The sequence below is a fragment of the Phoenix dactylifera genome, chromosome 16 (assembly GCF_009389715.1).
Source record: "Phoenix dactylifera cultivar Barhee BC4 chromosome 16, palm_55x_up_171113_PBpolish2nd_filt_p, whole genome shotgun sequence".
Taxonomy (NCBI): Eukaryota; Viridiplantae; Streptophyta; class Magnoliopsida; order Arecales; family Arecaceae; genus Phoenix; species Phoenix dactylifera.
Genome location: NC_052407.1, coordinates 12,448,283 through 12,592,461, shown reverse-complemented (window position 1 = coordinate 12,592,461; position 144,179 = coordinate 12,448,283). Strand labels below are relative to the sequence as shown.

General features: G+C 38.6%; 8 protein-coding genes and 1 long non-coding RNA gene across 36 annotated transcripts; 3 read left to right on the top strand and 6 right to left on the bottom strand.

The window, feature by feature from the left end:
- Positions 1 to 11,514: 11,514 nt before the first annotated feature.
- Positions 11,515 to 34,163, bottom strand: LOC103698207 (nuclear transcription factor Y subunit A-7-like). Of its 6 annotated transcripts, none has more exons than XM_039114587.1 (7): positions 34,044 to 34,163; positions 27,493 to 27,572; positions 27,347 to 27,409; positions 21,075 to 21,220; positions 15,268 to 15,336; positions 14,961 to 15,125; positions 11,910 to 12,185 (listed from the first exon to the last, which is right to left on the bottom strand). In XM_039114587.1, exons 3-7 carry the CDS (start codon positions 27,372 to 27,374, stop codon positions 11,955 to 11,957), a joined length of 639 nt encoding a protein of 212 aa, XP_038970515.1. In that variant the 5' UTR covers positions 27,375 to 27,409; positions 27,493 to 27,572; positions 34,044 to 34,163; the 3' UTR covers positions 11,910 to 11,954. The 6 variants fall into 6 exon arrangements, with proteins under 6 accessions (XP_038970514.1, XP_038970515.1, XP_038970516.1 ...); XM_039114588.1 differs by lacking the exon at positions 34,044 to 34,163 and adding an exon at positions 28,578 to 28,633; XM_039114586.1 differs by having other exon boundaries at positions 11,515 to 12,185; positions 27,347 to 27,572.
- Positions 34,164 to 40,360: 6,197 nt separating this feature from the next.
- On the bottom strand, positions 40,361 to 49,781 carry LOC103703641 (U3 snoRNP-associated protein-like YAOH). The gene is made up of 7 exons (XM_008786560.4): positions 49,171 to 49,781; positions 48,195 to 48,537; positions 47,517 to 47,741; positions 44,972 to 45,200; positions 44,541 to 44,713; positions 41,737 to 41,802; positions 40,361 to 40,821 (listed from the first exon to the last, which is right to left on the bottom strand). The coding sequence occupies exons 1-7, from the start codon at positions 49,587 to 49,589 to the stop codon at positions 40,723 to 40,725; spliced, it is 1,554 nt and encodes a 517-aa protein (XP_008784782.2). The 5' UTR covers positions 49,590 to 49,781; the 3' UTR covers positions 40,361 to 40,722.
- A 2,939-nt stretch (positions 49,782 to 52,720) lies between these two features.
- Positions 52,721 to 57,703, top strand: LOC103703642 (40S ribosomal protein S12-like). 2 transcript variants are annotated; one of them, XM_008786561.3, is made up of 6 exons: positions 52,721 to 52,849; positions 52,942 to 52,997; positions 56,074 to 56,356; positions 56,468 to 56,548; positions 57,189 to 57,254; positions 57,355 to 57,703. In XM_008786561.3, the coding sequence occupies exons 2-6, from the start codon at positions 52,993 to 52,995 to the stop codon at positions 57,412 to 57,414; spliced, it is 495 nt and encodes a 164-aa protein (XP_008784783.1). In that variant the 5' UTR covers positions 52,721 to 52,849; positions 52,942 to 52,992; the 3' UTR covers positions 57,415 to 57,703. The 2 variants fall into 2 exon arrangements, with proteins under 2 accessions (XP_008784783.1, XP_008784784.1); XM_008786562.3 differs by lacking the exon at positions 56,468 to 56,548.
- Positions 57,704 to 63,140: 5,437 nt separating this feature from the next.
- On the top strand, positions 63,141 to 110,117 carry LOC103703643 (187-kDa microtubule-associated protein AIR9-like). The gene is made up of 38 exons (XM_039114584.1): positions 63,141 to 63,242; positions 63,744 to 64,705; positions 64,920 to 64,985; positions 72,943 to 73,008; positions 73,166 to 73,237; positions 73,352 to 73,417; positions 73,522 to 73,584; positions 73,665 to 73,730; positions 74,870 to 74,969; positions 81,400 to 81,501; positions 83,495 to 83,718; positions 83,804 to 83,918; positions 87,053 to 87,173; positions 87,309 to 87,484; positions 88,476 to 88,611; positions 89,185 to 89,285; positions 89,370 to 89,417; positions 89,514 to 89,698; positions 89,869 to 89,986; positions 91,441 to 91,568; positions 91,758 to 91,926; positions 92,338 to 92,456; positions 92,695 to 92,863; positions 93,095 to 93,179; positions 93,274 to 93,347; positions 93,440 to 93,559; positions 95,365 to 95,560; positions 95,665 to 95,786; positions 95,890 to 96,097; positions 97,115 to 97,188; positions 104,551 to 104,689; positions 104,774 to 104,955; positions 105,630 to 105,785; positions 107,396 to 107,527; positions 108,398 to 108,456; positions 108,928 to 108,960; positions 109,070 to 109,201; positions 109,508 to 110,117. The coding sequence occupies exons 2-38, from the start codon at positions 63,872 to 63,874 to the stop codon at positions 109,682 to 109,684; spliced, it is 5,133 nt and encodes a 1,710-aa protein (XP_038970512.1). The 5' UTR covers positions 63,141 to 63,242; positions 63,744 to 63,871; the 3' UTR covers positions 109,685 to 110,117.
- Positions 79,053 to 80,675, bottom strand: LOC120104104. Its single transcript, XM_039114636.1, has 4 exons — positions 80,587 to 80,675; positions 80,245 to 80,458; positions 79,628 to 79,840; positions 79,053 to 79,382 (listed from the first exon to the last, which is right to left on the bottom strand). Exons 1-4 carry the CDS (start codon positions 80,673 to 80,675, stop codon positions 79,173 to 79,175), a joined length of 726 nt encoding a protein of 241 aa, XP_038970564.1. The 3' UTR covers positions 79,053 to 79,172.
- On the bottom strand, positions 109,978 to 114,645 carry LOC103703712 (cationic amino acid transporter 1-like). The gene is made up of 2 exons (XM_026803204.2): positions 113,063 to 114,645; positions 109,978 to 112,332 (listed from the first exon to the last, which is right to left on the bottom strand). Exons 1-2 carry the CDS (start codon positions 113,481 to 113,483, stop codon positions 110,978 to 110,980), a joined length of 1,776 nt encoding a protein of 591 aa, XP_026659005.1. The 5' UTR covers positions 113,484 to 114,645; the 3' UTR covers positions 109,978 to 110,977.
- Positions 114,646 to 116,047: 1,402 nt separating this feature from the next.
- On the bottom strand, positions 116,048 to 122,641 carry LOC103703644 (pentatricopeptide repeat-containing protein At1g14470). 21 transcript variants are annotated; one of them, XM_039114583.1, is made up of 5 exons: positions 119,833 to 122,641; positions 119,599 to 119,652; positions 117,885 to 117,936; positions 117,348 to 117,417; positions 116,048 to 117,224 (listed from the first exon to the last, which is right to left on the bottom strand). In XM_039114583.1, exon 1 carries the CDS (start codon positions 122,370 to 122,372, stop codon positions 120,336 to 120,338), a length of 2,037 nt encoding a protein of 678 aa, XP_038970511.1. In that variant the 5' UTR covers positions 122,373 to 122,641; the 3' UTR covers positions 116,048 to 117,224; positions 117,348 to 117,417; positions 117,885 to 117,936; positions 119,599 to 119,652; positions 119,833 to 120,335. The 21 variants fall into 21 exon arrangements, with proteins under 21 accessions (XP_038970511.1, XP_026659017.2, XP_038970508.1 ...); XM_026803216.2 differs by having other exon boundaries at positions 120,016 to 122,641; XM_039114580.1 differs by having other exon boundaries at positions 118,129 to 122,641.
- Positions 122,642 to 122,781: 140 nt separating this feature from the next.
- Positions 122,782 to 129,944, top strand: LOC108511165. 2 transcript variants are annotated; one of them, XR_005506578.1, is made up of 3 exons: positions 122,782 to 122,953; positions 123,235 to 123,308; positions 123,438 to 124,470. It is a non-coding gene; the product is annotated as an uncharacterized LOC108511165 (long non-coding RNA). The 2 variants fall into 2 exon arrangements; XR_001879228.3 differs by lacking the exon at positions 122,782 to 122,953 and adding an exon at positions 129,710 to 129,944 and having other exon boundaries at positions 122,963 to 123,308; positions 123,438 to 123,618.
- LOC103703645 (BTB/POZ domain-containing protein At1g30440-like) lies at positions 129,696 to 136,686 on the bottom strand. The gene is made up of 4 exons (XM_008786565.4): positions 135,488 to 136,686; positions 132,817 to 132,886; positions 130,803 to 132,002; positions 129,696 to 130,527 (listed from the first exon to the last, which is right to left on the bottom strand). The coding sequence occupies exons 1-4, from the start codon at positions 135,544 to 135,546 to the stop codon at positions 129,979 to 129,981; spliced, it is 1,878 nt and encodes a 625-aa protein (XP_008784787.1). The 5' UTR covers positions 135,547 to 136,686; the 3' UTR covers positions 129,696 to 129,978.
- Between the last annotated feature and the right edge of the window lie 7,493 nt (positions 136,687 to 144,179).

Here is a 144,179-nt window from a genome sequence, read left to right as displayed (position 1 = left end):
CTAGTGGTGTACCATCAAAACCTTAAACCCTATGCCCTAGAGACCTTAAAAAGCCACTTTTGGGGCCTGATGCACACCTGCACCAACCATCACTTGTCAATATTTTTCTCCTTGGGTGGCAGCAGGGTGTTGGCCACCCCTTCCCTTCACTCCCAAGCTTGTCATTAGCTTTATTCAGAAAAGAGAAGGAATGTGTGAAAAGGCTGTTGGGGAGCAAAAGCACTGGACTTTTAGTTTTCCTAAGGTTGACTTGCATCCATATGTAGCTTTTATCATCAATCTAGAAAGCAACCCAAACACAACAAAAGACCCAACCGGACTCTTCTTAGCCATGGCCTCTCCTTAGCTACTTCTATGAAAGTATTAACCGCAACACAACAACAGGAACAGCAGCAGCAGCAGCAGCAATTAATGGATCATGATGGGTGGTGGGAGAGTCGATGAAAACAGAGGTTTACATAGGTGTCTTCCTGTCTCCGTGGTGGTATGATGAGGGCTCATGCCACTTTTCCCATGCCCCTCGAGTCATGTCTCCCTCTCCATGCCTTTCACCAAAAAAAAGAAAGAGAGGAGGAGTAGTAGATTGGGGGGTGGGAGGAGAGGCATGGGATAAGGGGGCCTGCCTTGGTGGTGCAACCAAGGCACGCCCCTCCGAGATCCATTGCGTGATGCTGCAAATTAACAAATGTGGAGGTCCCTTTCACAACTTCCCCACCCTTTGTTAAGAAAGGGTGGGGAAGGGAAGAGAAGGCCATGGGGTCCAAAGACCACCATTAGGTGGAGGTGGGACACCATGGCCTGATGGCCGGGCGCGGGGGGCATTTTGCTGGGCGCGCGTGTTCCTTGGTGTGCGTGCTGCCTTTGCGTGCCTCCCACACCTCAAAGCTCTTTTGCTGCATCCATCGCTCTACTCGGATCTTGCCGAGGATTCCAACCAACATACATATATGCATTGCCGCCTACTGGATGTGAGGTTAGGTTTGGGGACTGCTCGTATCTGGTTTCTTCGTAAATGGTATGATACATGCATGGGGGAGTACTTGTGGGGATGGAATATCAATCAAATTTCTTTTTGCATGCATGCATGGAACCCATGATTAAGGAGTCAGAGAGAGTTCATTACTTCGTTGCATGCATGCATGGATCCATGATTAGGTGTCCAAGTGGGGATTGCAAATAAACGCATGCTCTTGCCCCTGTTAGATGTGTGGTTTACGGGACTAGTTGCAAAAAAGCTTCTTAGTAAATGGTGATCCAACATCTAGGGTTTCATGGATAAGGTGGTTCGAGGATATACTAGCTAGTGGGGATGAATCGATCAAGTTTGCATGGAACCATGATTAAGGATCCAGAAAGAGTTTACTGCATGCATGCATGGATCCATGATTAGAGAACCAAGGGCAGTACTTTTGATGATGAACTAAGATTTGCTGCCAGATTGTTATTTGCATGCTTCTTTCATAATACAAGGCTCTCTCTCTCTCTCTCTCTCTCTCTCTCTCTCTCTCTCTCACCCCCACGCACACATACACACAGGAATTAAGTCGTGGACATACAATCATCAAATAAAGGATTTGTTGGAAGATATACCTTGATATATGGAAAAGTTTTAGGATCGAAATACGGGAATGCTAACCATAGATGGACGTAGTGTATTCCTAATAGCTTGGGTATCAAGGGAAGAGGATCTAGGGAGGGGAGTAGGTGTGCCGGCATGCTCATCTGTGTCCCACCTTTGATGAGGGCACTCCTATAATCATAGGTGGTTGCTATAGATTTATGTCGTGCATGGGTCCTTGTTTCTCATTCATAATACTCTTCCCTTTTTTTTTTTTTATTTAGATAGTCTCCGTTATTTTCCTCTGGACAGATTAATTAATGTGTTTACACTAATAACCATGCATGATGGTCCCAGAGATGGGATATGAAGGAAGCCATTAAGAAAGCTGCCCATGATTTCTCTTCAATATATATGTTTGTCCTCTTAGTACCATTTCCTTCTCAAATTACGTACTTCGGCTTAACGGTCATAAATCTATTAAAGACTTCTAAGCCTAGACGCCTTGAGAAGGGCATTAACAAATTGGAATCCAAACTGCAGCAGAAAACAGACAAAAATTAAGCATAAGATATACCATCCAAAAAAAACGCAAGATACTGAGAAGATTATGGGAAATTCGTTGGATCCATGCATGGACAGAAGGCACCACTTGCAACATATACATTTATTTTTGCATGGAATCGGATGGTTAGGAGAATAAACAATGACAACTCCTTTTCCTTTGCCAAGGCATGATACGTGCAACATTTTGGTGAAACATGATGCACCTTTCTTCTCCATGCCAAGTAGAGCATTGCTACTTGGAAGTTTTTGAAAGTGTCATTGATGAAAATATAATTTAGGATGCTCTTTTGTGGCTTCGAGGGGCTTTGAACCTGGTCAACTTAAACGGAAAGGCCCTGCGGTCAACATACCAGCAAGATTGTGTCGGAACGTGGTCTCGTTGATTGGCCACGTGTCGACATCTCTATAGTCAGATTTCTCTTTTTCCTATTTTTTAGCTTGTTCTTTTCATATAGCATGAAGAGTCGCTAATTCTTCTCCCCAACACGAAATTTGGATCAAAACCTAGGTCACTAGGTAATTCGAGTCTAATACTGGTCCATGAGGAGGGTCGCCACTCTTCCAAATCGAACCCTTGCCCCTTAAGTAGTTAGAGAGAGTACCATCAGAGCTAAAATTTGGTGGTTATGATTAGATTATAGTTGCATGGATGTACATGAGACCAAGCCTCAAATGATGAGGAAAATGTGACATTAGCGTACTAAGAATTAATCAACAAACCAACATAAGGTTCCTTCTAAAATGCAAAATTCAATTAAAAAAATATGTAATAATTTGACACCTCTTTTTTTAAAATAAAAGGGAAAAATGTTGAATAACTACATTAGCACGGCAAGGTTTTAGTGTTTAACGATGGTGTGAGGTAGAGAGAGAGAGCAAGCGAGCCTGTACCATATATTGGATGGGAGGAGAGGACAATATCTTTTCAATTGTTGGAAGAGATAAACTTGCTATCAAACTTTTCTATATTTATCTTGAGTTTAATTGTCCTATAACAAAATCTTATGTTTAATAAATAGTTTTCTTTCCGGGGGCAAATTAAATATATATACCTTATCACAAGCTGCCTTATGATAAAGTACATTACAGTAAAAATTGGAAAAGCCAACGCTAGGGGAAAGTGTCGGTAAATTCTGCTCCCGCGCCAAACTTTCCCAACGCTCTTGTTGAGCGTGGGTAATTTGAAGTAGTGGACGACGCTTAAAAGCATCGTCGTAGACCTAAAGCCAAATGACGCTTTAAAGCGTCGTTGTTTTTGGCCTAAGACGACACGTATAAGCGTGGTTAATTGAAACGCTAAAACGACGCTTATAAGCGTCACCGAAGCCCCCTTAAAACCCAGCGGCCAACCCTGAGCCCGCATACTTGCCCTAGCTACTCCCGAGCCCCCTCATTCTTCTCTCCGGTGCTGCCCTTGCCTTCGTCTTCCTCGTTTCCGGTGCTGCCTTAGCCCCCATCTTCCTCCTCTCCGACGTGGACCGTCCGACTCCTACCTCCTCTCCTCCTCCCTCCTCTCCGATGTCGACCGACCGACCTCAACGCGCTCCGCCCGAGGTGGTTTTCTCCTCCTCCCTCCTCTCCCTCCGTCTCGCTTGTTCTCCTCTTTCTCCTCCTCCTCTTCTTCGGGTGTTCGTGGGTTTTTTCCTTCTTTAATTTGTTCTCTTGCCCTCAAGCCTTGATCGAGCTTCGCCTCCGCCCGAGGATCTTCTCCTCCTCCCTCCTCTCCGGCGTCGACTGACCAGCCCCAAGTCCTGATCGATCTAGGCCCGCCTCCGCCCGAGAATTTTTGCCTGCAACATATTATATTCCAGGTTTATAGATATTTCTAATTTTACCGTAGATGCCTCTGATTTCAGCTTCCAGCTTCCATTATTGATTTATTATTGATTATATATTGTTTTTAATCCATTCCAGCTTCCATTATTGATTTATTTCGCAAACAAAATCAATTATTTATTTACTGTTTTCTTTTTTTTAATAAAAAAATAGACTAACCCGAGAACCAAGCAAGACCAACCCAATCTTGATTGGATCAGGATGGGCCGGTTCCAACATTAATTGGTTCAATTCTCATGAGTTTGTTTTGGGGGGGAATGATTAAGGTTAACTAAATGAGTTTAGAAGGAAAGATGGTCTTTCCAGCTGCTCCATGCCCAACAATCGTGCCTCTCTAATGACCATTCCATTTCATCCAAATCCTTTGACATGCCTTAAAATCTAAAATTTTAGTTCATCCGTACATTACATCATAGCCAATTGTTTCAGGTAACTGTTTAACAGCATCTTCAGTCGATTCCACCTCGAAATAGTGTCATGCGGCCATGCCAAGATGACGGCTGCCGATTTTCTCAACGAAAGATGATCCCTTTCCATTGCAGTGACTCGAGGCAAATGCCCATGCCCAAACTCCGACTGGGTTGTGGGCATTCAATGGTGAAGTGGCATGAGAACAAATGCATGCAACCAACTTCTTATTGAATCGGGTGCAAGATAATTAGTCCAATAATGATCCATTAATTGCTTCCTTCTTGCAAATTGGGAGTGGATCTGCCGTCGGCAAATTATCAATATAAAGCTTTGGAAGCTTAAGTTTTGCTTGAAAGCCCCACAACATCAGGATGGTAGGTAGATTGATATCTAGGGGGTAGCTAAGATCTACTTCCTAGATACATTGCTTCTTGTCCTCCGCTATAGAAAACCCTCCTTGAATATCAGAATCTCATTATTTTCATGTGTGTCATAAACTTTACTCTTGTTATTCTTCCAAGTTGAGTACCTTTGTGTCATTGCAAAGAAAACAGATGGTTCACAGCATCAAACCAATTTACCTCACACAAACACAAAACCAAAGTCGACTCACTTCAAAACAACAATTTGCAAATTATATACTGAAAACTCAAGCCTAGTTGAGAAAAGCAAAAAACAATGGACTAGTTTTTTTTTTTTTCCTTTTATAAAAATAAACTAGGTAATCTTAAGACAAACTATATCTTTGTGGTTGCTAAAAAGAGGGTAGGTACTAGTCAAAAAACTTTTAAACAGTCTAGTCTGTCAAACAAAATGAAACAACTGCAGAATTTTAGCATTGTGAACTGTGAGCGTGCTCACATGGAATTGTAGCACATCTGACAGCTCTAAAGAGCTCCAAGCTCGCAAGCTACTCCATGCCACTGTGAGTGGGGAAAGCTAATCCATAGTTCATCTGTACATCTGGTTTGAAACCAAATTCCAATATGAACCGCTTATATAATTTTGTTTATCTTTTTTATATGAACTGCAGTTCAATCGATATTTTAATAGAATGGACAAAAGCTGGATAAATAAATTGAAATTCAGTGCCGAATATTTGAATGGAGTTTAGAATTTCATTAAGTTTGTTTTTGAGAAATCTAATATGAACGGAAAGATTTTAAGCGTCGATTAACTCGCAGATGAACGACGCTTTCTTCAAGCGTCGGCGTAAACTGAGCCCACCCCCACCTGCTCGACGTCTTACCCACGCTTTGGGGGGCGTTGGGAGGAATTCTACCAACGCTTAAAAGCGTCGGTAAAGACCAAATAAAGCAGCGGAAAATATCCTTTCTTTTGTAGTAGTAGAAGTACCTTCCAAGATCTTAGGCTCTCACCCATCCTTCAAATTAGTTGTTCATAAGTTGCTTGTGTTCAAACTTGTGATTAATCAAGCTAAGCTCAAAGTTTCAGTATAAACCAACTCATTTAGCCTTCCTCTCTCTCCCCATGCTAGTAAGCAAATCAAAGCTCATCTATAGCATCAATACCATGCGATCTCATATGGATCTCAACTTTCTAATCATTTTTTTCGAAAAAAAGTTTTTCCTGGACATGGTAGCACACTCATGCTAATAATTCTGGATTATTTTCCAATCCTTGCTTCCAGATCTTCTTAAAAACATACTTATTACACGAGATGATGTTAAATGAGCCAAATCATATAATTCATGAGATGTGACTGCCGCCAACTCAAAGTATTTTTGTCACATCCATGTGGGTCCTATCACCCCAAGCATGTTGTCACATCAGGGATAGAAACCATCTCCTTTGCAAATAAATTAAATCCACATCTCTTAATCACCAACAATCCCACCGAAAGTAAATTTTTTTTTCTTTGCATGTTTTATTACATCATTGCTAGTATTCACTGATTAGTGCAGAAAATCGGGCATCATTGCTGCCACTAAAATTTTCAATATAATTCATGTTCTTAAAAGTTTCATACACCTATTATACAACAACAGTTCAATTTTACTGCAATACTAATTATTTTTTTCCAGTGCAGCCACCTTGCTTGAAATTCACCAAACATCTACATGAACAATGCTTTCTGGAATTTAGAGTCATGTTTGAATGCGCTTATCCACTTACTATAAGCCAAATTTTTAATTTTTCTCATCTAAATATAGACTTGATGTATCAGAAGTTATTTACCGTTTTTTTTAACTAGGATAGATGGAATACATCATTTCTTGTATCAATGCTAGGCACTTTACCAACAAAGCCTGGCGAATTAATTCCCTTTCAATGAAATGAAGTTCGTTTACTATTTTCTCATCGTGCCCATGCATGTGAATGCTTGTGTCTCAAAATACCAATCACCCAATGGCTTGTGCGCGCGCGCACGCTCTCTCTCTCTCTCTTAGGTTTAGGTTGTATGTTTCGCATGAAAGAATGATTCACCTTATTTCGCAACACCCACCATTGGATTATGCAATCGAGCAAGAAAAATGTTGGAGTGCTCTGAGAGCTGTGCAATGTGCGATCCAAAGATTGATGTCGCAAAAGAAGATCAATCATTCTTTGATGCGAAAGATACAAACCGAACCCCTCTCACACACTCTACTCCCATCATCTGCAGTTCTGATGCCACCAAGGCCTTGGCATGCTATAGACTCCTAGGAGTTGAGCTTCATATTTTTGTTTCACATAAAATCTTTATCTTCATATGTCGAAGCTTGGAAAGATGAATTACACATGATATTTATCAAGCTTTCATAAGAAGCCTAACTATTTCAACCAAGATCCATAGGCATAGCCCTGCATTTCTCGAAAAGCATCACTTCCAAGGTAGTTACTAAAGAAATTATTCCAATCCTCCAAATGTCTAGTGTATAGGTATGATTCTTTTCTGTAACATCAAACCATTATTATTGCTTTGTAGCCAATTCTAAAAGTCAAAGATTTAAGGAACTGTTTGGCATCATTTTTTTTATTTTTGAAAAAAATAACATTTTGATGTTTTTTAATTTTCTTTTTTCAAAAATTATTTTTATTATTTCTAAAAAAATGAAAGTAAAAAACTTTATTTTCAATATTTTTAAAAATAAAAAAATTATATATATTAGTACCATCATTGATTTCAATTTCGCCATCATTGTTGCTACCTCTACTACCACCTCATATCATACTATCACCATTTTTATCACCTTTGCCAAGCCATATCCGCCTCCACTAAATGATCATCGTCATCATCACCGTACTCGCAACATCGCCACTAATCCTCCCACCACTACTGTTGTCTCCATTATCCTTGCAGCCTCCACCACACCACCACCATCGTCATTGTTGCCTCGCCACATCACTAGTATCTCTATCACTATTACCGTCACTTCTATTGCCACTATCACTAGCTCCACCACCATCACTATATTTTATATTCTTAAAAATAATTAATTTCTATTTTTAAGAATATCACTGCCTCCCACCACTACTGTAGCCTCCATTATCTTTGCAGCCTCACCACACCACCACCATATTCATTGTTGCCTTGCCACATCACTAGTATCTCTATCACTATTATCGCCACTTCTATTGCCATTATCACTGGCTCCACCACCAACACCATATTTTATATTCTTAAAAATAATTAATTTCTATTTTTAAGAATATCACTACCTCCCACCACTACTGTTGCCTCCATTATCTTTGCAGCCTTCACCACACCACCACCATTGTTGCCTCGTCACATCACTAGTACTCTATCACTATTACTACCACTTCTATTGCCACTATCACTACCTCCACCACACCACCACCCTCGTCATTGTTGCCTCGCCACATCACTAGTATCTCTATCACTATTACTGCCACTTCTATTGCCACTATCACTAGCTCCACCACCATCACTATATTTTATATTCTTAAAAATAATTAATTTCTATTTTTAAGAATATCACTGCCTCCCACCACTACTGTTGCCTCCATTATCTTTACAGCCTCACCACACCACCACAATAGTCATTGTTGCCTTGCCACATCACTAGTATCTCTATCACTATTACTGCCACTTCTATTGCCACTATCACTGGCTCCACCACCATCACTATATTTTGTATTCTTAAAAATAATTAATTTCTATTTTTAAGAATATCACTACCTCCAACCACTACTGTTGCCTCCATTATCTTTGCAGCCTCCACCACACCACCACCATCGTTATTGTTGCCTCGCCACATCACTAGTATCTCTATAACTATTACTACCACTTCTATTGCCACTATCACTGCCTCCACCACACCACCACCATCGTCATTGTTGCCTCGCCACATCACTAGTATCTCTATCACTATTACTGCCACTTCTATTGCCACCATCACTAGCTCCACCACCATCACTATATTTTATATTCTTAAAAATAATTAATTTCTATTTTTAAGAATATCACTGCCTCCCACCACTACTGTTGCCTCCATTATCTTTACAGCCTCACCACACCACCACCATATTCATTGTTGCCTTGCCACATCACTAGTATCTCTATCACTATTACTGCCACTTCTATTGCCACTATCACTGGCTCCACCACCATCACTATATTTTGTATTCTTAAAAATAATTAATTTCTATTTTTAAGAATATCACTATCTCCAACCACTACTGTTGCCTCCATTATCTTTGCAGCCTCCACCACACCACCACCATCGTCATTGTTGCCTCGCCACATCACTAGTATCTCTATAACTATTACTACCACTTCTATTGCTACTATCACTGCCTCCACCACACCACCACCAACATCATTGTTGTCTCGCCACATCACTAGTATCTCTATCACTATTACTGCCACTTCTTTTGCTACTATCACTAGCTCCACCACCATCACTATATTTTATATTCTTAAAAATAATTAATTTCTATTTTTAAGAATATCACTGCCTCCCACCACTACTGTTGCCTCCATTATCTTTACAGCCTCACCACACCACCACCATATTTATTGTTGCCTTGCTACATCACTAGTATCTCTATCACTATTACTGCCACTTCTATTGCCACTATCACTGGCTCCACCACCATCACTATATTTTGTATTCTTAAAAATAATTAATTTCTATTTTTAAAAATATCACTACCTCCAACCACTACTGTTGCCTCCATTATCTTTGCAGCCTCCACCACACCACCACCATCGTCATTGTTGCCTCGCCACATCACTAGTATCTCTATAACTATTACTACCACTTCTATTGCCACTATCACTGCCTCCACCACACCACCACCATCGTCATTGTTGCCTCGCCACATCACTAGTATCTCTATCACTATTACTGCCACTTCTATTGCCACTATCACTAGCTCCACCACCATTACTATATTTTATATTCTTAAAAATAATTAATTTCTATTTTTAAGAATATCACTGCCTCCCACCACTACTGTTGCCTCCATTATCTTTATAGCCTCACCACACCAACACCATATTCATTGTTGTCTTGCCACATCACTAGTATCTCTATCACTATTACTGCCACTTCTATTGCCACTATCACTGGCTCCACCACCATCACTATATTTTGTATTCTTAATTTAATTAATTTCTATTTTTAAGAATATCAATACCTCCAACCACTACTGTTGCCTCCATTATCTTTGCAGCCTCCACCACACCACCACCATCGTCATTGTTGCCTCGCCACATCACTAGTATCTCTATCACTATTACTGCCACTTCTATTGCCACTATCACTAGCTCCACCACTATCACTATATTTTATATTCTTAAAAATAATTAATTTCTATTTTTAAGAATATCACTGCCTTCCACCACTACTGTTGCCTCCATTATCTTTACAGCCTCACCACACCACCACAATAGTCATCGTTGCCTTGCCATATCACTAGTATCTCTATCACTATTACTGCCACTTCTATTGCCACTATAACTAGCTCCACCACCATCACTATATTTTATATTCTTAAAAATAATTAATTTCTATTTTTAAGAATATCACTACCTCCAATCACTACTGTTGCCTCCATTATCTTTGCAGCCTCCACAACACCACCACCATCGTCATTGTTGCCTCGCCACATCACTAGTATCTCTATAACTATTACTACCACTTCTATTGCCACTATCACTGCCTCCACCACACCACCACCGTCCTTGTTGCCTCGCCACATCACTAGTATCTCTATCACTATTACTGCCACTTCTATTGCCACTATCACTAGCTCCACCACTATCACTATATTTTATATTCTTAAAAATAATTAATTTCTATTTTTAAGAATATCACTGCCTCCTACCACTACTGTTGCCTCCATTATCTTTACAGCTTCACCATACCACCACCATAGTCATTGTTGCCTTGCCACATCACTAGCATCTCTATCACTATTATGCCACGTCTATTGCTGCTATCACTGGCTCTACCACCATCACTATATTTTATATTCTTAAAAATAATTATACCTCCCACCACTACTGTTGCCTCCATTATCTTTGCAGCCTCCACCACACCACCACCGTCATTATTGCCTCGCCACTATTACTGCCACTATTACTATTATCACTATTGCTGCCACTTCTATTGCCACTATCACGGTCTCCACCACCATCACTATATTTTATATTCTTAAAAGTAATTAATTTTTATTTTTAAAAAATTTGGCAGAAAAATAAGCATATAATTTCTACTGTTTATTTTAATTTTTTTAAAAAAAATGAAAATGATGGCAACATTTTTGCGCTGAATGAAGATTAAAATCCACGAACCATAGTGAAATAAAAATATTCGAAAACCAAATCCGGCAAAATATTAATATACTGAACAAGGGGATTAAAGAAAGATTGGGCATCGCTTGCCCCGCATTTTCCACAGACAGATCCTAGCAAGCTAGACCAGCAACAACATTGTTCCGACGGGAATACTATTAACCTACAGTAGGAAAGGACGCAACCATCTGACAGTACTGTTTTTTTTTTTTTGTAAACCTCTCTGATCATCTTTTTTTCCCTTCCAAATTAAGAATATAATGGCATGCGTTTACTTTAGCAGAAGAGCTGCTGCGTCATCTCTGTTTCTCCTGATTATCAGAATTACTGAACAAAGAGCACTCAAAGATTTCCTTGAGGAACATTGGGGATCAAATTGTCAATCCTTGCTTCGTGTTGCAACAAAGTATAGCAGCTCCTGTCAATGCAAATGTCCATAGGAATCACTGTTTGGAGAAATGGTAAAGGGAAGAACACTGAAAGCCAAAGATATGTTCACTGTAATTACCTAGCAATCTAGTCTAAGATACATGTTCAATCAGTAAACCTACAAAAAAAAAAAAAAAAAAAAGGTCCAAACTCCAGACAAATGCTTCTGTTTTACAGGAACTTGTGAAGTATTTCTCAATTTACTGCACATTAAACTTCCCAAGGCAGAATGTACTTATCACTGACGGGCTATATACTCGAACCTGAGAAAAACTCCAAAGATAGTCCGCCTCATACAGGCCATTGGCGACTGTTCCCGCAGATACTATTATACAGAGCCACTTGTTCCTCCCATCATCCAGCCCATCTTTATTCCTACAAAGGTGGCTAGGATGTTGCCTCTGGCTCATTGTCCAAACTGGACTTATCAGAGTTGAGTAAACTAATAGGCTTTTCTTTATCATCAGAGACTGCAGCGATCTGCCCATTCTCTTGATTGTCTTCAAACTTGGAATTAGAATTCTGCTGATTTCCTTCAGACTTGGAATTAAGAAATCTACCGCCACATCCCCTAGCCCTTTTTAGAGCATGCAAGTGACGCGATTCATGTAAATAAGGCTGCAGAGGTTTAATTGCATAATACCGTGAGGATTGCATGCATCATTTCAAAGGCAATACATGGGCATCAAAAGTATATGTTGCTACAGTTATAGGAAAAATACTTTGTATCTTGTTTGTCGGAGAAAAATTGTAAAGTAAAGTAGATCTGTCTACTAACCATGACATAAAAAAGGGTAAAGGAAGCTTTCAGTACCAGAACCTCAATCAAGAACATTAAGGAGGCAAACATATGCAATGAAGGCAAGACTGAGAGTATCTCAAGCATATACAATACATTTTCTGACCTTGGGAATATAAATATAGCACAAAAGCTTGTGATTAATATAATGACAGGTGAATGCAACGGCCATATAAATGTTCATCTTTAATAATCATATTTAAATTCTTTAAATGGCACCAAAAAAATAAAAAAGAATTAAACTCTTGAAAAGTGTGTGAAAATAAGAATAGATAAAGTTGGAACTAAATGGTGGTTAGTCAGAAATGGGGCTCAAAGTCCATCATCTAGCATTGAGATATCTTATATCTCAATATCTACAAATTAGAACTCGGGGGATCAGGATTGACAAATGATCTGCAAATATATTACAGTGAATCATTACGAGATAGCAGAGCCAAAACTAAATTATTAGTAAAAAACAAAACTCATGCAAAATGTTTACTGCAGTGATTGGACCAACTTATTCCCTATCATGACAATTAATATGACTTAGAAAACATTTTAAGAAACAAGCTTAAAACAATGCAGGGCAACTAGTAGTTCAAGCAATAAATGCTCTTGGAGTGAAGAAAGAAGGAAGCACACAGATCATAGATGACATTTCCATCCACTTTCTACTGCTGGAAACCACCATCGTGGTCATCACTGACCTGACAAAAGATTCTAGGCCACCAAAAATGCAGGAACAGGCTGCATAAGAAAAAACAAAATATGCAGACCTGGCTATTTTCATAGAAAGGAACCAGAGAGCGCAAAGAATGGTTTAAAATCCGGGTACCAGTACTGGTACAAGTCAGTTGCTGGGATGGTATGGTACCATATTGACATATGATATGGTAGTTGGTGCCGGCACAGCAGCTGGAAACCTTTTTAGAAAAAAATATTATCATAATTATTGCTAGATTAGGATCATAAAATGCAATGAATTAATGAAATGGAGAAAATATTTATCTTTTAAGAACTTACTAAATGATATAATGACCAACCTAAAACGCATCCGAAAATCAACCCAAGAGGACAAAATGTCATCATTTTTCCCCTTTCAGGTAAGGTCATTTTTTGGCATTTTTTACATAGATTTTTTTTCTAAAAAAAAATGAGTGGAGGGAGTTGCTTACCTTGGGTTCATGAGTTTCTAGGATTCAATGAAAGCACAAATTCCCTCCCTCCCCCAACTCAAAATGAATAGCGAGTGTGTACAACAAAAAGCAAAAATTTTTAACTCAATGCAACCAAAACTCCCCAGTTCAGCTCAATTTTCCAGAATTGGGTGCCAAGGGTGATCTTGAGTGCCAAACGTTCATCGGTGCAGTTTGGTACAGCCAGTGAAGACCAACACTCAAAACCTTGGGGCATAATATGTTCAATGTACATGGTAAATTTTTTTCACGAAATGGATTTTTCAAGAAGAGCCAGCAAGATTCTGGACGGATCCCTACCACTATCCACAATCGACCCTTTGAAAGCTTATTTATTTACTTGATGCATAGGCATGGGCACAGGTAGAGACTCCCATTTCTCTTTTGAGATAGGATTCTTTTGATCCGTCTATAGACCCATCTGGCTCTTTTGACATTTTCTTTTCTTGGAATCAAAAAGGGAGGGAGGATGGACCTCCCACCACGGTAGGCAAGTTGCTTTTGCAACTTGCATCTCTGCTTGCAACTCAGTCTCCCTTCGCTGGCGAAATTGCAAAATATGAGAAAGAAAGAATTGAGACGCACCATTGGAAGAAGAAGCTGACGCTAACAAAAAATGCGTCAGTGAGGAAATGCAAACCAATGATTAATTAAGGTCTATTTATTTTCCCACATAGTTCATGGGTCAAACCACCCGATATTATTTTTTTATTAAGATTAAAGAAATGGGAGTGAATTCAGGCTCAAAAAGGAGAGATAGCATAGCTAATAACCCGACTTATAAAAGGAGAGTTAGCAGATGCCCCGAGTCATCCAATCGGAAGCATTGGGAGACCTCACCTCCTAGGCCGACGTGTGGAGTTTGCTGGCGAAGTTCCTACCCTACCTTGTCCCTGCGGGAACTCCGGCAGACATCTAAGGCTCTTCCCGGCTATGAGGGTTGACCCTTCTTCAACTTGTCCATGTGGTGCTTTTTTGGTTTTATAGTATAGTTAGTTTGTTGTTTGACCTAGCGGCATTCTGTTTCAAATTCTCATGTGTTGTTGCATCAGGACGTAGGTCTAGTGCATGTTTAATGCAGCAGGTGACCAAAGCAATCCTATGTTATCCATCTGGCTTGTCAGCATGTTGGGAAAAAAATTGTGATTATTGTGGTGTTAGATGCCTCAAATAGGGGGCTTATGTCCCTTCTCTTAGCGACTACATTCTGTTTAACTGAAGATGGATCAATAGGTTTTCTGTAAATCAATAGGTTTTCTGTGAAGATTTAAATAACATATGCCAGCAAATATGAAGTCCGTCAAAATGCAGCCACTAAGAAGCCCACTTGAAAACAAAGCTTGTGGAGATTAGCTATTGCAAAGGGAACTAGAGGAGATAGGAGAGTGTGGATCACAATTCCAGATATAATACCTTACGGCTTTTAATCAACTTATTTTCTGATTCAGCTTTTGCTCGAGATTGCCGACGCCTTAATATACCATGATATTGCTTTGCATTCACATATACAGGTTCTTCAACAGCCTCAGTTGGCAATGGCACTCCCGGGTGTTGCATCCCCATCATTTGTGGATGGAACTGAAAACAGTAGTAATTGATAAAGACATTATCAATGCCAAAAGGAAGATATAAATTGTAATCAGTTTCTTTATGGCATTTGAAATATTGATAAAATAAAATATGCATGCATGTGTTTCTGCGCAATTTACACCAAACTTACCACTGTCTGTCCAAAAGCAGCAAAACCACCTCCATAGTAGGGATCAACATATGGGTAAGCAATCTGAGCCTGCCAAAATGAATATGCTTCAATATATTTAGTCAGGTTAATTCAAAAACCATGACTGCATTCATCTGGTGTGATGACTCAAAGATGCCATTCTAAATTACAGAATTTGCCTCCATCAATAACGTATGGATATGAACGAAGTGGTATATAAAACACACATATATATACGCATATATATTTATGTACACATGTATGTATTGGATGGACTATGCTCTTCTCAAGAGGAGAGGATATCTACTCCTATCGAGTCCAAATCAATAATGGGGCATTTAGATCAAAGATCTACACCATTGAACATGAACTATACCACTAAAAATGCCTAAATACCAAATATATCACATGTTAAAACATGTGTAGATTGATAATCAGTGGATTTTAATGCTTAGATCATTACAAAATATGAGCTCACATCATTTTAACCATCCAATTTTGCACTATCAAAACACATAATTTTTTGTTTCTAAGCATTTTTAGCAATATAGATCATGATCAATGGCAAGAATCTTGCATTTGGATGCCCCATTATTTATTTTGGACTTGAAAGGAATAGATACCCTCTCCTCTCAAGAAGAGCAAAGTCTCTCTCTATATATATGTATGTATGCATGCATGTACAAAAACCTCCATAGTAAGGATCAAAATATGGGTAAGCAATCTAAGCATACCGAAATGAATATGCCTCAATACATTTAGGCCCTGTTTGGGGGAGCTTTTGGAGGGCCAAAAAGCACTTTCTGGCCCTCCAAAAGTACTTTTAGGGAAAAAAGTATGTTTGGTAAAATTTCCAAAAAGCTGTTTCAACTTTTGCGGGAAGCTGAAAACAGCTTTTTGGCAGAAGCTCAATTTTGGAGCTTTCCGAAAACGCTGTTTTCAGCTTTGTCGGGAAGCTGTATTTTTGACCAAAATACCCCCATTTAAAAGTTTCTTTTTCCTCCAAAAAATCTCAATCCCACCACCACTTTCTCTCTCACCATCCCCCCCTCTCTCTCTCTCCCTCTCTATCTCCTTCTCCTCAATGCCGCCGGCCCTCCTCTTTTCTTTTTTTTTTTGGGGAGGCAGCCACCACGCCGGCCACCCGTGGCCGCGTCCCCCAGCCCCCACCCGAGCCCCCCGCCGCTGCGACCCACCACACAGCCAAAAAAAAAGGAAGGGGAGGAAGGGGCCGCCATGGCCGCTGCCTCCCCGGCCGGCCCGCCGTCGCGGCCCCCTCCCGAGGCCCCCCCCTCCCCCGCGGTCGCCGGGGCCCGCCGTCCCGGCCCCCCTCCCCCCGCGGTCGTCGGGGCCGGCCCCCTCCCGAGCCCCCCCTCCCCCCGCAGTCGTCGGGGCCCGATGTCCCGGCCCCCTCCCGAGCCCCCCTCCTCCCACGGCCGCCGCGGCCCGCCATCCCGGCCCCCCTCCTGCGGCCGCCGCGGCCCGGCCCCCCTTCCGGCGCCGCCGGCTTCGCGGGAGAAGAAGAAAGGACAAGAAGGAAAGAGAGGAAGGAAGGAGAAGAAGAGAAGAAAAAAGAAAAGAAAAAAAAAGAAGAAAAGGAAAGAAAAAAAAGAGAAGAAAAAAAAAGAAAAGGAAAGAAAAAAAAATAAATATGTATATAAATGAACGAATAAATAAATAAATAAAATAATTAATAAATATATTTCAATGAAATAAAATAATAAATAAAAATATTAGTAATTATTTAACCAATTTTTTTACCTAGTTAGAAAATTTGTTAGAGAAATAAATGGTCATCAAAAGAGTAAAAAATTAGTTTATACTAATAATTATAATATTTTATACATTTATTATTGTATTATACTATAAATATAATATAATATAATATTATGTTATGTTAACTAATTTAATATTATTTTAAATTATTATTCTATAGTATACAATGTTATAGTACTATATTATAATAATATTATGTTACATTACATTAATATTATACAATATTATATATTTATATATTAATATATATTATATTTTATTATGCACTATTGTATAATACTAGTAATGTCCTTTATGGTCATTTTGTCATACAAAAGTACTTTCTCAGTTTGTTTACCAAACAAATGTTAAAATGCCACAGCACTTTAGAAATGTAGTTACCAAACAGCAAACAGCTTTTTATAAAAGCTCTACTTCTAACAGCTCTACTGCCAACAGCTCTACTTCCAACAGCTCTACTGCCAACAGCTCCCCCAAACAGGGCATTAGTCAGGTTAACTCAGAAAACATGATTGCATTCATTCAATGTGGTGACTCCAAAAACTATTTTGAATTATAAAATTTGCCTCCATCAAAAATGCATGGACATGAACAAAGTGCAACATAATAGACACACATACATACATGTATATAATGTATATATAAAGCTGGACTTGGCTACACACTGGATCTCCACTCAAATCCAATCAGGTCTATATTGGACGATAAAGGTTCCACATTATTGATCTGAGCCATTAGATATAATCTACTATCTCTAAACTGCTTACATACCAAAATCATATCACTTAAAGACCCCTAGCCTATGCATCAAGGAGTCAAAAACTTAGACTGTCTAAATAAAATTAAATTATATTTTTTTTTGTTCACTTAATGCAAAGGCTAGAAGTCTCCAAATTACATGATTTTTGGTATGTAAATAGATAAGAGGTAGCAGATCATATCCAACAACTCGGATCATCAATGTGGGACCACCATTGTCTAATATAGACATGACTAGATATGAGTGAAGATCCACTCAAGAGTAGCCAAGTCCAGCTTTGTATATATATGTATATATAATAGAGAGAGAGCAAGAAAGGAGGGAGGTTCGGACTACACACTTTAGGTTAGCTCCTTGAAAAAGGAGTTAACAACTTTATAATCAATGATAGGCCATCTAAATTAAAGATCTAAACTGTTGAACATGATCTATATTACAAAAATACTTAGAAACCAAAATTCATGTATTTTGATGGTATCTAACCTATGCATCAAGTCGGTACAAAAAAGAAATAAATGGTATCAATTGCACTAGTATTATAGAATAGATAAGGGACGTAAATTGAAAACTCACTTTACAGATCATGATTTACATATCCTAAAACATGGATAGATTTAAATTCACTAGGTTTTGATAATTAGATCATAGCAAAGCATAGTACCATGCTATTAAAACAGTATATTTTGACACATATTTGATAATTAGGTTAGAAATCACCAAAACACACGAATTTTGATTTCTAGATTGTTGTTCTAATGTAGATCATGTTCAACAGTTTGGATCTTGAATTTCGATACTTTGTGTTTGATTTTGAATCATTAACCCCTTTTGAAGGAGTCAATATAAAGTGTGTAGTCTAACTCATGCATTCATTCATGCATTTATGTACGAACCATGAAAATTTAACAATAGAGCGCAACAACATTAGCTGAAATTAAGGTACGTTATTGAATGAAACTTTCAAATATGCAGCCTGATATTTTAATTCCTTATATAAAAGACCACAGATTTTAAAAACAATATGATGACATTCGAAAATTTGTGGGCGTCGTGCCCCCAAATAGATATTTGATTCACTTACTACATAGTTATATGGCAAAACATGCATTGTCGTCAAACAAAAATTGCAAATCTAGACATTATGAAAAAGGTAGAGGTATGTGCAAGCACAGGGATATAATAGCCAAAATACCTGGATCAAGGCATTCACATTTATGTGGAACAGTGGAAGTATATAAAAACATAAAATATACACCATTCCATGGTATAACATAAATCAAAATAAATAAAATCCAATAAATCAATCGATATCAACATCAATGACTGCACAGAGAGGAGAAAAGCTACCCATAAATATACTTCAGCCAGATCCAACATTTAGATGACCATAAAATGTGCCCACAAGCAATCATTCAAAGAAGAGAGGAAATACTTTCTTCAAACATGCATAATTCTACGCAGATGTCAGAACGACACATGTGCAAGTCTGAGAAAGTGTCGAACACATCAACATAGAGGTGTAGGTCAATCAAATCTAGATGCCCTACAATATACTTCAAAATTGCAAAAAAAATTGGAATGTGATTACTTTGAAGACTGAAAAGTGAAAATGAAATCTCATAGCCACATTAATATTGTACAAGAATGAGAAAAAAAAATATAAGACTGCAAATTTCATAACCCCGGGCCCTCACAACCCCCCCCCCCCCCCAAAAAAAAAAAAAACCACCACGAAGAAAAAAGAGAAAAGGGAAACAATTTAATAAATCAGAAATCAGAGTCAAGTATATCACTGAAATGGTGTAGGTCTTCCTATTATTCCCTTCTCTAGCAGCCAATATAGAACTGCTATGAAAGGGAAAAAGTGCAACAGTATTTCAGTGATTTTCAGTCTTTCTACTTTTTTCTCTTTCCTTCAATTTTTGTTTTTAGTCACATTTGTGGGCTATGCTAGTGCTTCTATTTGGAAAAGAAGCCTCATCTCCCAAGTGGTTCACATGCCAAAGTATGACATTTCTACACTGATAGGGAGGTGTGGCTGCTTGTTATAACATTCCTATTTTCCAGATAGTAATTTCAATGTTTCTCTACATTATAACTTAATCTAGACTATGTTGCTTGTAAAAAATAAAATCACAAGCTTCTTATAACACCAGATTTTATTGATTAGAGAGGGGCAGGGGAAAACTAAAAAGACCTTTAAGGGAAAGCCATGTCAGGAATCCTCATTTGTATAATGCTGACATTGGTGAATAGGTCTATAACTCCATCTGCCTCATTAATGGGTGACTAAATCATCTCAGTAACTGTGTTACTACAATTGGAGGCATGCTCAGGTATATTCCTAAATGGGTTTATGAAAACCTAAAATGAATGAGTTTTGTGAAAAGACTTGTTTTATTAATTCTATAGAACTGTTTTGTAAAAACTGGCAGGTCAAAAACCTGAAAATTGAATTTGTGAAAAATAGCCCCCACCCCCCCAGCCACCGCAGCGATTCATATAAATATAGTTTACAGAAAATTAGGTTAATACAATTATTTGTTTTAACAAACCTCATAGACAACCAAAAAGCCCTTAAGAGTCCTGATCATGGTATGCCGTACCATACCGGTTCGGTACCGGTGGCGTACCGATACTCGGTACGCCAAAAAATGCATACCGTACCGTACCGACATTATGCTAGTGTGGCACCGATACGGAGTTCGATACCGAGACGGCGAACCTTGGTCCTGATATTGCAAACACTGATCTTCGTCCCCCATAATAAAGTCATTCTCCTTGCCTGCTAGATCTATGCAACACCATTAACCAAGAAACATTACCAAGAAAAGGGCATAAGGAATTTATTGAGTTGGTATGCAAAATGCAATAACTTTACTATTTACTTTCCATCATAAAATTTTCAATCACTGAAGATTCAATGGAGAAGAATGCCTGGAAAGAGATGACTAATTGTTCTTGAGGAAAATCAAGGCATAATAAAATTCTGGCAGACATTGAAGGACTACAAGCAAAATGTGGAAAAGTCAGCTTTCCTCAAGGTGAGCAAGCATTAAATATGACAACAAACCTAAATATCAGAATAAGGGTTAAAAAAAATTCAGCACGCACAAGAGGTCCATGAAAATGACATTAAACCTTTCTACATAACACAATAAGCATAAGCAACAAGTCCTATCCTTAGGCTCATATAATCAGCATCAAGTTATCTCAAAAGTCAAAAAAAATGAAAAGAATCCGCTTCTACAAACAGTTCTAAGAACAGTACCACAGCATGTCCTGTTTCAAGATGACCCGGAGGCATCATGTACCCAACAGGTGTTGCCATACCAGGTTGAAAGTTTCCAGTTGAAGGAGCTTCATGCTGGATCTCAGGTTGTGCCGGCTTTTGTTGCTCATAAGGTCCACTATTATCTGGATCATTATATACAAAACGAAATAAAAAAGAAACTAAGTTCAGTGCTAAGTTAGATAAATAAGATAAATCACATTAGCTAAGCAAATAAAATTTCAACAGAACAGCACTCAAATTTTCCACACAAAGAACAAAGAGAAACAAAAAAAGACCTACTACCATGGAACAATTTCAATTTTGGCATACAAAAAGACTAAACCTCGAGAGGGAGATTAGAAGTGCATCCAACAATATTTATATGCCTTAGAAACAGTTTTTAATTAGGGGAGCTGGCGTACTGCAACCTACTCAGTCAAAGAGAGGAAGTGCAAACTGAACCCTCTCGCACCCCAACACCAACCTGGTGACTTTTCCCACGGTCCATCCCAGGTTACTGATCCAGATCAAGTCACAGAAAAGCACGTGATGAGGGCTGAAGAAGTGATTTCTGATTTTGGAGGGGTTAAAATCAAGCTTTATGTTTGGAGGATTATTCACCAGTTCTGATCTTGTTTGGGTAGATAATTGAGGTTCCTTTAGACCATAATTAAAATTCAATCCATAAGTCAAGTGAGAATAAACATTCCACTGAAATTGTATACATAGACCACGTGTTCAAAGAGGTTAGCTAAGATAGCTGGCCATTATCAAGGGCCCCACCATTAATAAAAAGATAAAAGAAGTATAGGAATCAGTGGAATGAGTGAAGTTGGAAGAGACGTTCCTTTGAGGGGACTGGTCCACAGGGGGACCATAAAGGGTGTCTAAGTCCAACATCCTTTCCTAATCTCATTTCCTCAAGGAGACTTCTCTTTCTCTCCCCTTTTTTTTCTTTGGCAGATGGTTCAAGAAAAGTTCCTGTGCATAAGTTGGTGCATCTTTTGGTGTCTTTTTTTAAATTTCAAAAAGAGATAAGTTATCATCAAATCATCTTTAAGTAAACAAAAAGGTTTTCTTTCTCCATCTTCAAAAGTTGTCCCTATCTAGTTTCATAAGTGTCGAGGAATCACCCTTTATACACATGGATTCAGGTTTAGGTGTTGGGTTTGGGCGGTTATCTAGGAGCCAGGTCCATGTTAACCCCAAGTTTTAGTAGGGACTCAGCCTAAAAACACGTCATCTAAGTGTCATTTAATGCTTAGGGCCTAATCATTTTTCATTTAACTCCCTAGAGCCAATTCCATACACGGTTATGCATTGTTTTGCATATATCTATATGGTTTTGTTACACATGCCAGGGATCTGAAGTTGAATTGTCATCAGAACAAGGGGCTGGAAATAAATTTTCAATCAACAGGCTCTATTCATATAATAGTAATTGAAATAGGACTTGGAAGTAAACTTGATTGATGGGGACAACAACTATCCATCAAGTGCTATTCTTTAAAAAATAAACGCATTGTAGTAGGAGAAATAGAAACTCCAAAGCTCAATCCCTTTCCTCATCCCAAAGATGCACCACCAAATATATTGCCTCCATCCTGCTCCACATCTAATCCCCTCCATCCACCAAGGTTGACAACAAGGTCCGCCGAACCGGCACTGGGTGCCGTACCGGTTGGCGGCTAGAATGCTACAACACCGGCTTAATACCATATAGACACACGGTATGGCGTACCGGTCATCTGATCAAATGCCATTTTCTTTAAAAAATTTTATTTTTTTCATTTTTTCCAATCTCTTTTTGTTTTCAGTTATTATTTTAATCATTGTGGTTCTTTAATTTATGATTTTGGTGTTATCTTGACATCTTTTTTGTAATCAAATAGACTTGAAGTACAATTAAAATACTTATAATTGAATATACATGTAACAAAAATAAATAAATTAAAGTACAAAATACTTACGAACATCTAAAATTTTGCGAAGAGTCTATGTCCCATAGTCTACATCGAGATCATGATCATATTTCAGGCATAGGATATTACAAGAAGTTTCCAAATAATCTGCCCCATATTCCTGCATCCTATAATCTGCACCTGCTAAATAGCCACCCTGATACTAATCCTCTATCTGATACTAGACTAGCCAGCTGAAGATCATAGTAGCAAAATTTGTCACAAATGAAGGATATCCATAGAGATCATAGCCTAGATGTGTAGAATAGATTTTGGTACACGACTCGAATCCAGAAACACCTAAGGACCCTCTTCCATGTGTGAGATCATTTACTATAGCAATGCCATGTCCCAAACATTATCGAGGGATCCGTCTCCTATATACAATAGTATCCTTACGGGCTCTACCAGGTCATGCACCATGATCCCTATCCTATATGGCATGACTAAACTGGAACTCGCCATAGCCTATACTAGAGATGCTAGATATATTTTAGTTTCAATTGATCATTATTTAATTAATTATTTAAAATTAGCTAATTTTTATTGTAATACAAAAAATCAGAATTTTTTTACTTCAGAAAATACTTCTCAATTTTCCATACATAATAATATTTCATAATTTTTGAAATATTTTTAATTAATTTTTTATTAATAAAATAATAATTATAAAATATCTATAAAATTAACTTTAATTCGGATTAATGTAGCACCCTACCAGGGATGTTACATATATTTTTTTCAGCACATGCGTATATACTAATCACCACTTATTTTTCAAGTTTATTTAAATTTGAGCCTAGGTTGCTTTGCGCATAATCATGCCCAACTCTAAACAAATTGCTAACAAAGTAAAATGGCAACTAGCATGCATACCCTGACATACTATCAATTTACAAAAAATTTATCATTATTGTATTTTTTCTATTATTTTTAATCTAAAATTCATATACTTAACGAAAAATTATGATTTTAGCTGCATTGCTCACGTCATCGATGAATCTATAACATATCATGAAATCATGCTAAAATCCACAGTTTTGGCATGATCTCCCCTCATTTTTTTCATTTTTGGCCAAGTTTTGGCATGAAAAAGAAAAAAAAGGGGGAGAGGGCCCTTTACATGATTTTGGGTTCGTTCTGAGCTGAAATCCATGAGAATCCCCCTTTTTCACAGTCTTTTGGTGAAATATATATATATATAGAGAGAGAGAGAGAGAGAGGCAAAAAAGACATGGGAGGCCTTCTCTGCTTTTCCTCTCAATTATTAAAGCATAACAGGGCCTGAACCACCCTGAACCAAGCAGAATTGCGCAGCTTGAGTCGAACCCACCCTGTTCGAGACCTATTCCGAGCCAACAAGGCGTACCATCTCAGTTCAAGGACAGTAGGGTTTGGTATTGCGCTAAACAAGGTGGTTTAAGGCGATACAACGAACAGTAGTTGACAAGCCATCTCCACACACAAGCAACCTCCTCTGGCCATGGCCATGGCTAGTCTCATCTAGCCTATACAGCAATCATACGTCCACGTCCACCTAGGTAGGTGCCCTGCCACCACTTCCAGTCCTCTTTCCCCATTCCTCCAACTTCCCATACCTCTCTTTGGAGCCAAATTAATGGAAGCTATGTTAGATGGATGTGCTTTCATGTCAGACAAAGAATCCGTCTCCTTACCTATGTCATGTCTTGTCTAAATAGGTATATTAGGCTATATAGCTGTATCCTAGTATCAGAGATCAAATGTTCGATCTAGAGAATTTTCTAACAACCTGATATCTAGAAGAAAATTTTATCCGAAGAGATCGTCTTTTTTATTAACATGTAATCTAATCTCCATAACAAGCCACATTATCCGAGCAACTTTATTCTCAATTACCATGCTTGGTGTCCATCAAATACAGGTGAACCATACCCCAAGTGATTTTATTTCTTGACAAGATCAAACCTATCCACATATTCTCTTAGTTAAGTGATCAATTAAAGCCACTCAGCCTTCATGGGAAACCAAAATCAATCAACACTGCCCTATATATATAGAGAGAGATTATATATAGAGAGAGAGGGAGAGATGTAGACTTGGCTACGCTCAAGTAGATTCCCACTTAGATCCAATAGTCTAGGTCAGACGATAAGGATCCCACATCAACAATATGAGCCGTTGGATGTGATCTACCTCTAAATTGCTTACATACCAAAAATCATGCAATTTGGAAACCTCTAGCCCATGCATCAAGCAATCAAAAAAACATTGTTTCATGTTACTCCAAATCATATTATGTTTGGTGTGTAGGCAATTTATAAGTAATAGATCACATCCAATAACTCAGGATCATCAATGTAGAACCCCTATCATCGGATCTAGACCTGACCGAATTTGACTGGAGGTCCACTCAAAAGGTAGCCAAGTCCAACTATTCTGCAAATGCTTTACAAGCAGTAATGCCATTGTGGCAATCTAGGCAACATTTGCCTGCATGTTTTAAATCTTACATAACACCCAAGAGATCTTCCATGCAAATAAGCAACCACCAATAACAACGAGACAAAACAACAACAAAGACAAAGGGCAAATAAAGTAAGGAAAAAAGTGTCAAGAAAAAAAAAGCCAATGAAAATCACTACAAATAACTTTAGATCCTCATCACACCCATGCTAGGTCTCCCTAACTCCGACTTAAATATTGGGTAAGATAACAAATCTAACTACACCATTTGTTAAGCATAAGGAAGAACAAAGCATACTAGCATATCATTGTTTCTCCTCCTATACATTCCCTATTGTCAATGTGTCACAATATTTTAATTTTGATCAACCTCTCACAAAAAGAACATAACTTCATGCTTTGTTTTGTCCTTTAAAAATGTGAATTCGAACGACCAAACATAGTCATCTCATACAAAAGCTTAAGAACTCTGAAGTAGAGATCATATGGACTGCACCTACAAAATTTATGTTCGTGATAATTGATTAAAAAAATGATAGGAGAGCCTATTTATGGGAAAGGAAGAGGAAGGAGGAAGGCGATCATGGAACAACTCAAACATAATGCCAAGTCACCAACACCTACACAATCACAAACTGAAGGTCCAAAACATTTGTAAGCACATAAGATAGACTTGTTGATAATGTATGTGAAGATGCGCATGGCTGCTAAAGATTTTAGGTTTTGGATAACTTAACTATAATTTTAATTCTAAAAAATCTGAAAATAATTAATTTCTAATTAAATTTTTTCTTATCTCTTTTATCCACCTTGAAAGTTTTTTCAATTCAAATATACTAAGGTATCCTTTTTTAGAAAATTTTAAATTATTTCTTTCTTGCTAATCATGTTCTCTCTCAAAGTCCATCAACATTAGAATCCCTTCTTCTATAATAGTTTTAGCATGTTTTAAGCTTTTAAGTGAGAAATCTAGGTAGAGTTACTATAATATTTTAAATCTTCAATATAATAATCTAATTAGGGTTATTTTTTGGAATTGAAAAGTCAGGAAATTAAGCCACTTTTATATAGTTTAAGGCTAGGCATTTTCATGCATTAAAAAAAAGTGCATAAGCATGCAAGCATGTGCTATCACTTATATCTATACACATAACCCACAATGTACCAACACATATGTTAAGAGACTACAGGTGCACTAGAACAGGCCATGTATCTAAGATCACAAATATGAGTCTGATGCTTCCATAACTAAAAGCAAAAAAAGAATAAAAAGTATCTGCTGAAAAGTGTCATATGTACATTTACAATTAGCAGTAGTATGTTCATTGAAGAGACTGCAACATCTAAAGATGCACAGCGAATAAACCTATCAGTAAAACACTGAAATCTACACAGGGTTCAGCAAGGAACAGTGCATATGGAACATGGAGGTTAGACTGCCAAAGCTACCACAAGCTTTCATTCAGTGCATAATTCAGTTTCAAGTCATGCTACCATATTAACCAGAGAGAAGAAATTGCAATCATCACACTAGAAAATGACACAGTTTTCCTGTTAGCAGCCTTCACTTCAGTTTTGGCATATGCTGAAAGATCTATAACAAGCATTTAAAGATTCAGCAATCTTCCAAAAACAGAAATCCTCCAAAATCAAAATCCGTTCACTAAAAAGCACTCATTATCTTTACATCATCAGATATAACAGCTTAAAGTTCAAGGCAGCAGTAGCAGGAGTCAGCAGAACTCCAAAGGATTGAGCATCAGTGGTATATGGTCAACACCAAAAAAATAGTGAATTCAAGCTATCTAGCATATGAAATGCAAATGCAATACAAAAATGGGAATCATCTGCCGAAAAAAATACCAGATATATTTCGCACGGAAGAAGTCATGATTTGATGAAAACTTCCGGAAATAAATTCTTGAACTATGAGAAAAAGAAGAGCTCAGTCTGAGTTTGCAAAGGAGAGTCAAGGAAATAAAGTCACAGTCCCAGAAAATATCCTATACTTCCAATAAGAATGCCATTTGCGAATTTCACAAAATCTGGGCCTTTCAAAGTTTGCTATAAACTTGACAAAAAGGATCACCTGAAATGCAAATAAAAAAAAAATCAGCACTAAAGATAAGTCTAACAACTTAAACATGTAAAATGATTTAAATGTTTTTAGGAAAAATCAATAACCAAACCTATTGATCTGATAGCACTTGAGTTACACTAATTCTAATTCCAAGATTGCACCAATAGAAAGCCAAAGAACACACAAGCAGTATCCAAAGTAGAATACGGGCTGAGGAAAGACAATTCATGTTTTTCACACAGACACACACAGACAGACAGACACATGCATGGGCACTCATGCACAAATGCATATACATGTAAATCAGACCTTAACCTCTTTTCTCTTTGAAAAAAGGAACTTAAGAAATATATCTATACTATTATATATGGTAAAAGGCCTGCCACTTTTCGTCCATCCCATTGTCTGGATGGACCTCCACATAGTTTTCTTACAAAGCCAGAAGAAACAGCAATTTATAATATATTTTGCTAGATAGTCTTGTTATAATGTGTCGCTGGACAAAGTCAAAAAAGGACAGCCATAAAGTATGTGTTTTGGATTATGCATTATAGTGCATCTCACCCCATGGTTCTGTTAGCTGTTCTGATGGGTAGATTCAAAAAATCTAGGTGTGAGAGAACCACTCCAGGTGCTTCAATCCATCAAAGCTATATATGATAGCCTCCCCTATAACACTATGTTATAGTGCTCTTGTGTCTAAAGTTACCAAAATGCAATCTTTTTAATATAGTATAAAAATTTAAAATAGAAGAAAATATCATTTTTCTATAAAAAGTTAAAATGGAAGAAAATAACATTTTGTTTGGTTCTCTTTCTAACTCCCTTGTAAGATGTCATTCCCACATTGTTCTACTTATAATGGACTAGCTAATAAAACAAAAACAAAAAAAGGAACCTGCATAGGAAAAAAATTCTCGAAATCTAACATGATATTTTGCATCTTGCCACCATGACTTTCATTAGTGCACATTGATTGGGCTGGTTTATGTTAGAGGTTAAGCAAGAGCTCACCTAATCCCAGTCGGTTCTCAATTTTCAAAACCAGAACCAAGCCAACCCAATCAAGATTGGACCGGCTCCAGTCAGTTCTAGGATCATCCAAAAAAATATAAGTTAATTTGATCCAAAGGTACATAATAAAAGTAAAAAGAATTATAGAAAGCAACAAAGATAACTTTCAATAACAAAACAAACACATATATAAATCTAGGATATAGTACATTACAGCTTATAAAAACAAAGAAGCAATGCAGTATTCACTGAAAAATAATTCATAAACTATGAGTGATAAGCTTATCAGATTAACTATAAAGTATAAACATAGTCTATGATGTATGCAACTTTTTTTCAGAGAATTAGGATGGGAGGAAGCCCAGCCAAAATCAACCTGGGTTAAAATAGGATCAAAGCTAGGTCACTGGTGTCCAACATTGAGTCATTTTACTAACTCAACCAATTGGCTGAGGGACATGGAAACTTTCCTCAGAATTTTATTCATTAATATATGTATACATAGATACATACATATATACATAAACACATACAGCATGTCAAATTAAATGGGGTCATCTAACCCCTGATCCAAACCCAAAGTGAGCACTTTCAAGTTTCAGAATGGGAATTTTTGAATCTGAACCAAACCAGTCCAATGAAAGCTGGTTGAGTTTGATTCTTAGATTGACCCAAATCCAAGTGCACCTCTAGGCTCTACTTGGTCACAAGTTAAAGATGGACTAAATGGGGGAAAAAATCATTTAACCTATTAACCTGCCAAATAGTAGCATATCAACCAAGTTATTATGAGGATAAACATGCATTATAAAAAACTTGTAAAGCTTATTTTTCCGCCTATACAAGAATAAAATATTCCAACCCAAAGCCTGGAGTAGTGTATTCTAGCATATAGGGGTTGGTAGTAACTTAATTTGTTTACTCTAAATTAACTTATTTTGCAACCAAACACAACCCTGATGGCTCTTTAGCTAAAATGCTTCCTAAAATGAGTCTCCTCCATTGAGTGCCTCCACCTCACTATAAATTGTATCCAAAATCATCCTTTTTTTCACCTTTTTTTTATCACCTTTATTAACAAACGATCTTAACTACTTTGATCTTGCTGGAAAAAATCTGCTCTTCGAGTTTATAGATGTTTATTGGCTACATATTGTGTTGCTTACATGCAAGAAAAAACTCACTTCCTTTTGCTCAAAATAATCCAGCAATGTAAACAAAAATATTAACCTTTATCCACCGGGTTGGTACAACAATATCTAGAATGCCCTAGAACTTGATAAAAAGCATGCCCACTTGGAAAGGTTTATATGGAGATTCTAGCTGATGGCATCACGATTAATTGGAAAGGCATGCCTTAGAAGAACAAAGGCAAGAATATTTAGTCTCTTTATCTTGAAATATGATGATAATTTTTGGCTGATCAATGGATGTGTCACTGTTTGTCCAGCAGATGAAATAAATTTTATTTTCAGTTATATAGCTTAAATTTCTGGACACCAAGAAATAAATGAATGCAACCTACATCTTCGATGGCCAATTTCTAAGAGGAAACAAAGCGCTTATATTGTGGATATATCTATATTTCTTGAAAAAAAAAAAAACACCAAATGATGCATAATAGAACAAAGCTTGCCTCATCAGTTTTGCAAAACAAAATTTGTTATAAATGTACGAATATGTCGTTCAGGACATTGCAATATTCATCAGTACACTGGCATGATAGATTTTATATTGCAGTTATTTCTGACATTCCACTTTTTCTTAACAAGCATATCAAAATTTTATGAAATAATTTTTACTTAAGATATAAATATATAGAAATCTCACGTATGAAGCATGTGCTTTGACTAGTTTTGGACAAGATTCAGTTAATGGACATGCACCAAAAGGAAGTTGTACTATTACGTCAACTAAGATGGTTTAACAGAAGGTGTGGATATTGACATTATTCTCCCGAGTCATGACACGGAAATTATTATGCAAAGATTAGAAAATTTAGAATAAAGACAGAAAGTTAAGAATATTTTAATCTTGCCCATATCCTTAACTATCAAAGAAAAAATGTGGATGAATATATGTAATAATTCTTAACCACATTGTTGCATGGTTTGTCTTTTTCCTTTCCACCAACATAAAAACTACACATCTCTTATAAATTTTTATTGCTGCTCTGGTCCAAAAAATGAATAAAAAAAAGAAAAAAACTATTGATGAGCAATCTCATCCAGCATGAGTATAAATTGCTAAAGCAATGCATGATAGCAGCATACAATTCATTTGTATATTGCATTTTATCACTTCATTTCAATAAAGCAAGACCAGAAATGTTATATTCTCATATTTCATCACTTCTAACAGACAAGTGCTAAGAAATTTACCGGGCCCCGTATTGGTGGCACCTTGTTACTGTGTTGATACGCCCGGTATGGGAGCCAGTTCGGCATATCGAGAGTCAATAAGCACCCCATACCACGTACCGATACCGAACTAGTATGGCACAGTATGCCTCATACCACTCAGTTCGGTACAGTATGGCATATTTTGGACATATCATACTTAAGATTAACTTTAGATACACAACCCTAGAAAGCCTTCAAAGAGAAAACCAAACTAAGCCATCAATTATCCAATTAGCATGGCTCTCCAAATGTCGTAACTCGTAACCATGGTTGAGCTGAAACAAATGAATAAAATATCGGGTGAGCCATGTCCTAAAGTTCACCATGTGTGCATCTCCTTTCAAATTCATAGTTTTCACTTTTCAAGAACTAATCTGTGAAAATCCATCATCCTCAAAATAGGACTGAGCAAAACCATTTTTGGTGTTTCTAGGAGAATAAGAATCTAGACATGTAGCAATGCATGCCACAAAGTCAAGAGGACAATAGCATAGTATGCTTATGATAAAGCTATGATAGTAATGTAGTCACCCTAGGGCTAAGAATATCACAAAAACTATAAAAAAAAAAATCACATCATGTCAAGATGTATATTAAATTCATTGTGGATCTATGTAAAGCTATTTTGCATGGATTAAAAATGTGCTATATATATTGAAACTTCAAAATATGTCAATAGGTTGTAGACTAGGGAAGAAATACAGTGAGAAAAGATTCAAACAAGATAATGCTACATATAACAACAGGTCCCATCTTACCTACATATGGCCGGCTTTACCTGCAATACTAAAGGATGATCTGTCAACATTTAGGAAAGTTTTATGACCAGATCTCAGCAAGATATTTATCCTTTAAATTAGCATCAAATTCTTGGGGTTGGTGGATAAGAAACTTGCCTTACTAGTTATGCAATGTAAGCTCGTGAAACCAAAAACGACCCTCTAAGATTCTCAAGGATTTTCATACAGTGTAAAGAAGGACACAAAGCTAACCAAATAGTCCATAAAAGTATAATTCACACAATGTAGATTTAAGGTAGTGTTTTGTGACTGTAGCATGCGGACAGTCAAGCAACTGCATAGTGCATATACAGTATGCAGTCTGCATATGCAGGAGAATATACAGTCACTATTTTTAACTATTTAACAATAGCAATATTAGTAACAATAACAACTATGATTAGTGTTTTAGTAGTTAATACCTAGTAACAGTAGTTTTGACAAAATTAACATATTAATATTATTAATATCTGTATGAGGCCCACTTGAAACCATATCAAATCTAACCATCAGTTTGGACTTGATTCATCTGCACAAGCCCATATAAGAGTAGGGTGTATGTCTGGCCCTTGAATGCCAAGAGAGCTACATATGCGGCTGGACAATGGTAAACAAGCCACATATGCGGCTGCACAATGCTAAGTAAGCTGCATATGCGACCGCACAATGCTAAGTGGACTGTCTTCTGGCACATGTGCAGCATGACCTCATATTGTAACCACATATGCACAATGTCGTGCCGCCGAAGGACTGCATCCGCATGCGTAAGCACATAAGCAGACTCACACACGAGGCATTTTGAAACACTGACTTAAGGTATGTACATTGTTTTCTTTGAGAATAGATAAGGTATGTTTATTGAAACTGTCAAAACTAAAATTGCACATCAATAGTATTATTTTCTTAAGTGGCAGAATTGATCTCATAGGATTGTTCTGGTACAAGTATATTGCAAACTCACACATAACTGCAGTCTCAGCAATTTCAAATTGAATAATCTATTAACAGCCTGAGCTTGAAATGGCTACTGTCGCAACATAATACAAGAGTTCCCATCCAGGTCCAAGATTGGGTTTACTAAAACATCCATCAAAGGAATTCGTATCTCCTATCAAGTTCCAAACTTTTGTATACGGGAGGTAACTTTTTACTTTTCAAAAATGTCAGAGTCACATTTCTGGTAAAAGTGATGACATATATCAACTTATACATATCTTCTATCCTAAACATACTCATTGCAGGACTGGTCTAGTAAGTCTTCTACCTAAAGACTGCGCCTCAGAACATACCAATTAAAGATTGACCGACGTGTGGTTAACAAAATGGAATACTTCTACATTAGTATCTCACATGTGAGCAATTGCAATATCAGTCACTTCAGAATTTGTCCAAACCGAGCATCTCAAATTCATCAAATCTTGGACTATGACTATAACGATATGTCATATTCTTCCAAACTTCAGCCATAGAATTAAAGATGTCAAAATTCATCATCATTCAAGGATCAAAGATGGCATCCTGGAGGCCACAGTCTTACTCAAAAGTTGAAGCTTTCGTTTTCTGAAACCGCATTGGTTGTTTCCTCATGACCCTTTTCCCTTCCCAGTCTATGATCCTTTCACATTAACTAATGCTGCTCTATTCTTTTTTCTTTTTTTTCTTGGAAATTCAAAAACCATTATAGAATATGTTGCGATAACATCAAGAAAGAAGGCATGATTTGTACAAAAGGTTGTTCAAGTGATTTTGGATTATGATAATCTTATCATGGAGCTATTCATGGGAAATTTAGAAATTTACTCATAAAAATTCACTAAAACATAGTCCAAGCCCTCAAACAAGGGATCTTCAGCCATGCAACTATGTTGACACCAAACACACACAACCAAGGTTTAGACTAAACAAGATCAAACGTGTAAATAACAACTAAAACGGAGGAAAGGGAAAAAAGAAAAAAAAACTAACCGGTAAAAGGAAAAATAAAGAACAAAAATTATGCAACGAAACAAAGAGAAAAATGGGTTCCTCCGCAAAACAACGTACGAGCGAACCCTACGTGATCGCATACGACAGAACAGACCACTTAGGGTTTCGAACGGGATCGAATTCACCTCATTAATCCTACCAACGGAAAATCGTCAGAATCAGGAAGATTCAAGATCGACGAAGATAATTCGACAAAATCAACGCAAGATCGCAGACATATTAGACACACACTAGATTCCAAAAACTAGGGCTTAATTTCAAAACCGAAACGAAAAAAAAAATCTTTTCTCGTTCCATACCTGAAACCCTTTTCCTTTCTTTCTCTACGCTCGGCGGATGAGTGTGGAGAACTTCGATACGGATCTCTCTGTACTACCCCTCTCACTTTATCCGCCTTGATCCCGTGTTTTAAAAAAAAATATAAATAACGAAGAAACATTTCCTTTTTTGTTTTCGTTTTGGGGAACCGCAGCCAAATACTCGAACGCTTTCTTGCCAAATGGCGCGAAATGATTGGTCTAACGAAGAAGATCGCGCGTTGGGTCTTGTAGCAGATTATTTTGGGGAGGGTATGGGAATAACTTGGAGGCGTGGACTGATCTGGGCCATTCGTTTATTCAAGGGATATCGGGCGGGCAACTTTTGGTGCTGCCCGGACACGGGGACGGGCAGGGAGGGGGAGACGCTGGCGACCGCTGACGAATGGTTACGCGGGCGGGTCGGGCAGCACGGGGGCGGCCGGGCAACTGGACCTTTATTTTACCGTATTTTCTTTAATACTTTAAAAAAATTTAAAAATTAAATAAAAATAAGATGGTGACGAAGAAAAACATAGGTAGCTTCTTCCGCCGCCACCGATGTGCTAGATCATCTTCTTCTACTACTGCTGATGCCCCAACTCCATTTCCTTTGCTACTTCTGTGATTAACGGAGTCCGTTCATTTTATAACTTAAAAGAAAATAAATATAAAATAAATAATTAATGGATATATATCATCTGATCAGATAGTGTATACTAATAAAAAATATATTCTAAAAATTGTACATCGATTTACCTTAAAGTATGTATTGAATCACTGCCAAATATGTATTGAATAAGCATGCAGTATGTTTTAGAAACTCGATAAGTGTGTATCATCGGCCATATAATATGTATTGGTAAATATGATATTTTGGAAATATGTATTAATTTGTTTGTAAGTATGTATTGGATTGCTAGATGACTAATTTGTTAAGCATGTATTATCTGACCATAAACTGTATACCGGTGAACACCATGGTCTAAAAATTATATATCGATTTACCTATTGATTTGCTAAATAACTAATTTGCTTGGTGTGTATTACTTGGCCACCGCAGTTTTCTTTCCTTTTTAGTTTTTGTAATCATCGAAATCATGACTTCGTTAGTAGAAAGAATCTATGACTTTTAGGATTCTTTTTTAAAATGTGCGAAAACATGGCAAAATAGGAAGCCCGCTATATATTTTTTTTTGTGCCCGCCCCATATAATTTTTGTGCGGTCCAAAAGAAGCCCTGCCCGTTGGCCACGGTCGGTGACCCACTTGACTGTTCCTCCATGAATCAAACCAGTGTATTACACTTCATCCCAACCTGGGGATCTCTGGATGGTAATTTTTGTTGTGTTACAAGCATAATTTGATGATTGCCTATGATCGACCTGATCACGATTAGCAGAATGCTTCCTGGACCATTCGATGGTCTGGTCCTTTCAGATGTGCATCAAGATTCGTGGAAAGAATTGCTTTTTGATGTGCTGCTCACGTGCATTTCCCGTCACATATGATTTACAATTTACATGTTTCTTGATGCAGATCTAAGGGCATGTATTTTTTCGGATAATCCAATGGTTTTACGAGCTGAGCTAATCTGCTTTCTAGGCACAATGTATTGTCGATGGAAACTATTCGGTGAATAAATAATTCATATCAAACTAAAAGGCAATAATAACTTTTTTTCCTAAATTGCATACTCCATTTTCTCTATTTCAATCATTTAACTTGAAAAATTATTTATCCTAAAATTCATATCTATGGCCACCAGGGCCGGCCCGAGGCCTTACGCAACCACTAATTTTTTTTCTAAATTGCATACTCCATTTTCTCTATTTCAATCATTTAACATGAAAAATTATTTATCCTAAAATTCATATCTATGGCCAGTTGGCCGCATAGCAAGGACGGGCCAAGACTTTATTACGAAATCAACATAAGTGGTTTGGGTTAACTCAGATCGACCTAGCCTTATTATTCAATGCTTAAGTTTATGGACTGATGTCCAACATAAGGGAATGAATGATCGAAGAATGGTGCATGGATGGTGAAACGGATCCAGAAACTAATTCTAGTTTAGATAACATCTTGGGCTTTGATTGGTCTATGGTAGTTGCACAATATAAGCTGCAATCAAGGGGCATCTCCAAAGCCCCAATAATATTCAGAATTTCTGGGGGGTTCTATTAAGCAAGCTTTCCATGAATCTCTTGTACCTTGATTCTCTGTTGTTGCGACCATTCTACCATGAGGAATCCTCTGTCTTGTACTGAATTATCCTTTAGATTTGTTTTGCTCAACTATAAGTCATCACATCCCTTCTTGCTTAATTCTGCACACTACTAGAAATTGTGAAGACCTTATACTGAGGTACTTCCAAATCCTATCTCTCTGCTCGATTCGGCAAGCCGGCGATCCAATTGATCATCGTTCTAGTTTTCTAGAGAATATTTTTTGGGTAGGATAGAATGCCAAAGAAAACTCTGAGGCAATAAGCCAGTATGGAACTTCCGAAGGAAATGACCACATAGAACCCATCGATCCTTTGATTAATGAATACGAGAGAATGAGCTTGTGCTTATTGACAAACATGGCAAAGAGAGGGCCTCTTACTCGAAGAAGAAGAAAACTCCCCAATTGCCTAGCCATAAAATGGATGAAGAGTCTCACTTAAAATCTCCTCATACAAATTGAATCGTCCCAAAATATCTATTATTTTTGCATCGATGCTTGAATCTTACAAATATGAATTTATACTAACTCCTTATATACTAGAATAGAAGAAATTTCTTGACGGGTAAATGCCCAATAAATTATCCTATTTTGAAAAATCATCCAACCACCATTCTAATAAAAGTTGACTAAATCACCAACAAGATATTATAACTCTCAAGATGCAGGATAGTTGGGCTTCTTCCTTGTATCCACATAGTGGTACTCACAATAGCAGCATGCTTGAGAACAAGAGAACTGTTGCACGCGACGCTAGATGTACTCTTCTCATTCACCACCATCTTTTGTTTACATTACTAAAGTTGCCCAACCATTTCCAAAAATATATTGCTTACAAAAAGGTTCGATCTAATTCTCTTCTCCATAATTAGATTCTCATCAAACATTATATGGAAGTCGAACATTAGATCGGAAACAGCTATATGAACATCAACAAAATTATCTTATCGTGGAGGGGCTTTAAGGACTGCAATTCACATAGAGGTGACAGCATTGAGAAGGGGAGGTGGGAAAAAGAGAGGGAGCTGAATGGAGATTCGAGTGAGGATGAGAAGCTTGTTCGCTAAACCATGTAATTCTATCAAAGATGACATATGTATTTTGAACTTTCTAGTTGACAAAATTTTATTTAGGTTTTCGAACCATTATATCCATTATTTTGAGCCATGATTGTATAGTATATTTATCATAAAAGAGAGACCTCTAACATTTAATGAGAAAAAGAAGACCACCATATCATAATATCTTTGTTTGATAGTTGAATCTTGATACTTCCTTAAAATTTAAATCAGATTAGCCATAAGGTGCTGAAATGTGACAGCTCTTTAATTTGTAAAAGGTCTTTCTTCAAGGCCTTGTTTTTTTATCCCACAGAACTAAAATGTGCTAATGAAAATTTTTGCAAGTTTCTACTATTCGCAGATGATTGTCTACTCCTGGCCAGGGCGCAGGTAGAGGATGCACGAGTACTCAGGAGAGTATTAGCGGAGTACTGTGCTATGTCGGGTCAGAAGGTAAATCTTCAGAAGTCAACGATTTCCTTCAGCCCTAGCACTGAGCATAGGGTCAGACAGGAGATTCGGGGGTTACTTGGGATGCCGGCTCAGGACGGGACCTGGAGTTACCTGGGAGTACCCATCACGGGTCAGAGGTTACGGGTGGCGGAGTGTTCTGGTCTGGTGCAGAGGATTCAGAGCAGACTGGAGGGTTGGAGGGCATCTTCACTTTCCATGATGGGTAGATTGACGCTGATTAGGTTAGTGCTAGCTTCCATGCCTGTCCACTTCATGGCCAACACAGTAGTTCCGAAAACAGTGCTAATGAGGATTGAGCGGCTACTTTGGAGCTTCCTGTGGGGGTCGTATGGAGGGGGTCACGGGATGCATCTAGTGGCATGGGAGAGTGTCTGCCTACCAGTGAGTGAGGGTGGCCTCGGAGTCTCGTCTCTAGTGGAGCGACGTGAGGCGCTGATTGCCCGACATGCAGCTCGATTCACGCTGGAGCCACAGGGTTTCTGGAGTCAGACCATGGCTACCAGATATGGTCGTACTAGCACTGCAGGGGCGATTCGCAGTGGGCGTCGCTGTTCATTCATGTGGCAAGAGATTGCCAGATATCTTCCCATGGTCGAGGAAAACACTAGATGGTTGATAGGAAACGGGCAGAGTATTGATGTGGTTGGTGACCCATGGGTGGGTGCCCTACCCTTGAGACGCTGGCCGACTATGGTTGACATTGAGGCAGTCGAGGGACTGCGGGTCTGTGACCTCCTTGTCCCGGGCGGGGTTGCCTGGGATGAGGATAGGTTGGGTCACATGTTTGGGGCACACTTGGCTGAGAGGGTTAGGTCCCTTCCGATCCCAGGGTATGTGGGTCCGGATACCCGGGTGTGGAGCACGTCGTGCAGGACCGGAGTGAGGGTGGGGGACCTCTCCCGTGTGCTCCGGCCAGAGCATGAGCCAGGGCCGGATTGTGCCTGGGTCTGGCGCCTAGGCCTCCATCCGAGGGTCGCACTGTTCTTATGGAAGGTCGCTTGGGTTCGGCTTCCGACAAGAGCAGTATTGAGCGAACGGGATTTGAGGATGCCCCCAGCGTGCGGGGCATGCGGAGCTGATGAGTCGGTGGACCATGTACTGTTTCAGTGCATATGGGCGAGAGCGGTGTGGTGTGCGGCGGGGCTGCCATGGGATGGTTGGACCCGTGGGGACCAGTTCTTACGAACTATCCGCTGGTGGTCGGGTAACCCATTGACTCGCCAAGAGGCGATTAGAGCGACCTGCACAGCATACCAGATATGGCTGGCCAGGAATGCTCGAACCTTTGGTGAGCAGAGCAAGTCGCCAAGGCTCGTGGCGGAGAGCGCCCGGGCGCAGGCGGCAGAGTTTAGTCATGCTTTCTCCTTAGATGGACTTTTGATAGCTCGGGATATCTGGGGTTCCCCTTCTGCCTCGGCAGTTTCTCACACGGTGTTTTTCACCTGGGAGCCCCCACCCCCAAGCTTCCTCAAAGTCAATTTTGATGGGTCCGTGCTGGATGGTGGCACGATAGGTGGAGCGGGTTTTGTTATTCGGGACCCGACCTCCAGGGTAGTGACGGCAGGAGGCTGTCAGGTATTTGACTGTACGGTCCCTGGAGCGGAGCTGAGAGCTGCCTGGGCGGGTCTTCGACACGCTCAGCATGTGCTCTCAGCTAGATCAGTCATCTTGGAGGGTGACTCGGCTACGGTCATTAGTTGGATCCAGGGGGGCTGAGAGCCGGTGCTGCCGACCATCCCTTGGTCCGCGATATCGAGTTGATGATGAGGGACGGAGGGGTGATCCAGGCGAAGCATGTGTTTAGAGAAGCCAACGGGGCTGCGGATTGGGTGGCCACGTATGTGGCTAACCATGCCGGTAGTACCTTATGGGCTGGGGACGGGGAGCTGCCTCGAGAGCTCCGGGATGTTTTGTTTTCCGATTTTATTGGGTATATCCGTACACGTGTTGTATAGATCACCCGGTTTAGCCAAAAAAAAAAAAATTGCAAGTTTGATGATATATGCTCATGAAGAACTACGGGCATTAAAAAAGTCTGAACGAAAAGAATCCTCTTAAATATTACATCTAGCATCGGAAGTAGGCGCTGCATGAATACCTGAAAATTAATAAAACAAGGATCAAACATATTATTATCATTAACAAAATAAAAATGTCATGCTGACCTTTTTGGATGCTCACATATAGGATTTCAGAACAGCTGCTCCAGAAATTCATCAAGAAATTACAGTAAGATCATCCTCAAAAAAAATTTAGCATTGTGACACAAATCAGCATCCATGGTCCTCATTTCCAATAGCCTTTCCTGCCATGCTGCCATTTCACACATGATAGAAAATTCTCAACAAATCCTTAGGATTGTGAGATGGATTAGTCTCCTGCTCTTCACTTCCACCAGCCTTTTCCTACCATACTGTGCAGTTCTTTATATATTGAAAAAAAAAAAATCAAAACATGCCCTCATATATAGGTGAAAAGTCTACCGTGAGACGAGGATGGATAATGCCACACAAGAGGTTGAGTGTAAAGATTAAGTGAAAAGGAACACATGGATCTCTCACTGTTGGAATGATATGCAAAATTTACTGAATCAGATTATGTGTTCCTGGAATACAAGGAGACTTCAACTAGAAAATAAATATTTCTTCCTTGGAAAAAGAATAAGTGATACAAATTTATGCTTCTATAATAAAATATGCAGATAAGCTGGTTGTAGCCTCATCTGATGCCTGAGCTGACGAGTGGAGAAAAAACTCAATCTACAATGGAGTAAAAAGACAGATAATTTCCAACGACAAGGCACCAGTACAATACTTATGCTTTGACCACAATGATTTGCTAACTTGTTAGGAATTCTTCCTACTTGCAAAAATGAGAAATTCCTCAATGTGTCGTCAAGATGTGGACTGATTTAAGTCACTAATAGACTGGCGTGCTCTCTTCCTTTAACCTGATGGAGTGTATTGCAACTCCATTTCGTGCTGCTGGAACACGTTCCCATCTTCCTAGACGGGGTTCCTGAAACAAAATGCCATATAAAAATTTTAAATACAACTGAAAGTAAACAAATTGCCCAAATTGAATAACCATTATTTATAGCGGTATAATAAAACAAACACAATGCCGATTGAGCAAGCTAAGAGTGCTGCATAAGTAGGCTGTTCGTAGAAATAGCACTCCATTTTACTGCAGTTTGGAGCATTAGTAGCTGCACTTGTCCAAAGAAGACAACAGGATGAATCAACAGGGCAGAGGGGTAGATCTAAAAAAGAAATCTGGAGGGCCTCGTGATGTCACAACTATGAAAGAGGAGCTTAAAAAAATCCAACAGAAAACAAGAAGCATATAAAACAGATTTTGGACCAATCCTGCATCTTTCTAAATTAATAATAATAATAAGTTTTGGATGAGCAGGTGCTATACCATTTTATGCCAGTGGAACATTCAAGAACTAGCTGATAAATTATTCTCAGCTAGGCATGTGACAAAGCATCTTCCCTTGATGAGACTTTGTTATTTTTTGGTATGGCATCTGGCAACCCCAAAAGGAGAAAATAGTATTATTTTTGGTAATTAATTATGGATTTCTGCCTGTTATCTCATGGTCAAAGTGGAATCTGAATTCTGGAAAATTCAAAAACCATATGAAGCAATTGGCTGATTGTACCATAGTTAGCTGTACAATATTTTTGCAGATAAAAGATCGCATAATTAAAATCTAAATCAAAAGGTACTGCAATTGCTTCTGTGTTCACAATGAAGTGGATGTTGATGGATTTTATCTTGTGCACTAGTTGAGTCACAACATAGCCTTTGATCTTACTCATAACCAGATCAGGCAAAGAAACAAACTAAAATCAATGGTTCTCACTTAACTGAATATTTATACAGCAAGATGTTAAAAGGGAGGAAGACTTTTTCATGAGAACTGACCTGACCAACTCCAGCAAGCAAGAAGCGTCCAGATTTTGCAAATGCAAGCGAATTTATAAATCCAACCTGTTTTCCATTAGAAATTCAGAAAATAATGATATTGGCTTAAGAACCCTTACTTTACCAGGCACAACACAGCAATGGATAAACAAAATTGTAGAAAAGAATCTGTAATTAAAATTATCATTCCATCAATCGAAAGGTATGCCAGAACAAAGACCGACAGTCAGGCTCTACCCAAAGAATATTGGCATTGTCTTCTCATTGTATAGACTAGAAATATGAGAAATAAGGGTTATCTCATCTATTTGAAATTGGTTCCTATGACAGTACACACCAGTTCCTCAGTTCATTAGTTAATGTTTTAGGCACAGGTCTGGCTTCAGAATTTGCTCTTCCAGAACCAAAGATTTAAAACCAGTGTACCAGCTGTAATGTACCATAATGGTATGCCCGTATGTATAATAATATAAAGGCACATGGTACTGGTATATGGTACACTCCTCATTTTTTACATGCCAGCACCGACAGGCATATTGTACACCAATATGGTACTGTAATGCACAAGTCCATACCACACCCGCATGGTACCGGTACTTGTACCTCAACTCCTGGTCCTAACAATTGAGTTCGTATGACAAAAATCATATGACTAAATTACATGAGCTAATATAAAATACTATTTGGTTTATATAATGCTTGTCAATGGCATGGTTCCTAGTTATCATCTTAGATAAAATGGGACTTTTCAAAAAAAAAAAAAGGTAAGAGAAAGAAAAGCATGTAAAGTCGTAAACTACATTTCAGTATTAATGAACAAATCTTTATATAGCATTCTAGATTTCATTACTTACAGACAGGATCATAAGCGTACCATTCAAACAAATATGCAATTCACTTATGATCAGTGAATTAAGTCAACTATGATTGATCCACAGTCTTACAATTTACATAATGCCCAACGCCATTCCACTACTGATTTTAGAAGGTGAGCAGCATGTATGAAAATATCAGAAGTTTGATAAGCAGTTGGGTAACAAACAAGTCCAACTCCAACTCACTTCTGTGACAAGTAAAAATAGAAGATATGACATTTATACAATAAAACTAAATGTAGAACAGCCTATACAAAAGACCAGGTGCAGGATCACAGGCTCAATTGAGCAAGCGCAGATTTAACCTGACCCTACTGAAATTGAACAAGCAACAGCAACACCTCAGTGTAGCATGTCAAAGTTTACTAATTTGTGCAATAGATCCAAAATAAGCTTCAACCACTACAACACAAAGAGACATGATGACAGATCCTAATAAGCTTCAGATTCTACAATGTGACAAGACATGATTCTTCATCTATAGATATACGATGGATCCAGTTATGACAACAGTCTAAAACTTCCAGATAAAAGCTGCTATTGTTGACTTGATGTGGAAATAAGCAAAGCCGAAAAAAGAAATTAAAGGTAGGGAAGAGGAGAGCAGAAGGAAGTGAAGAATAACGATCACATTCTATAGAAACAAACAAAAATTTTGGCGCATGAATAATTCAACTACCAGTTTTACAAAAAATTCAATAGTTTGTTCATATTTTCCCAACATTTCTGTTGCTTAAGAATATCAATATTATCAAGTATGCTACTACTTGCACAAAACGGTTAATCTTGTATGTGTCCACAACTTGTAACCAAATTTCCTCAGAAGACCAAACCAAAAATAAATAAAAAAGATGTCAGAGAAAATTCCAGCACTGGCTCATATTTCATCAAATAAGGTAAGTTTCTGGACTTCCTCTCCTCTTCCTTATTCTTAATTCCCAACTTTTTTCTAAATTAGCTTTCATCTGCCGATACTTCTCCAAACCATTTATGCTTGATTTCCCCTTTTTTCTGTTTTCTTTTTTTGTTTCACTTACTTGTTTGTTTCCTGCAGATGACATTCTAGTTCAAGATGCATGATCATACATTTACCCACTTCTTTATCATTGCATTAGGATGTACCAGAAAAACATAAAACTCTGGAACATTATGTGAATTTTGACATGAGAAATCCATATGTCTCGCTGCCTAGTGAAAATCTATAAAATCATGGATCTCATAGAATTTTCAAAGATCGATGATTTATGCATCACTATTCATTTTAGAACTTTCATCATTCAGTAATCAAACATCCCACAGAATATCTTAACATGCAGCTTGAAATTTCGAACAAAGAAAAGAAAAGGATGGATTCATAATTTTGAAATTGAAAACCACCAAAAATAATCTTGTCGTTTACGACTTCTAAAAGGTTTATTTATTTCAATCTGCAATAATATAAAAGCCAGAATACTTTATGATGGTTTGTTAATGCAGTTCTCTGGCAGCGTAGGGGAAAGGACAAAACAAACAGATTAGAAACTAAAACTCCAAAAGTCCTAATAAATTGGCATCTAATCTACTCATTCTTCTTTAATCCTTAACCAGATGGAGGGAACACTAGCCATCCATCCTCTCACATGCATTGCACGTGCCATGAGCTAGTTTCCTTAGCTACATTACACATCCAACTGCCTAATCAACCTCATAGGCATAAAGGGTCCATGGCACAATTGAATGACAATTCAGCCCAGATGAATAAATGTCATGCATAATAAAGACACTTTAAAATTCAGAAATGTATGACCTATTGCCAGACTGACATATGAATATCAGATATTCACCAGAGCACAAGGGTATTTATCCAGCCAACTAAATTTTAAGATCTCAAATAAATATTCTATAAAAGATTAACCTTAAAAAAGGATTAGCACAATTAGGAAATAATACCATGGGATAACTAAATAACGGCCGAATTCCTTGGTTATCTTTTTCAATAGCCCACAAACGGACCACACCATTAGCAGCTCCAGTTGCAGCAAGATCACTACCTCTACACACCGCAACAGAACTAACCCACGAACAGGCTGAAGAATAGGTTTCAGCTTTGCAAATGCCATTTTCTGGAAGAAGGTGAAGGTTAAAAGGGGAAAAAAGAATTAGAGACGTCCATCAAAAAAGTACAAAACAAAGAGCACACAAAATCAAGCTGATCCACAACTAGTCATGCACAGCAATGCAGACAAACTTCTGACTTCAGTTTCCAAGTAATGGTGAAACAGAAGAATATTAAGACACTCTACTGCCAAAAAACATCCTACTTGATGGTCTTGATTGGTCTATTAAACTTAAGGCATGCATGAAGGAAAATGCTTTCTTACCTGTATTACCCCCATTAGGCATCTTTTCCTTAACTTTCTCATACAAATGATCATTAGGAGATGGAGCATGAGCATTTTTTATTATGTGTGTAGGCTTTTTCCGCAATATGCTCCAAAGTGCAATACTTCCATCATCCGAGCCAGATAAAAATTCACTGTCATTAATAAAGCAGCAGCATTCCAAAGATGATGCAGGAGCCCGGAAGATCAATTGTGATTCCTCAGGAACCTATGGCACAACAGAAATTGTATTCTATAAAAAATATGAACTTTCCCTTTTTTGTCTAAACTCCCTATGAAACGTAAATATTATATAACCAATACATTCAGTGCTACAAATATCATTCAATTTTTTTTGTAATTGCAAACATAACATCATCATAAATACAAAGTTACACTATATTCTTCTATTATTACATTTGTTGACAGAGAAATTCCTAATGTAGAAGCTGTTACTTCAGCTTTCTGCATACTTGATCACCACATATGGTTGATGGTGATTCCATGTGCTCCAAGCTTGACAACTAAGCACAATATTCAGCTCAGGGCATGATGGTATAACATCTTAAGGTCAATTTCCCGTTATGGCTCTTGCTAACTGCTAACTAAATTCTGCTTCATTTTTCTAAATTTTCTTAACATTAATATGTTTACTATACATAATCTCAGAACTTCAACAATCTATACATGCCACGCAAGTGCCTATCTAAATAGTTTCTGAAATAAGAAGACTGTCACTGCTTGCTGATTAGAGTTAGGCTTCCATATCTTTGCTTTTCGAGTTATTGAAGCCACCACCTGATATTACCAACCAAGACCTCTTCTTGCAACCCCCTAAGCAAGATTGATGGCACAAAGGAGGGGTCACCAGTCAAATGGAGTATAGTAGAGATCATGTAGTTGCAAGCATTGGTAGAATCAAATGAACTCACATGATCTTACCTTTTCCAAGAAGAGGTGAAGATCTACGATTAAAAAATGCCAAAGATCTTTTTTTAACCCTTTTAGTTCTTTATTTACATCAAATTTGTTTTCAAGATATTGCATATCTAATTTAGTCTTTCTTCTCATTATTTTTTAAGGTTAAGGAACATCGTCCCTTTTTATAAATCTCTAATGTGTTATGGAGCTATTTTTTCTTTTATTTCTTTTTTTATTTTCTTACAGAATAGTGTTGAAAGGCAAATTAGTGATGTTCTAAGGAATTGGTAGTTGTTCCAGTACACAAATGAGATGATCTAGATTTTGTCTGCATGCATGTTGGTGTTGACATCTTCCTCTTTATTACGGGTTGTTACAGACTGGCTAGCTAGGAAGCATTTAAGTATAAGGGGTTTTTCTCTTTGTGGAGGCTTCACATCACCCTAGTCATTCCATTCCTTCTGGATAACTTGGAAAGGTGCGTGCAGTCCTCACTTAGAGTTGAAGAGATAGGGGTACTTTTCTATTTTCTTACAGACCAAAGTATACAATTGGATATGGTGTTGATAAATCATGTATTTGCTTCTTTCTTTCTTTAGCTGCAAAGATTTGTGATTACTTGCAATGAGGACGATTTTGGCACAACAATAAGGTTGTTCCACTGAGACTTGGGTATCGCGGATTTGGAACATGGAATAGACTCTCCACATGTCGGGGTAATGCTTCGTATATCTGACCTCCCCCAGACCCTCTAGTGGTGGGAGCCTAATGCACTAAGATGCCTTTTTTGTTTGTGATACTTGTAATGTACCTTACGATGAAATGTAAAACCCTTATGCATGGTCTTCTTTGAACTTTAGTAGGCCAACTATTGAAGGCAAAGCAAGATATGAGTTAGTGGTGAGATAGCAACATGGAAGAAGAGAAAAGACAAAAAAGAATTTTCTTTCCTTTTCATGTTTATTGACAAAACCTTTCCATCTCTAGCATTCTATTTGGTAATATAAATAATTTCTTACACTGCAGCCCTGAAAAAAAAAGTCCATTGGAGAACTTCTCACTACATTTTTTACAAGGACAAATATGTCAAAATACATAAGGTGATATTTAATTGCTCTCGCGACAATAATTTTTGCTCTAAAAATGCCACTACCCTTCTTTCATTGCCCTATCAACACCCAACATGGATGATATTAATCATGCTATTATCTAATCCTAGGTAAGCTAGAATCACTAAGTAAAGATCCCTTTATACATTATTTATTCACTTTTTTTAATCCTAAAACGCTTCAAGGGGAACTCCCATATGTTTCAATTGGGTCTTCATGCCCAGTAATGATTAGCTTGGGTAGTACATCACGAAACATGCCAAGTTAAAATGACCCTACAACTTAGTAACAATTAGTTTGGGAAGCAAACCGTCAAGCATTGTCCCAGCCACATATTCTACTTTTTGATTGATTCCACATAGAGCGGAGCAATCTAAAATGAAACTTTTTTGATGATATGCAGGACTAATCAAATACAAAATGCTGAATCATATATTATATTGATTGAGGATTCTACAAAAACATCAGATAATTATACGCCTACCATTAAGTATTATGAGAAAATCAATGCTTACTTTCCATAACCGCATAGTCCGGTCACGCCCTACAGTCAAAAGTCGTTCTTTTCTGAGACAATCAACTGTCAGTATTTCACTTTGATGACCAAATAAATTGTCCATGTGAGTCCTGTCTTCTGCATTCCACAGCTTAATCGTTCGGTCAAAGGAACCAGAGAAAAGCTGGGAGGTCCCCTGCCTAAAAGTAAGGCAGGAAACAGGTCCTTTATGACCATGGAATGCCTGTAATGTCAATTATAAATCAGGGGCCCAGGGAAAAAAGGGTAAAAATAGAGAACAATATGCTTGCTTAAGAAATATGCGAAAGCCACGCTTCATCATGAACATACTTAGCTCTAAAAATGGATATTAATTGCAGTGAATAAAAATTAGACACTTGGACAGTTCTATAGCAGCATACGGTGAGTACTGCATCAAAAGAATTTTTGAACAGGAAAGTTCAATAGATAATAGAATAACATGATAGTGAACTACATATCAGAAGATAATTTGATTTTGACATTTACCTACATCATATAAGGCACTCACTATGTGCTTTGGTATCAAGTTTTCAACTTGAAAGCAGTGTTAGATAAATGAACCCTAAGTTATCTTCTTACAGTTGCAGAGAAACAAGTAGTATCTATCCTCCAATTATTAAAATGCATAGAGATATTGATAGTTACAAACAGCTACCTGGATATGTTCCCGTGTGCGAGTATCCCATAAATGGACATGGCGGTCCAATCCACCACTTGCCAAATACCGACCATCCGAACTGACAGTCAAAGCCAATACATGCTTACTTCTCTTTGTAGAAGGATTTTGAGGAGCTTTTGCATAATGTGATATCAGTACATCCTCACTGGGCCACAAGTACTTCTCTTTTTTACCGTTTTCAACATCCCAGTGCAGAATGGCTCCATCTTTGGAAGCTGAAAACCCCCTCGAGTCATCCTCAGCCAAGGCTACAGTAGCAACAGATTGCCGGTGCTTCACTAGGAATCTAAACTCATCGAGAGTTTCTGGACTTAGAACCCTGTAGATTTTGCAAATGACACAGTAAGCCTCATAGTATTGCATCTCTTGTGACTTGGCAAACATAATGCAAGCACCAAAGCAACCGTTTTTTGTAAAATAGGTGCATCATATGAAACTTAGAGAGTAGATGGAGGATATAATGCATGTTTGCACTATATATTAAAGGTAAATCTAAATCTTTTATTTTCTATAAGATTACTTGAGCAAAAAAAATCCTTCAACTCAGACAACTAACTGTATTAACTCAAAAAATCTGGCTGGTCTTTGTATACTAGTAAATTAAAAGGACGATTGAAGGGGGAAAAAAAGAACAAGGAATTGCAGGAAAATTTAAAATAAAAAAAGGATTCCAGCAAAAGAAGCTCACTTGGACACATTCATCCGAAGATCAAAAAAATTCAAAGTTTTAACAAGCTTTCTTGATTGGAAAAAAAAATTCCTCCCAGAACTTAAACCATCAATCAAAGCAAATCTCCAGGAACAATAAGAAATCATGTACAGGGAAAAAAAATTACGCCTTTCTGCTCATCTCAATGTTGGATTAAAGCTTAAAAAAATGAACGTCAACGGATCCGATTATGTTGAACGATATAGATGAAATTTGTTCTTCTTCTTATTTCTTCCAAATTACCTTGAAGCAAGAAATCTCCTGACCCGCCCACTCTCCTCAAGCTGGCCCTTTTGGAGAATGTCCGCCACCAAAGAATCTCTTCTACCCTCCCTCTCCTCCCGCCCCTCCTCCTCGTCCTCCTCCTCCTCCACCTTCCTCGCTATAGCTCGAATCCTCTCCAAATGCTCCCTCGCCACTCTGACCCTCTTCTCGTCCGCGGTCTCCTCGGGCTCCGCCGGCTCCTCCTCCTCTCCCACATCGTCGGCCAGCTCGTCGTCGCTCTCCAGGCCCCCCAGGACATCGTCGTCGTCTTCGGCACGGCCCTTGCGCCGCCGCTTGGCATCGGACTCGAAGAAGGGGTCGTCGTCGTCGCCGAAGGACCGGGGGTCCTTCTTGCCGCCCCTAGAGCGCGAGGGCTTCTTGCGGCCCCGGTTCTTCATGAAACGCTGGAGGTCAGGATCCGAATGCTATCGACGGCCAGAGTTAGGGTTAGGGTTTAGGGTTTAAGGTTTCTATGAGGGTTTTGTGGGAGACTGGCGAGGGACCGGGTGCTTCGCAAGTGAAGCGGCACAGGGGAGATCGAGGGTTTCTTCAGACAACATAGAGCGGTGGGCGGTCAACCCCCGGTCTAATCTTTGTCAAAAGCCGGAGAGATGCAAAAGACCGAATCTCCGAATAATTATTTAGATTTGGGTTTTCTGCAGCCTCCTAAATTTAGAAAGTTAAACGAATATCTTCACAAAATTACTATATATATATATATATATATATATATATATATATATATATATATATACATGTATTTGGTTTTTTTTTAATGTGTGTCCATAGCAACATCACTAAGATAATAAGTAGCTTGAAATTAAAATAATTGAAATATCCTTCACACATAATGATTCAATTTTACATTTTATGCAATTTTAAATATACACTTAAAAATTTATTTACATTTTTATTTTTTAACACATGCAATTTATGTGGTGGTAGAAAATTTTAAGTTTTATGAGGTCAAATTGTTTATGAATTGGTGGAAATGATGAAAATATCAGTACAAAATGATATTTAGTAGAACAGTAATACAAATATTATATATAAATCAACAGTATACATTACGGATGGATATAATTGAATGAGGATAATTTTTTATCACACAGCTAGCCTCAGCCTAATGCATATTTACCATTTTCGCCTATGAGAGCTACACAAAAAAAAAAAAAGGGATCCACAGGATGAGAGCTGGTGTTCGAAAAATAAAAGCATCCCTAGTTACAAGCCCTTCCCAAATAACAAAAAAAATAATATTACTTCTTAGATCATCATTTACTACATAAATATTACATACTTTTTAGAGAAACAAAATAAGTAAACAAATTTGAAATGTGAAAAGAAACGATATTTTATGAAGAAAATATTACAAATACCAAATATGGGGCAATAATTATGTTATTATGTGGCATTATAGTATCAAATAATCCAATATAGTAGTCATTATCTTTTCTCCATTGATATATATATATATATATATATATATATATATAACTAAAAGGTTGGAAATAATTACAATGTCTATTCTTATATTATAACATCCATTATTTCAAATATAAGATGAAGAGTTGCAAGAAATAATCCACAATTTTGAATTTCTCTTTTTATTATTGTAATATCTATGCAGTGAAAAACATATCTATTATATCTTCAACTCTATTTAGCAACATTCTAGAATGATTATTAGTTATCATTAAAATGAATAATGATGAAGTTAGTAAAAAAACTGTAACATTTTGCTTAAATGATTTCATAAAAAAAAAAAGTTTCATCCTTTTGACACTAAGATTTCAATTAAAAATATATTTATCAACATAAATAGTAAAAATTTCAAATAAGCTATTAAAATTATTATTGCACATAGTTCCAATAATATAGGTGCAACGGCATGATCATATATTTATCATGCTCCATGTTTACTCTTCATATTATAGCTTTCATAGTATAGGAGTAAGATGGATATTCAAAATATTGATATAATAATTGCTAAGAAAATCTATTATCATTCCTATAAAGTGATAAAATAAGATATTTTATACAGAGGATGCATAACATGAAAAAATTTTACTTTTTATATTGATTATAATAATTTTATATATGACACATTCGATTCTAAGTAACGAAACAAGAAAAATGCTAGAAATTGCTTGCTATAGAACTACTTAGTTTGTCGAAGTTAGTAATTGGCTAGGTGGTATACATGATATGACTAACACAATTTATCACCATGTATTGTGCTAGTCCTTGACCACCACATTAGATCAAGAATTTTATTTATCTATGAGTGATTGATGGTAACTATTTATGAAATAGTACTTATTTTTTCTCTAAAAAAAAATTTTTCTCTCCTCATACCTACTCATGAAACAATATTTAGATTTTTCTGTGAAAGCAATATTATTTTTTTCCTTTTATAGAATATATTTTCGTTGGCAGCTAGATTCTTCGGTGGGAGTAACAAAAATAAGTGCACAAATATGTCATTGATGTTGTTATCCAGAAAGAAAGAAGATAAAGCCAAAAGATTGGTAGAGCAAATCCTGATGCTTTGTCTTTCAAAAATTTTCACTATTGTGATACCGCTTGCTCGAAATAATAGGATGTAAGTTGTAGTTGGATCTACTAATTTTTTTTACTAAAGCGGATGAATCATACTTGATGAGTACGGATGCACCCAATAAAATCAAAAAACAAAATACCTTAGAGTGTCAAGGGCAGCTCTCTATCTCCAGTCCACAGGATACTACTGGAGTGTCTAGCTATATAAGCAGCTACTCAGTCTGTAGCCCCATTAACTTCATAGAAAATATGCTTGGTCTAAAAGGCCCCTTCATCCTTCATCATTGCCCAGATATCTCGGAGCAAGGGGTAGGCGCACCCATTACCCCTAGAGCTTCCTCGGATCCAACTGATGACCGTGTCCGAGTTCTCCTTCAGAACAATGGAATTGGGTTGTAAAATACACCGGGCGTGATGAAGGCCCTCTTACGCGGCCCTCAGCTCCGCACTCGGGATCGATATAGTTGGATCTACTATTTGACTATAAAATCTAAGAATAAAATAGAGTAACTAAAGCAAATAAATTAAAGGTAAATATAAGAAAAATGTAAAAGACAACAACAAAAATAGCAATCGAAAAGTAGTTTTTCCATCTTAAAAAATAAAAATATGGATAAATTGGCCAATAGAAAAAAGTCGGCCCACTTTTCTATAATACCTATTCATGGAAGAACATGTATGGATCCGAATTTGGTAAAACATGGACCCGATGCAATCCAATAGTACCGCCCGCAGAAAGCCAGGGTAAGATTCTTCCCCTCCAAACTACATGAGCAGGCCACCTGATTGACGATCAGATCTTTAGTCGCAAGATACAATCATACAATCCGGACCGTTTGTCGCATCTGCCAATTATTTCCACCCGTTCAGAACCTCCCTCTCATGATTCATCAGACGGCCATGAAATTACATCTCGTCCATCCGTCAATTAACGTAAGTCTACGGTGTACCCAAAATGGACGGTGGAGGATCACTGAAAAATAAAACTCGTTAGAGGACTCACAGCGACCTAGGAGCGTATATACAAATCCGCACCGTTTGCCCCCCGATTTTTCCCTTTCGTCTGAAACCCTAAACCCTAACTCTCGTCTCCGAGGTGCGCCGCTCCGCCTCCATCTCCTCGCTTTCTTTAATTCCTTTTTTCTCGATCCGATCGCTTCTAAATCTCCATTTTTGCTCATACTGCAGCGTGTTTGGTGAGTGTTTCAGATCCATTTCGCTCGATCACAAAAGGATCCAATGGCGTAAGTCCTCTCAGTTGTTCCTTTCCTTCGATTTATTCCTTTTGCTCTGAGGTTTTTATTAATTAAGTTTTGATGTTTGGTACGCCTTTAGAAATGCTGGTTATGTTAAAATGCGAGACAACTGTGGTTCAGTTTTCAATCGTAAATTTCCTTTATTGTTTTTGCTGCATTATTCTCTCCTGACAGGTATATATTGTGGTTTCTCTTGTTTAATTATCTATTACCAAATCGTGATCTCATTATATTTCATCGTGATTAAACTTAGATAAATCTTCGGTCAAAGAATTAAGTTTCAAAGTTTTTATCTTTGGAAGGTAGTTTTGGTGAATATCCGTTCAAGGTCGTAAAATTACTTCAAGATGATATTTTTGATAGTTCCAATCTTTAGTCTTCCCGTCCCTTCCATGCTGTGTCTGTAATTTATTTCTCTGTAAGCCATAACTTTAGTATGATGCTTATCCACCAGAGTTTAGAGTCCTTCAAGACTACTTGATGGGGTTTTTTAGCGTTTTATTGTTATGATCCGATGCAACTTTAAGAGTGAAAAGGTTCTTCTTGGTCCTTATGTCACGTTTTAGATTGTCAGGTTTTATAGTCTAGTGATTCTAGCTATCCTATCAGTTCACTTGTCATAATCTTGTTAGATGCAGAATGAACTTAAAATGTTCTCTTTTCCCAGCAGAAATAGAGTGGGTATTTGAGATTGGCTGCATCAAGACCTAAGTGAACTCCTGTTTGTGTTGTTGTTAATTGCACAATATAATTTATTAGGAAAATGGACATTTTCTGATAACATGCTAGGAGGATGAGGACAGGGTTTTTTAATTGGGCTGCAAAATGCACTTTTTTTTAAATAAAAAACTATGGGAGGCTTGCACAAAATATATATATATGGGAAAGCGAGGTTCAATCTTGAAATATATATGGGAAATGTTAAAGCAGCTAGATTCTGAAGCAAAATATGTTCTTCTATTGATCTGTGTAGCCATGCTGACTTGATCATACACTTTGCACTAGTATCCTCTGTCTCTAAAGAACATAGTCCTAAACACTTTGCATTGTTTACGACCATTTTATCTCTAAAGCATAGTGACTAAAACTGTTATTATCTTGTCTGATCTAGATTTACAAAGATTGCATTTTCTGGGTGACTTCTTGCCATAAAATCTGTCAGATTTCATGTACCATTCATCTCGTTCACATGAATTGCTTAAATTTTGATATTCTGCGGCAGCGTATGCCGAACCGGCCCGTACCGGCCGTTACGGGCCGGTACAAACCGGTCCGGCCAGCTACCGGTATGCTGGAGCTGTTGAAACCGGTACAGGCCGGTTCCTCGCCGGAGACGAAGAAGACGAGGAGAAAAAGAGAGAGCGCGGGGAAGAGAGGGAGGGAGCCCACCTTCGGCCGCCATCGGAGAGCCGCGGAGGGGCGTCGGAGGCCGGTGGGAGGCGGCGGAGCCCGGCGGGGGACGGGGGAACCAGTGCCCCGACGGGGGAGCCCGGCGGGGGAACCACCGGCCTCCGACGCCCCTCCGCGGCTCTCCGATGGCGGCCGAAGGTGGGCTCCCTCCCTCTCTTCCCCGCGCTCTCTCTGGTTCTCTTCTTCTTCCCCGGTTCTGGCGGGGAAGAGCTTCCCGGTTCGTACCGCCCGGAGCACGGTACGAACCGGCCCGTACCGCCCGGAGCACGGTACGAACCGGCCCGTACCGCCCGGAGCACGGTACGAACCGGCCCGTACCGCCCGGAGCACGGTACGAACCGGCCCGTACCGCCCGGAGCACGGTACGAACCGGCCCGTACCGGTCCGGTAGGCAACCGGTACGCCTATCGGACCCGGTACGGCGGACCTTGTTCTGCGGTATCAAGAGCAAAGTTTTTGTAAGCTTGTTGATCTTTTATTTTGAAAAAAGCATAATAATTTGGAGGAAATGCTGCATGGCAATGTCTTTGATTAGTTATTCAGTTACATTGTGAGATTTTTCAATATATATATATCTTACCTTTTCAAACTCCTAAACTTTGTTGTTACCTTCACTCCCTTTGTACTACAGTTATTTTAAGTGGAATACCTGATGACGATTCAGTGCAAACTGTCATCTGAAATTCATTACTGACTTTTATTAGATACTGAATTAAATTAAATTTAAATGATTATAGGGCTACAATTTAGGTGAGAGGTCTTTGGAAACATAATTTCTTTTCTTTTCTCCTTTTATTGCCAATTAAATGCCTACCATTGTTCAGTTAGTCTGATGAGTAGGGTATATAGATACCGAACCTTTCCATGAGAGTTAGTGCTAGGCCAGTGAAGTAGAGTTGTAGTACTGGTGCTGGAATATGGTGTGATGACTACTTTCCTTTTGGACTTGGAGGATGTTTTGTACAACAATTGTAAGACTGTTATTTTGTATGACTTGGAAGGTAAGCATAGCATATATTGAAATAAAGTGATGCATGGAATAACTAAGAATAGTGTTAGAACTTAGAACTTACAACTGAGTCATATTAGAAGTGAAGGGTTGTGTCAATAAAGTGTAGGGTGAGGAAATAGGTTTCTTAATTTGCGCACTAGGAAATTTAGAGTCCGATGGTTTGAATTTGACCAGAATGGTTGAAGTTGGAAGGGCATGCCTTGCAGTATCTGGATTGAAGTTGAAAAATGAAAGTTGAAGGCTGCTAAAAGCCATATCCAACTAATCGGAAGACAATTCCAGCTCTGGACTGAAATTTGCGGAGTGCTTGTGCTTCTTTGTCTTTTACAATATTTCATTTATCACTTTTGTCTGGAACCAGAATGTCTTTAAGTATGTGTTTGCTGCTGCGAATGTATCATTTTATGTTATGAATGCCTAAGACAATTTTTGATCCAATAAATCCTCAAAGTTGAAGATTTAGTGGCTATGGCATTCTCCAACATTTGAGCAAACAAGAATTGCATGTTTGATATACAATTTGTAATCTCAATTTGTTCTAAAAATTGGTATTCCATTTTTGAAGTGGTCTCTGATAATGATCTTCACTCTTCATATATCAGCAATGAGACTGTACTTATTATGTTTTTTCTCTTTTGGCAGAGAAGATATTGCAGTCGAAACAGCAGCTCCAGCTCTTGGAGAGCCCATGGACTTGATGACAGCCCTGCAACTTGTGTTGAAAAAATCGTTGGCCCATGATGGGCTTGTTCGTGGGCTCCATGAAGCTGCCAAGGCCGTTGAGAAGCATGCAGCACAACTTTGCGTGCTGGCTGAGGATTGCGACCAGCCTGACTATGTCAAACTTGTTAAAGCACTTTGTGCTGAGCATAATGTGCACTTGGTTACAGTCCCAAGTGCTAAAACCCTTGGCGAGTGGTCAGGGGTTAGTGAATTTCTTTCATTTGCTGTTCTTAACATATCTTTATTAACTAGTGGAAGTTGATTGAGAAAAGCTAACGTTTTGGGTATCTATACACTATTGTTGTTCAAACAGCACTCATCAGCTCTTAAAGTGCAGTATGCCGTAAGGCTCAGAGTAAGCCTTATGCTTGCCAAACTGCTTTTAGAGAAACAGGTATGAACAAGGAATGGTTATTCTGCTCAGACCTGTATAGGTAGAGGGAAAGCTGTCAGAAGTTATTCCTTATGTAATTCTCATTTATTATTCCCTCCTTCCACAAAGCCCCACCCTCAGGAGGCTCTCCTTTGATTTGATTTTTTTTTTTTTGGTAGGGCCTGGTGGGGGGGATTGATATATGAAGTAGATTTTTATTCCATTTTTTTTGTAGCCCCCAAACAAAATGCTCAAAGATGCGATATGCCCTGTTGTCAAGATGGTCTTGCCTACTTTAGAAAAAATAGCTGTGATAAGCAAAAAAATGCACTTAAGATTTATTTATTTTTTTAAAGACCATTTGTAATATTTTAGTTCTTTAACCATTATGTATGCACGTATAAAATTTGCCTCCTATGTTGCTGCGCTTTTTATTATGCTAATTTCATGGAATTGTGGCCTTTTGGTTTGCATCTATTTTGCAAAATTGGGTCTGGGCAGAATTGAGGACAAATTGGCAGATGTCCTCTCATGCATTTAGGCTTGCAGAGGCGAAGGATTCCAAATTTAGGGCTCCAAATTTGATGTTTATTGTATGAAATGCATCTTATCTGAAAACTTTTTAGTCCCCCATCTTTAATTATCTTTTGTGTTAATGCAGCTTTGCAAAATTGATTCAGAGGGGAAGGCAAGGAAAGTGGTAGGCTGTTCGTGCGTGGTTATCAAGGTAGGAAAATCAAGATGTCTTATGTGTTCTTTTCCCTATGGTGCAGGTAATTTTTTTTGTTTTATCTGAGTGACAACATTTATTTTATCTATTTTTGCAGGATTATGGAGAAGAATCAGAGGGCCTTCATATAGTTCAGGAGTATGTGAAGTCCCACTGAAAGTTGAGTTATTATTTTCAGAATGATGCGCAGTAATGTTTTAAGATATCATAGGCTTTTATCAGTTGAGGAAACCAGTCTACCTAGAGGACGATGTCTGGTGTTTTTCAGGCCATTAGATTACGAATCTCTGATTCCTGAAAATCACAGTTTTATCCATTTTTTTCTTGTACCTTAAATTTTTGGACCATATGGTTGGCACCAGCAACTCATGGGGAATGTGAAGATTTAGTTAAAAATCTTTAGTTGTTGCAATTATTATCCTAATATTTGATGGTTATTGGTGCAATCTGTTCCACTGATCACCTCAGGAAATTGTAATCTGATCCAGTGTGTTTCCTCAACGGTTTAAGAATCCGCATCTTACAAGCCATCTCATACACCATAGTCTTTGAGTTCCCAGCCTTGTTTGATCATTCTTCATCAACTATGAAGCTAATATTTTTTGAATGCATCAAGATTTAAAAAATCTTCGGAACCGCATGGTATAGGGGGTATTGATGAATAATATATCGGTATGGCCTTTAAGTTATTGGAGTTGAATTCTGAGCTGACAGATTCTTCTCAGGTTGGGATGGAATGAGGAAAGATGCTGGTAGCCCAATTCTGAAGTGAACAAATTAATTTGATAATATGTGGTTGATCAATGACTACGAAGAAGTGAAAAAATAAAACTGAAATATCCATTCCGCTAGATAATTTTAACTGAGGCAATGTGTTTGTGCGATAAGTGTATCTGATGTGTTGTGTTTCGTCCATCCCAAACTTAGAGCGTCCAGCTCTAACTTCAAGAGTATCTAGCGTTCAAGGTCTCTCATATAACATTTATCCTCAATATTTGTTTAAATAAATTGTTATTAAAAGTTTCTGAAAATATGACCAGATCTTTGTGCCTGTAGTATCTATTATTTTATTCTCTTAGCCACATTCTAGTGAAAATAAAGAAAGGTGGAATTGAGTCCTAGGTCTCTGGTACAACCTGCACGGCTGTGAACTGGGAAAGAGACTTTGATAGTAGACTAACTCAGAGCTTTGATCTAAATCGAGTGTTTGCTTAGGCTTGGCACTGTGAAAACCTGTATTTAATTGACAACCTTAAACCCAGGTTAACATCCAGTTTTAGAGCTCGCTCCATAGTTAATACAGTGTTATCGAAAATCTTGGTGAGTACTATTAATATAAGCTTAGTGATCTTCATATATTGGTGCCAATAGAAGATTCAAAAAGATAGAAGTGAGCAATACATAACATATACACTTAACCGAAAGCCATACCCAGCATCCATTTGGTCATCCAGAATACTAAAATTATTGACAAGAAAAAGAATCATATTATCTAATAAAATAACTTGATAACATCCTGCAAGGCCTCATATATGTGATAGAAGTTTTTTGTTTTCTCTTTCTTTCACATAGGAAATGAATGTGTGCAAGTTAACCTTAAAATCATCCCAGTCAATAAGTTACCCAGGTAACTCAAACTTTCTTTTGAAATTGTACATACAACGAGCCTGCTGAGGCCAAGTCTCTAACATCACAATTACTTGATCTTCATTCCACACCTGACGAAAACATTAAGTGTACCAAGTTGATTTATTCAGTTGGATTTGCAGGTGCTTAGATCTTTGAAACTTGATAGCATTTAAATTGCCGAGTGCAGCTATTTGGTGACTTGAGTAAGTGTTGCTGTCAATTCTCATAGCAAAACATAAAATCTTATGTGATGCATAAAGTTCCCTGGAGGGCAGGATTGAGATCGAAAACTATGGTTTATGCTACAAATTTCATGCCACAATGCAAGTCCATGGTACAAAAACTCACCATCTTCATTTAGCTTCTTAGCTTCTTCATAAGCTGTGCAGCTGATGCAGGAGCAAGTACATGGTGAGGAATGTATGTAGGAAGGGCATACATTTCTGTGGCAGCTGCTTTCCTTATGACCCATCCATGGTGAGGAGCAAGTACTTTCGCATAAGCCACTGATGCAGGGTCCTTCAGGAAATTTCCTCTGCAATATTAATTAGAAAGATTTGGAGGGTTAGGTGATACATGGCCCATAAATACATAGCACAAACATGATTCAAATCACAAATGTTTAGCAGCAAATATATTTATGAAGGCATCCTAGCATTGTCAAAGCCATAATATCCATCATAATTTAGAAAAACATGTTTATGTTTCAATGTTTGGGCATCTAAGTCAAGCTCAGATCCTCTCCAGTCACTGGAAGATACAGTTCAAGCGGCCACCATCAGCATCATGCAATGTGGGATGATCTGACAGGGCAATATATTTACACAATGGAAACTCATCAATAATTTCTCCTTTTTTTGAAGTTAAGGATTCAAGAGAATTATTAAGCATGAAAAAGAATTCTATACATGAGGTTGAGTGGCGTTAACTCAAAACATTTTTAGTTTGCTAAAAGTTCTGTTTTAGTGTCTTAAATTTATTGGGATCGAATGTAATCTGGGTAACACTTTCGATGCGGGGTTTGGTTCGACCTACTAACTGTTTTGAGTTCGTGTAAGGCTCGACCTAAAAAATTACGGCTAAGAAACCCTTAAACATGCTTAACAACAAATGTAGAGCTCTTAAACATGCTCTTCTATTACTAATAACATCTAAAATTAGTGAATTTTCCACCATATTGGGATGTTATTCATAATCATATATGATCATAGCTTTCCCAATAAGTCTTGGCAAGAGATGATTGAATGAATTCTTGGCTATCTTCTTGATGCACCCTGGGGCCTGGTCCTTGTAACTCATTATTCCAAAGGGCTCCTCACCAATCCTTTGGCCAAAAGAGGTCGTTTATTTTGCAAAGCATGCCTTATTATATTCCTTGAAAGGTACATTTAACCTATTCTTTTCTTGAGCGATAGGACCACTAGAAAAAAAAAAGAAGCAAAGTTATAGGTTAGTAGTTCCCACCTGATGGGATTATACTTAATTCTTTTTACATTCCCATGGTGACCAAATGAGGTTAGAAACAACATGGTTGCTTGCATATTGAGTGTTTTAGTCTTTCATATGTCATTCGTGCTTTTTGCAAAGAAAGGGCTAATTGTGATACCAACCCCCCACCCCCACCAAAAAATAAAATAAAATAAAAGATAGAAGGGCTAATTTTGCATCTGTTTAGAAACATCATGGTTGCTTGAAAGTTGAGTTTGAGTCTTTGAAATGCTATTCATGCTTTTTACAGAGGAAAAGGCTGGTTGTTGTACTCAAAGGAGAAAAAAGAAAAGGTGAGAAGGGCTAAAATTTGCATTTGTTGGAGTGTTTAATTCAATAATCAATCTGAGTGTCTTTCTTTTTCTTTGTATCAAAGAATTGAATCTTTGCCCGGGGATGTTAGTCGTGACTGTTCTATCTACCATCATGTTGCTCATGGCCTATAGAGTATTTTTGTTATTTTTCTGTTATGATGCGTGCTTCGTGTGCAATGGAAGAGTAGGGCTTCAGAAGTAGAGAGCCATTCGACTGAGTCCCGATTTAATTAGATAAGCGTGTGCACATGATTTGATTATAATATAAAAAATAATGATAAATTGTGCTTTTAATTATCTAAATTTAGGTTGATTTTTTTTTTTGGTAAAACAGACGATTCATATATGTCTAGTATGGGTATATCCAAGTGACAGGTTGGTCTAAAGTACCCCTCTAGGGTGCTCTACTACAAACGAGGCAACTCAGTCCACAACATTATTCGTCTTACAATAAATATGCTTAACCACCATGGACACATACTCCTTAGAGCACCTCAAGATATCGTGCAGGAGCGAGTGAGCAGTTCTAAATCCTGGATGGCCCTAAATCCCTAAACTCTATAAAACTTAAATTTGGTTTCTCTTATTTTGCTACTATTTTAATATCGTCCTTCTTCTTAATTTTGGCCACTTTCTCTCACCAGAAATCCTTACTATTGGCACTAACCGATGATTACGTGGTTGACTATGTGGCATAAACCACTTAGATAGATGATTAACTAGCATATTGGTGATGACGTGGTATTCTTTTCCTTGCTAGCACCACTATTGGCATATGGATGATGATGTGGCATAATAAATAAAAAATTTTTATTTTGACAATGCGACAAATGAGTGGTGATTTAGTATATAGGTGATGAAGTGATATATGGGCGATGATGCGGCATATAGCATACGATACAATAGAATTTTCTACCCAAAAGTGTCTAGTCGCCGAGTGTCATGTCATTGTCCATATGCCACATCATCATATATATGCTACACCATCACCCATATGCCATAAATTATGCTTTTGGTTCTCTAATTTTTACAAATATTTTTACATTGTTCTTATAATTTAAAAATTTCTAATTAGGAGGAGGAGAAAGGTTGCGCGATTGTAAGCGCAAGTGGGAGGAGGTGTTGGCAAGCTTGAGCGGAGGGCTCGACAATAGAGGAAAGGCAGGGACTTGATGGAGGAGGTTGGGGTGGAGTGGGTGTAGCATCATGGCTAAGGCAAAAAGGCTACATGAAATCATGCTTGAAAATTGAAGAACTTAATTAGAAATTTTAAACTTTAACGATCATATAGAAATATTTGCAAAACTTAGTAAACTAAAAACATAATTTATTATATATAGGTGATGATGTGGCACTTAGCGAGAGAAAATTCTGATGAGAGAAAATAGTCGGAATAGGGAGAAAGGACGATATTAAAATAGTTGCAAAATAATAAATTCCAAATTTGAGCATTTTGAAATTTAAAAATTTATTAAAAATTTGACTTAAACTCGAACGACTAAATGCATAATTTATCCTAAAATTTTTCTAAAAAGATATATGTAATTGTTAGAAAACAGGGCATGTAAATCACCACTGCCACCTAGATATATCGGCAGGAATTGATGCTTAATTAACAGAATATTAAATATTTCATAGTGCTTCAATCAAAATATCTACAAACCAATGTTGTAAATCAGACTGCACCAGGTTTGTTAGAGGGTCGCATCATTGATATTCGCAGGGCCACATAGCGTAATATAAACAATATATCTGGTCAGGGTGGTCATGTACCTAAAACTTGACCTAAATTCCAATTGATCTTGGCGTTATCCAAAAGTACATCCTAATCAAAGTTTCAGCAACCTCTGTCTCCGAAATGCTTGCCTCTCTCGCTTTCCGTTTCCGCCATGGAGCTTTAAAAAGATTTTAACCAGATAGCCCCCTAACAGGAGATTGATTTATTACACACTCCTTGCATTAGTTCATGGTCCAAAGCGCCCACATTAGAAGAATCTCGGCCGTCCGTATAGTTTGGGCCGTACATCGAATGGTGCTACTTAGCCGTCAACCGACAAATTATTTTATTCGATAAAGAACGAAGTCTCCAACAGCTGTCACCGCGGTCTACGTACCGCAGCTTACAGTCACCCCCCCGCTAGTCACAAGTATTGCAGAAGAACGTGTCACAGAGAAACGGGAACCATTGGAAGATTAAATACTCCTTTAATCCTCTATATGCCACGTTTCCGTTTATTTTTTATCTTCTCTACGTGGCGCTCATTTACCTCGTTGGACGGAAGTTCTACACAGAACCATATCCTCTCCGACGTAGTACCGACAGGGGAAGGGCGTTTTGGTCAAAGGAATCCCCTTTTTGGCCTTTTTCTTGAAAGGATACCAACAAATACCGTACCGAAGCGGGATTTTTTCACCGTTTATTAATCACTTTTTAGTTAAGTAATTATGATTACTTTTTTAGACGCTTCAGCTCGAATCTTTCTTTTTTCAGCGCTTCTCTCTCTCCCTCTCTCTCGCGTGCTCACTGGTGGGTAGACTAAGATTGTCAGGAGAGGTGAGTAGGGTTTGGTTTCGATCTGACCGATTCACGGGTTTGGAAGGTGAAATGCCAGTGATCACCGTGTGGAATCTTCTCTGTTTTGTTTCCCATTTGGATTTTTTTAAGTTTCATTTTTCTTTCTTTTTGAGTAGATCGATGCAGTACTTTCCGATCTTGGTTTTGGGACATACATTCCGTCAAGATCGCAGGAAATGTTGGATTTAGTTTGATTTCTGTTTTATCTTGCGTGTTTTGAGGGTTTTAACTGGTTTGATGCTAAGATCGGAATATTTCCTTTTCTTTTCTTAGACTTCTTGAAGTATCATGGGATCGGGACCTTGTAATTGTGATTTTTTTTTATTGTTCATACGAACTGATGCGGATGGGGTTATATGTTTTTGTCTAGAAGTCGTATATTGTGTTGAATCTTATATTGGAAAGTTCTGAAAGTGAGCTAAAGTTCGAGTTTTGTAGGTAGGAAAGTTCTAAGAATCGACTTTTCTGTCGATCCTGCAGTGGGTTTTGAGGGATTTCTGCGTATGAGATGTGATTGTGACGGGATCTTGCGTGGTTTGAGGGAGGGTGGGGTCGCTACCTGCTTGAAGTATCTTGGCTGAGGGCGCGATTGTGCTGAACTGCATCCAATGGAGGCTCTACCTGAGAATCATAGTGAGGATGGAGAGAACATGATCCGGTCTGCGGCGTCCTCGAAGCAATCCTCAGTGGCTTCAGCTGAAAGTGTGAAGAAATCATCGAAATTGGCGAAACATGGTGGAGTCATGCCAGCATCCAAAGCTTCCGGGACTTTTTCATCTGTCAGCAAGAAGATGGAAGATGTCGGGGTACCAGATATGAGCTCCACTAGGTCTAATTCCAGGTTCATGAAGCCAACCGTCACTTCAAACGCTGTTTCTTTGCATAGAAGAAAAAGCACGGGAGGCTTGGCAGAGAAGCACCCGGCTTCAGCTCCAAAACGACAGGAAAATGGAGGTGCAATTGGTGGTAAAAAGGTGTCTCCATCGATTTCAGATCCTGGAAAGAGGAGTAACGTTGAAAGTAGGCGTTCATCACTGCCTTCTGTTAGCTCAAAAGCTCCAAACTCGGTGACACGCTTGGAGACAAAGAAGTCGCCTACACTCTCACATTTATCCTCTACCAAGTCTGATAGGAGCAAGCCATATTTGACACCAAAACCCTCGGTTAGGCCATCGGCATCAGTTTCCTCCTGGAAAAGGGTCCCTTCAATTTCAGCGGACAGTTCCGATGGCTGCAGTAGTCTCAGAAGGGTGGCTTCTCATGTTTCTTCTCCATCAGCATGCTCACCTTCAGTATCTAGCAGCTCTAAATTGGGACCCTTGTCCTCCTCAGTGGACAGGGGTTCTTCTTTATCAGGTCGGAGGAAAGCTTCAACTCCAGAGAGTTGTGATACTCGCTTAATCATGCTCCCACAGATTGAGGTCAAAGCTGGGGACGAGCGGGTAAGTGCTGAATGTCACTTATGTTTGGGTTTTTTGGGACACTGAAATTGAATGCCCTCTGTCTCTCTCCCCCCTCCTGTTCAAACCATATTCAAAGAAAAGGAAAACCAAATAAGATTACTTCATTGGAATATCTTATTAGCTTTAGCCACATTGCTTAATAACATTATTAATCTAACTGTAGTTTTTTCTGATTTTCTAATCGTTTTCTCAGAGGCTGGATTTAAGAGGTCATAGAGTTCATAGTCTTGGCGCCTTGAACTTGTCACCAAATTTGGAGGTAACCATATCATATTCAATGACCATCTTAAGTTATTTTCTTAAAACTAGCTAATATTATTTCAAATGAGAAACAAAAGTATTTCTCCTTTCATGGTTTGAAATACTGAGACCACTGTGTGAATGATAGAAAATCAGTGAAAAGAACAACTGACTTTGTTTATACTCCTCTAGGTATTTACAATTCCCATATTTAATGATGAAAAATCTTCACTATTTTTGTCCATTAAGAACTTGTGTTCTTAAGCCTTATTCTTAACCTTTTGTTCGCCATTTAGAAAATCTCTATCGTCAGAGTTGCTTACTTATGTGAGCTTTCCAGGCTTAGACCTCTGGAAAGCCTTTTCAGCATATGTATATTATACATGCAATGTTTCCTTCTTTTCTTTTTTATTTGAAACTTATTTCTCTTATTCCATATCAAAAAATCACTCTAAAATAGTATCTTGCACCTTTGATGTTTGTTTCATGCAAGGTTGGCGGAACCGTCTCGAATCGTTCGGTTTGGGGCGTCCCGAGCTATACCAGCCGCGGACTGGGACGGTTCCGGCGACGAAAATGAGACGGCGCCGGAGGAGGAGAAGACGAAGGAAAAGGAGGAAGAGAGAGAGAGTTAGCAGGCGAGGGAGAGGGAGAGGAAAGTCGAGGCCGGTCGGCGGAGGCTGGGGAGCAGCGAAAGAGGGGCTCGCTCCGGTCTCCTGTTTCGTTTGAAATAGGGGCCGGTGGGGCCTCTTTTATTTTTGGAGTGTTTAAGTGAAAGTCGACAAACCCATTGCCGACTTCATTTATTTTTTTTGAATAAAAAAAATGAAGTCGGCAATTAGTTTGCCAACTTTCACTTAAAAATTTCAAAAATAAAAGGACCCCCTCCGACCCTTGTTTTGAACGAAACAAGGGACCGGAGTGGAGTCCTTCTTTTGTGGTTTTTTGGCAGCTCTTCAACGTCCGCCTCCACACGGCGGCTCTGCGGCCTTTGCCTCCACATGGCGGCTCTCCGGCCCTCCGCCGACTCTCTGCTGGCTCTCGCTGCCTCCTCCTTCTCTCTCTTTTCTTCTCTCGTTCTCCCTCTTCCTCGCCTCTTCTACTATGTCAGTATAGGCCCGACATGACACAACGTAGGCCCGTACCAACTCATGCCGCCAGACAACTGGTATGGTGCTCAGTATCGGTTCTGCTGACCTTGGTTTCATATTTACTTTAGAATGGACTCATTCCCTAAGACCTAGAATATTTGGGTTAAGGACCATAACTTAGGCGCCGTTTGGGGAGCTGTTGGTAGTAGAGCTTTTGGAAGTAGAGCTGTTGGAAGTAGAGCTTTTATAAAAAGCTATTTGTTGTTTCGTAACTATATTTCTAAAGTGCTGTGGCACTTTAACATGTGTTTGGTAAACAAACTGAGAAAATACTTTTGTATAACAAAATTACCATAAAGAATATTGCATAGTATTATACAATAGAGCATAATAAAATATAACATATATTAATACATAAATATATGATATTGTATAATATTACTGTAATGTAATATAATATTATTATAATATAGTAATATAACATTGTATACTATAGCATAATAATTTAATATAATATTAAATTATTTAACATAACATATCAATGTATTATGCTATAATTAATATAATATTATATTTATAGTATAATACAATAATAAAGGTACAAAATATTATATTTATTAGCGCACATTAATTTTTTATATTATAATATAATATTAAATTATTTAACATAACATTAAAATGTATTATGATATAATGTAATATAATATTATATTTATAGTATAATATAATAATAAAGGTATAAAATATTATAATTATTAGCGTAAATTAATTTTGCATAATATAACATAATATTAAATTATTTAACATAACATATTAATGTATTATGATATAATGTAATATAAAAAATAGGAAACAAGAATACCTTTTCTTGCACGGAAGAGAGTCTGATCTATGGCTAGAGTTCTTTGTTAGGGCTCCAGCAGATTTTTAGGTTTATAAAGGGACAAAGTATGTAATTATTATATTTTATTATCGGTATTTTGGTTAAAAAATAGCTTCCAACAAAGCTTAAAATAGTTTTTTCGGAAAGCTCCAAAATGGAGCTTCTTTCAAAAAGCTGTTTTTAGCTTTCTGAAAAAGCTAAAACAGCTTTTCGAAATTTTTACTAAACATCCTTTTTCTTTTGGAGGGCTAGAAAGTGCTTTTTGGCCCTCCAAAAGCTCCCCCAAATGGGGCCTTAATTGTTAGGCAAAACTGCAAAAATATATTAAATGATAATGTTATTGAATTGAAGTCAGCTTGTCAATCATGGAAAATGAAAAAAAGCTACAATTCTTGTAAAAACATAGCACATACAAAATGGGTTATCATATTTTAAATAATAACCATAGCCACCAATAGATATTTTATGCCATTTTGAGTTTTGAATTGAAGATTCCTTTTTGCCCTTTCCCATTTATCTTCTTTTCTGGCCAACTATGCTATTAGAACATGCTTATAAGTTATAAACATATTTTGAACTCCTTTTCTTGGAATTCTCTAGCATATACATGCTATATCTGGTATTCATCGTATCCAATTGTGTTGTTATGATCATAACAACAGGTTCAATTCCAATTATTTAGGGTTTGTTCGATTAATCCTTTGCGTCATACATTGCTATTCAAGTTTACATTTATGCTAGAACTTATAAAATTCTTATACAATTTTCATCCATGTCTTCTTTGCACCCTTGCTCCATGCAAAAAATGGAAACAGAAAACAGAATCCATCACCACAAATTGTTCTCTGTCCTTATGAAAGTTCACTTAGATTCTTCATCAAGTTTAGTTGAATATGAATGCACCAAAGAAGTGACACATCAACCAACTTTATAAGAAGTTGAGTTTTGATGGTTATGCATACAAGAAAAGCACTGTTTTACCTAGTAAGATGTTGGAGGATTTTATGTACATGGAATGGAGCTCTGGAGGAAGCTCCATTGTTTATTTTTGGTGTGCATCACATTTGATAACATAACGGGCTAAATTGAAGACCGGGGGAATTGAGCTTGAAAATATATATATATAGACAAGCAAGCATCCAAAGGCCCTTTGTCATAAGCTGATGCCGAATACTGCTTTTCTTCTTTTGATGACAATCATGGGAAGCATAACCTTCATTCATGATCATCAACCTAAAAAATTATGGCCACATCTTCATGGCGATATGCCAAGTGAAGATAGAATAATCATAGTAGCTTTCATTGAAGTTAATATGAGAAATGACATGGTAAAAATGTTCAAATTAGGTGCATGTACCCTATTATGAGATAGAATTGGCAGGCACCACAGGGAGGGCTAAAAGTTTAGCAAGTGGTTTCTTGTAGACCTCATTATGTATTTTATTTTAAGGATTAACATTCTTCATGCTTATCAGGTAAATACGTTTGCTATACAATTTCAGTGATTAAAGCGCAAAGCTATTTCATCTTCATGATGTGAGCAGATGACTATGCCATTTTTCTGGATAGAGCTAGGAACATCTGAAAGAATTTCACAAGCCTTGAAAGATTTGTAAATGCAAGCCTTATGTTTATAAAGTCACTCAAATCTAATAATGGCCTCTCCTCTAAGGCCCTGTTTGGGGGAGCTGTTAGTAGTAGAGCTTTTGGAAGTAGAGCTGTTGGAAGTAGAGCTGTCTGAAGCAGAGCGTTTATAAAAAGTTGTTTCCTGTTTGGTAACTATATTTTTAAAGTGCTGTGGCACTTTAACATATGTTTGGTAAATAAACTGAGAAAGTACTTTTATGTGACAAAATGACCATAAAGAACATTACCAGTATTATACAACAGAGTATAATAAAATATAATATGTATTAATGCATAAATATATGATATAATATAATATTAATGTAATGTAATATAATATTATTATAATATAATACTATAACATTATGTATTATAGAATAATAATTTAATATAATATTAAATTATTTAACATAACATATCAATGTATTATGATATAATGTAATATAATATTATATTTATAGTATAATATAATAATAAATATATAAAATATTGTAATTATTAGTGTAAATTAATTTTTCATCCTTCTAATGACCATTTATCTCTCTAACAAATTTTCTAGCTAGGTGATAAAATTGGTTAAATAATTAGTACTATTTTTATTTATTTATTTATTTATTTATTTAGATCAGATTATTTGTCACTCACTCATTATTTTTTTTTTTTATTTATTTTATTTAGTTATTTATTTATTTATTATTTTATTTAATTGAAATATAGAGGGGTCGTCGGTCATGGGTGGTGGCCGACATGGTGGCTGCCACTGTGGGCAGCCACAAGCTCCCAAAGCAAAAAAAAAAAAGAAAAAAAAAGAAGAGGAAGAATCAATAGAGGCAGCGGCGTTGAGAGGAAGAAGAAGATAGAGAGGGAGAGAGAGGGGATGGGTGAGAGAGGAAGAGGTGGGATAAGGGTTTTGGGAAAAAAAGTGAGATTTAAATGGGGGTATTTCGGTCCAAAAAACAGCTTTACGACAAAGCTGAAAACAGAATTTTCGGAAAGCTCCAAATTGGAGCTTCTCCCCAAAAGCTGTTTTCAGCTTTCCGCAAAAGCTGAAACAGCTTTCCGAAAATTTTACCAAACACCATTTTTTATCTAAAAGTACTTTTAGAGGGCCAGAAAGTGCTTTTTGGCCCTCCAAAAGCTCCCCCAAACAGGGCCTAAGGAGCAGAGCAAGAACTGAAATGGTTTTGTGGAGAGCTGATGGCTTCTTAGTCATGTTTCTCTGGCACTATTTACAGAAAAAAGATTGGAGCTTATGATTGGCATGAATGACTAACACTAAAGAATGACATTTTTACCATGAACTAGCCTTATAAACCTGAAATAATTGAGGGAGAAACTTGCCATGCAGTTTCAGTATCAGTGCAGTGTGAGAAGATCATCTAGATGAGGATTATTAATATGGGATTGGACTGGAGTGCTCATGAAATAGCTCAGATTGATTAAACTATGCTTGAACAAAGATAATTACCCAAAGGGTATGGTGGGAGGGTTCAATTTTGAGTCAAATTAAGAAGGCTGAGAAGACAATGTAAATGATGATGGAAGGGACGTACATCAAAATGGTTTTAGGAACATACGGAGCCATGACAAAAGGAACAAAAAGTTAAGAAAGATCCATGAATGGTAGATCATGAGTGGTGTCCTTGATATAGGTGCTATTTTATGACTATATAAAAGTTTGTATATACTAAAACAGTAGTAACTTTCATGTCCTTTTTGTTTTCCCTCTCATAATTATTAAGTGCACTATTTTTTCATGATAGCAGATAAAAATTAAGGTTATAGTTAGAAGATGATGGTAGACATGTAACTCTTGATAATGGACAGGTAAATCTTGATGATCTATCTCTTTACGAAGATAAAGTTTTATACAGGCAATAGCTCTTTGAAAGAAATGCAAGTAATTAGAGCCAAACGTAAGGAGAATAACAAATCAATCCTTGACTTTAAGTTGTCTATCAATAAGGAAGATAGAGTTGAAAAGTAGAATGAAAGAGGAGAAGGTTTCTCTTGATTGAGAAATAGAAGAGAATAGAATAGTCAATGAGGGGATTAGAGAAAGCAGGACACCTTTGTTTTTTTGGTTGGAAGATAGTAGGACACTTTAGTAGCTTTTCATGCTGGGATCCTACTCACAGGAGTGCTCTATAAAGATCCACTTTCAGAGTTGCATCAAGCTATAATGTTCTAGGGGTATTACCACAAGAAAATTTTTAGGCATAAATGAATTTGAAGAATAGTGTGTTTGGGTAGATCACCATACAACAATATATAACGACCCGAAAATTTTGAAAACCAGATCTGGAAAGTTTACAGAATAACAGAATATTCGAATTATAATAATAGATGGTAGGATTATAGTATGAGAGGGGTGGTTTGTTAAGCCATTCTATCACTTAGGACCTTATTTTAGTATAAGCTTGATGCTCATAAAGTACATCTAAGGGTTAGAAACAAAAGATTTTATAAAGGGATCTAAGTTTGTGATTATGTCACATCTCATATTGTAATTTACCGAGAGGGATAGTGGGCAGGTTTGTATAGTGCAGGTCAGGGTGAAGGATTGGAGAATAGGATGTTAGGTTGGGTACGAGATTCAGTATAAGAGGAATTTTTTGTTTGATAACTGGCTAAAAGTAGTCTTAGTAATGGTTTTTTTGCAAGGATTTAAGTCCATATGGGGATGGGACATCCACCATCTCGAGTGTTAGGATATGGCGCTTCCGGTTCCATGGAAAAATTGGGATTGCTCTGTCCCATGGGATCTAAGTCCCCAGTCTTTGGAATTCTAGATGTGTCTATAAGCATGCAAAAATAGGTGGCAAAAGAAAGTTAGGGTTTATTGCAGAAAAACTTGGTAGTTATAGATCATCAAGTTATGATGTTAGGGACGGAACATGGGAATTGGAGAAATTAAGTGTTTGATGTTTAATAATGATTTGTTAGTTGGTTCTCATGGCGGTTAAAATATGTCATTGAAAAAAGGTGGATTTTGATGGTTAGAACATAAAAATGATTGAGGAAAGGTTTGGTGGCAAGTTAGTACATTTCTGAGGATTTGCTTTTGGGTTAGGTATTTGTAACAATTTAGAACCTCACCCAAAAAGGCTAGCTAAGAAGGTATTTTTTGGGTTCCTTGGCCCTGCATAAGTACCTAGGATTTATCTAGTACATAATTGATATTGGATTAAGCACACACCTAGTACAGGTCCTCACGCACTCTGCCATTTAAATCTTAGCATCCTTGTCAAGCTAAGAGTCCAAATTCAATCAAATCCAATTATACCAAATCCAAACAAAAACACCACGTTTGACCCATGGTTAGCCTCAAAAGGCCCATATTACACTGCCCTTAGTCCACATAGGCCATGGGCTTGGTCCGCTCTAATGTTATTTATAAAGAACTTGGATCTCACCTAAAAAAACTAGCCAAGAAGGTATTTTTTGGATTCCTTGGCCCTGTATAAATACACAAGATCTATCTAGTGTATAACTAATTTGGGACTAGACACGCCATCATGATCCTACATTAGAGCTTTTGGACCTCGTTTAATGTAGTGATGATGTGCTAGGAGCTTAGGTTGCTTCAATGGGCATGGAATGTTGTTGCATTTGAGGGATGCTTGTAGGCTTTGTGAACCTTCTGCACCTTGAGTTAGTGCAGTGATTGATGGTGATGGAATGATGATGTTGACTTATATATAAGAGGTTATATATAATAGTTTTGGGTTAAATGGGCCTACATAAGAGCTTTTGGACCTTGTCTGATTTTGTTAGGTTTACATTACCTGGTTTGGGTTTTTCGGATCTAGTATGCTTATGGCCTTTTTATTTTTATTTTATTTTCTAGTTCAGGTAGGCAAAGGTGAGCTAGCTTGGACTTTTGTAGGTATTGAGCTGGGTAAAAAGGGCTTTGTGTGTTAGGCAGGCTTAGTGGGCTATGTAAAGGCTTAATGCTTCGTATGCCAGGTGGATTAGATAAGAGTACAAGTATTTGGATAATGCCAGTTTTGGTATACACAATCTGCATGTTTAATACAATAACCTTATTTTTTGTTTACCAGGCATAGAATTTATCAGGATGTGCATTTCTATTTGGAGGAGTGGTCTATCTTAAGTTGATAATGTTGATTTGATTACATAATAACTGGTATGTCTGTTTCAGCTGTATATGATCAGATGAGGCGAGATTGCTGTTTATTCATTTAGACAATTGGGAATTTGGGACTTATCTTTCCATTGACAGCATTTATAGTCCTTTGCTTTCTTTTTTTCCTTCTATGTTCATCTCAAAATGGTCATAGGGACTACTTTGTGCATTTGAAACAATTTACAGAGTACTTGCTTTTATGATTAGTAATATTTCTAGTTTGTAGTTTGTTTATCTCAGGGATAATGTGCTATCATCTGTGGAGGGTATTGAGATTTTGAAGCGTTTGAAGGTATGCTTTCTCAATTAGTTTCTTTAGAATCTTTTCTTTTTAATCTTTTAAGTTCAATAGGTTTTTGCTTTTCTAGCATCTCCATTACCTAACAGTTAAGAACAGGTCAATAGCTCGGGATTGATTATGTATATTCTTTTCTATACCTGCTTTGTAGGTTCTTGATCTGAGCTTTAATGATTTTAAGGGGCGTGGTTTTGAGCCTCTTGGAAATTGCAAAGTCCTGCAGGTTTGCACATCTCTCATCTCTGCTTATTGCCTTGAAATAAATATGTTCGATATAAATAGTTTACAAAATTTTCGTTTCTGCACCAAAAAAATGATATATCCCTTGTTAATTCAGCAACTTTACCTCGCTGGAAATCAAATAACATCGCTTGCCAGTCTTCCTCAACTTCCTAATCTGGAGGTAACTTTTATCATATTCCAAACCTCGACACCATCTCTTTTTCAATTGCCATGGCATATTAACTATCTTTTACGGGTTTGAAAAAGAATTTCCTTTTCTTCCAGTTTCTCTCTGTTGCACAGAACAGGTTAAAATCACTTTGCATGGCTAGTCAGCCTCGACTTCAGGTCATCTAGTCTCAAATTATACTCTCAATAGTAATGCTTTCTTTTAGTCCTTCAATTTCGTTTATTTGGTGCTCACACAGGTATTGGCAGCTAGCAAAAACAAAATATCAACTCTGAAGGGTTTCCCGCACTTACCGCAACTTGAGGTTAATTTTTTATTATTGTCTTATTTATTTTTAACTTAAGCAAATTGCTTATTTTCCTGCCCTTTCTGAATACCAGCCAAAAACTTTCTTGCATTATAACCCAAGACTGCTTATATAATGCTTGCTGGCTATTGTTTGAACACACTTCGAATGCTAGACACCTTGATCTAAGAACTACTATGTTTCACAGGAATACATGTTCCAATTGTTTTTTTGTCTTAAGGTTGTTAAACATTAACAGAAGTTGCCAGATTTTCTCTAAGCCTCAAAAATGTCTCTATTAAGAGTTGTCTTTTTATTAAACCAAGCATGAAATTACCTGATGTAGTAAACACATAGAGTTGTGTCGTTTTATTAAACCTTCAGAGTAATGACTGTTCAACACAAGATATTTAAGACTACAGGTATCAGTATGTTTTCATTGTAGTGTAGATGCATCTAGACATAAGGTCAAACAAATTTCCTCCTAATGTCTTTCTCGCAGAAATAGTTATGACTGTTTTGGATGACATGTATGAAAGGAATATGATGTTTGAAAGGTGCTGAGCAATGACTATACGGCAGCAGTTGCTGTTGACAGTGGTTAAATAAGTGACAATAATTTGTTGACCAAGTGAATAATGATGCCTACTGCAGGCTAGTTTGTGTATATTGTCAAATAAATGGTACTTGAAAAGTGTTACCATGAATTGTTTATTAGGGGTGCAATCGAGCCGAGCTGCTAGAGGCTCGACCTCGACTCGATTTAAAATACTTGGTCTTGAAACTTGACTCGAGATCGATCGGGCCTTAATATCCAAGCTCGAACTTGACGTGGTAAAAAAAAACAGTACTTGAGATCGACTCGACTTGACTTGAATAGCAATCGAGCGATACTCGAGCCTGAGTTCGAGCTCGAATTCGAGCCTTACAATGAACAATAGGGATGCAAATAAGCCAAGCAACTTGTGAGCTACTCAAGTATTTTATAGCAGCAACTCTTTGAGAATAACCTTAGATATCTTGCTCTAGAAAATTCAGATCATATCCCTTTGTCCATGTGAAAGAGCAATGTATGTTTCAGACAATTTAGATCTATTTTTTTAGAAGTAATGCTGGTTCATTTATTGTTACATATATGGAACTTTAAATATGTGCAGCATTTGCGTGTGGAGGAGAATCCTATACTAGAGATGCCTCACTTGGAAGCTGCATCGATATTGCTTGTTGGCCCTACCCTAAAGAAGTTTAACGATAAAGGTATCTTTCAAGTTCATCAATCTTTAATCATTTTGCAAGTTTTTTTAAAATGATCTTTTTTTTTGTAGGAATTTTGTTTATTTATCTTTCAACCATTCATCTATGCAGAGAGTTACTCTTAAATCTTAACTATCTTTTTGGTGCATGTTGCTTTTGTACCTGTCAATATATTCTTGTCTCGTCTGATTTTTGTCTTTCTCCCCTGCCCTAATTCTTTCCTTTTTTTTCAGTATGCTTAATATTCTAGAGTTATTCCATATAAGGATTTCTGTACTGACCCATACTGCTTGGTGCTGGGAGTATCGTACTGACCCAATAAGGTATGAGTGCAGTGTGGGGGCTTGATATGATTGTACTGACACATGGTACTGCTGCAGTCTTGCCTTCAGCAGTGTACCATGTGTCAGTACAGGGGTGTAAATACTGATCAGACCTGTATGATAAAATACATGTACAGTGTCTGATACTGACACTAAAAATCTCAATTTCGTATGTTTTATTTTTTAACTATATCTTAGCATGCATGAAAATGCAACTAACTATTGACTTCCAGTAAAGAATGTTTCTTTATACTTTATACCATGGCTTAAGGTTAGGGCTGGAAGTGGGCTCGGGCCGGCCCGAAGCCCATCGGGCCGGGCTGCCTGCGGGCCGGGCTATGGGTTAAAAACTTAAGCCCAATTCTATTTCGGGCCGGGCTCGGGCTGAAATCTTAAGCCCAATTCTATTTCAGGCCGGGCTCGGGTTTTCCATTGGCCCGGCCCGGGCCCAGCCCGAGCCCGGGCCCAATGCGAGGGCGGAGTTAAAAGGGGGAGAAGATTCGAAGAGAGCGGGCGAGAGAAAGAGAAAGCGCGCGCGAGGGGGAGCAAGAGAGAGGCGAGGAACCGGTGGAGGGGGTGGGTGATTCGAGGGAGCGCTGGAATCTGAGCCGTTGTGTCTGCCGCGTGATCGGATCTGCGCCGTGGGTCGCCGGTCGTGGTCGCGCCGGGGGCCGGGGAGGCGGTCGGCGTTCTTCAAGGCGAGCTTGGCCTGCTTCCTGACCAGATCCGAGGCTCTGGTGAGTTGGATTTGGGCGATTTTGAGGATTATTTTGGACTCGGTAGGGGTTTGTTTGCCGGTGATTTGATTCATGGGAGGAAATGGTAGGGTTTAATTTGTTTAGTTGAGTTTGGAACAAGATCTGTGAATAGTTTGAGGGATTACTCTAAAAATCTGTTGATCTTGTAAAATACGTTCATTTCCTCCCGAAATCCTTCATTTTTTTTGGGTACATAAATCTTTCATTTTTTTTCCGAAAAAGGATCATTTCAGTATGTTGGTCCACGAAAACTAGGGATAGTGATCCCAGAATTTGGAAATGATGTAAAATTGTACATGAATTTCTCTTTATTTGTCGTGTACAAAATTTTTCCTTTTTAAAAATAATCACTAAAAATTTATTCTTTTCATTCATTTTTGTATGATTTTGTGGAAATCTCAGGATTTTTTATATATTTTTTGAAATAATTGTGATTCTTCGTAGTTATTCGGTGAATATTTAAAATTTATTTCTTAGCAGTTTATATTCTTCTACAAGATATCAGCAGAGCTCTCTTTCAACTCGCCCCCACCCCCCCCCCCCCCCCCCCCCCCAGCGGCGGCTGCTCTCTCATGTCGTGTTTTATGATATTGCATTCTGGATTATTCGTAGGTTAGGGCCCAACTGGGCCGGCCCAAATGGGCTCGGGCCGGGCTCGGGCCGGGCTCGGGCCTTGTTCCTTAAAAATTTTTCGGGCCTCGGCCCGGCCCGAAGTTCGAAAAAAAAATTCGGGCCGGGCTTGGGTAGGGGTTTGGCCCGACCCGGCCCGGCCCACTTCCAGCCCTACTTAAGGTACATTAGCTTCCCAGTCTCTACAGTTACGTTACATGCCATATTGGATATATTGGCCAAGGTAAAAGTGTACATGACTATGTATCATGCATGCTGGTCCATGGTGGTTTATATTAAGTTGTGTTGATGTGCAAGCTTTGGCACATGCTCACATGGACTCGTACAGACTTTGCACGAACATATATACTTTGCTATGGGAAATGGTACAGTTTGGTATGATATGATATGGGTTCGTATTGTGCCTGTTAGTGACCTGCAAAATTAGGGCATGGGGTGCTCTAATCCCGAGTTTGTTCATGATTGTCCTGAAACGTTAATTTGGCTGGCTGCTTAGATAGGCTTGTCTGGAATTGGATATTCCGAACTATCTATTATGTCAGACACAAATTCTCAACACAATAAGATTCCTGGACTGTGGTCTATGAAAAACATCACAAAGTCATAGTAGAATTTATTTGGTTGCTTGATGCATGATCTGTTGAAGACATGAATTAGCTAATTTGGTGGCTCATTTGAGTTCTTTTAATGATTTGCTGAAGAAGTTGTTTATACATAATGTATGTGTGCATACATGCAGCATACATGCATCTCCAACTTCTATTAACATAGTTACTGGCTTTGTCTGATTTCTTATTAAATTAATTTTAACAAAATCATGTAGAATTTCTCATGACCAGGGGTGGCCCAATGCATTTGGGGGCCTAAGGCAAACTCACTAAGGGAGGCCTTTTTTTTTTTTAAAAATGATGAAATTTTTTTCATAAGTGCAAAATATTTTAAAAATTTATTTAAAAATAATTCGTCTAGTTTTTTGAGATGCAAAATTGCTAATCAAACTTTTGTACTCAAGATTCTAAAATACTATTTTCAATCGATAATATAGCTAATCCATTTAATCTTCTTATGACATAGTTGTGCAGGATGTAATAGTTTTACAGTTGCTAGTTATGCAACTTGTTTGAGTCTTCATCTATGCTCCCTGAAAATGTGAGCCCCACAATAATTTGTAACAAAGGTTAACAAAAAAATGAAGGTGGAGTCCCTAGTGAAAAGATTGAGGCTCCAAAATTGATCATTCTGGCTTACGACAGAACACTTGAAAAGTATTTTTATGTATAAACAACTACAATAGGGGTTTTTCATATAGAAACCACTAAGGCCCTGTTTGGGGGAGCTGTTGGCAGTAGAGCGTTTGGAAGTAGAGCTGTTGAAAGTAGAGCTTTCTGAAGTAGATCTTTTATACAAAGCTGTTTGCTGTTTGGTAACTATATTTCGAAAGTGTTGTTGCACTTTAACATATGTTTGGTAAACAAACTGAGAAAATACTTTTGTATGACAAAATTACCATAAAGGACATTGCATAGTATTACACAACAGAGCATAATAAATATAACATATATTAATATATAAATATATGATATAGTATAATATTTCTGTAATGTAATATAATATTATTATAATATAGTAATATAACATTGTATACTATAGCATAATAATTTAATGTAATATTAAATTATTTAACATAATATATTAATGTATTATGATATAATGTAATATAATATTACATTTATAGTATAATACGATAATAAAGGTATAAAATATTATAATTATTAGCGTAAATTAATTTTTCATAATATAACATAATATTAAATTATTTAACATAACATATTAATGTATTATGATATAATGCAATATAATATTACATTTATAGTATAATACGATAATAAAGGTATAAACTATAAAATATTATATTATTAGCGTAAATTAATTTTTCATAATATAACATAATATTAAATTATTTAACATAACATATTAATGTATTATGATATAATGTATTATAATATTACATTTATAGTATAATACGATAATAAAGGTATAAAATAATAATAGAAAATATACCTTTTTTCGCACGGAAGGGAGTCCGATCCACAGCTAGAGTTCTTTGTTAGGGCTCCAGCAGATTTTTAGATTTATAAAGGGACAAACTATGTAATTGTTATATTTTATTATGGGTATTTTGGTCAAAAGAACAACTTTTCGGCAAAACTCAAAGCAGCTTTTTCGGAAAGCTCCAAAATGGAGCTGCTCCCAAAAAGCTATTTTTAGCTTTTTGGAAAAGCTAAAAAAGCTTTCCAAAATTTTTATCACTTTTTTTCATCCAAAAATGCTTTTAGAGGGCCAGAAAGTGCTTTTTGACCCTCCAAAAGCTCCTCCAAACGGGGCCTAAATTAGGAATCATCTATTTACCGACCACTTGAAGTTAGTTAGAAGGGTAGAAACTTATTTTTCTGATAAAAGCTTATGCTGTCTCTAGTGTTGGCACCATCCTCACTTCACACCTCAACTCCCACATACAGGCACAAAATGAAAAAATAACAACAGCAGCAAGGATAATAATCTTCAATTAATAAGCTATCAGAGAAAATATATACCTTATCCTCTGCAAGCAGAGGAAGATGTAGAAGAATTTCAAGTGGCTCTGTATTTGCCGCCATCACAACAAACTCGGAGATGCCCCTGTTCAGAGTCTTCATTGCGGTACAGTCAAAGAATTATAACCCAAATACCGACGTTCAACATAAATATAAGTAGCCGAAAAAATAAAAAATGCAAACTTTTTCCTTCCCGATGCATCAAAATCCATACTTTTTAAAGAAAAGCAACAGAGAGAGAAGCAAAGGGATGTATATATATATGTATATGTATATATATATATATATTTGTGTATATATATGTATATGTGTATATATATATGTATATGTGTGTGTGTGTGTGTATATATATGTATATGTGTGTGTGTGTATATATATGTATATATATATGTATATGTATATGTGTATATGTATATGTGTATGTGTATATATAGGCGAGAGTGGCAACCTTCAGTGGCTCCCTTCTTGAGCTGCTTGTAGTTCGCCGCTTGCTGGACGAGATCCAATATGGTTATCGTTGGCTGAGCATCGGCCAAAGTGTACGCCTTTGGATTCACAACCTCGGTGCTCTATAAGTGATAGAAACAGAGAACGATTAGAAAAAAACTAAAACAATCTAATTTACAAAGAGAAACAACGATACATATAAAAACCAATACAAAACAAAGAAAAAGAGAAGATTAAAAGAGTTCTCAAGGAAGCAAAATACGACCGAAAACCCTAAAAAAAATAGAAAGAAAACAAGGGTCCAAGAGCGAGAAGGGAGAAGAGAGTGGGAGGAACAGATCTATCACCATTTTTTCGTGGTGGATGGAGCCCCCCCCCCCCCCCCCCCCCCCCCCCCCCCCCCAGAGAGAGAGAGAGGGGTATTCGACTGTTGTCCTCTGCTCTTGGCGGAAGAGGGAGAGAGAGCAAAAAAAGGGCCTCTAAATAGGGGCGGCCCAATGGTCCTTGAAATACCATGTGGTCTCACCTTCTCGTCATCCTCGGGCAGCTCCGGCGCCGAAGGCGGATGGGGGGACTTGCGCCTCACGCCCTTGCCGAGGAGGTTGTCGCCGCTTCGCCTATGACTCTGTGAGAAGCCCGACTGCTGCTGGCGGCCGGCTGAGTGAGTCTGCGACTGCAAGAAGCCGAGAACTCCGAGAAGAGAAGCAATGGGGAAGATGAGGTTTGGGATTGGCTGCTGCCTGCGAACTCAGTGCGAAGGAAGGAAGAACAAGGCTACTGTGTTACCGTGCTGGGATTTGAGACCAAGGACAAGGAAATGAGGCCAAATAGGACCAATAGCCATAAGCCATAGGATGATAGGTCATACCAGTAACCAGGCTTACCAGCTTTACAGCGATGGGAATTCTTTCCCACGTCTCGTCGTCTTGAAGGCTGATGCAATTTCCCACAGGCCATAGTGAAGTAGGCAAGTAGCTTTCAGCCTTTAACGTCTTGTAGCCCTGCGAGCGTCTTCTTTCCCACAGCAATTTCCCACGTCTTGTAGGATGTAGCCCGTAGTGTTCGAGGGCCTTCCTTTGGGCCGGGACCTTAGGTTACCGCCTCAGTCACCTAAGGGTTGGGCCGGCCCTGCTTCTGACGAGCTAGATATTGCAAAACTAGAATGCAGATATGCTTGTGCATGCATGCATGTGTCCATGTCCAACTTCTATTAGTATATTTACTGTTTTGTCTTATTTCTTATCTAAAACTAATTTTAACAAAATAATGCATATCTTTCTCCTGACGAGCTAATTGCAAAGCTATTGTGTATGTATGTGTGTGCGTCCAACTTATATTAATATATTTACTGGTTATGTCTGATTTCTTTTCTAAAATTAAATTTAACAAAATCAAGCAGGTCTTTCTTTTGATGCGCTAGAAATTGCATGCGTGTGTCCAGCTTCAGTTAATATATTTACTGGTTTTGCTTGATTAATTTCAACAAAATCATGTAGATCTTCTCCTGATTGCTAGAAATTGCAAAGCTATAACGTATGTATGTATCTGTTTATGTATATGTATGTATACATATGTATGTGTGTGTGCATGTGTGCATGCATGCATGTGCAACTTTTATTAATATATTTACTAGTTTTATCTGATTTATTGTCAAAAACTAATTTATGACAAAATCATGCAGATCTTTCTCCTGATGAGCTAGAAATTGCAAAGCTATATCCTGCTCATACGGCTTTGTGCATTAGGGATGGTTGGGAAATTTGCCATCCAGAGTTTGCTGCAGGTATGCCTTTTTTGGGAGATCATACAAGCTTCTTTCATTATCTATTTTGGTGAAATTGTCTCTTGTTTGATAACATAGGCAACTTTTCTAGATAAGGTTTAGATTAAGGTAGCAGGATTGGCTTTTCAATCCTTCTGGTTACTGACACTTATTCCAGAAACAGTTTGTTTGAATCAGCATAATTTTTCTTCTGATTAAATATGCTTGGCATCATATGTTTATAAATCCATTGTGCAGTCAGCATTTGCTTACCCTGTCGGGATGAACAGCTAATAGCTCAGTTCTTGGACCCGAGAGTTCTTTATAATCATGAACACCATACTTGTGAAAAAATAGTCCATCTTTTATTTTTTTTCTTTGTGGTCTATTAAAGTGCACCTCAAGGTTCAGACTTCAGAGTATCAAAGTTGTATCCAGACTAAAAAAATTCCTTCATCAGAAAGAGCCAAACTTAATATAAAATATAAAATATTCATATTTCCCTTGTTTTTTTGTCACAATAATGGCAGGCAGTTAGTTCAAGGATTTAGGTATCATACTGTAGCAGTCCATACTGGCAACGAGCAAGTGCTTGAATGCCCCTCAGTAGTTTACCATATTGACATGTGGTAGTTATTGTCACCTTTGCTGCGCTATCACCAATTGCCATACAATTTGTCGGTATGGTATGGTCCCAAATGATACAGGTACTGATATCTAGACTTTGAACTGTGAGTTTCCTCCTTGCATGTGATTCGTGTTAAACTTGGCATCTCCTTTTCTAAATGATACAGGTATCTGTAGTTTGATAATCATGGATTAAATAGTTTTGTGTTTAAATAGTTGTCGCTTTGCAATATTTCTTAGCATATCAAAGTTATTTACTTAGTTTTAACCTAGGAAGCACATGCACAGATAAGAGATACAACAAATCTTGAAAATGAAGGATATGCTATAGCTAGGATACGGTAACAAATATATATACACGTCGGTGGAATCGATACCGGGCACCGTATCGGTTCTCCGGCGGGATGAGTCGGTACGGGCCCGTGCCGTGCTGTGCCGGGCCCGTACCGACACAGTAGAAGAGGCGGGGAAGAGGGAGAACGAGAGAGAAAAGAGAGAGAGAGAGAGCAGGAGAGGGAAGGAGGGAGGTCGGTGGAGGGCCGGCGGAGGGGCAGCCGTGGTTGTTCCCCTATTTCGTCCGAAATAGGGGTCTGACCGCTTTTTTAATTTTGTGATTTTTAAGTGAAGTTGGCAACCGAAACAGGGAAACGTCCGCGGCTTCCCCTTGTTGCCCCGGTGCCGGCCTCCATTGGCCTCCGTCCCCCGCTTGTTCTCTATTTTCCTCTCTTTTCTTCTCCGCCTCCGGCAAAAGTTTTCATTTTCATTGCCGGAACCGTACCAGTGGGCCGCCGGTATGGCTTGGAACAGTCGTAATCGCTCGCTTTGGGACGGTTCTGCCGACCCACATATATACGAACACACACACACACACATTCATGAATTCACACACACGCACACATATATACATGTAGATACATTCATACATATTCGCATATATGCATACACACACATATATATATATATATATATAAGGATCCTTAGAGCATGGTAGGCCAACAAACTAATATAGTTCATACTTTTTATGTTAGGATCAGCTTAAATGAACTATCGTCGAGTCATCATTCAAATGCATAGACCACAACTCACACTTTGTGCCTTTAATATGAACATCACAAAATCTAAAATTAATCATTATCATTAAAAAGCTAACAGTCATAGGAAAAAGAAAGAAAGAAAAAACCCTCCTACTCATTCTTGGAGGTACGTTGGAAGTATCTTGAGTATAACCTGGACATACTCAGATCATGATTTCTAATTTTAATAATATGATACTTCAGTATCGGCATGTATTGTAGAAGCATCTAATAGGTCTTGGTATCCGATTCCTAGGTTTTAACAGTCTTTATTAAAAAAATTGTTAACTATTACTGCTTTCTTTATTTGACAGATTCAACCTTTGCTTTTCTGGTCGAACAATGGAAAGATCACTTGCCTCCTGGCTGCATGCTTAAAGAAGCCTCCATAGATCAGCCATTTGAAGGGGATGCATGCCGCTGCCTCTTCAACTTTGTCAACCTAAGCAGCGATCCTGAGTTAGTTCTAAAATTTCAATGGTTTATAGGAGACAGAACCCCAACGAACTTTGTGCCTATTGCTGATGCAATAGGTGAGGTATGACATTTGTTTCTGTGAGCTTAATATCATTGAGTTCTTGGTGACACAATATTGTAATCCATTATTGCTGGCACTCTACAAGGTATATTGGCCAAAGCACGAGGACATTGACAGACATCTGAAGGTTGAGTGCACTCCAGTACTGAAAGATATTGAGTACCCTCCTATTTTTGCTGTATCATCACCTGTTTCCCCAGGTATAGCTATCAGATTATGCATATCTAGTTCACTAAGCCGATCCCCTCTAAGTAATGAGTTGTTTCCTTGACCTGTTTATCCCTCCATGTGTGCGATCAAGGCTGCATGTGCGGGTGGGGTGTCAATCTTGATATGCGTCGTTGACCCATTTCCTAACAGCTTCAGCTTTTAGGGTCAACTATAGACCAAGATGAGTCCTACTCTAAATCGTACATATCTATCCATAGGCTCTTGATATAATAACTCAAAAAACCTTAAAAATAACTTTAAACAATAGTTAAGGTCAATAATCACTTTTGGTCTGTGTGAATTCGTGTTGAAAATTGCAGCTCGATCAGTGGACTTGTATGGGACAGTGAAATGACACCCACCTTATTTTACCACAAAATAGTGTTACAAGTTACAACTAACTATTTTCCCTGCGTGCCTGCCTATAAGAGGTCTGTTTATATGACATAAATGAGGGTGATAGGTTGAATAAAGCAGCATTGATCTTTAGGATGCAACCAACTTAGCAATATGCAGGATTGGTTCCCATATGTGGAGGGAATTAAACTACAGAATTTGATTGCTGTAGAAGCTCTGGTGAAGCGAAATCTTCCAGTGACATCACCAGATCCTTGCGGTGTACTTGAGGAAAATATGAAATTCATGACATGCATGCTTGCCTGTGAAAAACAGTTCCTGCTTTTTAGATTTTACCTAGCTGAATTCTATTGTGATTAGTCCTTTGGCTTACATAAAATGGAGAATGTTTTACCAAGTCCTTCTCCCTGAGATAAGAAATGCTGTACTTGCATTTGTTCTGTGTAAGCTATATAGTACAACCTTGCAATTTCTAAACATCCTAAAATGCTTTCTAATAAAAAAAAAAGCAGATTTCAAAAGAAAGAGTCTTTCTGCGCAATCTGTGGACCATAACAATTGCTTCTAAAATAGTTTGATCCAGCAATAACTTCTCTTGCTACATATAAATTGATTTGAGATAGTTTTATCACACATGGTGCAAATGTTTTTTGGTCATTGTTTAAAGGACAGAAGTTACAATGATCTTATAGCTTATCACTCCTGTTTTCTTTATGACTCTATCACCTCATCAGATAAGAAACATCTATTCTTTCCCTTTATAGTTTATACCGATTAAATCAATATCATCTAGATTTATTTCAATTATTTCATTAGAAAATCCTCATCTATGATGTTTTTGAAGTGTTCTTAGCTTGAAGGCAGGTATTGTGAGGATTCTAGTATGTCAAGAGCTCCTGCCCTAAGCATTCTAGCATATCTGCACTTGTAGTATATCGTGAGCTTTATCATCCATTGGTACCTCTGAGCTAGTCCTTGACTTGGTTCAAACACATAGCAATAGATGTTTTGCTATGCTATCGTCCTGAAATTGCTATTTTTTGTTTGGCATTAAACGGTTCACCTTTTTTCAAGTCAAAATTCAATATGGTTCCTTTTTTCTTAGTCCATTTTTGCATACTTTCTGTTTTAATGTACGAGGAGAACTAGTATATCAGACATTGCACTTAATAAGCTGAATGATTCCTTTAAAATAGCCTGAAAGGCTTTCCTAACATGAAAAATTTGAAGAATTCATTATAGCAAAGTGAAATTTATGCTGATTGTGTTGTATCAAGGATTTAAGTATTGACACATACTGGTCCATACCAGCCATATTGGTAAGGTACATGTATGCTCCTTGTGTGTCAGCATAGAACGGTATCGGTTCAAATAATACCAGTAAGTTACCATGGTATGTTTGTAGTACCAGCTAATACTTCTTGAATTCACTTATGGGCATTGTCTGTATGCAATAATAGAACATTTGTGATTGATCTGCTTCTCATGACCATTGGTTATGACTCTCAATGCTTTTAAATCTGAATATGTCATGGTGGATGTCAATCTTTGATAAGTTGACCAGAATCCTTCTGGACCCTCAAACACAAGAAGTTAAATCATCCCAGAGGTTTTATGGCTTAAAGAATGTTCTTATTGAGTAGTGATTTCAAGGCCTAGATATAGTAGATAGATTTGAAGTATTTGTATCAAATTCAGTATGATAGAAGAGTGCATTAGCCATCGATGAGTCTGTCTTCTTAAAAGATGAACAAATTTTATGAGGCCAACAAACACAACTGCCCTTCAAATTAAAGATGTAAATATTTTTCAGAGGAAAAAGGGTAATGGGGAGAATGCATCATTATGAGCACCTTATGAAAAGTTATTTGCTATTCATAAACTTTCAGATGAAGCATATAGATGAAGGCTTAACATTTGACTGAAAGGACCGGTTTTAAGATACTGAAGTCTGCAGAGGAAAGAGTTAAACTCCATTGAAAAGAAAATAATTTGAGAAATGTTGCAAGTGTTGAATGGGACTAGATAGAAGTGTTTTCGCATTGACAATTTGTATTTGAAAAATAAGAAGGTTGATGTTTATAAAACTGAAGCAAGCTGGATTGGATTTGAGAAGCATCATTTGGTTGAACAAAGATGCTCTGCAGAACATAACTTTTGAAGGACCTGTATTAGACATGCAAGAGGAGGTGATGACATTTTTTCAGTGTACTGGTTGCAGATCAGTTTTTTTTAGAAAAAAGTCCTATATCAGCAATCATAAATAGCATATTCGAATTTCTCAATATGATGATCATAATCATGTGGTCCTATTTAATTTTGGTGAATGATGGGTTATGTTTTGAAGGAAGTTATATGGACTCATAACCTGAGATAGGAACTGCTATTGAAGTGAAATCCATACCACTGACCTCTTAATTCCATCTTCCAACTTTGTTTTCTCTGTATGAATAAGTGCTTCTTGACTCGTTAAGAAGGCACTGTGACATGAGGACAAAACTAGTTGGTATACATAATTTAATGAATTCTGCTGGTTTTTGTGATGTTAGTAAAATGCTATTGAACATTTTTTATCCTGTCTATGAAGAAAAGAATCAGCACTTGTTTAAAAAATTCTGTCAGTCCTGGTAGAGCTTTTCTTAAAAGACATCCATGGCATGCCATATATACTGGGTTCCTCAAAAGCAACATCATGATGTTTGATTTGTTTATTAGTTATTTTGCTTTATTTTGCTGTTATTTGTTCTCACTACAGTTTCATGATCAGGAACTGGATATCCAAAAGTTCTAAACTTGAGAGTGCATGGTGAACTTGTGGAGGGAAATATGATCAAGGGTTTTGCAGAGGTTGCATGGTGCGGTGGATCACCAGGGAAAGGTGTAGCAAGGTAAGTAATTTAATGTCTATTTATAAACATTCATTACACTGCACCTTTAGCACTGTGCCATCAACACCTTTTCATAATTGAAATCTTTGTTCTAATGAAGTTCATGAGTATTTTTATTTTTTAACCTTTGTCCAGTTGGTTGAGGCGAAGATGGAGTAGCAGTCCTGTGGTGATAGTTGGAGCTGAAGAGGAGGAATACCTGTTGAACGTACATGACATTGATTCAAGTCTGGTTTTCATGTATACTCCAGTAACAGAAGAAGGTGTCAAGGGAGAACCACAGTATGCAATGACTGACTTTATAAAAGCAGGTGTCTGGATGTCATTTACTTTCATATCGCAATAGTAGCTTTGTCGATGTTTTGTTTAAGCTTATTGTAGAATGTGCCCATACGCTTCATTGTTTTCTATGATATACACCCAATTACCCAAAGCTATGTTCTATTAGTTTTTTACTGATCATGCTACAAATTAGTGATTGCTGTTATTATAGTGAACTAAATCTTTGTGCTGTTTACCAAGTAATGTGGTTCAGCTTGGGACTACTTTTGATTGTCTTAGGATGCAAAAAGTTGAAGCTCGTATAGGTATATATGTTTTTCACATTTGCTCTCTTAGCAGATTTTAGTAGTTGTCTGGTGCTTTAATCCTTGCTTTAGTTCTCATGTGCAAGGAATCCAAGCTTGGCGTCAACTTATCATGGCATAATGATGCTTTCTCACTGTTTGCATGAAAAATAGTAGTATATCACACAAGGTTGGTGGAACCGTTCCAAACCGGACAGTTTCAGCCGATCCGAGTTGTACCAGTTGCTCATTGGTACGCTTTCGGCAACGGAAACGAGACCTGTTGCTGGAGCCGGAGAAGAAGGAGAAGGAGAAGAAAAAAGAGAGCGAACGGGGAAGGAAGAGATTGGGACGCCTATTTCGTTCGAAACAAGGAAAGCGGCTGCGGCTTCGCTTCCTGCGGACTCGGCCGGCCTTCGGCCGTTGTCCGCCACCCTCCTTCGGCCTCCCTCCCTCTCTCCCCCTTCTCTCTCTCTCTCTCTTTCTCTCTTTTTCTCTCTCACGGTACCGTGCCCTCTGTCAGTACAGGCCCGACACGGCCCATACCGAGTCGTACCACTAGGGAATCGATACGGTGCCTGGTACCAGTTCCTCCGACCTTGATATCACACTTTTATCTATAGCTTCTTATATCACCATTTTTTTTTGCTAGCCGATTTAAGTGTGCCTGTTCTCTGAAATGTTTTTAATTCCTTCGAATGCTTACGCTTCTTGGTCTATAAAACTTTGTTTTCAGCTGCACCATCAGTTAATAATGTGCGGATCATTGGAGATGCTATTGAAGGAAATACAATAAAAGGGGTTGGAGAATATTTTGGGGGGAAGGAGGGTCCAAGCAAGTTTAAGTGGTTGAGAGAGAGCAAGGAAACCAGGTATGTTATGCACTTATTTTGAATCCTTATAGGTGCTTACTGATCTCTATTGTAAGAATGTTAGATCTTTTTTTTTTAATCGTATTTTTTACAAGGTTCGTAATCTTGGTACTGGACCCGTATTGGTACCATAATGGTACAGTGTTGGCATGCTGATACAGGGGTCGGTTTAGCATATTGGCACTTGGTACGCCCTCTGTACTGAGTATTGTTTTGGTACTAGTATTGTACCGTATGCCTGGTATGGGGTAGTATGCGCCGGTATTGTGATCCTTGATTTCTTATGTGCATTGTCTTATGCAAACAATGTGTTAAATTGCATTTTATGCATGACTATAGTTTATGTTTCTCAAGGGCACTTCTTGAGGTTACTAAAAGAGACTTGTATCTAATCTTATGCTTCAATTTATTATCATTTTGCCCATTATAACTATTTTTCTAACACCAGTTAAATATCTCATAGCTGTATTATTTGTTATATTGGCCCTTGAGACTAAGAAAATTGATATGTATTATTTAAATGTCTTCAGCCTTTTAGTTTCATCCTTGTTCACGACCTTTTTCTCGATGCAGTAACTTTATATTATTATCATCTGGTGCTTTCGAGTATACCCTGATAAAGGAGGATGTGGGGCGACGCCTAAAATTTGTTTATATTCCAATTAATTTGGAAGGTATTTAAATGTCCTGCATATTCTAGGTTATTTGTATATCTTAACTATGTATTGTTAAGTTGTGAAATTGTCATACTTGTCCAGGCCAGGAGGGAGAATCAGCATCTGCCATGACAGAGCATGTAAAGCGAGGTACAAATTAAGTGGTACTTCAGTTTAGTATTTTATAAAGCTGTAATTTTTAAGATTTTCTCACTCTTTTGTATTTATTCTCTATTTTATTTTCAGCCCCTCCAAAGGTAATCAATTTGAAAATAGTTGGAGATTTGAGAGAAGGGAACAAGGTGACCATCACTGCTACTGTCACTGGGGGAACTGAGGGTTCCAGTAGGGTCCAGTGGTTTAAAACAATGTCCGTAAAATTAGAGGGGGAAAATGGTCTTGAAGCTGTCAGTGCCTCCAAAATTGCAAAGGTTGGAAATCTTCTTAAGTTTGCTGTAACTTTAGTAAGGATCATTACTTAATTGTTGATGTAGGTTATCTTTGTGATTTACTTGCCCAATTTGTTTATTCATATCAAGAAATGCTGTCTTTCCCAGAAAGCAAAAAATGATCGAAAATTACTTGGTTGACCTTTATGTAGGCATTTCGTGTTCCCCTTGGTGCTGTTGGTTGCTATATTGTTGCAAAATTTACTCCTATGGCCCCTGATGGTGAAACTGGTGAACCAGCATATGTTATATCAGAAAAGGTTGTTGAAAGTAAGTTAGCAGTGCATTTCTTTGCTAACTTTTGAAATGGAATTTGCATGATTAAGAACTTTTTTATAACCTTTTCCAAATATATGACATGTAATCCCATCTCTCTCTCTTTCCCCCCACATAACAGTGCCAGATTGTATGATATGTTCAAGTACCAAGGTGATGCAAGGTGAACAATGAATTAGATTATCCCTGTTGTAGGGTTAATAAATATAGAAAAATTCAACACATCCACAACATGGTCATTCTTCATCTATTAATCACTACCCTAGCACATTCATGTACATGTAAGGAACACCTCCAGGAAGAGAGTTTGACCATGGATCGAAAGAGAAGCACATATTTTTTCCCTAGGTTTTTGGGCACGGTGTTTGTGGAGAATACTAAGATGGTGGAAAGAGGGCAAGCTTTAGCACAATGGTATGGTTGCTCTATTGTGAAATATGAAAATAGTCTCTCGACATACGGTCGTAAAGTGGCATATATCTAACCTTCTCCAGACCTTGCAGTGGTTGGAACCTTGTGCACTAGGATGACCTTTACCAAGATGGTGGAAGATTTTTGCTTAAGGCCTCAAAGTCTAGCATACACACTTTCCAATTATGTATGTTAGAGATGTTTGAGTTGTTGAATTTGTTTGATGGTAAGGTTCATACTAGTGCATACTTCCCTGTACTGGGTGTACTGTACCATAATTGTACCAAACCAAAACTCGGTAAGCGTACCAAGTGTCAGTACGCTAAAACAACCCTCATACATAACCAACCCCCATACTGGGTATGCCAATATTGTACCATCATGGTACTCGTACGGGGTCCGATGCCGAGATTGTGAACCTTGTTGACTACATTCCTCTAAGTTCTCTTGAAAACTGATGATTTCAACAGTTATTCTTTTTGTTACGCCTATGTACAAACATGGATATATATATATTTTTTAAATTTTTGAATTAATTAAGGGATGCTTTGCTAGAGCTAGGTACAGTTTGTTTAAATTTGTCTCATCAGGAATGTTTCCTAATACGCAAACAATTTACTGGAAGTATGAACGTGGCAGGAGTTTATCTCTTTTGCTGTTTTGGCACATAATTATGATTTTAGTCAACATATATGCTCTGCTTAATTTATTTGACTACTGCTGCATGAGTTGCTTATATTTGCCCAAACAATAAGTGAATCGTAGATGCTTAATATTTTTGAGTGGTGTTTAATTATGGATGCTTTTTTATTAGATAGTCTAGCTATATAGAATCTTTAACTGAATTGAATGCACTTATACTTTAAAAGTTCAAAGCATGTGTTTTTTCTTGGAAAAATTTTAATGAAACTGGCAATGCATTATTTAACCTTTAGTTATTTTCATTTGTTGCTTTATTCTATTCCATATTCTACCTTGATTCTTTGGGTTTTTATAATTTTCTAGCACATTAACTGGTTTATGACATTTTTATGCAGCACTTCCACCAAGCCTAAATTTTCTGTCGGTCACTGGTGATTTTTCTGAGGGTGAAATGTTGACAGCATCATATGGCTATGTTGGGGGCCATGAGGGTAAAAGCATATACAATTGGTATCTTCATGAAGTATGTTCTTTGGTCTTTTTCTTATAAATCCTGCATGTTTGAAGGGTTTAAAAATTATATACTTTTGATTCTTATTCATAGCAGTTCAAATCTCCTGTATATTGTTAGCTGTCTGCATCTTACTTTTTCTGGGATCAAAGGATTGTTGCTCTGTTGCTTCCTGTTCCTTATTGTTTTAAACCTTTGCAGACTGAAACCAGCATAGGTGCCTCAATACCAGAGGCATCAGGACTTCTTCAATATCGCATAACAAAGGATGCTATTGGCAAGTTTATTTCTTTCAAATGCACTCCGGTAAGGGATGATGGTACTGTTGGTGAGCCAAGAACTTTCCAAGCACAGGAGCGAGTTCGCCCAGGTGCTTACATATCTTTTGATAAAGTAAAATGTTAAATACAAGTTCTAATACTATGATTTACTTATTTACTTTCAGAAACATGATGTTCATAAATTCAGCAGACTTGTGAAATTTGAAGTTCTAAAAGCATACAAGAAATTAAGCTTATGTATTCCATAAAAGTAATAATTACTAACTGCACTAGTAAGTCCTCGCAAAAATAGACATAGCTTTTGTTCTAGGACGAGGAGAAAGGGGTGACAAAAAAAGGAAAAGACTTAAAAATTTTATATTAGCCTTGTCTTTCAATGAATCACTTGGAATTTGCAGATCTCCTGACTAAAGTCATTTGTTATCTTTATATGTTACAATTGCTTCTTTTACTCCTTCATTCGAGAAGTAATAATTTCTACATTGTTGTTCAATCGACAGGAAGCCCAAGATTGCTTTCCTTGCAGATAATAGGTAAGGGTGTTGAGGGAACAACATTGGTTGCCGACAAGAAATATTGGGGTGGAGAAGAAGGTGATTCAGTTTTCCATTGGTTCTTGGTAGGTGCATGCTGGCCAGTTATGTCATCTTTACACTAAATTCAATAACATTGACTCAAAATGTATCTCACTCTGGTTGCACCTCGTTTTAATAGCTCTTCACCTTTTATCACTAGAACATAATTAGATCTTCTTATTCTTTGTTTAAATAGTCACCTAGCTTTTATTTCCATCGTGCTGTGCAGCTAATTAATATATAGTTCTTTCCTATTTAATAGGATTCATTATGCATTTGCAGACTAATTCTGATGGTACGCAGAGTGAAATCAAAGGTGCTACAACTGCATCATATACCTTAACTTGCAATGATATTGGCTTCCTTGTCTCTGTTTCATGTGAACCTGTTAGAAATGACTGGACTTGTGGTCCTATAGTTGTTTCAGAATATATTGGTCCCATTCTACCTGGTATGTCTCCTTGCAAAAAGTAGATTGTTGAATTTTGTTCTGGAGCTGTATCATTTGTAAACAGTTCCTTAATTTCATTATCAGATGTACTTCTGTTAGTTCTCCCATTGAATGGTTTTCTTGGACAGCAGTCAAATAACCTAGCTGAAAGTTATCTGACATTTTATGAGGATTATTTTATGTTCCATTGAGAAATTCAACCTAACACTAAGAGGTTTACACTTTTCACAGGTCCACCAACTTGTCAATCGCTGAAATTTCTGGGATCAATGGTTGAAGGAGGCCGTCTGAGCTTTCTTGCTGAATACACTGGAGGGTGAGATCCTCTTTAGGTGCATCTTACTTTATGTGGCTAATTCTAATGATTGTTTAGTGCAATACTTGAAAACTGTTTGCTTTTCCCATCTTAGTGAAAGTGGAAATTGCACCCACGAATGGTTTAGGGTGAAGAGTAATGGTATAAAGGATAAGTTGACTGGTTATGGTGAGTTCTTTTAATTCCCACACAACTCTTATCACTTATAATGTCATAACCCTTGTCAGGCTGAATAAACTAAATTGCTATAATCTTTGCAGAATATTTGGACTTGACTCTTGAGGATGTCGGTAAATGTATCGAGCTCATTTACACACCTGTAAGGAAGGATGGATCAGGAGGATCGCCAAGGAGCATTATCTCAGACGTCATTGTTCCTGGTGGGTGTTACTTCAGACAAATTATCCTAATGTTGGCTAGAAGCATCGACTTTGACATGAAAACTAAATATATTACTAATATTATGCTTCTCTATCATGTCACTGGATAAATATCTAGATTGTTATGTGTGTATAGGGAATTTGTAAAGATAAACTGTATTCCTATATGTCAATGGATAAATATCTAGGTTGTCATGTGTGTATAGGGAATTTGTAAACATAAACTATATTCCTATATGTCAATATCGGCTGTCAGACATTTTTTAAAAAACATGTAAGGGCATGCAAATTCAAGTCTATCAAATCATTTTAATGGAAATGAGTTCTTTATGCTGCGATTATGTTTTGAAATCTAGTGCCGGCTAAAAGACCTATTGCAGGCCCTGAAGGAAGGAAAAAGACAAGCATAAGATAGAGACTTTCTTAACCTGAAAAAGATGTTGCACAGTTATAGTCCCGGCGATCCAGGGTCCTGGGAGGGGCGATCTGTGGACAGGCCTAATCTTTGGCTCTTTTTTCTTTTTTTTTTCCTAACCACAAAGTGGTGCCCCAAGACTCAAACCCACGCCATTGTGTTTGTTAGCCCAAGCCTTTTACTATTGCACTCGGCAGTGACCCCTAAACAGACATTATTTACATCTGTTATAAAAATTGAATTGGGGTGAAATTTGATGTAATTTTATATTTGGGTTCTTGCATGAATTCCAAAAGCTTGGGATTATTTTTGAAAACTTCAAAGATGATGTTGTTCTCACCAAGGCCAAGCTAAGTGTGCAATTGATGTATAAATTTATATGATGAGGGACAGCTGTGTTGGTAACCAATATTTTATAGAAACAAAAACAAAATCCCAAGTTATGCTTACTAGATGCGAATTGTTATAACTTTGACAAAGCAAGAACTTTAACATTGAAAAATTTTCTAATCCAAAATATAGGGTGACATGGAGATAGGCTTCTAAATATTATGCGATCTGAATCTACTTATGAGACTTCTAATTAAAGTTTTAGAGACACTGTTACGGCAGGAAAATGTGTGAGGATGTTAGGAACATATGATCAGATGAGATGGCTGGGGTAAATGTGTTGCAAAACTATTGAGGATAGACCTAGATATGAGTGTTGGAGAAGACTTGTGACACATGAAGTGACGAACTGTTTGTGTGCTATGATTATGTGAGGCTAAAGTGGAGCCTGGTGGAGGATTGGCTTTGATCTTTGTAGGTGGGATGAGAAGATGATCCTTAGGGCCTATTTGGAAACCTCCTGCCAGATCCGGCAGGATCGGTTGGAGAGGGGGAGTGAGCTAGAGTGGGATAGCAGGAGAGAGTGAATACAGGGAGTTGTGGGGCCTGACCCCAGGGGATAAAAAAAGGCCTCTCAATCTTTCCTTTTCTTCCGGGGGGGATCAGGATCTGTGACCTTCCTGTGCTCTCCCTCCCCCTCTCGCCCTCTCTCCCTTCACTCTCTGCGGCCCATCCTGCTGGATCTTGCTGCAAGCTTGCTTTTTTACATTGTAAGTATCTTTGATTGGGACAAATATTTTTGTAATTAAGTCACATATTCCCAATAATAAAATATGTTTTATTTAATAGGAAAAATGTTTCTATTAACAGGTGTTGTTTATTCATGGTTGTTACTTTGGCAACACATGTCAAGCTTCTAGCTTTTGGGCGCCTTGCCTAAGGAATAATTAACTAGAGATTGTAATCTGATAATCCTTTATGAAACATGACAATCTCAGTGCCCATGAATGTAGCAGTTCTTTGTATGTTGTTTATTTATCTTTTCTGTTCTCTGTTGCAGCGGATCCAAAGGGTATTGAGCTTGTCCTACCAAGCTGTTGTCAGGACATGGAAGTTGTCCCACTGAAATCTTATTATGGTGGAAAAGAAGGCAATGGGAAGTACATTTGGTGCAGAACTACAAAGAAGTTGCAGGAGTCTGAGTTGGTTAATCTAGCTGCTGCTTCTGATGATATTCTTGTCGTTGGAGAAACCTTGTAAGTTTCTTGCTGCAGTTGTCATGAATCTTGTTCTGATCCTTAAATTTAGCATTCTCAGTAAGGCTTAACATTTTCAATTGGATCGTGGAATACAAAATCAGAACATATACACCTTCACTTGAAGATGTTGGCTCTTACTTGGCACTTTACTGGGTGCCGACACGTGCTGATGGGAAACTTGGAGACCCATTAGTTGCCATAGGCAACCATCCAGTCATGGCAGGTTAAATCTTGACTTTGTGCAAGTCTTATCACACTGGTCCATATATACCTTGTTCTTGTTTAACTATACATTCTTAGTCTTGAGTGCATTTTGTACCGTACAGCTCTTCCAGTTGTTTCTGAAGTACGCATAAAGGAGTTGAGTTCTGGTGTATATGCTGGAGAAGGAAAATATTATGGTGGATATGAAGGTTCAAGCCTATATAGCTGGTACAGAGAAACTAATGAAGGAACAATTGTTCTTATCAGTGGAGCTAACTCCACCACTTATGAAGTTACCGATTCAGATTACAATTGCCATCTATTGTTCGGGTAACTATTTGACTATCTCTGTCTGTTGTTCTTTTCTACATTAATCTGGCTGTGCCGATGTTGCTTGATTATACTCTGTACTCATGCAGAACTTGTTTTGCGACATGCATGTCTTTGGAAAAGGAGGAGGTTTAAGTTTAAGATTACAGTAGGAAAAAAATTGTGTATTTAAGTAACACCAATCAAAAAATGATGCAATGATACTTGGAAGGTTGCAATAACAGAGCAGATAGCCTCATGAAGGATTCACAAGAGAGTTTCCGTAAAAAAGTTACAGTACACATAAAAGTGCTTCTTAGATTACTTGTGGTAGTAGAACAATGTATGCTGTAGATTTGTTTGGAAACCTTTTATCTAATACTTTATATAAACAGCATGTATTGGTCAATTTTGCTATTTCCAAAATCAGTGCATCTAAACATGGAAATTGTTTGCATTCTTTTGCAGACATAAGCTACTTATTGTTTTACTGAATAATGTTTATCTGGTGTTTCTTCTGGCTATTTACTGTTTACTAGTCAGCAGTGCAACTTCCCCCCCATTCAAGATCTTCTCTTTTTGTTACCAAAAATATTCTACTTAAAAAGGGAAGCATTTTCATTGATAGGAAGGAATATTTAATTGGAATCCTTGAAGCTGAACCCAAGGATATCATATCCTGGTCCTGTGTCAGCCTAGTACTGGCAGAGTACATAACATGTTGTGCCATGCCAGTGCTTGGCATGCTTGGCATGCAGTGGCAGGCTATCATACCAAGCACTGGAATGCAGCCAGTGCCGGGTGCTAGCATTGTCCATATTATAATGTATTCCTGAAGTCTATATTAGTTAATTTAGACCTTGGACTATGACATCATCTTCTATAAATCTCCTATGAATTTAATGCGGTATGTGTACATGCATGTAATTTCACATTTTAAAGGCAGCAATGGCGTATTTTCTTTTAAAATTTGCTCCTCAAAATGCATTGTTCAGTTATTAAGCAAGTCCATATTAACATCACAATATCACTTGGCAGCTATACTCCTGTTCGTTCAGATGCTGTTGTGGGAGAACTCCGATTATCTGAACCATCGGATATAATTCTTCCAGGTAAATTTGAAACTATGTAGAGTTCTAAGACTTCAGAACATCTTTACATTTTTAATGCTGAGGTCTAACTGTTGTATGAGCTGGATTCACTTTCTTAGAAGTAATGAACTGCCAAAGTGAAATCCATAATTTCTGGACGGTGTTGCATTGCATGTTCATGTGGCATACGCTTTTGGTCTTTCTTCAACCATGTTTCTTACTGATATTAGTGTACTGGTTAAGGAGAGCTATATATTCTGATTAATGAAGGGGGATAGTGTTATATGTACCTGGAATTCTGATAGTTCCTCTGTGTGCACTTGCTGGCGCCAGTGTTACTAAAGTCTCCTTCTCCAAAAAAAGCAGTATTCCTTGTGTCATATTTTCTGTTTTGCTCCCATAATCTTTTATGAGGCAGCTTTTTATAATTTGCAATAAAGCCTGTTTTTTCATGAAGACAGAAATAACCCAGTTTTGCTTATTCACATTTTTATACGGGACGGCTTGTTTCTGCTGTTTATTTTTCTCTCTTGAAATAAAAGCTATGTTGTCAGCCGGCTAAGTTTGTGTTTGATATTTTCAAAATAACAAGTGGGAAAACAACCCCGCTTGTGGCAGTTAGTTAACTTCTAATCAGTTTTGGTTTTCGAATTAAATTAGTTTAAATTTTAAAATTCTAAATAACAGTTACTAAGCTGTTCGGGATGTGTCTACTCAGAAAAACATGAATTGGTCTATATAAGCCAAGTTTGCACAGCTTAAAAAAAACAACAACAATAAGAACATGTGCTCACTGTTTCCAAATCAGATCAACGTCATATAAGTTAGATTTACTGATGAATGCTTAGTGGTTTGATTTTGTTTGTGCAAAACACTATCAAACACTGGGCTTCATTGTATACTAGAGACTAATGGCATATTCACTTTGCACCCCAGAGATCTGTTGTGGGGGGGGGGGGTTGAATAAAGTCTTTAGGAAAGTGGCAGTGCTACATGCCTTGAAGCCTTTCCTTAAGAATTTCTGGTTTTTCTCTACTTTGTTCCTGTGATATAAAGGCTTTATTCCATTATGCAAAATGGTGTTTGCAACACTAAGAGAGATGGCTGCCAACTTTGTCAAACTGGTACATTTTGATGGAGGAAATTTCTTAAGGTGGTAGAAAAGATGCACTTTCTTCTTGCAACTCTTAAGGTTGACTATGTCCTCAACACACTAAGACTGGTAGAGAACGAGAATGAAGCTTGGGCAGACACTTGCACTAGATAGAAGTGGGGAAATGATGACTACATATGCAGAGGCCATATTCTGGATGGAATGTTTAATGTGGCTATTCCAAGAGTTGTGGGAGAAATTGGACAGAAGATCCATGTCAGAGGTTACAATTAGTAAGAAGTTTCTTGTTAGTAGATATAATAATTATTAGATGGCTGATGATAGATTTGTTATGGAACTATTGCATGAAATTGAGCATATTCTTAATAATTATAAATAACATAACATGATTATGGATAAATCTGTAATTGTTTGATAAACTTCCTCCATTATGGAAAGACTCTTGTTGAAGTTTGAAACATAAGAACGAGGATATATCTCTTGAGGATTTGGCTAACCATCCCCGCATCGAGGTGGAGTATTGTAAGCAGGACGTAAACAAGGAGCAGAAAGCTTACGTTTCCAAAGTCCACATGATGGAGGAAGGTTAGTCTAGCAAATTCAAAAAGAAGAGAGCAAAACAATCTTACCAATACTCATCAGAATAAAGAGAATAAAAGAGGTGCATGCTTTGATCATGGAAAACATGGACACCGCAAGGTAGTGCATGATTCCATTGGGGAAAACATGGACACCACAAGGCAGAATGCCATCTTCTAAAAAGGAGGGTGCACCAGCAGCAAAAGAAAATTCTGCGCAATGATATCAGAGGTTAATGTTCTTGAAAATGATTGGGCTTGGTCGATTGATTCTGGCGCAACCAGATATGTGTGCAAGGACAAGAATTTATTCAAGAGCTATGAACCAGTAGAAGATGGAAGTATTCTGTACATGGGAAACTCGTCCACTGCAGAAGTCAAGGCCAACGAAACTATGGAAGTCAAATTCACTTCTGGAAAAATTCTTACTTTAATGATGTGTATTATGTAGCAGAAGTAAGAATCTTGTGTTGGGTAGTCTTCTTAATAGGTTCGGGTTCAAATTAGTACTTGAGGTAGATAAGTTTATTTTGTCCAAGGGTGGAACCTTTATGGGTAAATGCGAGATGTATAAGGGCATCTCCAAGCTTAATATTATTAGTAAGAATAAAGTTGCCATGTCTGCTTATATATATGAATCTTCTTGTATATGGTATAATCATTTAGGACATCTAAATTTAGAAGAATACATTATATGGTTAAGTTAGATTTAATCCATACTTTGACAAAAATGTTGACAAATGTAAAACTTGCATGCTCACTAGGATTACTAGATATTCTTTTCTTATAGTTGAAAGTTGCACAAAATTGCTTGAACTAGTACATATTGATGTGTGTGACATGCATAGTTCTCCACCAAGTGAGGAAAGAAATACTCTGTAAAATTTATGATGATTGTTCTAGATGTTGCTATGTTTATTGCTGCATTCTAAAGATGATGTACTAGAAAAAATTAAAACCAACAAATCTGAGGTGGAATTTCATAGTAAGAAATTTCTTAAATGTTTATGATTTGCTAGAGGCAGCGAATACTACTACGACCCTAATTATTTTGAGCCCACTGGGATTGTACATGAAATGTTTGCACCACGCACACCACAACAAAATGGTGTAGCAGAGTGGGAAAGTGCTCATAGAAATAGTTAATATAATGCTTTCTAATTCTGGTTTAGGACAAGATTTTTGGGTTGAAGCTTGGCTAACAACTTGTCATATACTAAACAGGGTTCCTAATAAAAAAGCAATACAATCCCATATGGATTCTAAAGAAAAGGAAGCTTAACCTAAACTACCTAAGAGTTTGGAGGTGTAGGACTATTGTAAAGGTTCCTGAACCCAAAAAGAGAAAGTTGGGTGATAGAGGAATTGAATGAATATTCTTAGGATATGCATTGAGCAGTAAGGCATACGAGTTCATGGTACTAGAACCTAATGCTTCAATAGTAGGCAATATTGTAGTTGAGTCAAAAGATGCAATATTTGATGAAAATAGGTTTAATTCAATTCATGGACCTAAAGAACATGTTATAGAACAAAATTATATTCCAGAAAGGAATGATTAGAGAATGACAAGGAAGAAAACTTTGAGCCTAGAAGAAGCATAAGAATTAGAAAGGCGAGAACCTTCTGATTGAATTTCTTTATATTCCTAGTAGAAGGGACAAGTGAATCCATTGGTAAGCATTTACTATATTGTTTTTATACAGAAGCAGACCCTACTACTTATGAAGAGGCATGAAATCTCAAATTGTTGCTTTTTGGAAAGAAGAGATTAATGATGAAATAGACTATATTATAGGCAATAATACATGGAATTTAGTAGACCTCCCATTAGGCTCCAAACCAATATGTTGTAAGATTTTTGAGAAGAAACCATTGACAAATTCAAAGCCAGATTAGTGGCCAAGGGCTTTACACAAAAACAAGGAATTGATTGTTCTGATACATATGCTCCAGTAGCTAGAATTGCTTACATTAGAGTGCTAATTGCACTTTGGTGCGGATGTCTTGTCTCGGGCCCTGCGACAAGCGTGTGGGGAGCAGACGCTGGAGGCCTATGTTCCGGCGCCCGGTGCCCAACCGATCACTCACCTCTTTGCTGATAATTGCATGCTACTGGCCAGGGCTAGGCCTAGGGACGCCATTGTTCTTCGGAGGGTATTGGAGGACTACTGCCAGGCATCGGGGCATAGGGTTAATCTTCAGAAATTAACCATTACCTTCAGCCCGAAGACTGAGGTGCGGGTGCGACAGGAGATCAAGGGCCTACTGGGCATAAGGGAGCAGCATGGGTCGTTGTGCTACCTGGGATTTTCTATCACTAGGAGGAGGCTACGGATCTAGGACTGCCAGGATGTGGTGGTCTAGGTGCAGCAGAGGCTAGAGGGTTGGAGGGCGGCCTCGCTTTCCATGATGGGTAGGGTCACCTTGGTCAGGTCTGTCCTTTGCTCTATGCCGGTCTATCTGATATCTAACATCATCATCCCCAAGACGGTGTTGATGAGGATTGAGAGGCTTGCTCGAGGTTTCATCTGGGGGATGCATGGAGGTGGCCAGGGGGTGCACCTGGTGGATTGGGGGTCGGTATGCCTACCAACTAGGGCTGGGGGGGCTGGGTGTTTAGTCTCTGTTGACTAGAAGGGAGGCGCTGATTGCCAGGCATGCTGCCAGGGTTGTCTTGGAGCTGCAGTCTCTGTGGAGTCGGATGATGGTCGCCCGGTATGGCCATGTTGGGAGCAGTGCGACCCCATCTGGGGGTCGGAGGGCATAACCTATTTGGCGCGAGATCTGCAAGTACGTGCCTATGGTCCTTTGCAGATGCAGGTGGTTGATTGGTGATGGCCAGATGGTGGACGTGGTGGAGGATGCGTGGGTGGACAAGATCCTGTTGAGGCGTTGGCTGACTCTAGTTAGTGTTGAGGCTAGGGATGGACTCCGGGTACGTGACTTTCTTCTGTCGGGAGGTGGGGGTGGGACTCTCACCGGATTGATCAGATGTTCGGGGAGCCTCTTGCGGAGCGGATTCGGGCGCTCCCTGTTCCGGTGCACCCTTGCCCCGACATCAGGTGTGGAGCTCGTCTTGCAAGGCTAGAGTCAGTGTAGCCAACGTTTGTGGTGTTATACAGACTGGAGGGCAGTTGGGGGTGGACTTCGACTGGATTTGGCGGTCGGGGCTGCACCCCAGAGTGGCTTTATTTCTGTGGAAGGTGGCTTGGGGCAGGCTACCTACGAGACTGTTGTTGCATGGGAGGAGCTTGGGTATCCACCCTCAGTGCTCCGAGTGCCAGACTGAGGAGTCGCTGGACCATGTCATCTTCCAGTGCCACCGGGCTATGAGGGTCTGGAGGCGGGCAGGGTTTTCCACAGAGCTTTGGTGTCACGTGGTGTCCTTTCTTCAGGGTATTTGACGTTTGGCTGGGGCTTCGTAGTTCAGACCGGAGGCAGTGCGGTCGGCAGTGCGGGCGACCTATACTGCTTATCGGATCTGGCTAGCGAGAAATGCATGGACATTTGGGGAGAGTTGCCCCCCATCGGGCGTAGTGGTGGAGAGGGCACAACTGCTGGTGACGGAGGCTACTCAGGCGATCCGGTCAGATAGACCTTTGATAGCTCGGGATATCTGGGGATTCACATCTGCTCGCGGAGCGCCTCGGTTGGTGTTTTTTACCTGGAAGCCTTCACCTCCGAGTTTTCTCAAGGTCAACTTTGACGGATGCGTCCTGCAGGGCGGTAGGTGGGGTGGGCAGGCTTCGTGGTCGGGGGCCCCGACTTCAGGGTGCTTGCGGCTGGAGGCTGCCACTTGTTTGATACATTGGTGCTAAGGAGGGAGTTGAGAGCGGCCTGGTCTGATTTATGTTATGTTCGGCGTGCCTTGCTGGAGAGAGACGTCCTCCTGGTGGGTGACTCGGTGACGGTGATTGGGTGGATCCTGCAGATTTCGGAAGCGGTCGGCGACTACCACCTGCTCTTGAGAGATATCTGGGCCATGGTTCATGACGGATTGGTGCTTCAGGCGAAGTACGTGTTTAGAGAGGCCAATGGGGCGGCGGATTGGGTAGCATCTTTTGTTGCTAACCATTCGGAGGACCACCTATGGGAGGGTGAGACGGAGTTGCCTACGGCTCTCCGTGATGTGCTGCTTTTTGATTTTTTTTGGCTGTATTCGTACATGCTATGTATGATATTTATGTTTTAGCCAAAAAAAAAGAAAAAAAGAGCTAAATGCTCTTAATAGACCTATAACAAAAAACTATTGTAGTACCTTTGTTACGCGAGCACTTCGTATAGAGTCTACCTACACGAGTGTGAACTGTGGGTGCTTCTTAGAGCAAATGGCTTGGCTCTTAAAGCACTTACGAAAAGGATACAAACACAAGGCCATAAAAGTGTTAGCTTATATTGAGCATTCATTGGTGTAAAACATATTATGTGGGAGATATGTGCAGCTAGTCAAAGCAGAATTACTGGTTCAAAGACTAGTCCTAACATATTCTCACTATAAGAAGGTTCAAATCGCAAGATACCTTCATTTATGCATAAGATTTCTAGGATTATCAAAGATTTGGTAATTTGACTTACTCTGAAAATGGTGGGGATTGTTGTATATTTTCAAAATAACAATTGGGAACAAAGTCCCACTTGTGGCAGTGGCAGTTAACTAACTTCTAATGGGTTTTAGTTTTGAATTAATTAGTTTAGATTTTAAAATTCAAAACAACAGTTACTAAACTATTGGGATGTGTCTATTCAGAAAGATATGAACTATAGTCCATTTAAGCCATGTTTGCACACCCTTAGAAAAACAACAACAAGAACATGTGCTCACTCTGTTTCTAAATCAGATCAACCTTATATACTGTTTGCTGCAGAAAATCGTGTACAAGTTAGATAATTCTGTCAAACACTGGTGAATGTTCAGTGGTTTGATTCCCTTTGTGCAAGAATGATCAGACACTAGGTTTTATTGTATCCTAGAGGGTTGGCGCACATTCATTTTGCAGACTAGAGATCAACTGGTGGTGGCAGTGCTACATGCCTTGAAGCCTTTTCTTAAGAATTTACGGTTTCTCTCTACTTTGTTCCTGCAGTTTGCTTGTTGCCAGAACTCAAGACTTTGTAGGCATTGCTGATTTACTGCCTTTGAGAGAATGAATGTAATGCAATTGTCTCATAAGCTGGAAATCTTTTTAACAATTGTTTCAAATTGAGCACATAATGTTTTGTGAAATTCTTTGGTGAGCTTCAGGAGAGTTGTTTGCAATCTTGGAAGCTCTCCTTTTTGCTTTCTGTTTCTGTAGTTTATCTTATTTCTTTTTTATGTCCTCCGTATTGCAGTTAAAGCGACCAAAATTCAATTTCTAAATGCATGCCTCTTGTCAAATTTTCATCCTGCACATTTTCCTTGTTAAGTAATTTTTTTTTTCTGCATCAAAATTATTAGGTCTGTTGCTCTCAGGTTTGAACGTCTTAGTTTGTCTTCAGTTATATATCATCTGGCCTATTTTTATCTAGAAGATGAAATAATTCTTTTCATGTTCATTCTTGAAATTGTTTCTAGCTCATTCAGTTCAGAAAGATCATCTTTTATTCAATAATATTCAATTTTCCCCCTTTATTGGTGTTATTTAGTCATTCTGGTTACACATGCATTTTTAGCTTGCTGTAATCACATGGTTTTCCTGTTTTCTTTAGAAATTCCAAAAATTGAGATGCTTTCCTTCAATGGAAAGGAAATGGAAGGAGGATTACTAACTGCTGTTGAAGTAATTCCAAATAGTTCAATTCAACAACATAATTGGGATAAGTACAAGAAGGAGATTAAATACCAATGGTAAAATGCTAGTTTTATCACATTCACTGCTGCATTAATATAATCCTTTTGTCACTTATATGATCATGTAAATACTGGTTACAGGTTTTGCTCTGTAGGAACAGGAGATTATCAGTCCTTTGAACCATTGCCTTCTCAGCGCTCCTGCTCATATAGGATACGTTTAGAGGACATAGGTCGATGTCTAAAATGTGAATGCACAATCTCAGATGTTTTTGGAAGGTCGAGTGAGTCTGTATCAGCAGTGACTACTCCTATTTTGCCAGGTTATTTTCATGACTTTGCTTTTTAGTTATAATGCTGAAATAAGCAAAGCAATTTATGTTGATGACATTGTTATCTTTCTGATGTAAAAGAGTCAAACTCATTTTCGACTAAATTTATGGACCTTATTTTTCAAACCAAGGTTCGTGTCTCAGTACTGGACCCCATACTGGTACAATTTTATTACAGTATCGATACATGGTATGGTACGACGGTGAGGCATACCAAGTATCAGTACGATACGAGACTGCATATCGGTTCGATACCGGTGCAATATGGTACTGCACGGTACCAACCAATGCGGAAAACCTTGTTTCAAACTATAAGAAGGTGAGCTTAATGCCCGTCTATTTGAAAAAAAATTGTCTAAGAGAACACAAATGTTTCATGATTCCCACCTCAGTCAAGAAATTTAGCTCATTTGAGTTCTAGACTAATTTACATCTTTTACTAACTAATAAATATAACTGATCCAACTTAAAAGAATGTCATAGTCGGCATTGTTCAGTATTTGTGTGCAAAAAGTTTCTCCTGCTTTTCAAAAGTTCCAAACTGCAATCCTAAACTTCAAAGTGCTTGTTCATTAACATTCCATGTTTTTAATTATCTTTTTATTTGATTCATTATGTGGTATATTGCTGGTTTGCTCTACGATCTAATATAATGCTACTTTTAGCAATACCCAAAATTGATAAGCTGGAGATTGAAGGAAGAGGTTACCACACAAACTTATACGCTGTTCGAGGTAATTATAGTGGAGGAAAAGAAGGCAAGAGCAAAATCCAATGGCTCAGATCGATGGTTGGAAGCCCTGATCTCATATCTATACCTGGTATTATATGTTTGCTATCAAAAGTTTGATTATACATGCTGTTTAAATCCATCAAATTTGCTTTATTCAATAACCAAATTTAATGTAACCAGTGATGCAAAACAAAATTTCCATGATTTCTAGCTTTAGCTACAGCAGCAAGAGTTTTGCTTGTGAATCTCCATACTTCCTCGTCTCCATACCTGCTTGCATGTATAACTAGTCAACATTGGACGAAAGCATATACCTCTTCCTTGTTTGACCGGAGCTTGGCCTCTATGGCTGCAAACTGAGGAGAATGACACCAAAGTGACTTGATTTGAGCCAATCAGAACCTAAATTTGGACTCATCAAGAACCATTATCATACTCCCTAGTTTAATAAAGTACTGGACATGATGAATATACAACCTTAACCTTACCTACAAGCCTGATCCCATCTACCTGCGGCTGGCATTATGGATCATGATGGTCATTAAATTTTGAGAACATCCAAGAATCTGCTGTCAAATTGCAATGTTCTAGAAGACTGTAGGTAGCAGAAGGGAAGGCAGAGAGCTGCCTAATGGATAGGTGTGCACCCATAGGTCAAGGCAGTCCAAAAATGATAAAACTTGAAAATAAATAATATAAAATGACAAATTTAAAAAACATAGAAATAGCCTAGTTGAAGATAATTTATCAGATAAAATGTAGCAAGCCAATGGAACTATCAACTTGGTAGCATCCAATACTAACTTATAAATCAATTGCATTCTACATATTTAACTTGGTGGACTGCTTAGGCAGCAGAGGCCGTGTCTTTTAAAACTAGTCGACTAGATGTCAACGGTGCATGAATCACTTTGATCTCCTGGTCGAGGCTGCTTTAGGGACGAGACTTGATCTCCATGAGACTAAGAATGCCACTTGTTGGCTAGGGAAACCTACCTTGGTATGAAGAACTAAAACAAGAACTATTATGTTGAGCTTCAGATTCATGGATTCACATGGATTGACACTTAGCACCACGCATAGGTGGAATTTTTTTTCCTCCTCTATATAAAAAAGAAAAAAAAACTTAGCATGAAGCAAAACTAGTATTATGCGTATATATTACAGCTAGGAAGAGTACACAAGTGCTTATTTCAGTGACAAGGTGTTGTCTCATTGACAACTCAATTTTTTGATAACCGGATATTCCTGCTTAGATAAATTGAATCAGACAGAGAAGATGTATTGTATGCTCAAATCCTCTAGATTTGTGCGGAGGAACCATGGGGTATCAACTCTCAACACTCCTAGTATCTTTCTAGATCATCTACCAAAATTTTTCTTTCTGAAAGAACCTCGTGCATGGATATTGAAGCATAACCAGAATGGAACCCAGTTTGAGATTATTTACATTAATCAGGACCAGAGCCATCCATCCCTACAATCAAGCAAGCCATGCATTGTCTAATATTAAACTTGATTACTCTATTGGTTTAGGTTTCATATTTTCAAAGCCCAACTAGTAACCAACCTTCATCTGTATTCAACTCTATCATGAAAAGAAGGCTGTATATGTTTTAATTCAGACATCTAAACATATCTGCATACCATTTCTAGGATCTTTTTGCTTGTCAACATTGGTAAATGATCTCAATACAGGTGAAGCAGGGAGGATGTATGAAGCTAACGTTGACGATGTGGGGTACAGACTTGTAGCAGTTTATACTCCTATAAGGGAAGATGGATTTGAGGGACAACCAGTTTCTGCATCAACAGATCCAATTTCAGTTGGTAGAATTCGAATTCTTTCCTTTATAATCTTTCATATAACTTGCCCAGTAATTTGTTTTCTTGATGTTTAGTGAGTTTTCAGCTTCATTGTCCATTTGTTGATTTTCAGTTATATTATGTGTTGTCACTAGATGATCAACTTGGTTATGCCTGTAACCAATTTCTGGAATACTTGTGAAAACTTCAAAAAGCTAATAATCTAAACCAATAGATATTTGGATGGTAAAAGATAATAATTCTGCTACGGAAAACTATTCTAGATGTTGAGCTTCTCAAGATATAATTAAAGAGGCGTAACTATCAATTCTTAAATCAAATTCTCTTAGATATGAAGTACACTTTGATAGTTTATTTTGAGTACATTTTAACTTTATCTTAAATTATGTTCTGTTCTGTACATTTCTGACAGGCAGTAGCTTATGAAATTTATTGTAACATTAAGCATCTGTCATGTTAGAAAATATGTTATATTCTTATTGAAAATAAAACAAAATATTGGAATGATTTGTTAGTGGAGTGCTTTAGTGCAGACTAGCATAATTTACTTTATTTTTAGTATACTTAGATGCAGAGCTAGTCGTTCATAATTTGTGATTTGGATCTAAAAAGATTATGGAATGAACTCTCCAATAGAGAACCTGTGGTCCTCTTCTTGTGGGAATAAATCCTGAAGTCTGTCTTACTCTCCGAGGTCCTCAACTTTTAGAATGTATACTGCGTTACTTATGTTACCAATCAATTCTCAAACAATGCATCCAAATCCATAATTATTTTTTTCTATAAATTTTACAAAAACGGTTCTTTTTAAATCCTCTGGATATAGTTTTCTGGCCCTGTATATATTTAATTAGCTTTTTTTTGCATTTGCAGAGCCCGATATTTACAGAGAAGTGAAGCAGAAGCTGGATCTTGGATCTGTCAAGTTTGAGGTGATGTTTGTTGCACTTGTAAAATTGTTTTCTTACTCTTCTGAAAAGAGAACACAGTAACTGTTTCATCCACATTGGCAATCTTTCCCTTGATCAAATCTGCCTTATATGCTTTCGGTCATTCTTTGTCATGTGTATTCAAACATTGTGAATAGGTGCATGGATAATTATTGCGATAAAACACTAAAGAGTAGTACTTTCTCAAGGGGCATATATAGTACTGATAATGATAGGACCAATAACTGTTTGAACTTTCATAAGTAATGGCTATTTGATGAGTTCTCCTTGTGACACTATGCGGAGGTTTTCAAACTTCAGATGGGCTTTAGTTTTTTATTCTTCTGACAGAAATTACATTTTTATGGTCATGCATGTGTGCATGCATAGAGTGGTTCATGTTGTTTATGGATTATTAAATTGATTATTTTCTTTTCTGGAAAGTTGACATTCCTCACTTTCTACTGGATGCAGGCACTGTGTGACAAGGACCGGTCACCAAAGAAGGTAGCCATCCCTGCTTTAACTACCATTGTGTCATCTTCTCATTGACCATTTACATTATCACATAAGGTTAGATGAGTTGGGAACTCAAACCATTGTCTCATTTTTACAGGCTCTAAGAGTGGGAAATCTTGAGAGAAGAATTCTAGAAGTCAACAGAAAGAGGGTCAAGGTTGTGAAACCGGGTTCAAAGACTTCGTTTCCAACTACTGAAATCAAGGGAACTTATGCTCCTCCTTTCCATGTGAGTTTTTCTATTTCCACATGAAAGATTATTAGAATAAATCTATTGCCAACTCTTACAACAATTATATGCCAACCTGGGAAAATGTCACGTCCCCATGTTCTTCAGAATCCAAAATTGCATCACCGAATGCTTTCTTAGTAGTTATGAAGGAATTTGTGTGTATACCCAGGGCGATCGAATGCCACCATCAATGATGAATTTTTCAGTATATGGTTACAAGAATATTCTTAGATTCTACATGGGGACACCTGGCATCATCTTTTACATGGTGGTGGTAATTGGCCCGTCTCTTGGGTTTTGCAGGTTGAGCTTTATCGCAACGACCAACACCGCTTCAAGATTGTAGTGGACAGTGAGAATGAAGTGGACTTGATGGTGCAAACCCGACACATGCGTGATGTCATTGTTCTTGTGATAAGAGGATTTGCCCAAAGATTCAATAGCACATCCCTTAATTCCCTTCTCAAGATAGGGACATGACATACAATATTAGAAGGACGGCATGCGGAGATCTCCCTTCAGTCAGCCTAAAACAAGTTACGATATTTTATCCCCTATTGCTCGAGTTGGCGATTTGTTTCACAGAATTCTTAACGTAGAAGTTTCCTGATATTTGGCTTGCAAGGGTTTTGATTTGCGTGATTGTGGTGTGAATCTACTTGTATATTGTTGACAGAGATCCATAGTGCCTCACTAAGCCAGCTCACCCAGTCACCACCCATCATTGGTTGATGTTTCCATCAGTCACGCACAATTGCCTGTTTACTGACTCCTTTGGTGTAAATTATGTTGCGAGTTGTGAGAGATGTTGTATAGCCAAGTCTGTATATTGAGAACCAGGAGCATGCTGGAAGGGTTTTGTCAATGGAACAGTTTCTTGGGAAGTTTGAATCATTTTACAGTTCAGAAATCAGGATTCTTGAAGTCTGTCTCTCAGGCTTTTTAATCTTTTTAGATTTACTGAAATGTCCTTCAGATAAATTGGTTGTGTGAACTATGGTTAACAGGAAGTGTTAACAGGTCTTGCAAGCTCCAGCATAATCTTCCCTCACTGTAAGCTCCACCATCCAATTCCCAATCAATTTCCACTTATTATTACATGGAAAAACATCTATCTCGCTGGTTCGTCTTGCTTATCCCTGCATCGCTAACATCGGCTTCATACGATGGATGAAGCCCAAAGAGAAGGTTGGACACCAGCAACCCGATTGTCCATATCCCAAACCTTAAGTGCGACTGCCCGTCGATCGAGCCCAGCAGGAAAACGTTCGCTGAAATGGAAACCCCCCACAGCCTCGGCTTCCTCGCCTTCTTCACAAACAGCTTCATGCTCATTGTTGCAATAGGCGCTCTTAGTAGGTCTCAAGGCAATGGGAACACTGCCGAGAGCTTTAAACATCCAAAGCCTTGGATATTCCCTTTGCACATGAACCTACTCAAACCTTGACATGAACTTATCTGACAGGTATGTGTATGTGCGATAGCTTTGCGAATGGTGAATGAAACTTACCAATTTTGATTCAGTTATTTTGGGACCAACTGGTAAAAACCATCATGGACATTCCAATATCAATGCTATACACAAACTTCCAGCGTTTAAACATCAGAACATCCAACCAGTCGAGACGTTCTTTATCTCCCCATCTAAAATTACAATCCAGTAACACATTCTCTCTTTTCTCATCAAAAGCCAAAGAAAGGAATAGGAAATTGATGGGGCACGTACACTTCGCTGCTCTTTTCACCCCTCCCCTTCACTTCCTCTCCTGACCGCTACTGCCCATCGTTCCCCTCCTCCAACCTCTTCGTCGGCCCTGCGGTGCTTTTGGCCATCATCGCCGTGTCGTAGGACGCATGGAGGCCAAGAAACAAGTAATATATCAGCAGGAGTGCCGTCCAGACTCCAAACCTCGCGAACGAATCCCTGTCGATCGATCCCAGCAGGAATATATTGATCGCGATCGACGCCGACGGCAGCCATGGCACCATCGGCACCCCCCACAGCCTCGGCTTCCTCGCCCTGGGCACGGCCAGATGCAGGAACAACGTCGACAGGAACCATATCGGCACCGTCACCACGTACCCAATCCACCCCTTCTCGCTCACTCCCCAGTAGGCCGCCATCGCAATGGATGATGCCAGTATGAGCACAATGCAAGCAATCAGCTTATTCCGGTTGGAGTCGGAGGTCTCGCCGCTCACGTAGTAGCGGCGGACGAGAAGAGCCACGGCGACGAGCATGAAGATGAACAGCGTGGAGATTGATAGGAGGTTGGACAGGATGCTTAGATTGGTGAAGAAGGCGATGATGGCGGTCGCGCAGAGCATGACGATGGTGGCGTTGATCGGAGTGCCGGTCTTGCCGTGCACCTGCGCCAGCCATGGCGGAACCATGTGGGTGCGAGCGATGTGGGTGAGGTACCGCGCCTGGCCGACGGCCGACACGAGGAGGACCGTCGTCATGCCCTTGAGCGCCCCGAAGGCGACGATGTACTTGGCCCAGTCCATTCCGACGGCCTGGAATGCGACGGAGAACGGCGCGTCGATATCGATGTTGCTGTACGGCTGCATCAGGCAGAGCGTGACGGCAAGGATGCAGTAGGCGAGGGTGGTGACGGTCATGGCACCGACAAGGCCGATGGGGATGTCCTTGGCAGGGTTCCTGGTCTCCTCGGCCATGGTGGAGACGGCGTCGAAGCCGACGTATGCGAAGAAGAGCACGGCGGAGGCCGAGAAGATGCCGCGGGGGCCGTAGGGGGCGAAGGGGGTGTAGTTGGCGACGTCGGCCTTGGTGAGACCGGCGACGACGATGAAGAGGATGATGGCCACGTGGATGATGGAGGCGATGTAGTTGAAGCGGGACGTGGCCTTGGTGCTGAGGACGGCGGCGAGGCAGACGGCGGTGATGACGACGACGGCGATGGGGTCGAGGCGGTTGTAGTCGGCGGCGAGGGCGGAGGCGTGGATGCGGAAGTCGTTGGGTTTGTGGTTGAGGAGAGTGGCGAAGTAGGAGGTCCAAGAGCGGGCGACAGCAGCACCACCGATGACGTACTCGAGGAGGATGTTGCCGGCTGCGATGAACGCCATGAAGTCGCCCAGCTCCACCCGGAGGTAGGCGAAAGAACCACCTTAACACACATAAGCTTTTTTTCAGGTAATTCAAGAAGCATTAACAAAGGCAATGCAATATGGTGAGGATGGAAGCCAAGCTTGACAACATCATTAGAGTATGAAGATGTTGGAATCCATGCATGTTGGGGGTAGTGAAGGCATGAAATTAAGATACTAGATCATTAGTGGAAACAGGATACACAAGAATTCATAAGGACAAAGAGTGCAAGAGGATGAGATACATCCCAAAAGAACGAAGTTTTTCACAAGTTGCAAGAAAATACATCTGATTTCACTCTTTAGAAGATCTTACAGATCTATAGTTCTTACAACTATTACACAAATAATTTATTCCTTAGAAAAAAATAAAGTCCCACATGATGAGAAAATTATTTACAGTGCAGGATATATAATTATGAGCCAGATCATGTTTTGATTTCTAACATAAAATCCTTTTGCTTCTGTTTCTTAACATTAACTTGATTATCATAAAGAACATACAACGAAAGACGCAACATAAGAACCAATCTCCAAAGAAAATATTTATCGACTTATCTAACAAATTTTTTTTCGATAATTAAAGTATCACCATCAGTTTCTTATTTAAAAATTCAAAATAATCTATAGAGATTCTTAAAACTTGAATACTTTTAGTTAATTCAAATGGATCACCAACTAAAACACATGCAGAATTAGGATAATTCAAAGCATAGATAGAAAACAAACAAACAAACGAAACTGTAATACCTGCAACCGGGATCTCAACAGCAAACTCGGTGTAACAGAAGACGGATAGCATGGCGGAGATCCCGGAGATCACGTAGGAGAGGACGACGGCAGGGCCGGCCTCTTTGTTGGCTTCCTGGCCGGTGAGCACGAAGATTCCGGCACCGATGACAGCGCCGATGCCGAACCAGATGAGATCCCACCAGGAGAGATTCTTCTTCATCTCGTGCCCGCTCCTCGCCCGCACCTCGTGCAGCTCCGTCTCGTCCAGCGACCGGGCCGTCACCCGGTCCCGGAGCCGGCTGCCGGTCTCCCGGAGCGCCTGCCCGTAGCTAGCCCAGCTCTCGAAAGACTTCTCCGGAAGGAAGTCTTCTTTGGTGCACGAGCACCCTCGTCTCTTCGCAGCCGTGTCGCCGCCGCCGCCGTCGCCGCCGGCTCGCATCTTCTCCAAGAAAAATATTTCAGAAAGCAAGAAAGAGGAGGAATGAGAAGTGTTATTTTCTCTGAGAAGAAAAGACCGTTTATAATAGGAGTGTTATAAGGTGGAAGGAAGAATTAAGAGATCCAGGAAGAATGGAACTGCTCAAAGGTTTCCTCTCTTTTGTGGTATTCTATTGCGAGCAAGTAATTTGGTTATGCATGGAAGAGAGGTTGTGATCGCCACTTCCAGCTGGACTATACTTTTTATAGCATTTCCATGCAGGTTCGAAATTTGTTCAAGATGTAAGTCTAACACTTCGTTATTGATGATATATGAAACTATTGCTAGGAAATGCCATTTTAATTATGTTGGACATACGTTAATATTTTACACAAATATCAAGTAGATGCATCCCATTCGTCCAAGCATAGCAGAAATAGATGGAATGGTTTCATGAGGGAAGCAAATTAAATTTGTTGGCCAGCATATATATATATATATATATATGATTTGAATGGCAAGCATATCCAATTTCAATTCTTCCAAAATTAATGCATCCTAAAATTGCGCATAAAAGATTAATAAATGGAATGGTTTAATGTGAGAAGCAAATTTGTTGGCAATATACAGCTTGCTTTGAAATTTGTTGGCAATCTACATGATTGTAGCATAGCTACGATTTCAATGGCCAGCATGGAAATTTCACACAATGTATTTGAATAAGGTAACTTATGGTTGGCGAAAACACAAATAGAAAAATATCCAATTTCAATTCTCCCATAATTGATACATTCTAAAATTGCACATAAAAATTATTGTTGTACTAAATTTGGCAAAGCCATTTAAATAAAGTTAGGACTCATCAAATCACATTTGTATGTATGTATGCATGCATGCATGCATACATATGCATTCTCTAATTTAATCTATGTTATTAAATGACCGTAGCTAATTGCACTTAAAATGTGGTCTTATTTGATTATGCGTTGATATGTTCAAATAATTATTATCATTTTATTTTTTAAGCGAAGATGAAGAGTTTTTTGAGTATTTCTGTTTTTTTAAATAGAGAATGAGGCTCTAGAGTTGGAATCTTTGGTTGGAGACGTTGGAAGTGGGATATGCCTTAAAAGTAGAGATTGTAACAACTAAATATCTCACCCAAAATGACTAGCCAGAAAATATTATTTGGATTTCTTGATCTTGTATAAGTACCCAAGATCTACTCAACGAATAAGCAATGTGGGACTAAACACACGCTCGCATGAGTCCTCACATAATATTTGTAACAACCCAGAACCTCACCCAAAATGGCTAGCTGAAAGGTATTATTTAGGTTCCTTGATTCTGTATAAGTACCGAAGATCTATCCAGCGAATAACCGATGTGAGATTAAACACATGCTCGCATGGGTCCTTACATACTCCCTCCGTTCAAGCCCTAACGTCCTCGTCAGGTTAAGGATTCAAATCCATTCAAATCTAATCACAAACACCACGATCGGTTCGTGGTCAGCCCTAATGGATCTGTGTTACGGTATCTCCTAGTCCACATAGGTTATGGGCTGGGTCCGCTCTGATACCATTTGCAACAACCCAGAACCTCACCCAAAATGGCTAGCCGGAATGTATTATTTGGGTTCTTTGATCCCATATAAGTACCCAAGATCTACCTATTAAATAACCGATGTGGAACTAAACACACATCCGTACGGGTCCTTGCAGGCTAAGGGTTCAAGCTCCGACATTTTCGTCAGACTAAGGGTTCAAATATATTCAAATCTAATCACAAACATTACGATTGGCATGAAAGGCTCCTTCCCGATTTAAAGCAGCTGGTTGTTTGCTTTCCGCCGGGGGTGGGGGGACAACCTTGAGTTGTGACAGCTGCCACGATACATTTGTGGTTTTGAGTGGAGTGCCAACCTATCAGCCGAATTGCCCTTCAAGCGTCGCGAACTCACGGCCTAACAGCTTGAGCTATTGGGTAAAAAAGGGTCTGTCAATGGACCCAAAGTTCTGCACGATAGTTGTATTCTTTGTAAGGGACCACATGATTGATAAGACCTCACAATACATTAGGCCTGAATTTAATATTATCTATCACAATAAATTCATTCTATGCTTTCCTCTAGTGCCTTTTTCAATTCAATGACTGAACATAAATAAATCTTGTTCTTTTGGTGGAATCCAGAAAGCTATCAGCCGGAATTTTCAGTTATTGTCACTTTAATTTTTTTACTGGTAAATCAACTACCAAAAGTGATCAAAAGAACGAAAAGAAAGTTTTTTTTTTTTTTTTTTTTTTTTTGGCGTCAAGAGTAAATAGAGTGCTTAATAGCGTCAGGTGTCATGTTGATCACGCAACAAAATCTATGTGATCTCACATTATCACTTTCAATCCTTCATTTCTCATGAATTTCGTCAATCTTGTTCTGTGTTTTAAAGTCTTGGATAGAGTAAGATTTCCAAACCATTTTGATAGTTGATTTGTCAATAGTTTAGAGTATATTTATAAGACTCAAAAGTCAAATCCAATTGATTAGGTTCAAGCCCAGTTTGCATACGGTATGGAATAACATGACATGATCAATAATGCCATTTTATCGGTTCAAATTCCCAAAAGAGAATAACCAAGTGGACCATTTTTTTTCAAATTACATTCTCATCCTTAATAGGCTAATTCCTAATCTAGGCTAACCCATTTGCACCCTTAGTTTCATCCGGGTAGCATCATGGTCTTCTGCATTATCAATTAAATATATAAATAAGGGCCTTATTGAGCCAGCTCTATTTTTGGGGCTGAGCTTGAGCTATTCAGAGTACTGTTTGCAACCCCCATTCAAATGAAACATGAATGGCTAGATCTCCTCCTGCTTTCCCCTTCATGAATACCAAAGAAAAAAAAAATGAACAAAAATCTAAATGAGTAATTGAGCTTAGGCATTCCTTCCCTTTAAGCAGGACATAGGGTGCTCCTCCAGGCATTCGCATGCAGGTCTCTATAAGCTGGCATTTTTGAAACCGAGATCACCCAAATACAAAAAATAGCATACAACCAGCAGCAAAAATAACTTTCTGATAGCCTAGGAGCTCATCTTTCTGATCACTATTATGGGGAACTTAATGCAAAATGATAGGCAGCAAGTTTCTCTAGGCTCTTAAGATATACTGAAATCTGAATTCCTTAAAAGTACCAAAGCCAGCTGCTGTTGATCATACCACATTGTCAATTTTCCGATTCAGTTGGCTTGGTGACAGTTTATAAATGCATACACCTGTTCAAGAAAGTAGACACCTGTTCCAGAGAGATGTCCCTTCCGTATTTGTGTTGATCTTGGTAATCACAATACTCATTGTGACCCCCATCCGTCAGGAGCCATGGAAAGAGAATACCTTCTGGGCTACCAGGAGGAGATGAGTCGATCAATCATCGGTCAGTCCATCTCCTTTTTGAATGCATCATATAGACTGGACCCTTCATGGGTCACCACATATCCAGGCTTGTGATCCTACAGGCTTGTGATATGCAGGGTTTCTCCCGGCATATCACTTTTGCAGACCCAAAAAGCTGCATGCACTTTCACATGTACCAAAGGTTATGGAAAGCCAAAACAAGGACTACATTGTGAGGAATGTTAGCCAGCACCGAGCTTTTGTGGTCTGATTTCCTTGATTATAGTCATCCTTCATTTCGGTCATCCTTGATCATCAGTCCATGAATCATTTTGCCCCCATCATGCCAACTTCACTGCCTCATACTCTATTTCAAAACACAGATATCATTATGAGTTTTAGGACAACAAATAAGACCACCTCATTAATACTTGAAAAGGACACTGGTAAGCAATCAAACAGTAGATATTCTAAATTTATCAAAATTGACCGGCGCGACAAAAGGACTACACAAAGATATAGCTTCCTTCAATTCAGAAATGGTGCTTGAATCAATAAAACTGCATGCCATTAATGGATTATCAGTGAATTAGAAGATCTTGATAATAAACATGTTTGAAAATCTGATAATAGTTTCTGCACGCACAGAGCTTGACCATTTCATACTACAAAATGATATGAAATTGCACGGGAATGGCTGGCCATATCATGTTTATTGAGATGATTGGCAAGTCTGCCACTCCAATAGCACAAGGATAGGCCCACAAGTTCCAGAAAGTCTGTCTTCCTCAGCAGAAGGCTTGAAATGTGGATTTTGTAAGGAGAATAATTTTATTATATATGCTAAAGATGAATGAAAGTTTTGGAATAACATCAGAGATTGCCCTAAATAGGAATACTTGATGATTATGATTATGATTATGCTCAAGATGAAGTACAACAATTCCTCCATATAGTTGCTGAGTTTAAATAGACATGCACAATAATCAGAGGGAACAATTTATTGAAGAAAGAATATGCAGTTGACCTTCAACATTGGCACAGCAACTAATGAGCAAGGCATCCAAGACCGCCTGAAACTGAGCAATTATGACAGATCAATAAATTAAGAAATCATTCATTTACAAAGGGAAAGTTAGGCATGAATTCAAAATCAAAAAATTAAGACCTCCATAACTTGATACACATTGTGGAGTCTTAATTTGAGTCTATCTTGAACAAAAGGTTGAAAATTTAGAAAGGAAGATAAAAGTTAATAGTTGAGACATTACAGTAAAGCAGGTGTTAAGCTCCTCAAATGGCAGTAAGTTCACCAAGGTTGATTAGCAGAACAGTTTCACATAAAGCGAGTCCTACATTTTGGAGGGAACATGTAAAAGAATAGCTGAAACTTCACTGATGGGAGTTCTCGTAAAAATCAAAGCTCAGCCAAACCTGGAAGAATTATTAAAGGTCATGATAGATAGATTCTTGCTATTTCACTCCGGCTAGAAGATGTCCTCCAATAGTTAGCACACAAAAACCCAATGAAGGATAACAATAGACCCGAACAAAAATCTAGAGGCTTCAATAAATACTTTGGTGGTGATATTAGCAGTCAGAAATCAGAGGGGAGCACATTTGGTGGAATTCATGTTATTTACAATCTATCTTGCTCACAAGGGATTACATATGCATGCAGAGAGTCCCCCACCCTGCTCTCTCCCCTTATTTTGAGCTTTTTTCCAACGTAGGTGGATACACTAGCATCAATCAGTTTCAGCAAAAAGTTTCAACCTGAAATTATTTCAATTGCATAGAAGTTTAGGAATGAGACGCCCGCTATTCTAGAATAAGAAACCATAGGATTCAATTTTATCAGATATGAAAATCAAGAAGTTGCATCAAATCAAGTTCATGAATCCAGCTTACTTATGGCACATCTCAGTTCCTTGATGAGACCAACATTAATACGGGTGTCAGGCAAGATTCACTAGTACAAATATCACATGCAGTTATTTCTACCGGCAATTTACATATTAACACCTATATGCATATATTTGTTCAGTACATAACCAAAACTATTTCTTTCAATACAAAACTAGCCATAGATATAAAAGGAAGCCAAAGTTTTCAGCATCACATTATTGAGATAACAAGTTGATTCCATTAACAATTCAGAAATTTGCATCTCTAGCTGCTACATTCAATATCAAAAAATCCACTTAGTAATTTCTTCTCCTCAACAATTTTTGACGAATTATAGGCATCTATATTTGGAGATACCTGTCCCGGTGATGCCTATGACAGGGAAATACTAGACATGAATATTGGACATTGAGAAAGATTTGCCCAGTAAAAGACTCTCATTTTTTAGCCAAATTCATGAATTGTTCAGTCCAAAAAATACTTCTTTAGAGGAAGAACTTTCAATATCTATTATACTATTACTAATTGCCAGCCAAAAATTAATAACTGCATCTTACCAAGTACATAAGCCATACAAAGGCATGCGAATAGAGAACATCCAACAATCAACAACATACTTATGTTCAGATACTAATTAGTAAAATGATTGAAAAAACAAAGATCGGTATGAACTCAAAGTTTCAAAGAGAATGCCTTCACTACTTGTTGAAACAAAGCAAAATATAGGCTAGAATTCTAAGAACGGAACATGGTTAAAGCAACTACAAGCCAGCACATGATAACAGCATAAGTAGCATAGTAGTATGAAATGAAGATGATTAAGGGAAACTTACTTGGTCAGAGAATCACTTTTGAAGTTGTTGTTAAGCAAGATCAACTGCATCCAACTACAAAGCAAATAGCATTTTTAACCCTTCACTTAGCATTTCAAGATCATAAAAGAACTCAGCCATTCCTTATTATTAAAACAGCAAGTAATGAAAACCAAAACTCAACATTATGGAAAACTTCTTTTGCACGATATCTCACAGAAAGAAATTAGAATACAAATAATAAGAAAAGCATACTTCGCCATTTCTATTAGTCTTCCTCCAACAGTATTGCAGCCCAATGTAAGCAATGCAAGCTCAAATGTATCAGGCAGAACCAATCAATATACAAAGTAAATAAGAAGTAATCATACTAATAAATGCAGATCAAGCACTGCATACATTAAGTAAACAATTAATCAGCATTTGAAGAAACCAAACCTGCTAACAACTATTGTGTTGTCAGTGGAAACTTTTGAAATCTGATGCTGGACGAGTTATTTTCAGGTTCGGTGAGGCCTTACCAGCAGTCCTTGCAAGAGCACCTCGCATCCTAAAAGGCATGAAACCTTTTGTTGTCTCTAACCACAATTTCCCTCCCCTCAATCTTTGAAATCATCTTGATGGCAACATGACAGTCCTCACATATCCTTAGGTTCTTCACTATCCTGATTACTGCCTTCGCATCAAAAACAAGCAGTGCAAAGCCAAGTGCCAGCTTCTCACTATGGCTCCCCACAATTTTTTCCTTCTCCTCCTCTTCAACTTACCTCAAGAGACAAACTCTCTTCAGCTATATACCCCAATGCCCTCATCTTCCTTCCTACCTCTTTCAACATCTCGTGTATCTCCTCTGACTGACAGTGTGACCTATCACCAGCTACAAACTGGTGCACTTTACCACCAAATTCCACCCAGCTACACCCTATCATTTTATCAACACCTCTTTTTCTCATAATTTCCCTAACACTCTCCCCATCTCCCCATCTCCCTGCCGAAGCATAGATGTTAGAAAGCAATACATAGTTGCCTGAATTCTCTGGTTCAAGCTTGAAGAGCTCTCGAGCTGCAAACTCTGCTAGTTTGACCCTTTTGTGGATTCGGCATGCATTGAGGAGAGCCCCATAGACTCCTGCATGTGGCTTTAGTGGCATGCCATCTATCACTCTCTTTGCTTCATCCAATCGGCCAGCTCGACCCAATAGATCCACCTTACAAGCATAGTGATCAACGGTTGGGCTTTCGATCATCTCGAACACCCTGCAGCCTTCAAGCAGCAGTCCTGCATGGCTACAACCAGTTAAGATGCCAAGATACGTTATATTATCCGGTTCGATGCGTTCTTCCTCCATATTCTCCATCAATTTAAGAACCTCAAGCCCTTCGCCAATAGACGCCAAGCCTGAGATCAATGAATTGTAAGAAAATACATCCCTCTTCGACATTTCTCGAAAAACTCTCCTAGCATCCTCTATGCTTCCACACCTCGAGTACATGAAGATAAGAGCATTATACCCTGAAATGTTTAATCTAATCTGGTTTTCGCTGATATAACAAACTAGCCATCTGCCAAACTCAAGAGCCCCCAAATGCCCACAAGCTGCAATGATGCTAGACATCGTTACTTCATCCGGTTTCAAGCCCTTCACAATTGCCATCTCTTTGAAAAGCTCGATTGCCGGACTCCACTGTCCATTTTGTGCATACCCAGAGATCATGGAGTTCCACGAGACCACATCCCTTGCCGGCATCACGTCAAAGAGCTCCTTTGCTGCTGAGAGATCACCTTCCCTTGTGTATGCAGCAATCATAGCATTCCAAGACACCAAATTCTGATCCTCCATCTCATAAAAAATCTTCCTTGCCTTCGCCAAACTCCGGCAGCTTGCATACATATCTATGAGCGCCGTCTTGATGAAACAATTCAGATTCGCATTTCTCTCTATAAGCGATCCAACCAAGGATTCGGCAAATCTAAGGTCACCCTTCATCGAGCATGCTGTGATGACCACGACCCATGTTGTCTCGTTGGGCTGAATTCCCACACCCATCATTCGGTCGAACAATCTCAACGCTTCCTCCGCCTGCCCATTCTGGGTGTAGCCCGAAAGCATCGCATTCCATGAGACAATGCTCCTCTCAGGCATTTCATCGAAGAACCTCCGTGCCACGTCGAATTCTCCAACCCTCGACAGCCCACTGACCATCACGGTCCAAGAAATTATGTTGCGGTCCGGCATGGAATCAAACATTCGCAGCGCCTCCTTTCTGCAGTCCCACTTCCAATATGCCGAGAGCATGGAATTCCAATCAACGACCGTTCTCTCGGGCATTTCATCAAACAACCTTTCGGCCGTCTCGACAGAACCATGATGGGCATAGAAATTCATGATCGCATTCCGGACGTAGCGGTCAGATGCATGTCCCAGCTTCAAAATACGGGCGTGGAGTGAAATTGCATCGCTGCCCAACCATTTGATTAAAATGGGATAGAGAGAAGCGTCAGGCGTCACGGCAAGGCTAGACATACGAGCGAAGAGGGCGGCCACGTCTTCGTGCGTCCCCAGTTGGGAGCAGTGTTTGAACATCGTGGCGAATGCGCGGGCGGTCGGGTGTGGAATAGACTCAAACAGGAGGCGGGCATAGGGCAGAGGGGCCTGGATACGGGCGCAGCGGGTGAGGAGGAGCGTGAGCCAGTGGCTCTCGCCATGGAGGGAGTGGAGGATGAGCTGGGCATGGAGCTGTCTGAGGTGGTCGAAGGTTTTAACTCGGGAGGACGCTAAAGTAAGGTGGGACATGCAATGGGAGCAAAGACTTGAAGATATTTTTTTCCCCTTTCTTTGAAATTAATTTAAGACTTCCATCGGCCCGGAAGGAGGAGATGATAGCTAGAGTTCACAATCTCCGGAGAATTCTCGGTCCATGAACGACCTTTATGCTTCGACTGCCACAAGAGCGGGGCTATCGAGAACCATTTGCCGGCACGAACCGTTATTTTAAGTTGGCCGCCCGGAGATCCTAAATCCTGTCCGCTAGTAATGATGCGGCCCGAAAATGGACGGAGGGGATCACTTAAATCGGTAAAACGAAGGGGAAAAGAAACGTTATACGCGCGTGCGAAATATATAACCGTTTGTGCGAGCCATGTTCTGATAGCTGCTGGCGGTACGCGAAAGAAGGGTCCCACCGGCATCTCCGCTCTTATAAGTAGAGCCCCTCTCGTTTCAGGCGGCACAGCGCACACGGAGAGGGGGAGAGAGGGGAGAAGGGAGAGGCAGATGAAGGAAAGAATGGGGTCTCTCGCCGAGCCGAGCGGTGGAAGTCCATGATCCCCGGTCTGTACGACTGATTCGCCTACCGGAGCCTCTCGGTGCTTTCGGTACGCCATCTCTCCTCTCTCTCTTCCCCTTCTCTCCTTTTCTTCTTCCTTCTTTATGTGATTCCTGACCCTGCTTGGGTTTTGACCCAATGCCGAGGGTTTCTGTCCTACGGTCGTGGTTCTTGTTTCACTTGCTTGAGTTTCGATGGACATTAATGGTTTCTTGTGCCGATGAGGGTTTTCATCGATTCTTGAAGGGTTCTAGCTTCTGAATTTTTTATTCTTCTCCTGTTTCTTATATTTCTTGGTTGGCATTCTTCTTGTTTTTCTGTTTCTTTGAGTTCCCTGAAACCATAGGAACTGACGCAGGGTCGGTACCCTCAGCCGAGCAGATATGAAGAAAAGGAGGATCGTGGTGAGCTTGCTTTGGACCAATTTCTTTTCTGTTTTTTTTTTTGTCTTTATTTTTAATTTTTGCTCTGATTTTTAAAATATTGTGCCCCGTTACATTTTCTAACCAAATATGAATGGAATTTTTAAGCAGAAAGGGGGTAGAGGGTGAAGGTGATATAGATCTTGTCGATGATGGCATCCTAGATGGATGGGGAGGACTCTGATGGAAGTGATGATGGGAAAAGAAGATCAGGAGGATCGAGAGGGCGCTGGTGGAAAGGAATGATGGGTATGAAGAAAAGAATGGGAGATTCCAAGAAAATATACTAGAGGTGAAAGATCTTCAATTCTTTATATACTGCTTATTTTAGCATTGTTCTTCCTGAGCTGATATAAAATCTCCAACCCAGGGGGCTGTGTTGGGAGAATTCGGGTGAAAAAAATCTCTGTTCTAGTATTTTTCTTAAAATCAAACTGAAAACAATGTATTGTGATGCCATCGAAAGTTTTAATAGGACTACTGCATGCTAGGTATCATGGATAATAATTCTTGAGGTTTACTTCTGTTCACTCATTGTCTCCACAAATCACATAGTCAGTTCTTGATCTTCTTCACTTATTGTTCTTGCTTTCATCTATTTCTTTTATTCAAATCGATTGCTTGTCGAACCATATTTATATTCTAAAGCAATTTTTATTCTTTGGTTCACTTGAATCCTGTAATATTGTTTCTGTGAAACTGAGGAGAATTTGCTACTCCGAACGATTTTTATTAAGTTTTCTTTTATATCGTTCTTAATTTTTATGTATTTTCTTCTCTTCTTGGGAAGAAATTCTAATGATCTTGGTTAGTTTAATTTTGACTACTTTTAATTTAAATTTCTTGAAGTCGTTTCTTAGAGATTCACTGCTGAAGTCATATGTTATCTTGCAACCTTCTTCATTAATGATTCATTTTTGAGATAGCTATGTTATTTGCGCATCGTCTCTATAAACTATTTAGTTATCACTTAATAGTCTATTCTCTGAAGTTGTTTCTTCGGCTCTTTGAAACTATGGTTGCTCTCTGGAAGCATTATTATAATTTTGTTTGGCATTTCGGCCGTTTTAGTGCCCAAATGCTCTCTGGAAGCATTTGGGCACAGCCTGCCAACATGGATTTAACCGGACAACAGAGAGCATTTGGGCACAGCCTGCCAACATGGATTTAACCGGACAAGCCTGTTCCCCAACTGCCTATTCTGAGGTTTCAGAAGGCCTTATGCCATTTTTAAATTAAACGTAGATCCGGGTAGGTATGGCGCCAGTTTATTTCTATTTTGCTGCTGAAGAAACTTTAGGAATTGAAGAAGCTGGATGTTTCTTTCTTCTTCTATTTTCCACCAGTAGCTATCATCTTTGGGAGTGATTTAGATCCTACACTCATCAAACCAACAGGTGGTCGCGTGCAGTGCAGGACCATTGGATCACCATCATGATCTGTGAATGCGGTTTCTGGGCTCCGAGGTATCACAAATCTAAAACCTTGCCAATCATGGATCATGATGGCGATCCAATGGTCTGGCATTGGTCCGATGAGCGTGGGGACCCAAACCTCTCTCATTCTCTTGCATAATCAAAGATGCAAGTAGGTCTGTTCACGAGGCAGGCTGGGCTTAGCCCAATGTATAACTTAAGATAGTCAGGCCCGAGCCTTTGGATTTCGGACCAAGCATCGGGCTTCCTTGACTTATTCATCTAATCTTTACCCATGGCAATCATAGCCGTCAATTTAGAAGTATGTAACCATCAAAGATGTGGCGGTAGACATTGAGGGCAATGCCGATATGGCCGGTGTTACAATGGGTGTTGATGAGGATGTTATACTAGGGACAATTAGACTAGTTGAAGAAAAAAGTAAAGAGGATGACGATGTCGTTGAGGCAGCGGGTGCTGAGCATCAAGGCCATGAGGCATTGCAGGTGAAGACAATGGGATGGATGGAGGAGAAAACAACACGGTAGGTGGTGGTAAGAGGTAAAACCATTAGTTCATGACCTCTTAATCCTGAAGACATGTTTGTAGTTGCAACTGTTGGTTTGACAACTTCATAATTTGCTATTGCAAGAGTACTAGAAATGCTACCATCAGTTTGGATAAAAATGTAAATAAGAGGTCAAAGGACAAACATTGTTGCAAAAGAATAAATTACACATTTACAACTTAATACTAAAAAAAATTACTCAACAGAAGTAATGTGTTTGTACAACTATGGGCAAAACAAAAGAACTCATTAAGCTACCATTTCCTCAGAAAATCAAACATAATCATTTACTACTACTTGAAAATGATAATTTGCCACCTTTAAAGCACATTGATTTTTCATAATTGTGGGAAGCAAAAAAACACGGTGCAAGGAGGGGAAAATAATAAAAAGAAATCTAAGTGAAATAGCTAGCAAGATAAGAATGTTATTATTTAAACAATGGTGCAAAAAAGAAACAACATGCATACTCCTCTCGAGCATGATAGTTAAATCATATTAGAAAAACACTTCTAAAATTGTTTATTTAGGTTGCCCCCATTATTGCAAACCTAAAAACAACATTCACAAAAAGTTTCATTTCCATAAGCCAGTATAAATCAGAAACTAATTCTAGATCAAAAAGATGGACACAAAAGATGCAACAAAATATAACCCAAATAGTTATTAACTTATAATTGCATAAATTTAACAAATAAGTAGCTCTAAGAACAACAAAACAAGTACAAACTATTCAAGAAAATGCAAAACTGAAAAATTGAAATACAATTTAAATATGGAATCCGCTTTGCAAACGAAGAGTTTTTTGTTTTAAAATAAAGCCTGATGAGTTAGCTAATCCATAAAAAAGTGAACATTATATTTAATCTCTACTTGGATATATGATCTAGTCTTATCTTCGTCACATAAACTTCGATTTTCAACAAGATCATAGTTAACCCATCGTAGCCATGTTCTATAGGTACTCTAGTATACTCCATAAGAAATGCAGTGAAAAAACACTTGTGAGAAATCAGTTTCAAATATAAATATATATTCAGAAAATAAGAAAATGTAGATCGAAAGAGAATTAAGGGGTTTACCAAGCATCATGTTAAGAACATTCTGTGGTTTTACCCATCAAAATAGATCTAAAGTCACTTAGCTGCTCAAAAAAGATAACAAATATTGATGCTCTTGTATGCTGCTAGCTCAGTCTGTGGACCCTACTTTTTTCTGGAAACCAAAAAGACAAGTAGTTAAGAATGATTTTAGAAGTGTTTTTCTGATATGATTCAACTATCATGCTCGAGAGGAGTATGCATGTTGTTTCTTTTTTGCACCATTGTTTAAATAATAACATTCTTATCTTGCTAGCTATTTCACTTAGATTTCTTTTTATTTATTTCCCCTCCTTGCACCGTGTTTTTTTTGCTTCCCGCAATTATGAAAAATCAATGTGTTTTAAAGGTGGCAAATTATCATTTTCAAGTAGTAGTAAATGATTATGTTTGATTTTCTGAGGAAATGGTAGCTTAATGAGTTTTTTTGTTTTGCCCATAGTTGTACAAACACATTACTTCTGTTGAGTAATTTTTTTTAGTATTAAGTTGTAAATGTGTAATTTATTCTATTGCAACAATGTTTGTCCTTTGACCTCTTATTTACATTTTTATCCAAACTGATGGTAGCATTTCTAGTACTCTTGCAATAGCAAATTATGAAGTTGTCAAACCAACAGTTGCAACTACAGAACATGTCTTCAGAGTTAAGAGGTCATGAACTAATGGTTTTACCTCTTACCACCACCTACCATGTTGTTTTCTCCTCCATCCATCCCATTGTCTTCACCTGCAATGCCTCATGGCCTTGATGCTCAGCACCCGCTGCCTCAACGACGTCGTCATCCTCTTCACTTTTTTGTTCAACTAGTCTAATTGTCCCCAGTATAACATCCTCATCAACACCCATTGTAACACCGGCCATATCGGCATTGCCCTCAATGTCTACCGCCACATCTTTGATGGTTACATACTTCTAAATTGACGGCTATGATTGCCATGGGTAAAGATTAGATGAATAAGTCAAGGAAGCCCGATGCCTGGTCCGAAATCCAAAGGCTCGGGCCTGACTATCTTAAGTTATACATTGGGCTAAGCCCAGCCTACCTCGTGAACAGAAGACCTACTTGCATCTTTGATTATGCAAGAGAATGAGAGAGGTTTGGGTCCCCACGCTCATCGGACCAATGCCGGACCGTTGGATCGCCATCATGATCCATGATTGGCAAGGTTTTAGATTTGTGATACCTCGGAGCCCAGAAACCGCATTCACAGATCATGATGGTGATCCAGTGGTCCTGCACTGCACGGGACCACTTGTTGGTCTGATGAGTGTAGGATCTAAATCACTCCCAAAGATGATAGCTACTGGTGGAAAAAAGAAGAAGAAAGAAATATCCAGCTTCTTCAATTCCTAAAGTTTCTTCAGCAGCAAAATAGAAATAAACTGGCGCCATACCTACCCGGATCTACGTTTAATTTAAAAATGGGACAAGGCCTTCTGAAACCTCAGAATAGGCAGTTGGGGAACAGGCTTGTTCGGTTAAATCCATGTTGGCAGGCTGTGCCCAAATGCTTCCAGAGAGCATTTGGGCACTAAAACGGCCGAAATGCCAAACAAAATTATAATAATGCTTCCAGAGAGCAACCATAGTTTCAAAGAGCCGAAGAAACAACTTCAGATAATAGACTATTAAGTGATACCTAAATAGTTTACAGAGACAATGATGTGCAAATAACATAGCTATCTCAAAAATGAATCATTAATGAAGAAGGTTGCAAGATAACATATGACTTCAGCAATGAATGTCTAAGAAACGACTTCAAGAAATTTAAATTAAAAGTAGTCAAAATTAAACTAACCAAGATCATTAGAGTTTCTTCCCAAGAAGAGAAGAAAATACATAAAAATTAAGAACGATATAAAAGAAAACTTAATAAAAATCGTTCGGAGTAGCAAATTCTCCTCAGTTTCACAGAAACAATATTACAGGATTCAAGTGAACCAAAGAATAAAAATTGCTTTAGAAAAAGAAAACTTAATAAAAATCGTTCGGAGTAGCAAATTCTCCTCAGTTTCACAGAAACAATATTACAGGATTCAAGTGAACCAAAGAATAAAAATTGCTTTAGAATATAAATATGGTTCGAACTAGCAATCGATTTGAATAAAAGAAATAGATGAAAGCAAGAACAATAAGTGAAGAAGATCAAGAGCTGACTATGTGATTTGTGGAGACAATGAGCGAACAGAAGTAAACCTCAAGAATTATTATCCATGATACCTAGCATGCAGTAGTCCTATTAAAACTTTCGATGGCATCACAATACATTGTTTTCAGTTTGTTTTTAAGAAAAATACTAGAACAGAGATTTTAGGTTGGAGATTTTATATCAGCTCAGGAAGAACAATGCTAAAATAAGCAGTATATAAAGAATTGAAGATCTTTCACCTCTAGTATATTTTCTTGGAAGCTCTCATTCTTTTCTTCATACCCAGCCTGCCTCGTGAACAGAAGACCTACTTGCATCTTTGATTATGCAAGAGAATGAGAGAGGTTTGGGTCCCCACACCAGACCATTGGATGAACAGAAGACCTACTTGCATCTTTGATTATGCAAGAGAATGAGAGAGGTTTGGGTCCCCACACTCACCAGACCATTGGATCGCCATCATGATCCATGATTGGCAAGGTTTTAGATTTGTGATACCTCGGAGCCCAGAAACCGCAGCCAGTGGTCCTGCACTACACGGGACCACTGATGAGTGTAGGACCTAAATCACTTCCAAAGATGTTAGCTACTGATGGAAAAAAGAAGAAGAAAGAAACATCCAGCTTCTTCAATTCCTAAAGTTTCTTCAGCAGCGAAATAGAAATAAATTGGCGCCATACCTACCTGGATCTACGTTTAATTTAAAAGTGGGACAAGATCTTTTGAAACCTCAGGATAGGCAGTTGGGGAATAGGCTTGTCCGGTTAAATCCATGTTGGCAGGCTGTGCCCAAATGCTATACAAAAAATTAGCGAGATGCCCTGCATTTAGCTTCAATTCATGTTCTGGCCTCCATACCTAATGGACCATTTTGGTCTGAGGCAAACACTTGGTATTACATTCTAGCCTCTTAAAAACAAACTGAAAAAAAAAAAAAAATCAAAGAAGAACAAAAATAGATGTAGAATGGTACCTACGCATCCACTTAACTGATTTCAGAAACATGGATTGATAACTAGTTAATGCAACAACCCCTTTTATTAATTGAATTCCCTGTTCTACTTATTAACTAGCTTCTAAATATTATATGAGACCATCATGAATTTGGAAATGATGATGATATCAATGATGATAATGGCAATGCAGAAGTAATTTATATGACAAGGACTCTGAAACATTTTTTTCAAGAGATGTTCTCCAATTTGCAATTCCAGCATTACAATTTCAACTTACAAGAAGCAGCACGAAGGAAAACCAAGGGCCAGACATTCCCATCTTCCATAGTAGAGAAAGGGTGGGAGCCTCAGATAAAAGAAAAGGCAGACAGAAAACAGAAAGAGACCAAAAGGATTCGAATTCGCAGTTTTATTGCAAGACATGAGAGCAGCAAAATAATAACGGAGTCATGTGAAAGTTCACATATCTGCAGGCAAGTGTTTCTTGTGCTTTGTAAGCTTCGCCTGCAGCTTCTCAATCTTCCCGGTCCCATTCTTGTGCTGTTCGCTGACGGAACTCTCCTGAGCACTGCACATCTGGGACTTCATCCTAAATCCAAACTTCCTCGGGACACTGCTCCACCCGCTCCTCCCCCGGCCCAACTTCTCAATCTCTTGGCGCATGCTTGAGCACTCTTTCTCAAGCTCGGATACCCTCATCCTCATGTGGTCCATGCCTACTTTCAAGACTTCATTCTCCCTAACAGCAGTTGCCCACCCACCACCCTCGCTTGAGCCTACAAGGCCGCTCCTTAGGGGACGCGACCCGTCGAGGTTGTCAGAGACAAGCAAGCAACCTGCAATTGAGGTCCTCAATTGAAGCTGCTCGAAAAAGAGGACTTGAACTACCACTCGCAGTGGGAGTCGCTCGTTCTGGGCAGCATGAGTGCAGGCTTCCAGGGAGAGCTTCTGGCAGTCCATCAGCCGGCAGAGTTGTTCCCTGTCCGCCTCCGTGAGCCATGGGTGTGCCTGTAACATGTATTGATGAACTGAATTTAGAAACTATTTTTGACCCCAGAATATTAGGACGAGGAAAGAAAATTGTACCTAAGATTCTAGAAAGAAAAATGATCGAGATCCATATCTGTTTTTATAAAACTAATCCTTCATGGCAAAACAAGCATTTCAATAAAGAGAGCCTATTTTTCGGATAAACAGGAAGCTTGATATCATTTATTTGTGAAAAGTAGTATGAGCTACTTATTATCGAATGAAGGGTCATGAACAAATGTGAGAACAATTACCTTTAAATATATGTCGATGGCACGATAGAGTCCATCATCCAGCGGTCGGCCATAATCAGGTACTGCAGCAGCCAAAGATTGAAACTTTGGCAGCTTCAAGTTAATATCAGGTGCAACCTCCGCCAGGTACCCATCAATTAGCTTAGCAACGGTAGTTAATGGTGTCAAAGAAGGCGAGCCCATCAGCTGCTCATCATCAACCAAACCAGAAGAGGCCCCGCCAGTTGCCTGATCCATGGCTAAGAAGTGTACAAGAATTCTCTGGACACAGTCTACATTATAAAGTGTTTCCATAGAGTACGAGAAGTTTGGCAGAAGTAGATCTTCCAAGGTGGCCTGGTCTAGCTGCATTCCTATTCTTTTCTCCAGGTTAGAAATGCATGATGGGCTAGCTCGCAGAATCATGGCAGTGCGAAGAAGCCCCAACAAAACTTTAGTTGATGTTGTACCCTTCTGAAAAGGCAGCAAGCTATCGATCTCTTCGAGCAGATTTTTCTGTTCTTCTTCAGATGGTGCAGCCGTCAAAGCTACAGATCCCTGACTATGACGTCTATTCAGTCCTGGAAGATACCTTTTGGCATAATAAGTCAATGATCCAGCAATCATCTCTTGTCTGATGCCTCGAGATTCCATGACCGAGATCAGCCTCTTATACATGGGTAGACTCAATGATGAGGCATCCTCATACCACCAATCTGAGCTACATTGTCTAGGCCTGGCTCCTGTGCTTATACCATTCCACAAGACACTCCCACCAGGGCTTTGCATGACACCATGCTCCATCATTGGCCAGCCAAATAGATTTGGATCTGTGCATGCTTTAACAGCTAATGACTCGATGCATCTCTTTACAATTTGAAGATTTTCAGCATGTGGGAGAAGATCACTGCATGTTTGGAGTGCTTTTAATGAATCCTTCCAGCTACGGAGTACTACTTGGTTAAGGAAGGTTTCAGTCTGAGCGATCAAGTTGCCCTCTGCAATTTCTTCTGTCATCTGAAGATGCTCGGCAGCACAGCGTAGGTAAACAACATTTGATGCAGTAAGTTCTAACTTCATGCCGTAGCAGAACTTGGCAACTATTTCAAATGCTTCGGCACTACCAGGAACATCATATAGCTGTATGACACAGCCCTCCTCATCGTCAGATTTCTCCTTGATTAATTTCTCCAGAAGACTGCTCTTGGACAGCAGAGGGAACTGTAGGAAAGAATTATTGCCATATTAGTGGAAATTAGAAAAGATGTCACGGACAACAGAACACAACATTTTGCATTACTAGTGCTTTAAAGTTTTGACCGGACAAAGAAAGAAATTAAACTTTGATCAGAAAGATGGAGAGAAAAGTAAAATTGCTACATTCGACAAACTTACAAAAGAAAAATCAAAGCATATATATGAACTATACATTTTTGTTGCGCTTATGCAAAATACGAGAATCACTGCTTACCAAGATTATTCCCCACAGGAAAGGAAAGTTGATGGACCAGATTGGGCAACAAAGTAAATAATGATAATTTTCACTAAAGAAACCTTTCGATACATAGATTGAATCACTTATCTAAATTTTCCTTTGGTATGATTAACATGCAGTCTTGGCACATCTTATAACAGAAACTTTTATCGCCAAAATTTATATCCTTTCAGATTTCACTTTTATGTACCCTAATTCCAAAAAAAAAACAAAAGAAAGAACACACATGCACTCGTGTAAGATTGACCACTCATGGTTCTGGTTATTAGGAAACTTACATTTTGGTAATATTTGTTGACAAAAGATGAAGAAATTGTATAACAAAAGGACATCCGCAATTTTCTTGGTATCCTCCAACAAGAAATGTTGCAAAATAGATGGTTACATTACCAAAATAAAAAAATGCTCATAAAACTGAGATCAATAGCCTAACCCAATAGAATGACATCATAGCACCATGCGACATCAATTTAGAACAGAATCAAAAGATACTCATCAAATGAGTATGGGCCAGTTTAATTTCATTAATTAAGACTTTACCTTGTGAAGATGGAACGACATGTCTCCGACTTCAACGGTAACATCACTAGGAAGCCCAGTTGTGCAGAACCTGCAAAATGCACAAGCCAATAAATCATCCTCATGCAACTAAGATTGAACTATGGACACCGAGGATCATCATACATCATAAGGTAATTTCCAAATATATGTTTTATCATCCTGACATGTTAAGCTATGTTCACGCATTAGTCACTGAAGTTTCTAGAAAGTTGGCTAAAAAAAACAAATATACATCTAGCTGTTCAAAATAAACAAGACACTAACAGCATGTTTAAACAGATTAAATCTTTAAACTATATAAATGAGCAAAGAAGCTATAAATATTTGCAGAAGGAAATCCTTGCATTTGGTCAGGATCAGCAGGGCTTTATGCATTCACTCGGAACTAAAGCAACCAACAACTATCTCCAAAAACACAATCTATGAAATCATATTTCCTGCCATATTATCTGAAGAGCATGATGAAAAAGGTGCAACACTTGATGTCTGGGAGCTTTTAACAAATATCTTCAGCAGTTGAATAGTTGAGATTATAGAGCAATCACTTGCAGAAAAATATCCTTGATAAAATATATCAGCATACAATACCAAGTACCGGTATTTTGAGCAAATATAGGCAGGATGCTAAAATTTTGGGGTACAAAGGGTATCATTGTGTACTCCAACATTCTGTAGTGTTAGCATTCCAGTCTAGATAAGAGCAGGTCCACATGCTGCCAAATCTCATCTCATCTACTGCTCAAACACAAAAGATATAAAATATTTGAGAAATTGCAACTCATCAATTCCATTCGTCTTTAATATGCCTCAAACATGAAGACACAAGCATGTCTCGCACTATAAACGTACGATAAATATTCCATCTGCGAACCTCAGTGCAAGGAATAGCATGCATTTGAAGGGAAGATTAGAAGATACTTGTTAAAGAAGCATTCAGCATATCAAAATCAGAAGCCTAGGAAAATTCAGCAGCATCAAATTGGAAGGGAGATGGCAATACCTTTTAAGCCACTGCCATTTAAATCTAACAAGATGTTCAGAAGATGCGTTTGCAGAATAGCGGTAACAATTATGACCTTGCAAACAATGTACTTGCAAGCAAAAAGTTCTATGATGATACATCAATAGAGAGGAACAGGCTATATTGTACGTTCCTATCTCCATGAGAGATAGGAACGTACATGGCTGTGCTCTTTCATTCAAGTTGGGCACCTGTGTGTATGTTAGAGGAAAATGTGATAACCTAAGATAAAGGGAGATTTTGCTTTCATCTCCTGATTGGCATTCTCAAGTAACCACGTTAACAGAAAAAAAACTATAGGAAGCTTTATTTTGTCTTGCACCTGTGACAACCAACCACATAGCTGAGCACTGAAGGCACTTGCGTTATATAGTAGAATGCATACAAACAAGAGTTGTTTGCTACTTGTAGAGCAAATTTGAGACCTATTCAACAGCGACATGATCTCGCTATAAAGAAAAGGCTCATATAGTATAAGCTTTTGTGCTGCATATGCTCCATAGTTGTTCCTTCCCCAGACATAAGTGCTTTTAAGCTTACTAGAACATAGCTCTAGACTCTACTGATGTTAGAATCTATCTAAACCACTTGTGGTTCACCAAATTTAGTGCACCTATTTGATTTTGCTATATTGGAATCTAATAATTACAATCTTATGGAAAAGGTACAACTAAACTTGCTTCCACACAATTCGACGTGTAAAAAATATTAGAGTCAAACTCCTTGAAAGTGCTCCTAATTCTTTTTGCATCCAAGGGCAAACCGTTACTCGATGCCTGATCGAATCACTGCTGAAGTCACTCCTTCAAAAATAAACTCCAAAGAAAAAATAGCATTACACAATTCACTGAAATATTGGTAATCAACTGCACAGCTGACAAAGGTCATAAGGAAATGGGTTTCTATGTAAGAGGTAAAACTCCGAATTGGCTGATTTTCCACTAGAGTGCCTTCAACATGGGTTTCGCTCATCATGGACACTGCAGTTGAAGTTTTAACACAGATGAATTATTTGATATTATCAGATTCCTCTCGAATATAGTTTTTACAGAACATTTATGCAGAAGAAAAAAAGGATAATATAAGAAAAAATCAGTTGGGGTATACAAAATATCATTTATTTAAATTCAATCACACATTTTTTTTAATTCACGACATCCTCACATATGGAATACCAAGTCAAAGAAAGTTACATAAATCATACAGAGTGTAGATGAAGCAAGCAATCAACAAGGTTATGTAGTGGTTGACTAGAGACCCCAATGTCCAATAATACATTATCAGAGCAGTTCAAAAAATAATGTCCAGATAGTAAAAAGATTATGCGTGGCAATTATACTTTTGATGTCCTACTCATAAGTTTATGGTCCATTTTATAAATATGTACCAAATGTCAAAGTAAAGGCAAACAGATTCCTAAATCCACAAAGTATACCAGAAGTAACAGGTTGTGCACACAATTACACTCCTCATGTAGACCCTGGATTATCAGATCAAACACGTTAACTAATTTTGACTGATCATACATAATAATACCACAAACAGAACAAAATAAATGCATCAAAAGGACGTTTCAAAAGATTATGATAATATAATCAATTAATTCTACAGGAAGAGAATGCCGCATACCAGGCTTGTCCTTGCCGTTGGAAAGCATCAGTTTTTGATCCCAGCTTCGTACAGGCCATATTACTCAACCTAAGAAGGAAAGAAAGAACAGGGCAAGGAACCTGAAAAAAAACCTGGCTAGGGCCTAAGTAACACTCGAAAACAAAAGCTGCGCCTAGAGAACCTTAAGAATCTCTAAGAGCACACGTCTCTTCTACTGGCGTGTTATAAGAGCCCGGAGAACCACAGATCCATGATACCAACCTCTAAACAGACACCTGAATCTAGGGACATCAAGTCTCTACAGCGAAGTTATAAGATCTCACAGAAGCATATCACCTCAACAACACCAAGACCTGAAGCTCTTAAAGATAGGCACTCTGTTTCAAAACCAAAATCCTTCTACTGCATACCCAAACCCAAAATTTTTATTGAAAAAAACCCTGAAAAAAGTCAACCTGGAAATACCAGCAGAAACCAAAAAACCGGTTGAAAGATTACCAGTATTTAGCTCAAAAGATAGACAATGTTATGTATCACCCAAGAAAACCCCAGAGACCAAGGCCGGAAACCAGTAAGCCCGGACTAACCCACCCCAAAATCCAAACTTTACGACATTCCAAGCAAGGCCTTCCTCATCTGAACCACATAAACCTTCACCAAGCTACCAATCCAAGCTCAGAACCAATTCTAGGGCACCGACCCAACGAAGTTCCATACCTAAACCCGCCATTAAAAACCCCAGGATCCAGCTCCAAATCCACCACCATCCCCCTACCAAAACCTCAAACACCAGTAACGCACCACAAGCCACAATCCCAACAAAACCAAGAACCCAGGGGAACAATGCCGCTGACCTCCAGCACCAAACTCTAGGGCAGCCCCCACAAGGAACCCACTCCCCAATTTCCCCCCCAACCAAACAGCCAAAATGGGGAAAGAGTAGATGGATGGGAGACCCTCCAAAAGCGCAGTTTCTATTCTGTCCTTTCTTTCACTTCCTCAACATAAGCTTCCAAGCAGCAAATTCCAATTGCAAGAGGACCAACCCATGCACTGCCCATCTATCAAAAAAAACACAGCAAAAGCCATTGGAATGGGAGGAAAGCCCAGAGGCTCCAAACTCCTATTTTTGAACAACCTCAAAAGCAGTGGGGTCTTTGGCCTTATTTCTTACAACCCCGGTATCGGCTCGCAATTCCTGTTGTTGTTTTGCTCCAGTAACTCCAGGTTCCACTGTAGAGAGATTCTCTCGGAATAGTACCAATCTGCAGCCCCATCTAAGGAAAAAATTGATTATTTTTATGCCATTTAATCATTTTTTGGTAACTAATTCATTGCCTGTACATTAAAATATTGGTGGAAAATAATGTTGTACAACTAATACCATGTGGATTGTGGGTGTTGAGGATGAGGACATTATAAAAAGTCAAAGCAAGAAAGAGACTTAAAGGTCGGAAAGGCGGCCATGTGATTCTAGCGCACGGCGGAAGCATGTACAGAAGCAACCTGATTTGATTGATGGCCACCGTGTGATCAAGTTGCTGGACGGTTGGATGGATGGTGAGTTGACGACCCCTTAATTAGTATTGGGGAATGAGATATAATATATATATATATATATATATAGCATTTAAGAGTGCTATAGGTTGCCAGCTAACTACGGTGTTGAAGGGTGCTCGTCCTCCTCGACGCTTTGGGATGCTGAACGTAGCCTGAGCTTGCTTGCCTTTTGGTTTACGGTCGCCAACTCCGACGCACCTCGGAGTTGGCTTGGAGTTATGTCCACTAATATGATCACAACGCTGGTTGCTGTGATGATGCACAAAGATACGTGCTTAATGAGTAAGTTCTATAAAAACTAGCGTTCATTATTGACTGCACGTACCATCATATGGTGCACGCAACGTAAACAATAATTCCTCCTTCCCGTATCTATCAATTCGGCAAGCATTTGGCTCAAATAGAAATTATGTTTCTGCAACTCTTGTACCCCCTATCGTTAAGAATAGCTGTCATATCATCTATCTGGAAGATAAGATGCATGGCTCTCGTTCCTCTAAATGAGGCATTATAAGTGTGATACACAACACATTGCGATGATGAAGAAGGGCCATCCATCTTCGAGATTAATAATATGGCGGCTATCCCCATACTTCTTGGTGCAAATTTCTCTCAGCGTAGGATACAAGTCTCATAGGGACCATGCTTCTTTTTTTTTTTTTTTTTTTTTTTTTTTTGGTGAGAACGGCATTCATACCACTCTACATCCAATCATATTAAAAGAAAGTAAAGAAAATAACGGAGTGGGACTATCAGCTACTGATGTCCAAAGAAACTCTTCCGAGTGTCGGACGACATAAGAGGCGACCCAGTCAGCTGCACTGTTCATCTTGCTTTATTGTAAGCTAGCGACATAATGATTCATATTGCGTTGCTGTAACGGACGTGTACACAACTATTACATAACATAACATATCCATTATAGGGTCCTGCGCACATGCTATTCGGCAGCCCATTAAGACTTTTATTTACATAGCTACCGACGCCACTATGGGCCTCTCCTGCAGCTACTTGGATCAAGCCTATATAAAAGCTCCAGGCCCACGGTTTCAGCAACAGCACAGATCAGGCTATCAGGTCTTGTGCGAGTAGCTGAGAGTTCTGCTCTTCTTGAGTTTTGATTTTCTTTCCTCTCCGAGACTTCTCTATTTTTCTCTCTTAAATCTTCCCCTACCGCCTCTCTACCCTTCTATTGTCTATTTTTTGTTTGGACAGCTGAAAGAGCCCTGGGGCTTACACCTCGACACCGATTAGAGGATGTTTTGGGCTAAGCCGGTTTTGCTGTACCTTGAGGACAATCTTGCCCGACACTTGTATGAGAAGATAACATTTGTTCTTGAGCAGTGTTCTTACATACCTCATTCCAAGCATGCCTCTCCAATTATTTCTTGCACCACTTAATTTTGTAGTTATTAAATATGTCTAAATTTTTATTTATCGGATGCAATTATTAGCAATTTTATTATAATTTTCAGAAGCAAATAGTATAATATATTGTTACTCTTATATCTAGAAGATATTGTCGTCCTTTTAAGCCAATCTTGCTGGTGGCTAAACTGACCTATTCTGAGAGTACCGACTACCTGTACGCCGGTCTAATGGGCGTCATAAATCTGATGGTGATCGATGCTGAGAAAAATGGCTACAGTTAGCATTGCGGGCATGGCTAAATGGCTTGCGCTGGCGAGTCGCTGTCGCAGGAAATTGACCTCACCCACTCTTTTGGCTTTTCGGCGTAAAACTCAACGATAACCCCATCGATAATGTCGCATTATTCTTATATTATTGATTTGATAAAACTTGAATGTCACAATGTACTAAATTTGCTGGAGGCAAGAAGTTAGTACATTTAATATGCTGATTACTTAGTTGGGGTGGGTACAACGAACGAATCCCACCCAACATGTATTCGACATTAAGCTCTAAAAGACCAGATTCGCTATAAATTTAGAATGAAATCATCCTAATACACGCATTAGGATGAATTCATGTTAGGTTTATGGTAGATTCCGTTCATCAAATAATTTCTCTAATTTTTTTTTGTCGAACGGCATGTATAAGGTGAGCTCCACCGATTCCTACGCTGTTATGACTTTTGACCGCTGGCCTGCTTTTCCACCACTTTTTGAGTAGATGTGAGTCAATACTGATGTAATTAAATCCGAACATTGGACAGATTATGATAATTTGGATTATAGCTGTGGAAGATTGTTGGGATTATTATTCGGAATATTGTTGTTGATTATAACGCCAAGGGTGCCAGCTAATGATGACCCACAACATAAGAGAATTTGACCCCACAGTCAATGAATCTTTGTCGGTAGGGATGGCAGCGAACGAGATATGTGTCGCATAGGCTTTTGTCCGTATCCGCTTCATATTTATCTGGGAGTGGGATGAGGCTGCTAGAGTTAGATGCAATTGATTGACTGGGCAGATCGAATTGCATAAAACTACAAAATTTATTTTTTTTATATATACCAATTAAATAAATAAATAAATATAAATAAATATTAGTTTTTTATATAATATTATACAGGATAAAAGTTAAAAATATAGAATATGACCAGCCAAAATTTCAACAATAATAAAAATATAATAAATAAAAAATAATTTATAAAAAATAATTTTTTAAACGAAAAAATAAATAATTAAGCATAATGGCTTGTTAACTTTCATATGTTCAATCTTTTATATGAGTAAAGCGACCGCGGTGAAAAGTGAAAAAAATTTGTGAAAAGTTGAATATATTCCGTTTGCATTCAAAACGGGTATTACTTTATCTGCATCTATCTCGAATCAAATGCTTGTGGGATAAAACCCACCTGTTAAAGTTGGGTCGGGTCAGGTTGTAACAACCTATTATCTCATTAAAAAAAACTAGTCGGAAGGTATTATTTGGATTCATTGATTCAATATAAGCACCCAAGATCTACTAAATGAACAATTGATGTGAGACTAAATACACGCCCGCACATATCATCACATCCTCCTCTCCTTTAAGCCCTAGTGTTGTCGCCAGGCTAAGGATCCAAATATATTCAAATTCAATCACAAACACCATGATCCACTCGCGGTCAGCTCAAATATACTTATGTTGCAGAGATCTCTAGTCCACATAGGTTATAGGCCAGATCTACTTTGATACCATTTGTAACAATTCAGGGCTTTCCAAAAAAGTTGGTCAAAAGGTATTATTTGAATTTCTTAATCCTATATAAATTTTTAAGATCTACCCAGTAAATAACTGATATGCGATTAAACACACGTCTGCACGAGTCATCACATAGGTATTCAATGGGGCAGAATAAATTACCACCCTAATTTAGGGAGGGAAGCCAAGAATATCCTCAAAAATTCCACAAGGCAAAAGTTTTGGCCAATTCCCTTCCTCCCACGCCTACCCTTGATCCATCCTAGACGGCGAACGCTTTTTCTGAAGCCTAGAACAAGCATGCAAATCCATTTGGCCACCCTTTTTTTTTGATCCCTCTAGCGCCTGAATCGCATGGCTTGCCTCAAAAGCACGCCCAACATACCTTCACACAATACGCAGCTATTGTATTGTTATCAAGATACTTCGGTGGTTCCAAGGTCTCATATTGCATGTAAGCATTCTGCGAATTTAAATAGCAATCATTATCTGGAATCTACTCCATTATAACAGCCATTACTAACAGATGCTTTGTCACCTAAATAAAAAAAATTAATTCGAACACATATATTGCCTAAAATCATTTCTTTATTCAATCACAGTAACTTGAGCAGCAAAAATATTTTTTTATGAGTTATAGTGATAAATAATAGTCATTTATAAAGATGGGAACTTAATTCCCAACATAGACATGAGAGAGGTTGAGTTGGGCAAATAAATATCATCATTCTCATTGTAACAAGAAACAAAAGATTCAGATGGGATTTGAGTGATAATGGCAAGGGTTTGACCCTGTGGATTGAATCATCTTCTCTTGTTCTCATTGTAACAAGAAACAAAAGATTCAGATGGGATTTGAGTGATAATGGCAAGGGTTTGACCCTGTGGATTGAATCATCTTCTCTTGTCTAAGGGGACAAGTGGCCCTGTTATCCAAACTAAATGGTGGTAGTAAGGTGTTCCATTCAATCACACAAAATATTTATCTTGGCATATTGTGAACGCAGTAAAATGATTGGCACCAATCAATAATGCCCTATGATGCGCAGGGCTTCGGCTAAATCAAGACTTGTCGTGCCCAGGGAAATTTTTACATGGTACTCAATGGATAAGAATTTTTTGTGTGCTTGTGATCAAGTAGTGTTCTATAGTATTTTGCAAGAAATATGTCATTTGGTGTAAATTGTCATAGGCAATACGTTTCATCCCAACCTGACCTGCAAAATCAAGGTGAAATTAGAGCAGATACATTCATCAGAATCTGGAAATGGATGCAAATGTTAATATGTTCATAAGATCCATATGCATGATCGAATATGATCCATATCCAAATATGCAATTCTGTTTACAATCTTATTTAATGTCACATAGTTCTCAAAAACTTAAAAGAAAATAAATGATAATATAAACATATCTTTAGTTTAATTTATTTTCCATACATTATCTTTGATTTGGTAGCTTATAAAGTTTAACTATTCCATTGATATAGCATCGATATTTGATTTGGCGTCTATGACCATTTTAAAACAAAAAATATTATAAATTTTCAGCATCCAATTAATGCTTATATCCATATCCAAATGCTTCAAATAAAAAAACAAAAAGATATATGAGCATACCAACATCTGATCTGTTTTCAATCCAACCTGAAAAAGAATTGCAGCCTACAGTGCTATAATAAACAATAGGAACCACATCACTAACGAATATATAGAAACATCCAAACAAATTTTTTTATCTTTTTGGGTAGGAAAGATGCTATCTAAGTACATTAAGTATAAAATTATCCATTATATCCATTATGATCAGAAAATAAAAGAACATTGAAAGGTTGAGTATCCCCCCCCCCAGCGTCTCATCCTATCAACAAGATCCTTCTCCCTAACTTCTCTTCAGGAGGATCCTATGGGATTATTGTGCAGCGTCGGGGCAATGGGTCAACTTGTTTAAGTCAGTTGTTTGCTTCAGCCAAAGATCAAGCCACAAGTGAAGGAATCCATTAAGGAGATTCTGAGAGTGGATAAACAGGAGGATGTTCTGAGATATTTGGGTGTGCCTATTACTGACCAGTGTCTTCACAGCAGAGATTGTTCCTCAATGGAACAGAGCATTAGGCACAAACTTGAGGGCTAGCAGATAGGTGTTTTTTTTTTCATAATGGGCAAAGTCATCCTGGTGTGATTGGTGCTCAGTTTGATGCCGATGTATTTGTTATCCAACGCCATCATGCCTCTGGTGCTACTGAGATCGCTTGAGTAGCTTTTCAGATATTTTATTTAGGGTAGGCGGAGTGGTAGAGGGGGCATCCACATGATATCATAGGAGGTGATTTGTCAGTCAGTTAGAAGTGGCGGATTCGGGGTGCATTCCTTAGTGGCGAGGCAAGAGGTATTGGCGGCGAGACATGCAGCCAAGTTCATTTTAGAGCACGACACTTTGTGGTGTTCCCTCTTAAAAGCCAAGTATGGTGGCCTATCGATGGTAGCAGATGTTAGAGCAAGGCACATGCATTCCTTTATATAGATGGAGATTTGTGCTCGGCCCCGTTTGTGCTCCCTACGACCAAATGGGTCATTGGCGATGGGCGATCCATTGATGTACTGGAGGATAGATGGGTAACTGAGATTTCGCTCTGTCGTATGCCAATGCTGGTTAATTCTGCGAGGTTAGTGGGACACAGGGTTTGTGACATGTTTATTTCCAGGGAGGGCAGGTGGAGTGAGGTGGCGGTTCAGGAGACCTTTGGAGAGTCGCTGGCTGAGAGGATCATGACCCTATCTATCCCCTTCAGGCCAGGGCCGGACAGACCGGTCTGGGCTTCGACTGGGAGATCAAGGGTATAGGCCAGGGATTTGCATGCCTTGATCAGTAGAGAGCCTGCTAGACAAATTGAGGGAGGATGGATTTGGAGGCTATGGATCCACCCTCGAGTCGTCTTATTCATCTAGAAGGTGGTTTAGAGCTGTCTACCAACTAGGAGTGTTATGGCCAAGAGAGGGGTTCGGATTTCTTCGATGTGCAAGATGTGCCCTAATACTGAAGAGACCATTAGTCATGTTCTCATTAGGTGCCCTTGGGTAGTTCAAATTTGGAGGTGTGCTTCCTCTCCTATGCAGCGAACGATGGAGTCAACTAAGGCTTTTTTGTACTTTCTGAGGGATTCCTTTCTGAGACCGAGTTCTGCGAAGCGGGACACCTTTTATGCTTACGTAGCCTACCACATCTGATTGGACAGGAACGTCTGTCTCTTCAAAAGGAGGATGCCCGTGAGAACGGTTGTGGATAGAGCTCGTCTATATACTACAAAAATTGCCATGGCTCCCGCTGAGACTCCATCTGGAATGGCTAGGAACATCTAGAATCCCTAATCTATTGTTGTAACGTCGAGGTTCATCCTTTTCTCTTGGGTGCCCCCAACCTCCGGCCATCTCAAGATGAACTTCGATGGTGGTGCGACCGCCGATGGTGCTAGTGATGGCATTCGTGATCCGGAACCGGGACTCCAAACTGGTTGCAGCAGAAGGATGGCGCATTGATGGCATGACCGCCATTGAGGCAAAACTTCGGACAGCTTGGAAGAGCCTTACCTTTGCCAGGTATGTGTTCAGTGCTAGTAGAGTGTGCCTGAAGGAGGACTCTGCCACGGTAATCGATTGAATTTGAAGAGAGGATCAACAGAAATGTGGACACTTGTGTGGCATCCCCAGACTGGCGAGTAATATAAACTCCTCTCAGATTGTTCATGTGTTTCGAGAGACAAATCGAACCATCGACTGGATCACCTTGTTTGTTGCTTGACACTCCAGAGCAATTCTATGGACACGTGATGTAGTGACCCCTCCTTGTTTACGTCATTTTCTTTTTTTGGACTTGGCTGTACTCTAACACAAGATGTATGAGCTGCTGTTGTATCCAAAAAAAAAAAAAAAAAAAACTTCTCTTCAGATAGTTTACAAAAACAATAAACAAAAGAAGAAAAAGAAGAAAAAATGTCAT

Excerpts from the sequence above, each read along its gene's own strand:
- LOC120104104 (XM_039114636.1), bottom strand. The coding sequence starts at position 80,675 with ATGGCCTGTGGGAAATTGCATCAGCCTTCAAGACGACGAGACGTGGGA. Across the intron at positions 80,459-80,586 it reads GCTGGTAAGCCTGGTTACTG|GCAGCAGCCAATCCCAAACC; the intron begins GTATGACCTATC and ends CTGAGTTCGCAG. Across the intron at positions 79,841-80,244 it reads TGCCCGAGGATGACGAGAAG|AGCACCGAGGTTGTGAATCC; the intron begins GTGAGACCACAT and ends TATCACTTATAG.
- LOC103698207 (XM_039114586.1), bottom strand. The coding sequence starts at position 27,374 with ATGACTTCTTCCGTGCGAAATATATCTG. Across the intron at positions 15,337-21,074 it reads TTGAAACAGGACATGCTGTG|GCTCAGATTGCTTACCCATA; the intron begins GTACTGTTCTTA and ends TCATTTTGGCAG. Across the intron at positions 15,126-15,267 it reads CTGCTTTTGGACAGACAGTG|TTCCATCCACAAATGATGGG; the intron begins GTAAGTTTGGTG and ends TACTGTTTTCAG.
- LOC103703644 (XM_039114576.1), bottom strand. The coding sequence starts at position 122,372 with ATGTCCCACCTTACTTTAGCGTCCTCCCGAGTTAAAACCTTCGACCAC.
- LOC103703645 (XM_008786565.4), bottom strand. The coding sequence starts at position 135,546 with ATGGCCTGTACGAAGCTGGGATCAAAAACTGATGCTTTCCAACGGCAA. Across the intron at positions 132,887-135,487 it reads CAACGGCAAGGACAAGCCTG|GTTCTGCACAACTGGGCTTC; the intron begins GTATGCGGCATT and ends TGCATTTTGCAG. Across the intron at positions 132,003-132,816 it reads TGTCGTTCCATCTTCACAAG|TTCCCTCTGCTGTCCAAGAG; the intron begins GTAAAGTCTTAA and ends TCTTTCCTACAG.
- LOC103703712 (XM_026803204.2), bottom strand. The coding sequence starts at position 113,483 with ATGCGAGCCGGCGGCGACGGCGGCGGCGGCGACACGGCTGCGAAGAGA. Across the intron at positions 112,333-113,062 it reads TGTTGAGATCCCGGTTGCAG|GTGGTTCTTTCGCCTACCTC; the intron begins GTATTACAGTTT and ends ATGTGTGTTAAG.
- LOC103703642 (XM_008786561.3), top strand. Across the intron at positions 56,357-56,467 it reads CCCTTGGCGAGTGGTCAGGG|CACTCATCAGCTCTTAAAGT; the intron begins GTTAGTGAATTT and ends TTGTTCAAACAG. Across the intron at positions 57,255-57,354 it reads GTTCGTGCGTGGTTATCAAG|GATTATGGAGAAGAATCAGA; the intron begins GTAGGAAAATCA and ends CTATTTTTGCAG.
- LOC103703641 (XM_008786560.4), bottom strand. The coding sequence starts at position 49,589 with ATGAAGAACCGGGGCCGCAAGAAGCCCTCGCGCTCTAGGGGCGGCAAG. Across the intron at positions 47,742-48,194 it reads GCACACGGGAACATATCCAG|GCATTCCATGGTCATAAAGG; the intron begins GTAGCTGTTTGT and ends TTGACATTACAG. Across the intron at positions 45,201-47,516 it reads GGACTATGCGGTTATGGAAA|GTTCCTGAGGAATCACAATT; the intron begins GTAAGCATTGAT and ends GTTGTGCCATAG.
- LOC103703643 (XM_039114584.1), top strand. The coding sequence starts at position 63,872 with ATGGAGGCTCTACCTGAGAATCATAGTGAGGATGGAGAGAACATGATC. Across the intron at positions 89,286-89,369 it reads TATTCCAATTAATTTGGAAG|GCCAGGAGGGAGAATCAGCA; the intron begins GTATTTAAATGT and ends ATACTTGTCCAG. Across the intron at positions 91,927-92,337 it reads ACAGGAGCGAGTTCGCCCAG|GAAGCCCAAGATTGCTTTCC; the intron begins GTGCTTACATAT and ends TTCAATCGACAG.